Source organism: Gavia stellata, chromosome 2 (genome assembly GCF_030936135.1).
Source record: "Gavia stellata isolate bGavSte3 chromosome 2, bGavSte3.hap2, whole genome shotgun sequence".
NCBI classification, from domain to species: domain Eukaryota; kingdom Metazoa; phylum Chordata; class Aves; order Gaviiformes; family Gaviidae; genus Gavia; species Gavia stellata.
In genome coordinates this window covers 44,882,832-45,002,566 of record NC_082595.1, presented here as the reverse complement: position 1 = coordinate 45,002,566, position 119,735 = coordinate 44,882,832, and the positions used below count along the sequence as shown (strand labels likewise).

The 119,735-nt window shown below is 40.4% G+C and overlaps 1 protein-coding gene across 2 annotated transcripts; it reads right to left on the bottom strand.

Moving 5' to 3' along the window:
* Positions 1-9,804: 9,804 nt before the first annotated feature.
* Positions 9,805-77,819, bottom strand: SNX9 (sorting nexin 9). Of its 2 annotated transcripts, none has more exons than XM_059829945.1 (18): positions 77,786-77,819; positions 56,460-56,546; positions 53,997-54,071; positions 51,582-51,704; positions 36,423-36,606; positions 35,536-35,689; positions 34,106-34,190; positions 33,153-33,278; positions 32,748-32,865; positions 29,837-29,967; positions 28,308-28,411; positions 25,595-25,698; positions 22,805-22,882; positions 16,419-16,495; positions 15,364-15,453; positions 13,515-13,629; positions 12,002-12,093; positions 9,805-11,539 (listed from the first exon to the last, which is right to left on the bottom strand). In XM_059829945.1, exons 1-18 carry the CDS (start codon positions 77,795-77,797, stop codon positions 11,492-11,494), a joined length of 1,803 nt encoding a protein of 600 aa, XP_059685928.1. In that variant the 5' UTR covers positions 77,798-77,819; the 3' UTR covers positions 9,805-11,491. The 2 variants fall into 2 exon arrangements, with proteins under 2 accessions (XP_059685928.1, XP_059685935.1); XM_059829952.1 differs by having other exon boundaries at positions 35,536-35,686.
* Between the last annotated feature and the right edge of the window lie 41,916 nt (positions 77,820-119,735).

The window sequence follows — 119,735 nt, the reverse complement described above, 5'->3', positions numbered from 1 at the left end:
TGCCCACAAGGTCATTGAAAAGAGTTTGGGTTTTGCCTTTTATGAGAAACTTTTGACTTCAGTAAGTGAAGAAGAAATAGGGGAAATACCTCAGCACAGCTCTTCCTGCATATGACATTCAAACCAACTAGTAACTGCTGCTAATATGCAAAAAAACCTTTTATTGTTTTCACATTTCCCAGTTAATATTAGAATAACTTTTATTTAAAGCTGAGTTTGCCACAGAGAAGCATTTGCAACACTTGTAGGCTAGTGTTCAAAATGTTGCTCTGAAAGTAGCTGTGGGTTTTTAACGTCACCTCTTACACTTTCAGTGGAATTGGGAGAAGAGCTTTCTATTCTGGTTCGTTACACTTGTCTTGACTGTGTGAAGAACTTTGTGTGCAAAAGACATCTGGTACTTTGTTACAGAGACAGTATGATATACTTTGAGCTAGGTCACTGTTTCTCAACAAAGTCAACAGCATTTCCTTAAAAATAACTCTGAAAAGCATGAGAAGCACAAGTGATAAATTAGTATGCTTTATTTGTGTGTTTAGAGCTTGACAAAGAACATTTGACCTCACCACGAGTAAGAGGAGTGATGCAGAGACATCTTCTGTACTTAAGCCAGTGACAGTATTTTCAACTTTCCATTCCTGTTTACAACCTTTCCTGACAAGCTCCCCTTACTCCTTGCCCCTGGGGTCTGTGATCCTTACAGCAGGAAAAAGAAACTTAGTACTAATTTTTCTGTATCAGTATTACCCTTTAACCAATTATTTGGAAGGGAGATGAGTGGGTTAATAAAGCTGACCTGAGCTTCCAGTTCAGCAGGACACTAGAACATATGCCTAACTTTAAGTATATCAGTAACTTAAATCTCACAGCTCCTTGCTTGGGTGAGACTTCTCAAGTGAATAAACAGTGCAGGTTCAGCTGCTAAAGGTAGTTGGACTGAAAGCCAACTGGCTTTAAGTTCAGACTGAGTCAGGGCCTATCTGGCTGCAGGCTGTAGCTCCAGATTGGCAGAAGATTGGGCTGTGAATTCAAGCTCTGAACACGTACCAGAAGTGGCTGAGAAATGCTTTGGTGGAATGCTAACTGTTTTATAAAGGCTGCTAATGAAAAATTGTGTTTGAAGTGTTGTTGGGAGGTCAGTGGAATTTCACACCCCCTCTTCCACTTGTATTTTAACTGTGTGCATGCTAAATGAAAGAGATCTATCTAGAGCTGCAGATTGACTACATTCACAGATACTAGCCTTTTCTTATTAAAAGACTATTTTCAGCAACAGCAGCTGTTTTAAAGCTTAACTTTCTTCATCCCAAAACTATGTGCAGATGAGCAGCATTAGTCAGACAGCATTTATTTAGGCAGTAATAGTGACCAGAGAATCAGATAAAATTTTTATTCTTTCTTCCAGACTGACATGCTTATGATCAGCTGTAGGTATTCCTCTCTCATGTTCAAAGCACTAGGAAGCCACAGAGTTTTCCACTGCTTCTTGCCTAATTTTCTGGAACTCCTGACAGGAAAACCAAAATGCTTAATAAAATGGGAAGTTCAAATTTAAAGTGAACTGCTTAATATCTACACAGACAGACATGCAGCATGTAAGTTGGCAGTTTTTCTCAGTGAACATATGCCTTTTCTTGCCTTCTGACTAATTGTGCACACCTCTGTTCAACACCAACAGTGAAAGCAGAGTTTCATGACTAGCCCATATCAAGGGGTATGGTTTTCATGAGGTGAAAGAAGCCTTCCTCTTGTCCATGAGTCAGCTATGAAGAAAACTCCAGAAAGAGGCAATACCAGATTGCCTGTTGTGGCATTTCTCTAGTATTTAGTGGCTACCATTTTCACAGACAGGGTACTAGAAGACACTGCCTCGTGCAGCAAAGTCATTCCTAACTTCATTCTTAAATAACAATTGAACTATTCTGTTGATGCTCCCTATTTGTAAGAAGAAAGAATAGTTTTCCTGGTTGTTCAGAATCTGCGAGTTTCATTGTCTGTTGAGATGTTATAGCTAAGCAGACAGAAACAGATTAATACAAGGGTGGAAAATTCCAGAATACAACAGAAAGCTGATTATGATACAGAAGATGAACCTGAAAGCTAAATAATTAAAATTAATAAAAAACAACTTTGTATTTTTTAGACTAACCAAGTCACAGAAAAATTGGGAAATTTGAGGAGAAAATGCAATCAGTCAAGTCACCACAGGGCTTCAGATACATCTGGATAATCTTCATGGTGCAGTACACTTTATTTCTTGAGAAAAACGTTAGCTTCTGATCCCTCTTCCTGTAATTCATTTGTGTTAACAGAATTAATTTACAACAATCTTCAGTTATTTTGCTGTATTGGGTAATACAGACTACATATCAGAAAAAAGGAGCATACAGAGCAGATGAGACCTATAATGAGGCATTTAAAAATGAGGGGTGGAAAGAGAGGGCAAGGAGAGCAGAGTTTCCATGCTCAATACGTAACTCTAATTAATGTTAATTTATTTAAAGCTTATTGAACTAGAGTCTGCCCTCAGTGTAATCAGGCATTCAAGGGAGAATATCTTCTATGGAGTTTCAGCATGTAAGCATTAGTGGGAGTTGTTTGAACACTCGTAAGGATAACGGAGCGAGTTAACTGGGTTTCTTTTCAGTGCTAGCTATTTACAGTTGTAGCATTTTCTAATAGGATTTTGTTAGTTAGATGAGAACATGTTCTGTGTTCACAGAAATGCATATATAAAAGCAATGGAGACTGATATTTTAAAGTAGTCTCACATTCCAGTTCTGCTTTTTCTTGCACATGTAACACAAAGCTAAAGCAAAACTAAAGATTTTTTGTGAAGAGAAGTAAATGTTGGACACAACGTGTCCATGTAAAAGTTTCAGATTTACTCAAGTATTTGAACAAAAAAGGGGTAAAAAAAGGGGGTGTTCCATTTGGAGAGCACCACTTTAATACAATCAAATCATTACATCAATAGCTTTTTAGAAGCTGACTGCTTACCTTCAGAAACATGAATTTGTAACAAAAGCACATGAAATCACTGCTTTCAAAAAGGAAAAAGTAACTATCTTTAGAGAACACAAGTGGCGAAAGTCTATTGTTATTCTTTGACTCTTATTTCATCTTGCGTAAAAGAATATATTATCAGCATTTTACTTTTTCATACTTTTCTTTAGATAGATCTCATAGGTCTTTAAAACTGCTTTAAACACAGTGTGTGGCAGCAGTGATCTGTGCCAGTATTCTGGTAGAACACAACAGCTGTCTAGCAGCCAGTACCACCACCCTACAACTACTGAGAAAAGGAGCCTTCTATCTCTGTGATGAGTAGGCTGATTTCTCCCAAATCTTAAATATAATCCAGAACCCCAGTTCTCATATGTAAGCTCCATGGGAAACATTCCCTAGGGTTAAGGTTCAGGATTTATTTGCTGCATCTTTCTTAAGATACTGAATTCCTAGCTAGTGCCTTTGATAATGGCCCACCAGTTGTATGCTAGATACTAACCCCCATAGAAAAGAGCCATGTATTCACTCACCCTCTCAAAGCAACCCAAACTGCCTTGCATGCAGAGATTTGCTCTTCTATTATCACATGTCAACATTTTTTCCATTTTAGTTGTTTCTAGTACAACATGCGTGGTGCTTTTAAATGGAAGTTAGGCCTGTTTCTCTCATTTCATTTTATAAACAGATGCTTTCTGGTATTAAGTCTCCTCATGCTTTAGAAAGCCCTGTCCATTAATTTTCAGATTTAGGTGGGGTTTCAGACCAAAGAGCAAGGGGAGCAAGAGGCAGTGTAATAACACATTCACACGAAGGAAAGAAAACATACCTGTTTACCTGGAAGACTGAGGGTTTGATGGCTTTTTAACTGTTTTTTGTAAATTTTGGAAAATTTTGTAAAAATGGCATTGGGCGATAAATCTCAGGTGTTCCTCTCCTTCTCAGCAGCTTTATGACAAGATGACATAGAGCGAATAATTTGAAAAGACAGTGAATATGAGCTAGTTCAAATCAGAATAGTTAATGGAGTTCCTCAGTACAACACCAGCGACGAACTGGAAAAGGGTAAAGAAAAACTAAAACAGTAAGATAGAGCAAACTGGATAAGGAGTCAAGGTATTTCACAGCCCCATAATTTATGTGAATCTATATGGTGAATGTGGAGTGAATAACATATGTTTTTCTTGAAAAGAAAGGAGGACTATGGAACGAGGTGCTATCTCTGTCTACTGCTGTAAAGTGGTAGCTGACGAAATAGCACAGAGTGTGTGAACAAGAGGAACAGACCAGAAAAGAGAAAGACGGAGGAAATACCATGGTTTGAAGTTATTTGAACAACCATTTTGGTATGTTATATTATTCTTAATGCATCAATTAAAACCACAGACTATGTGTATGTACAAGTAAACATAGGTAGGCTTTCATTCTGCTTGCTAGTCATTATTTGTTTTTTGACAAGTTGATTTGTTTATTTAGGTGTGCCGTTCTGCTTCACTAAAACAAGATTTTGCATTGCTTTTACAAAGATAATTGCCTGTACTTCTAACTTGTGCCACGTCCACTATTAACATATAAACCATTATGGGAGTTTGAAGTTGATTAAGAATGATACATTCCCACCCCAGGGTGCAGGTGGTTTAGATTTCACTGTGTCTGTAGCCCTCATGAAATCCCTTTTAGCCTGGGGTTCATTCAGGGCACACATAGCAAAAATGATTAGTCCACATAGGTGAGTAGACTAGTCTAGGGCTCGCTGGCCCTGCTGATTGAAAGTTGCAGGAATTAAAGCTAAACTCATTTGCAGGCTACTATCCTTTTTGTACTCCAAATGGCAGGGGGCGGGGCTCAAAAACTATCGGGGTGGAAGGCAGAGGAGAAACCATCTTTCCCTGTAGTCTGCAATCTATTCCCTGGATATTTCCTCACTTTTGGTACCAGCCACCGTTACAGGTACCCCAGTACTACTAGTGACCTGGGCAGGCTGGTGTGAGTGGGAAGGGGTGAGCACAGAGCACGGGCAGGCCAGAACAATCTCAGCAGCTTGGTAAAGCAGGGGAGTGGGGTGGAAAAACTGCACGTGGGTGTAGCTGGAAAAGCTCAGCAAAGCTGTGGATTTGGGGGGAAGCCAGCTCCTCAGGTGTGAGAATTACAGTGCTGTATAAAACTAACTTTGGAGGGCAGGGGAAGTCAGAGCATGACACCAGTACTTGTGTCTTCCCTTCTGTTCAAAGTCAAAAGTAATAGCCCTGCTTCTGTCAGGCACCCAGTCCCCTATCGTTCACCTCATGCAATGTCCATCTGCTGCTGTTTTCACTAGCTCTACTTCATTAGCTCTTTCTAGTGCCTTCCTTGCTGCCCTCATCACTGACTTTATTTTCTCTTCCTTATGTTCCCATTACCCATCCTCTTCTTTGTCCCTCCCCCTTCCTTCTCCCTGCTTCATTCTCTGATGCTTTTTGTCCAGTTGGTCCACTGACGGTTAGCTTCCGTTATTAGTTCCGTTATTGATCCTGATGCGCAGGGAAGAGTTCCTGCTTGGTTATCCCTGCAATCGCTTCCTGTGTCTTTTAAAAAGATGGTGCACTGACAGCTTTCCTGTGCTCTTCTTACAGAGTAGCTATCTTGAATAATATTCCCTTCATATTTTGGTAGGAGTTCAGCTGAATTCTCTCTTTACTCCTTCCAGAAATTTGAAATAGACTTTGTCTGGTCCTGGAGATTTATTGCAAACTACATGGAAGGGCGAGAACTGGTGCAGATCTTTTCCACATGGAAACACTGATGTGTAGAGTTCATAGCATACCTGAATAAAAGCAGAGATGCTCTGAGAGCTTAAAAATGCCTCTTAGAAGACAGAGTAACTAAACTCAGTTTAATCCTAGAAGCTGCTACTCAGAAGGCTACCCTGATACAGGAACACAAGTCCTGGATGAGGCAGGATACAACATATTGCAGAGAAACCATTATAAAATGACTACTTTGAAGCAACCTGCTGCCTAAGGTCAAATACCTAACATACAATTCAAAAGAAACTAAACCACTTAATACTTTTATTTTTCCCCCAAACTCTCCACACTCTTTTATATTTTCTGTTATTTTTATATTCCTTCCATTTGCCACTATTCTGCTGGGATTATCCCTAGCTCTTGGAGCTAGCAACTTAACTGCATCTTTAAAATTCTACTCTATTATATATTTTTAGGAAAACCATCTCTTGGAATAACAGCTCAATTTCACAGAATCATAGAATCATTTAGGTTGGAAAAGACCTTTAAGATCATCAAGTCCAACCATTAACCTAACTCTGCTAAGTCCAACACTAAACAATTGTTTGTTTGGGGAAAGACATGCCAGAATATAAAAGATACCATTTGGATCTACTGAGATTTAATTGTAACAGAAGGCAATGTGAATTAAAAGTGACCTTGAATTGATAAATGTGTGCTAAGACAAAATAAGTTTATTAGCAAATAATTTTAAAAAGTGAGTAGTCTTTAAAGATGCTAGGTATAAGAGGAAAACTAAGGGAAGCAAAAGGCTGCTGTTAGCAGAAAATAGTAAGTATGATACACCTTCTTGCTTCAGCCCCAACAGAAAAAAATATGTGACTTACAAAAATGTATTTTAACAGGAGAATACAGCCACAGGCAAGAATAAGGGAAGAACGTGAGATAGCTGGGTTCAGATTGACAGGACTGGTACAAAAAAACTAATCAAAGCTATCATGAAGCAAATAGTGGTTAACTCTGCAGATTATAAGAACCTGGAATTCAGAAAGTTTAGCGGGAAGACAGTAGGCATACTAGCAGGAATCTGAAGGAAGGCAAAAAAAATAATGATAGTTTAAGAAAGCACGACCAGTTAGGGAAGATTAAAAGGCCCAGAAGATTAAAAATAAGCAAACATTTTTTGCCTTTATAAAACAAGGAAATTATGTCAGTTTAAATTCAGTATCCCAAAGGTGCTGACTTGTGTCAAAGAGCCCAATGTTACAACTGATGTGCAAAGAACCATGGGAAAAAAAGGCAAAAACCAGCTAATCCAAGTTTGTTGAGAAGAATCTGTGTAAGTAGTCAAATAGTCAAATACCCTCCTTTGACTGGAAGATTAGCCTAATTAAAAACAGGGGATATAGAGATGCAAACAGAAGGGGTTTAAAAATAATTTTGACAAATTTCTCACAATCAAATCTCAGAACAAATTCAAGAGAATGTATTCTAAATACGATGACTACTAGGTAGGCATAAAACGCGTTGAAAACTTACACTAAAAGTCTGTTTCGTAATTGGAATATAACAAGTTTATTAAAAGCAAAAAAATCCTGCATGACCCCAACTAGGTCTGGGTTGCAAATACAGGTAGAACAGAGTATTATAAATTGAAAATCTGGTTGGGAATTGTATTTTATTTGTGATCGATGCACAAAGCTCCATGTATAGTATTTGACCACTGTATGGAAGTTAGGCAGTTAGGCAGCAACACGGCAGGGCAACATTGGCATTAATACCATAAACTGATGAGCCACCAGTGTGACTATTGGAAGGGTGAGAACTACAATCCTCATTGTGGCATGCATTAACAGGACTGGCATTAGCAAGAGAACAGATTAGTTTTACACACCCAGGGAAGAAAGGCAATACACTTTAACATGAGGAAAGAATTATTAATCCAGCATGATTTAGGTTTAAAAGGTTGCTGACAGTAGATGGTAAGACTTCTAATATGTAAAAATTATTAGATATGTTGGTTAACTGGTCTAGTTAACAAAAACTCAAGCTTAGAGGTAGCGTTTTATATACACATAGTTTACAGATGTGATGATGTGTGTCAGGGAAAGCTTTTTAAGCGATAACATGCTGATTTACTGGAAAGGGCTATGCTGGCATGTTGTGGAATAGCCAAGATTCCAAGAAAATACGTATTTGCAACTAGTATGGGTGTAACTAATACTGCCACACTACAGGATGGGTGGATTGGTCTCCAGCCAGTCTGTATGTTTCTAATTCTATGAGGTTGTTTTTGTTAGGGATTCTTTACACAGAAAAAAAGGATTTTTCTGCCCAAGTGATTACCTCTCTTGTTCCGTACTTATTTGTTACTATATCAGTTATTAGTGTTAATTTTATCAGAAGAGTTACAGAAAAATAAGGGAAGTACATAGAGTGGAAAAAAACACTGAAGACCCCCACACAACTCTCCTTCCCCTGGTGCACACTCACACATCCCAGTGCAAAGCACTAAGGCAGGCAGAAGCAGCAGTAGCAGGATGCCTGCCTAGTGAGTGCTTTGCATCCTGCAGACAGCTGCATGCCATGAGGCTGTAAAGTACTTTTGGCCAATCCAGACTGGCAGAGTGTCTGGTGTATGCCAAACTAACCCACAGCACAAGAGATGCATCTCTTTCTTTACAAGACTGTTAGTCTGAATTATTCTGCTGCACTAAACAAGACTAATTTTGGTAGCAGTAAAATTGATGTATATTCTGTAAATTCTGATTAAATAAAGTGTATGTTATGCTAATACTTTATCAAGTAATTTGTCATAGAAAATAGAAATTGCTCAGCAATGTAAAAATTTCAGTACTCAGGCAAAGTTAGGCCTCATTATAGCATTAAAGAATATTCTTTCTAATTGCAGTAGACAGTACTCTTCCAAAAACATACCATACATTGCAACAAAGTCTGCTGCTGCAGTCTAATAACTACAGATGAGAAATACAGGTAGCATTCCCCTTTGTATAGCTACATTTTTATTGTTAAAGAATGAGTTTAGTATTTGAGCAGTAACAGAATAAGCAATTAAAATAAAAAGTTAAACTCAACAGCTAGGGCATTTGATGACTTTTACAAAGTCACTGGGATAATGCCAGTGTTTGGCTATACCTCACCCTCAACAAAAAACATAAGCCAGGAAACAGTATTAAGGCTTTTTGATACTTCAGAGATTAACTATTCAGCTTTGACAAACGAGATTCAGGAGGGCACTGCTTAAGTCTTACTCTAACTTCTTATTCTTGTTTTATGACTGCATCTTCAGAGTGAAGATTTTCTATTGCTTCCAACTCACCCAACCTAACTATGCCACTATTCATGTCTAATTTAAAAAACAAATACCAAAGACAATCTAATTTCTATTCTGGGTCAACACCATGCTGACACAAAGCCAGGAATACACAGTAGCACTGTGCTCTACTACTTATTTGCAGTCAGGAGGGTTCCATCAACCACGAGCTGGACTGACCTGAATAATGAAAGCTTACAACATATGCATAGCCTTTGCTGCTCTGCAGTCACTAGCACTATTATACCGTTCAGTTGCGATGCCTGCTTTATGGAAGACACATGGATGCTTTCTCACTCCTCAGCTGGCCAGTGTCTGTAAGCTGATGAAAAGCTATAAGGAAGATTTGCCTTGTACTGCATCACCCTGTTAAAAAGCAATGTAATGATTTCAAAGAAAAAAAATAAAATAGTCTTGTGGATATACATAAATATTTATTATCAATTTAACTTCATTTTACTAGAAGTCTTTAAACAGTTTTTCTTTTTTGCCAAAACATTGCATCTCTGATACAGTTGCTACTGTCACAGCTTCCCTGCACTGGGAACGCACAGCTTACACTTAGGATTCCAAAACAATCTATTCAAGGTAAAGAACCTTCAACTTTAGTGCATACGGAGCTATTTAAAGATTGTAAAAAGACCCCCCCCTTCCCCCTCCCAAATTAAGAGTCTGTTACAAAGAGATTTCATTACCAAAAAAGTGAATATACAAAAGCTAAAAAAATTGCTGGCTTGAAAAAGTGATTTCAGAATTTACTGTACATTGTAACAATTTATTATATAAGCTGCTTCTACATGCAAGCAGATCTTACATTTGGTGTAAAACATTTATACACATTCTTTACAATTTGTACATATTTAAATGGCTGTATCAAACAACACTGCGCTATGGAATTTTGGAAGCACACAACTAAAATTGGGAGGAGAAAAAGACAAGGTTTACAAAACGTGAACAAAACCCGTGACACTGAAAAGCATCTAGACTTAGGCTTAGTCTTGTTTGGTTTGGTTTCAGGTTATTCAGGCAGACCCAGATTTTCCTTCTAGCACACAAAAGTAACACCAATACAAAACAGAATAAGGCAACTATTCAACCAGCAGACTGTACCTGTCACTTAGAATGGCTTATTGGTAAAATGCCTTTTTAAAATTTTTTTTCTTTTTGCTAAAATGTTTATGTTCTAGGCATATTTTAGCAAAAACTGCATTTTGGCTTTCCTGCTTGCTAATAGCATTAAATGAATGACCGTAGTTGGTGCCCATTGTGAACACAGTCGGTGGTGGCATTGTGTTTTGAAAAGCCCAGGCCTCAAATGATATTTCAGTAGTATGAGGAGGACACTGGGCCACTTGGTAAGAGATGATGATCAAAGCATAGGTTTTGTGTGACAACTAATGATGTTATTCAGTACTTTTGTCACCTTTTAGTTCGCATTAGAAGGTAACAAAAAGTAAACCCAAACCAACAGCATACCATACTACTACATGAAGACCTGAGCTTAGTTGGAATTTGGGGACTTCTACTAGTTTGGGTTAGATGTGGCAGTGCCCCCTTTGCTGAAACACCTAAAACTCTCAGAGGGGTAAAAGGGAAGCTGGCCCTATACAGCACTGAGGAACACCAGTGCCTTGTGGCGTAACGTAAGGGGGTGTCAAAGTGCTGGTATAGAAAACTGTTTTTCACACCTTCCTGAATGGCTCTTTCCTTGTTTGTACTTTGTCTTTTTATACAGTGCCCAGCAAGAAAGAAAGAACCTGACTTAAGCTCTGAGGTGTTGTACCACAAGTACAAGGTTTAGTTAGAAGGAAAAAAAGAAAGGGAAGAATGAATGATATTTACCAGAAGTCATAATGGGAGCAGTATGCCATGGCTGTGTATGGAAAGCAAAACTTAGAACAAAGTGTTCATTCAGGAGATTATCATGAACATGTACCAGAAACATACACGAATATAATTCCTCCTGGCTACTGAATCGCTAGAGAGCTGAATTGAATATAAGAAGTATTAAAGTAATTTTCTCAAGCTTGTCTGCTTTCCCACTTTAAAAAAAGATACAAATCTGTAACTCTGACGTTCATCAAGAGTTTTTGGAAGAACACCTGATAGATGCAAGTCTACATGAAGTCCATAGCAACATACCAGTTTGATAATTTAATCCTTAAACTGACAGCATTATCTAGCTGTTTTTATTTAAATAATGTTACAAATGGGAGAGCATTCAAGATAAGAGAACCTTATCTTACGATTTAGGCGATAAAGTAAAATTTTAAATAATTCTTTTTTTCCTACAACTTATTTTTATTGTTGTGGTTTTTTGGCAGGGTTTTTTGGCTGGCAAAGGCTAACAAGTTTTTATTGGCATTGCCCCCAAATCAGAAAAGCACTTTGGAGTTATTCTTTATCGTTGACTACTCCTTATTCTCTACATCACAGGAAAACGGCTGAGTGCCTGCCTCAGCTTCTGTGCAATCTGAAACAAAGAAACAGAACATATTAAATATGTAGTCACTTTACACTATGCAGAAATAAGATTGCAGGCTAAGAAATTAAATTAATTGTTCCCTCATTTTCTGAAAAACTGCGTTTTTTACTGCAGATTTTGTGTATGTAGGACTCTCAAAGCATTCCATTATAAAGACTTTTCTTCTCGTATATACACTTTCTGCCTTGTTCATTTTGTGCTTTCGCTGCTCAGGTTGTGTTGGAGAAAGTATTGTAGGCAGGGCTGTCATCCTGCCTATTAGGTTATCTAGCACTGCACTATGCAGGAGGGCTACAGGAACAAAGCCAGATTTTTCATGAAATCCACTTCCCTGCTGAAACAAGGCCATACATCAGAACAGAGCTAAGTACTGCGAGTATTTCTTACAAAAAGTAGCAGCACAGTATGTGCCAGGAGAATGGTACTGAAATACCGTTTATGAAACCTTACCGTTTCATAAAACTGTGCCTGCTGCTCCAGATACAGACGAATGACACTGTTGTAGTCATAAATCCGGTTACTGTGGAAGTGATTCATCTCAGCTGCAATCAGACCCAGGAGGCAAATTATTTCAGAGAAGCATTCGTAATTAGGAACAGTTTCACTCAGTTCAGATTAGTTACTGTGCAACAAGCTCAGTGTCAAGCCCTGCCAGCATAGTTACTGTTCTCATGCTTCCACAACCTATTTTGCCTGCAGCACTCGTGTTACGATGGAACTGTTCATAAGACTGGTTGGATGTCAATTACTCACTGCTAAAATACGGACACTTCCTGGATAAAGCCAGGTTCTTGTAACAATACTCAGGTGTACAAAGATTTGATAAAGAATACAAGCAGGGTTTTCTCCTACTGATGTAACTGCTCTTTCCTGAGGTTTCCAACAGAACTTGGCTGTTGGACATTCAGATTTGCAAGGGTATAGACAGCAAGCTGTAAGCCACAGCTGTAAATACTTAGCTCAAAAAAAGATACAGACAGTAGTGTTTGACCCATTCTTGACTGATGCTGTTTCAGTAGAAACCTGAGAAACAGCATTACTGAATCCGTAACACCTTTCACCACTTTCTGCATCTCTTGTCAGATCATAGCTTATGGCTGAAATAAAAAGTTAAATATATTTTGAGATACCAATAGAAGGAGAAGAAATATTCTAGATTGTAAAAGTCATCTTAGAGGTCTCTTCGGTGATTACCACTTACACAGCACAGTCCTCTTGCATCACTGTGACCAGGAAGAAGGAGGGAGTGGGGAGTTTTCCTGTTTGTTTTTAAAATCAATTTTGTGTGCTGCTCTGACTTTGTCCTGTAAAGCCAAGAGTACTCAGTATTTTCAGTCAGCTAAAAAAGACTAAACTCCCTCAGCAATGAGTAGTCCCACTGAAGTCTGTAACAGGATGCACTTAAGGGCTTGATACCCTGCAGGACTGAGCCCTGACTCCTCACTTGCCCGGTTTTTCAAGTGAGGTGTGCTACATCTCATATTTACAACTTCTCTAACCTAAAAAGGAAAAAGTTCATTCAAAGAACATCCAGGAAATAAAATCTTATCCACAAGAACATGAATCTCAATTGGATCATGTCTGGTTAAACTATGAGTCAGAAAAAACTCTTCTGCACGTGACGAACTGTTTCCTGCACCAGGGCCCATGCTTTTTCTTTGAGACATTATCACTTCAAAATGAAAGAATCAGTCTGGGGTGGCTGCTTTTTTTTGTTTGTTTTTTAAATTGCATTTCCAAAACATGTATCTTTTGCATTAGCAATATGACATTTGAAAGAAAACAATGGGCAAAATAACTGCCATTTTAGGAAAATCTAAGCATGTCACAAAGAAAAAACCCAACCACGCCTAGCTCTTATTATCATTCTTAGTAGAACAAAGATTCTCTTTCAAAGTTTGTTACTTAAGAGATGTCCTTCAGAGGTCTACAACATTGCCATTTAGCCCAAAATTTGATTTACCTTGTAGTGCGTAAGCCATGGTGCTCACACGTTTCACCATGTTCTGTTTGTCTTGTGGCGTTATTTTACTGGTTGCAACTAATTTATCACTTTCCTTCACTCTTTCTATTGCTCCCTGTAGAAACCAAATGCAGAAAGAGTAAGAGAGTAGATTAAAAGAGTAGCCAATTTAAAGGTCTTTATAGTTATCTAAAATGCCACTGGTCACGTTTTGAGCTTGCACACTATACACACATATATACACGCATAATGACAGATTCTGCCTTCCCACATTTTCAACCCAAGTATGTTATTTCACTCTATTGCCTTCAAGAGTCCTAACAGCTTGCAAAAAGTGCCTTCAAACACAGGCATGAACACAGTCACTAGAAAATTGAGTTTGGTAAAGGCAGTAATACACAAGGATACATACAGAAAGGACAAAGGACCAAGTTTAAAAATACAGCTGACCGACACAACAGACATCCAAAAGCCTCAAACTATCAAATGCCTGTAGAACCTTATTTGCACATTATACAAGGTGAGACAACATAAACTATTTTCCAGGAGACTACAACTCACTGCAATTTATAACTTTCGATTCAGGAAAATCCTTGTGTCACATAAACAACAAGCATAAAAAGAAATCCCTCCCCCTTCACAATGCATTTGTGCCAAACAACATTCAAGAGACACTATTTACACATCTCTTGGCAGTAGGCTTATGTTTCAAGTTCTAAAAACATTTATTCTCCTTTTATGGTATTTTTCCCCAAGGATTCTTTCCCATAAGTCTCCTGAAGAAAGAGTACACAAATCTGATATGCTTTTATCTTTGTTGCTCTAAAGTATATTCTTGGTTTTTACATTTAACACTTCAAGTGGTAAAAAAATACTTGTGTACTTGTTTAATACTACAAAATTTTTAGTTTCCTGAAATATGTTACAGCAGGCACATGAACATAAGGAAAATTCTAGGAACAAAAACCCCCAGAATTTCTAAAACTAGACACAATGGCTAAATTTGTTGTTTTATTATTTGATGGCTTTCATATTACAGAGAACAAGTGCTTATTTTTTGTGGCTGGTGGTTTTTGTTTTGTCGCCCCCCGCCCCCTGAAAAAGTTAGCCCTATTCTCTATTTTTTAGTATTAAAGAAACTTCTAAGCAGCACATGATTATTTATCACATATCAGCAAGCTAGCCATGTAAGTGTACACAATTTTTCCTACAATACTGGTACGGTTTAGTATCAGCTACCATGTAAGACTCAAATACTACAAATTTACACTGCTGCTATTCACCACACTGGGACATGAAGTTAACCTGAAGAAAATAGTGAAGCTTGTAGTGCTCTACTATAGCAGAAAGTCATGATATTCTCGAATCTCGAGACAAGTTCTGGCTTCCCTCCCACAGAATCACAGAATGACAGGGATTGGAAGGGACGTCTGGAGATCACCTAGTCCAACCACCCCGCCAGAGCAGGTTCAACCTAGAGCAGGTTGCACAGGAATGCACCCAAGCGAGTTTCGAATATCGCCAGAGAAGGAGACTCCACAACCTCGCTGGGCAGCGTGTTCCAGTGCTCTACCACCCTCAAAGTAAAGAAGTTCCTCCTCATGTTTAGATGGAACTTCCTATGACCAAGTTTGTGCCCGTTACCTCTTGTCCTGTCACTGGGCACCACTGTACAAAGACTCTAAGTATTTTTTATTTTAAAAATCAACATGCCAGTTTCACAGAAACTTTCAGTGTTTCTAGAAGCAGGTGCCAGGCTGCTGCACAAATGCAGTGTACCATACCACCACCTTTGTTGCTGTAGCTCTCCCTACCGCCCAACCCTTAAATGGAAAGGCCCCTCACATACCTTATGAGCTCCTATGATGTCAGGGAAGCAACCAAGAAATCCCTTATATTCATGATTTGTTTCCATCAAAAAGTGAAGATCTTTCTTTGGCTAATAAACAAATTGTCAGCATTAGTAAAAGTATCTGTGGCATATTAACATCACAGAAAAGGAACTATGATGCCAAAAAAGGGTGAAGGGAAAAAAGGGTTTGAGTTTTTTCTATTCTTCCCTTCCAAAATCTTAATTGTTTGTTGCAGGTTTTTCATATTTAAGAAGGTCCTTATTAAAATATAAGCTTTTTGGAGTAAGGAACTGAGCACCAGCAAGCAGATGCCTCTGTTCTTTGTTTTGTTCAACACTAGCTTATGAAGTGGGGGGTTTTGCCTCAAATTTTCACTGAAGAGGAGCTACCAGTCCTAGCAATAGCACTATCAAGCACCAATCTCATTACATATCTGTATGTACATGCACAGCTCATCTCCTTAGTCGCCAACTTGGAAAGTTGTTTTAAGAACTTCCAGACTCAACCTTGAGATCAAGAGGATCTGCATTTTGGAGACTTCAAACTTAATACACTAAACATCAATTTATGACTTGAATGCTGACATCAATCAGGATTTATTTAAGCTAGATTTTTACTGAAGCAGGCAATTGCAGGGGAAGACTATGAAACGCAGCAAGATCTGGATCTTGTAGACATTTGTGGAATGCAGGAGAGGTAGAAACCCTATCCTTGATTAAATCTCATTCTTTTGTATCAGTAATGAAGACAGCTCACTGACATCAGAAAACAAACACATTTAAAGAGGAAGTAATAATTTTAGAATTTTAGAAACCAGAATGTGATCTTTCTGATCTAAGAGAAATACCCTCCCATCACATCCCCCCTAAGTGGACACAAAGTAGAAAAAAAGATGGAAGTGGATTTAAAAGTATTAATAGTAATGTCATTTAACTAGTCTGCAGCACTAGCAGTTATGTTTTAATAGAAAAGAAAAAAGGAAAAGTCAGAAATGATCCAAATAGGCAATATGTTTGTACACACTAAGCCACTGCGTTCCTAATATTCCTACCTGATCTGCTACAAGACTGGCAATTTCTTCATAGGTTTTTCCTGCTTCTGTTATTGCTCCATTGAGATCAGATTCTCCTAAAAGTAAACATCAGTGTTGAAATTACAGTAAGTCAATTATAGTAAGAAACTTGCCTTTATTCAAGGCAAATTTCTAAAATAGCTTATTTTACAGTAATAAATGCCTAGTCATAATTTTATAACCAGCAGTAATAAAGAAATTAGACAAATATTAGTACTTTTTACACCAAAGAATGAAAACTCTGAAGATCTTGTAGAAAATGAATGCTAAAGGGACCACATAAACACTGTTCTACCATAGTACTAGCACCATTCACTTCCACATTTCACAATTATATGTAGATTAAATACACATGTATTCCCCCACATGAGGCAACAGGAAGCCTATCAGACTGGGAGGGAAGGGAAAATGAGGAGCGTGACACTAGAAGACAGACTAACAAAGCCAAAGAGACACCTGCTGTTCTGATTTTTAATAAATTATTTTCATACCCAATAAGCAGTAAATTCTCCATGATGTGCTATGGAGCAGTGAAGCTAAGCTCTCCAACAGTCCTGGACTGTAATTGTTAGAAGGTCAGAGAAGTGGAAGGAGGCCCAACTGATTTTTTTCCTTGCCAACAAGATTTCTGACCCTTTACGGAACTCTTGGATAATATTTTCAAGCTCTGTAAGAATCGCTGCTTTTGAGACTGAGTTTTTAACTTTCATCATCGTATGAAATAGATCAAAGGGCCCCACAAACTACACTTAAAAATACAGACATCACCACAAATCCTAAGCTAGACAACACCACAAGCGCTCATAACACTGTATTACTAGCAGGACATGGCTATGTGGGACGAAGATGGAAACGAGCCTTACATTCTTGGTTTTTTCATGCCACTTCACCTTCCCAAAACACCAAAGGTTTTTTCCATCCTTGTTAGCTTGTCCAAAGCATGTAGTCAACAGTACGAAAAGTAAATTGAGGTAGAGAAAGAGGAAGGTATAATTTGCAGATATCGAATATTAGTTTAAGAAAAAATTATTTTTCTCATCCTTTCAGACCTGTCTTGGTATTAGGCAGCAGTTAGTCTTTTATGAACATTTTGGTTTTATTCTATAGGCATTAATCAGTGACTTAACTGAAAATTACCAAATGTTGATTTCATTAATGATTAATTTTAATATTAAAGTACCTTCTTTTATTGCAACATACGGGTTAAGCTATGTTAGATTTATTAGATAGGATTCCTTCATTTTGGCATGTCCTAAAGGAAACAAGGTAATGACTGAATGTTGCTTCAGTTCTATCAATCAATTCTTACTTTCCATTAGACTGGTTTCATAAAGCCAAAAGCTTTGCGGGAAAGCTACTGATCCTAAGAACTAGGAAGTCCAGCAACACAAATACTACTAAAGAAATAGTTATTTTTCTCCTATTTGAGCCTGGCTGGATAAAATAAAAACAAACCAAACATGAAATCACATTGTGAGATCTGAGAAGTACCTAATTCAGAAGATCACAGAATCACTACGGTTGGAATAGACCTGTAAGATCATCAAGTCCAACCTGGAGAAAAAAAAAAAAAAACAAAAAAAACCCACACCCCACACCAAAAACCCACCACACAACAACAACAAGCCACAACCCACCCAACACCACACAGCACCATGTCCATCAAGCTACATCCCACAATGCACATCCACACGCTCCTTGAATATCTCCAGGGAGGGTGACTCTACCACCTCCCTGGGCAGCTTATTCCAGTGTTTCACTACTCTCTCAGTAAAGAACTTTTTCCTAATATCTAGCCTGAACCTCCCCTGGCGCAACTTGAGGCCATTTCCTCTAGTCCTGTCACTGGTCACTTGGGAGAAGAGACCAACACCCACCTCTCTGCAACCCCCTTTCAGGTAATTGTAGAGAGTGATAAGGTCTCCCCTCAGCCTCCTCTCCTCCAGGCTAAACAACCCCAGCTCCCTCAGCCGCTCCTCATAAGACTTGTGTTCCAGACCCCTCACCAGCTTCGTCGCCCTTCTCTGGACACGCTCCAGCACCTCAATGTCTTCATATCTTCACATTGTTGTAAAACAATGAAAAAATTTCAGGGATATCAATTTCATTATTTCAGGTAGACTTAAATAACTTAATTATTTCAGAATTCCCCATGTCTTCTCAGAAGTAACCTTGAATAATCCTGAAGAAACTGCTGCTTAGGCAACTGACTCCTAGATTTCGGGACAAAACATGGTGTGGCTTTAATTAAGAGTCAGAAGCCAGGTCAATCTAGATGTTGCTGTTCATTTCATAATGCCATAAAAGACAATGACTTTTCCTATCTGAGCAAGAAGAAAGAGGAAGAGTATGTATATTTGAGTAGAAAGAAAATCCTTCCTTTCTGTGCAGAATTCACTCAAAGGACCTTCACAGATAGGAGCTTCAAAGAATCTAGACAAACCCTCCCAACACCAATCCTCTTTCATTTGGGGGCAGCAGGGCACAAAGCCAGCTCGTAGAAGGCACAGGGTGCATTAAGAGTTTCTACTACTAGCAGAGGCATTCACACTCCTCCAAAAATAGGGCTAAGGGATAGTATATTTAAAAGTTGTTCCAGACAGTGGATCCCAACAATAGGCAGGCACACAAGTGGTAGAAGAGTATCTGCAGCTCCTCACACTGCATCCTTTTCTTCTACAGTCTCTTTTTCAGGTAGTGCCAGGGCAGCCTTGAAGAGGCAGATTTCATCTCTCACCTGCCACATCCTCCAAGTACTAATACACGTTACCAGCAGTGTCATGCCGTGCTCAGTTGGTCACTCCCTACACCAGGCCATCTTGCCAGAGATACCGCACGCAACCCACACGCTCACCCAGAGTAACTTGAATTCCAGCAGCAGATTGCTCCCAATCACCGACCAAAACCCACGCTGACAACAGAGTTTTGTTACTTGGACAGGGCCGAGTTTCTAGCATTCTCAGCTTCTGAACCGATGCGAAGCTGGGAATGGGCTTCTTAACTCAAGCTGTGAAAGCTGAGCTGGGTCCCCGTGTAAGGATATACCAGCATGCCAGGGGTTCTTTAATCAATGGAAAAGCAGAAAGCCCCACATGCTGCTGACATTTACAACAAAATTAGGGCAGGGTGCATTACATGTATCCTCATGAGAAACAGAGAGGACTTAAAAGCATTGACTAAAGGTGGTTGTAAAAAGACCAGTTAAAATGGCCAGTAATATTCTATAGATATTTTAACCCAACCACAAGGAGAAACTGGTATTTTCATTGATTTACAGGCCTCCATGCTGTCATAGTTTTACATCTTCTTTCATCTCCCTATGAGGAGTCTTTTGAGATGTTTAGCAGAGCATCTCTTAACAGTTCAACTGCTCGGTAAATGCCAGTGATTATTACCTCTGAGGGAATACACCAGGCATATTGAGGGAACTAATATTCTGTAAGGCTTGATTAGGGCAGCAGAACTCTTTTTGTCAAGAAGTGTTTTTGTTTTGTTTTCTTTTCTTTCACAGCATGTTTTAACAGAATCCAGGAGTAGGAAAAAGATCAAGTTTGGTGTACTAGGGAACTACTTGTAGCAAGACTCTCCTTGACAAGTACACCTCAGACTGATAATCAGCGCACAAGCAGCTTGGAAGGCAAGATGTGCCTGTTGCTAGCTAGAAGGACAGTGAAACTTGCATGTAACTGCCCAGCAAAATTCCTGAGGGGTGATGTAGGATTAGAAGATCTTACTATGGTTGAATGGCACTCCGCGGCCATCCATTCACATTTTCTTGATATAGGAGAAAGGTTCACCCAGATTTGGTGCCGCGAAAGAGAAGCCATGCTATTTAAGGCTGTGTTAACCTAAACGCATCGTATGATGCAATAGGATAGGCAACGTAGTGCCAGACTGCAAGACACTTCCAGGCATATTCTGGAACTGTCCAATATGCATTTTTGCAACAGGTTCATACTTTCAAAGCACATGTTCTTAAAACTGATCGGACAGTACGCAGGCCTATAGGCAAGTTAAATGAGAACCTCTCAATGTGTCCTTAATAGTTTTAAAGGCACACTTGCCTCTGCAAATACTGGGGACAGATCCCTAATATGCACTGTGGCTGGCAACTAATTGATCAGGCTCATTCTGCAGCATAAGAAAAAGAGCTTGAGTGAGTCAGATTAATAAGTGCATCTTGCCTGGTGCAATCTTAAACATTTTAGGCTGGAAATCAGAAGAGAAGGCAGTAGATATTCACCACGCATAATAAGGCTTTGCAAAGCAAGCGGGCAACACTGATAAAAAGGTAAGGACAGTAGCTACATCCCATCCTAACTGTGCAAATGAACCAACTAACAGTGTATTCATTATGTCAGAAGTCAGCTACCAGTAGCTGGAAATGTTCATGTCATCAAATCAGTCATTGCAATCTTCAGCAGCCTATATGCTTAAACTTCCAGAACGCAAATATTATAAAAAAAAAAATTAAGAGATTCAGCTCCCAACAGAAACTAAACTGAGTGCCTTTAAGTATGGCTGAGGGAGCCATTCATCTTTACCGATAGTACAGAAAAATCATACCCCATACTCAGCCTAGCTAGTACTTCTTCATTTGAAGGAACAGGTCCAGTGCCTTCTTTTAAATATTGAGATCAGGAAAGCCGCATCCTATCAGTTTAAATCCAGGTGCTTATGTCTCCTGTATAGAGTCTGCTTAATCCACAGACCTGTACCTGAGGCAACCATCAAATGAAATTGTACATGAACAGCAGGCAGGACAGGGGCAGCAGTGATGAAGACATTTAAAGCAATACATGCACTGCACTTATTCTCTCCTCCTGGGAACTCAAATTAAAAAGCAAAAGAATCCCACATATTATTAATTCTGAAAAAACCCACCAGCTATTAAAAAGAGCAAAATATATGGAATCAGGACAAAGGCATCAGTGGGAATGGCATTTTCCTCAGCAAGATACTAGAATGAAACCAAGTACAACTGGGCAAACAGCAAAAAGAAACATCCTTGCCTTGTTCCCAAGCATCATGGGATCTATTTTTTTAAACCATTCAAAGATGCTGGAAATCAAATTGAAGCTTTCCTTCACAAGGTTCATCTGCAATTTTGCATCCTAGCTTTAAACCATATTGTTTTCCCTTTACCCTGGCAAAAGAACGTGTGTTATAGTTCAAGCAATTTTCAGTCCTTTCTCCAGAATTCTTGCTACAGATTGTATCTGGCTAGGATTTACAGTTTTCTAACCTATGCTAAGGGTACATAACTATGCAAATCCCCTACTTGGTTCTCACATCCAAAAGTAACATTTTAAGCAATATGCTATGCTCCAATTTTAACTAAGCAGTCATCCTGTTGAACTACAGGACAAAGATGAGAACAAACGACAGGGACTATGCCGATTTCCAGTGTTTCTAGCAGCAGAGAACCCGAGTTTCAAAAGTGGTTGCGTTTTAATACATGGTTTATGTGGCAAAAAGATTTAAGAGTACAAAGCAAGGATAGATGAGTAGTCAGAGTAAGTACTGGTCAACTAAAAGTCTTAAGATGGAAAGATTTCAGGAAGCCTCTATGCTATAATGTTTAAGGTTTTAGAACAGAGCAATTTTGCTATTAAGTCTAGAAAAAAAAGAGAAAAATACATTTGACAAGAGAATCCCAGAGAAAATGGACTCAATTAGCTCCCTCTGGGATATGAGGAAATATTTTCCAGTTATCTGGAAAACATCAGCAGAACTTAACATATCAAAGCAGGATTTTAAGTTTGGCCTAAAGACTACATTTTAAGAGAACCTGGAGCAATTGATGCCCTCCTTTTCCCCTCCAACTTTCATACCTAACATGACAGGCTCGATTTTAGGGCTCTTGAAGGAGAAGGAAAGGTGAAGGAGAAGAAAAGGCTACAGTAGCCAACCCTCCAGCCCACATAATGGTATACAAAAATCTTGTAATAAGTTTTCCATCCCCATGCGGAGTTGTTGTTTCATGAAGTAAAGTCACACAATAGTTCTGTGACAGATATTTTCAAGGCTGCATTTTCTCCCCTTTCCTTTGATATCACAAAAATGCTACAGCATGTTTTGTCAGTCAGGTCTGCGACCAGAAGATACATTAGTGAGATCAAGCTAAACTCCTCCACCACCAGCATCCCACCACATGATTACACAGTGAGAGAAAACAAGATTGCAGACTAGAATACAAAAAATCCATAATACACACAGGGAAACAAGTTTTAAATATTTTTTCCAGAATCATGCTTGACATCTAAAGTCAAAGAGGCAAGCATTAAGATCTTTGGCATAAAAGGTAGAATGATATGATTAAAATATCTTTGTTAAGTAAAGTACAAATGAAACTATAGAAGTACCTTGGTATCCACTAGTGCTGAAGACCAGTGCCAGGCTCTGCAATGCTTTTCCTATTTTCTGGTATTCCTTGGGTAGTGCTAAAAGGGGGAAAAGGATGGGGAAAAAGAGGGAAACAGAAGCATAAACCCACAAGGGTAAGTGAGACTAAATCTGCAGCATTTCCAAAACTTGACAGAAGCAGATGTCAAAAACAACTAGGTTTTACCTTTTCTCTAGTGAAGCATTTACAATCACATTCTTACCCCCTCCCCTGCTACAGACATTCCAAAACTGGATAAAAGAATTGCAATCTGGATTCTTGAAAGCCACAAACAGTTCAGGAAACAGTGTGTGACTGCTACTAGAAAGAAAAAAAAAAAAAAAAAGAAAAAATCTCACTGCACTCCTAGCTCCGTCCTCCTATGCATACAGTGAGATTTTTTTTCTCCCCCTCATAAGACGACTTTATCCTCCTGGGGGTAGGGAGGGGTGGGGAAGTGCTTCAGTGATACGGAGAATAGATCTCATTAATATTTTAAGAGAGGGGATTATTATACAGACCTATAATACCTAAACTCTCCTCAAATAATGGATTTTATATTTAAAGGTACTAGAAACCAAGATAATCTAGGGATAAAGACTGATGCAAGTACCTGAATAATAAAAATGGTTTTTATAATCTATTTATTGAAAATGTATGCATAAATTACTTCCTCACAATGAATTCAATAAGCTGTGATTTATGAGTGCATTCTTTATTAACACTTTGAATACCACCAGCCCAGAGGCCTAAAAAGCAATCTGAAAAGTGAAAGCAATTTTTTATAAGCTACCTATGCTAGCAGAAACAAACTCAAGTAGATGTGCTTTTTGTTGTCAAACATTTGTATTCAGAGTGTATGCTGTCCAGGCAAATAGAACTTTTTTAGTTGCTCTAGCATCCCACACAATCTGATTTTCAAAGAGGAACCCCCTCTGTGTGGTAAAAAACAAACACAAAAAACAAAACCCCCAAACCGCATAAATTTATTGATTATCTTTGATCAAGTTCTTGCCCAGAAGTTGGACTATTTATGACAACTGGTATTTCTTATACAACAGGTACCATTCAGAGTACTAAAGTTCTGTTATCAGCCATTACCTTGTTACTGAATCCCCATTGGAAACTTCAGTGAAGAACATTTGGTTTCTTTTCACTTGCATTTAAGAAGTTTCCACTGTCAGTCATTTTAAAATATCATAGAATGGAATACACACAACTATTGCTCAGGAAGTGCCAAAAATAATTCTGTCTAGGAGTTGGGACTAGAGCTGACAGGGAATTTAAAACCTGAAAGACTACTGAAATTCTTCAGTTTTGCATGCCCCGATTTACCAGTCTCCTTTTTCTATTCAGTATGAATGTCTGGAAAGTTAAAAGTTAAAATTTTCAACACAATTACATCTGACTTACTGTGTTTACGCTAAATAATTAATAGCTGTAAGTATTAGAAGAGTCATTCCATACCTAAAGCACCGGTGTCATAAGGTTAGGGAGATTTTAGCAGTAAACAAAATACTGAATTTGTGCTGTAAGCACAAGTCACAGCCAGCCCTTACCTATGGTGGTTTTGATCACTGCTTCCGTAACTGCAAAGCAACACTATTTTTCTAGTCTTATCTGAGGGACCTTACTTCTTCCCCTGCCCTCCGCTTCCCCCTTGTTATCCTTTCCTAGTGAAGTGAGATCAGTGTCCTGTGTTAGACTATTTTTAACCAGCAGGAGGGTCAGTGATGTGTAGAAGGAAACACTCTTATTCAAAGTGCAGAAGCATAAATAATTTAAAGTTCACATCCTGCAGATACTAAGGTCTAATGTAACCGCTACCAGAAGAGACTGGGCTTCTATGCTTTCCACTCCCTCCAGTCAGCCCCAGATATTCAACTGCAGCGTTAGATTAGAAAGCAGCAAAGAGATAACTCAGGACATGTACTTACTCCCAGCTCTGGGGACAATATTTTTTTGTGGGAGTTAAGAAGAGGTGGGGGGAGAAAAAAAGGGGAAAGAAAAAAAATGGAAGAGATTTGAGAAGATTTGTGTGATACGTCTTTGGTCACCAGACACTACAGCCTGCCCTGAAGTGTTTCTTATTATGATCCTCAGCTGTAGTACCTGCTTCCTTTCAATAGCTGCCTTGTGGTGGCCACAAACACTGAACACTGCTGTGGACTAGGAAATTAGAGCCCAGGCAGAGTCATAGGGACTTGGTGTGAAGTTCTGCAACCCTAAATATCTGTGGGAAGGAAGAGACAAGATAGGAGAAAAAGAATTGGGCTAAAGATTAAGTTAGAATCAAGTTGGTTTTTCTTTTCTTTTTCTTTTTTTAAACTCATTTCATCTTTAAATCACTCCTCCTGGCATGCAAGAATCCTAAATAAGGGGTTAATAAAATGCAATAATTTATGATTTCATCAAATAGACAGGTCTACTTTGCCCATGTCACTAAAATATAGATAAATGACAAATATATGAGAACAGGTCCAACAAGGGCTTTAGCTCAATTGCTAGAATTATTTAACTTTTAATATTTTTAAACCTATGGGCAGGGACCATATATTTCTGTTACAAGAGGAAAAAACCCCAAACAAAAAACTTGCACAATTTATACTCTCAGACACTGTAAGCAGCCACAGTGCCATATAATCCTCATGATAATTTAGGATTTCCTTTAGTTTTAAGATGTGCCTTGAATTATAAACAACAAAACCACAAAAAAACCACAGAGAAAAGCATCACAGAAATGACTGCTGAGTTCAGCAGGGACACTTACGCCCTGTACACCTCTTCCAGTGCTCTTGTCCTACTGTCAGCAGCTCTTTAACTCCATCATCCATTGCTTTGGTGAACCTACCCACTGCATCACATTTCTGTTCTCTGTGGCATTTGGAAAAAGCAAAAACAAAAAGCAGTTTAACAGATGCATTACGCTAACTTTAAATGCAATATTGAAATGTTTAATAGTGTCATCTAGGTCTTAAAAAATTTTAAAAAAAAAAAAATAAAAGAAATAAATTAATTCCTTGAAATCTCTGCCATTTAACTGAAGTCAGAATTTCCCTCTTCAGATACAGGCATTTTTCATTTTATTTTTCCCCCTCTGTTAAACACATGGTACTGGACTATCATTCTTACTATAGTTAGTTACCTTCAGAAAAAAAAGGCTACTAGCTAAATATCCTCCCCAATGAGATCACATAATAACAGAACAGCAAAATCCGATTTGAGGAAAATGCATCCCTAGAGCACTTAACACAAATAGAAGGACCCCACATTGACAAGAACTGAGATGTTAGAGTAACAGAAGTAGCAAAATTCATACAACAAACAAATATAAAGAAAATAATTGTTCCAGATATTTTACTGGAAGTCTAAAATAGGTGAACAAAAATTAATATAGCAGTTCTTCTAGGGCATAACTTTGTAATATACTGACAATACCGTTGTGTTCAGTTGTGTTATAGAGAGGGAAAGAAGTGATGCTCAAAAGAGAATTCTGAATTAGTATGTGCCTTTTTACCCCTCTTCAAGCATGTTTTCATGCAGCTATCAAAGCTTTCCATTAACATAGCACTGCATAAACAGCAATGCTCTGAACTCTACAAAAGAAAACTCAACATATATTTTCTAATTTTCAATGAGCATTATTCAAACTGCCTCAGATCTTACAAATGCTCTCAGCCAAAGCCTGTATGAGACAGCTTTCACAGCAAGGCAACTCTAAGCTACTTCCCAGAACCAGGGCAGTAGCTCCAGCTGTGGCCCAACCACCTAGAGGCTCCCACCTCCCCACCGGCACCTCCTTCTTCAGCTGGAAACCCTACCCCAAGAGGTACTTGCACAGAAACAGAACCTGGGCTTTCAAAGAGGCCCTTGTTTTACTCCATTTTTTCCCCAGTAGAAAACCATCCTTTTTAATTTTCTGTACTTCATACTTCATGGTATCACAATCACAGAAAAAGTTCATGAACCAACACCATCTGATCAAAACTAGAATGACACAGGATTGCCAAGAGTACTAGCAAAATTGTTTCAGTAAAGAGCATTTTTTCATTGAAGAACCTAGGAACTATTGAACAAGCTGGTTTGTCCACTTACAGGAGTAATGGCTTTCAAGACTATGTTCATACACACTTTTTTTAACAGCACCCTGAGGCGTTCCCAGGCACTGGAACACCGTGTGGATGTCTGAGGTGTTACAGCCACCCCTGTAATGCTTGGACATAGGCCCCCAGAACCACCCAAGGCTGCCAGCCCCAGCCCAGGAGCCAGTACCCTCTGGGGAGTGTTCCCCGCAGGCTGCTTGCCTGCCCTCATCCTGTTTGGGAACAAACTGTAGCAGAATGCATGCTGGTTGTTCCCTGCCAGGGTTCTGTATGTAATACAGACTCACTCTCTCCTGCACCCTATGTACAAAATCATCCCTCTGGTTCACCCGTTCAGCTTTTATACCAGTGGGATATATAAAACACATCACTTCAGAGAAGTGGACAAATTTGAAATCCTCGTGTTCAAAGTGGGAGTGACTTAAAAACGTCCAGCTTTTTTACTAGTACAGAACTGCTACCACACAGCCATTACGTGCATCTTAATATGCACTGCATCACTTGGATAAAGCCAATGCTGGGATACCTCCAGGTGTAGGTACACTACCGCTTTGCCACTATAAACACTTCTATCTAGTTTATCCACACTTTCAGACACAAAACATTATCCAAGTTTCTATGTTCTACAACAGCAAGCCAAGCATGTCATGCACACTACATATCTTCTAAGAAAAATGCTTAAGCCTAACGGAGTGAAATAAGGGCTGCAGAATAAATCCAGTCTTTCACTCTGTGAAACCCAAAGGTCTACCAGCAAGAGAATTATACATAAAAGTGTATTATATAACATGTACATATATCAAATAAATATATCCATTTGCACTTCCAGAAGGATATCCCAAAAATGTAGTAACCCATTTAAAGTGAAATTTGATAATTTAAGTAAATTTTCATTTTTAATAGCTTTCCATGGATTTCAGATATTAGAATCATACTATATGCACATTATATGCAAGTATTTTACAGTAACATCGTTTTCCTTGATGGTCCACCTACAGTTATCCTAAGCTACTTGGTACATCTAGCACACTTTGGAACTGTTCACAATTGAAGGATTAAAGATCAAAATATACTTCCATAGCAACATAAATCAGAACTCCATAGGATCTGCCAGTACTCTCTCTCAACTAGTTTTGCATAAATCTTTTTAGGATCAGTATTCAGCCACTGAAATGAAAGAGACATCATGTAGAGTTCCACCAAGTTTTGGAGGGGTTGATATGAAAATCTCTTATTCAAACAATTTTTTAGCTCTGCCTTGATGAGTACCTCTTCAAATCCACGAATATATGTGCACACTTACTATTCTACTTTTATATTAGCTCAGTATCTGTTCTATATCCAGATGCATAGTGTCCTTGCAAAAAGAAACCACCTTACATTTCTACCATGTCCAAGTCAGGAGCTTCTGGTTCCATTGTAGAAAAGATCAGGACTCCTACAGTTTCATCTTTTTCTGCCTTCCGCTTTCCAGTTTTCCACTCCTTGAGGAAAGAGAAAGTTAAAAAAAAAAAAAAAGGACAAATTTTGACCACCACTGTTCATGCATCTTCAAGGGCATGTACTTAAGCAGTGAATGAAATGTTCAGGAGAACGCTTAACCAATAGACCACCCATAAATTAAAGCCTTTTACATGAAAGTTTCAGGGGGGCCAAGGCTTCTTAGAGTTTTCCTTCCTCCTCCTTGTGCACTTTGTTTTCTAGATTCTGGGGTAAACAGACCCTGCTTGTATATTACTGAAATACATTGTAAGAGCAATTATATTCAGCTGTCTCTGCACATGTGATAGTGCTGATATCAGAAGCTACTCAAGAAGATCATGAGACTATTATGCAATTGCCGTACTAAGTTCTTAGTGGGAACAGATAAAAAAGTTAAAAATTCCACATGTATTGCAACATCTGTTCTGTTTATATCAGTCCATAAGTTAGCTACTAAGAACTGCTGACTAGCTAGCACAATTATACAGCTCTCCACTGGCCGTGCCAATAGCACTTCACCAGGACTGCTATTTACAATGTTATTAACCCTCTACTTACAGGATCACAGAATAATTCTGGTTGGAACTAACCTCAGGAGGTTTGTAGTCCATCCTCCTGCTCAAAAATGGCCAGCTGTGACCTTAGTTCTCCGGGCTTTATCCAGTCTAGTCTTAAAAACCTCCAAGGAACATTTACTTTTTCAGCAAAATCTGTGTGTATTTAGAAGCTATGACTATTTTCAGGAGAAAGCAGCAGTTTTCCTGTTTATTTCCTCATCAGTAGATATCCAAATTAGTAACAGAGCTGGAGTTCAATCATGAAGAAACCATTACTTAATGAAAGTGAAGATATTAAAACCTCTTAAAAAAGCATAAGAAAATGCTGGGGGTGGGCAGGGCATGGGAATAAAAAAAGGGCTGGTTATATCAGGTAAGACTGCAGCATAATGCTACTACAACCCATTCCAGTGAAAACTGTTGAGGAGAGGAGTGTTTCTAAATATAATACAGGATCAGGCACAGCCTAGATCTGCTACGAAGTAGCTTCTGTTAGCAAAGCAGTACCAATCGGAGGACCCCAGAAACTAGTAAGTCCAACAGAGACAGATCAGAGCAACAGCCAAAAGAGTTAGGTATGTTCCTATTCTGCTGGAAGACACAAACTGTCCTTGAAAGACTGGCAACAAAGCTACTTTAGAGCACATCTCTGTTGGAACAGCATATAGCATTTCACATAAGCAACTTCATACCTCATTTTGATCAATCAGCTAAGTTAGTTAGTACACCCAGCAGTTTTCAGCTCATCACTACTGCCCACATAAGGGCAGACAACTAAGAAGGCTACAAAGCTGAACTCTTAGTTTAACGGGAAATGGTGGGGGGGAACAATTCCTCAACCTCAGTCTGTGCGTGAACTTTATTTCCTACCTTCTCATCTCGGAAATTGAGAAATTGCTGGAAAACTTCACTTTCTGAGACAACAGGATGGCGACACATCCTCGTCATCCAAGCTTGCAGTCTCTCCATACGCATTTTGATAAATTCTTCTTCAAAGCGCCCTGTTATACATTGAACAGTTATTGTTACATTTCTACTCTAGTACCCTTTTTTTCTTAAATTAAAACAGAATCTGTAATTCATCCGGTGAGTTATTAACCATTTAATGACTCAGAACTTACAAGAACGAAACATTATGCTGAAAAAAATCAGAAGAACCTTAAATTACAGTATATTGATTACTCACCAAGAGTACTCCTCCTTTTAAAGATAGTCAGGCAATATTAAAAAAACCATAATACCCACCCACAATTCAAATCAATTTTTTTGGGAAGAAAAAAAATTGGTAAAATTTCAGATGGAAAAATTAGGTATTCAGATGACCCAAGAGAGAAGCTAGGCCTAGGCTTGGAATGCAGACATTGTTCTGATACAGTCTAGTAAATCCTTGGTCAATGTAAGGCTCAAAAACGTTGGAGAAAAAGGAACTACTTACTTTCCAAGTTGTCATGTCCTAGCTAACAAAGCATTTGGAATTGGACTGCTCAGATACAAACTGAAGATCTAAAAAAGCAGTATCTCCCATAAATGTATCTCTATATAAGTAAATGAATGTGTTGGGAAAAAAACTCAAAAAAATCTCAATAAATCATATGTATAAACCGGTTAGAATACGTACATGTAAGACTAACCGATTTTTTTGGTAGGTAAGAGATTTTAACACAAACTATTTAAAAAGTAACCAATTTTTTTTTAAACCAGTAGTGTATCATCACTGTGTATTTACAAGAACCTTTTAGTTTTAGCACAAACTGTGTCGTCTTAAAAGAATCTTTTTCAATTAAAAAAAAGCACAGTCAGACTTCTAAAGCATACAGTGAAAAGGATGTATTTGAAAGGAATGAGAGATTCCTCCAGCACCCAGCTCTTCTAATTCCCATAGCAGTGCACATGACAAACCCTGAATGCATGTACTCTTTCAATATAATTCTACTGTATAGTTACTATGGCAGCAGCTCCACAAGGCTGAGTTTTTTTGTGATTTGTTTTGGGGTTTTGTTTTTTTTTTAATTGCAAATATGGAAACTAGCAAGACTAGCAGGTAAAGAACACTAGTGAGAAATGAAGTTTGGATATGGGTACATTTCCTGCAAATTAGCTAGAAAAAGATGTCAACTATTATGGAAGAGACATTACATAACCTGTAGTAATACCTTGTTCCACCCTTAATCTATACTGAAATCTCTGCACCATTGCTGCCAGCATAAGAAATTCAAGGCAACAGAACAGTAACATTTGGAAGTTATGTGCTGGTCATTAGGCCTATCATCACCAGCAAAATCACGATCCTAAGCAAAGTCAATCTATTTGTAAAGAGTCTTCCTTTGTCAAGACTAATAGACAGAAATACTTTTCTAGACAGTCTTCAGAAAGAAGCCTCCTAAACACAATGAAAAATAAGCACTATTTTTTCAGAGTTTCCCACAATGTTTCAAAAAAGAGCAAAAAGAGAGATACGGTTGTTGGTTTTTTTGTTTTGGTTTGTTTGGTTTGTTGGGGTTTTTTTGCATGAGACAAGTTATTCTGTCCCACAGACTCTGGAAGACTGAAGTCCCCAGGCAAGGTTTAACTCTGATGCCAAACTCTTGAGTCTTTTAAAATACAGTTACAATAAAATGTAGAGGTACCATCAGGTTTTCTGGTTTTCTTTTAGACCACACACACGTTTAAGCAAAAATACTGGTGAATTCTAAACATGAGACTAAGGGGAAGGGAGGAAGTTGCTTCCTCACTTTTCAGTTTCCTCAACATTTATCCCAGCATCTGCATCAATGCTTCGCTTTCTTCAAACACAGCAGAGCTGCTGCATTTTCAGTGATGCCCACAGCCACGTGGTTGGCGACATGCCGGCTTCTGTATGTTTGTTTTCGGCTGGTTGTCTTAAAGGCTGTAGAAAAATCTTACCAGAAAATACGCAAGTGGAAATAGGCAAAAGTAATGCATTCTCCTCCTATTGAGGTGTCCATTCTTTTCTTCACATGCACTCTAGCACACCAGTGTAGGAAGCCAGCCAGAGACTACTGAAAACGTACAGGCATTGCCATATTCAATTGCAATGACTGAACTCATGAGCATTTAAAAGGTCCAAACCCACTTTTCTTGAAGTCAGAACAAAAGACTTCCATAAGCTTCAGAGAGTTTGGTCAAGCTGAAGTGACATCAAACCAGAGCAGAATGTTATACAAATGAAAGATACTTTCTAAATCAAGTGTGAAACTGAGCAACAGGAGAAACAGCTTCAACATTTTACTTGTGAACAAAAAAAAAAAATAGTTTGTCAGGGGATGCTCCCTTTCCTCTGGGAGCTTTGCTTCAAAGCTCCCACAACATAACACATTTACAATCAAATGCAAAAAAACCCAACCACCACTACCCACCCCCCCCACCGAGAAACAAAAAAACCCCCTCAAAAAACATTTCTCCAGACAATCAGCAAATATGGAACGTAAGTAGTTATCTCTTCTCTCCAATAATAAATATTCTCTTCTGTAGTAACTAGGGATTTGTCTGTTTGTTTGTTTTTAGTATTTTTTTTTTTTTTTTTTTTAAATCACTGGACTAGATAAGTAAACCTGAGTTCTGAAATGATGCTCTTAGTGCTGATATTTTACTATCAATAGGCCATCACAACTCCTAAGTTTTTAATGGTGAAAGGTTGGGATTTTTTTGATACCTTCTTTAAAAATAATAGGAAAAAACAAACAGTAAGAAATAACTGAACCTTGTAAAAAAGTGATCTCCTTATTTCCCATCCCATGAATTCATAACTGGGAATAATTACCTGTTACTTGCTTGTCTGGAAGAGATGGGATTGGAATGGCTAATCCAAATTTAACCAGGAGACGCTCATACAACCAGTCAAAGTGCTTGTATCTGTGGTTGACAGACCGATTAGTGTTCTGTAAGAGAAACACAACTCTGAATTTTGACAGGCATCTACAGATGGTGACATGAAACAAGTGTGACCAGAATAGTAAATATGTGGAATGTAAATAAAATTTATGATTTAGAGCCTTGAATCTGTAATTACAGAAGAACTTGAAATGCTAGAACAAAGTAACTCTTAAAAGCGTGACAACTACCAATTACTCTTACAACCCTGTTACCAAATCACACAAACGTTTTATTTGTATGTACAAATGACCCATATTTGCAAGAGAGAAGATCCCATTTCAGATACACTTACAGTGCAGGTCAGCTGATATTCAATGTAGCTCTTGAGACCATACATTTTAGAACCTTTTTTGGGATCTGCCACCACACAGTCAAATGTAGAGGTAGGATAAACCCACATTGGGCCATAATCACCGATCTGTAAGAAATTGCAAATATTATCTTTAAATACATCCTGTTGTATCAGCTGCAGACAAGGAGACAAATACCTTCTCTCTCTCCACTTGGAAGTTTCCACTGATTTCAGCGAGAGCTTGATAGTCAGGAAATAGAGGGGTTTCTCGCAGCCAGAGATGATCGACCGCAGTTGTGTTTATCTTATTCTGCATTTTACAATTATTCCCAAATAGCAAAGGAGTAGTGAATTCTAGGGATTGCTACTTACTAGAACAGCATATCTATAGAAGAGTTTGTTTTTTAGATCAGAAGATGACCTGACCATCATGACTGAATATTGAAAACCTTTATGAATGTAGCGCCTATGTATTAGATAGCTATCTAGATAACTAATAGACAGTGGAATGCATTTGGTCTGCCTCCTAATCCCCAAAAGGCTAATCTCCACAGGTAATACAGATCCAGCATGAGAAAAAAAAAATAAGTACTGAAAAAAATAATAATTAAAAATAATAATAGATCAGCACACTTAGAAAGGAGGAGTTAAGACTTGACTCTGAAAAATCCCTCGATGATATATGACTCTGGAATGTAGTTTACCACAACTGTAAAATACTTAAATGGTACACAGTTTTATTATGACAGTTCTATTTCTAATTATATGTTCAATATCAGTTTCGTCTGATCCAAACATATATAGCAACCCTGAGGCTAAAAGATAAGCTGGGGATAAAGGGAAGGGTGGGAACAACTAAACCACAAAAAAAAAAACCAAAACAAAACAAAAAAACCCCAACCCCAAAACAAACCACACCACCCACAAAAACTACACACAGGTCCCCAACTTACAATTATGGGAATTTTCTCTTTGGGTTTTGCTAGCTGCTTTGCCAACAGATACTGTTCCATCCCAGGTTTTGCAAATCCAGGAAATCTAACAATAAAACAAAGTGGTAAGTTTATTCTGTATTTTTCCTTCCTTTGATATATGCAGAATTACCTGTCACTACAGGAAAAAGCCTTAGTATTTCTCAAGTATAGAAAAGAATTGATGTGGATTGCCTTGAAAAAGGCAACATAACAGGAGGACACAAAGTAACATCTGCCACGCCACTGCAGCCCGCTTTCTCTGGAAATACACACATACACACACCCTCATGCATGCCATCCTGCCATCTCAGATGATGAGAATTCAATCATCTGAAAGAATGATGAACTGCAGATTTATCACGTGCTTCTAAACATGAGTTATGTTAAACAATTTATCCACTAATTAGAAAGAAAACGATACAAAAAAAAAAATCACTGTAATGTCCTTAAAAAGTCTGTATAAGGGGTCTTACAAAAAGCAAATGGTGGTTCTCTTTCTAATTAGGAAGATACTTAGCCCTTCAAGTACTGCCAACCTACTTCCTGCTTGCAAAAACACAAGGAGTAAAGTAGGGCTTACTTCACAGACAAATAATGCTCTTAAATAAGGTATGTTTATGCTGGTTATACTAAATCGGTTTGCAACAAGTAGATGCCAGAATGATGCAAAGGTACTGTTGCAAAACTGGACAAAACCTCCGCTGACAGACAAAAATCAACTGCCTCTGCATGACTAGTTGTTAATTTTAGTTACCTACCCAAGGAGACCATTAGTCTACAATCCTTTTCCACTCTGCTTTCATCGACTTAAAGACTACCACACAGTAGGTTCTCAGAGTAACAATGGTTTTAGAATAAACAAACGCTAAGTTGTAACATGAGATAATGCTAGTATAACCCTGACAAAGTTTCATATAAGATTTTTATCTGAAAATCAAGCATTCTGTGGCTCAAGAATCAACCTGGGTGATGCACAGGAGAGCAGAACTTTTCCCCACTCCTAGCAACTCAAATTGCTCACTAACTCTAGGCCAGCATGTCTGATCAGTCTCGCTGTACGGACAAGCCATCAATCACCTTTCATATACACTAAGCACACGTAGTGTTAAAGACAGTTAAATTTTAAAGACCAGTAGGTCCAGAAGTTCAGACCCTGCAAAAGTGTCATTTGCCTGTATAACACTTCCACAAATTATACAGCTTTGTCATGTACTTTCAGGCTTTCATGGATCTGTGTTCTCTGATCACACAGGGAGAATGCTGAGCTACAAATCCACCTGCACTTTTACCCCAAAACTGTAATATTTACATTGCACATTTCAAGAAGGTTGAATGGTCACATATTTACACATCTTGACAAATTCCAATTCTCTTCAATATATACACATTTGCCCCACATTTTCCATTACTTGTTAAGTGGTAACTTCATAGCAGCTGCACGAGAATTTCCACGCTGGACCCCCCCAGCCTCTGATGCCTCAGTTTCCTTGTAACCAAGGTAAGATGGTGAAGTTGATTTTGGGTCATCCCAGTCATCATCCCAATCATCGTCATCAGCAGCTGCTGAAGTACAGGAGGGGGCAGGGGGGTAGAGAAAGGAGAAAGTTAAATATTTTCTCTTTAAAAGCAGAAGCAGCTACCTCAGCACTCATACACAAATAATCAAAAAGGCAAACACATTAAGAGCTAGTTCAGTCTTGTATTTTATGATTCTTTCCCAGTTACCACCATCCCCACCAAATACAACCTGCAAAACAGTACACTAGAAATTCATTAAGGGAAAGGGCGGGGGCGGGGGGGGGGGGGGAAGCAAAGAAAAAAGGAAGACAACATGCTGGTATGTTAAGATTAATTCAATAGTGTTCCATATTCATAGACTCCACGTTGGCATTCCTCAGTTACGAGTCCTCCTCTTAATTTAGGCCTTTACTATAAAAAGGTAGAGAAGCCTTCTGAAAGGCTAGCCACTTCCTAAAATTAAGTATTTAAGAGACTACTTCTTCACAGGCCTGAGGGCACAAATTCAAGGGTATTTAAGTTCCAGTTATGCAAGCTGAACAACATGCCTAAGAATGTATCATGTAAGCACAAGACTTTGGCTTGCCAGATTTCCATACAAGTTTGAGGCGTCTGTTACTGTAGATCTGATTTTTTTTTTTAAATTTTATTTAAAAAACACAATTATTTTAGTGTCCAGTCTACCCACGTGGCCATGTGCTACTAGGAAGCTGGTTTTGTTTTGTTTTTAAATAAGCTATGTTCTATAGTTACGAAAGATTAAGCAATTCTAGCACACCTGGTCCTTGATATGCCTGTGGATGACCAAATGCTGCTGCTGTCTCCCAGTTATTTGAAGCACTGTTTCTCTGGCCAGCTGCACTTTCAGGTTTCGTTGCCCAGCTGTCAACAGCATTTCCATTATCCCAGTTCCCAGACTTCCCAACGTTCCAGCTGGACCAAGGATCACTGGCATTGTTTGCCTATGTTGTATAAAGACAAAAGTAAAGAAGAAATTGCTGAAGAAATGACCAACGGCCATGTAGTTTCTTCTTGAAGTCTTTGATCTCCTGCTGATAGGCTATGAGTTTGCATTCAGCACTTTACTCATTCGATTTAGGAGCAGCTGCCAAATCTTATGTTCCCAGCTACACAGCTCTTAAATGTAGTAAGCATCTGGAGGAACTGATCAGCTTTCCAGCAATGTGACACCAAAACATACTAATAAGAGTGTTACATCTCCTAAGGGAAATTAAACTATTTGTTCCAACAGTGTTAGGAAACACTCTTAACCCATGGTAAGTATTCTACACCAACACCGTAAGTATGGTGCATGTGAACTATTAATTACATAAAGCCATGGACTAATTAGCACATTTAAAACAGAAACTCAAAAGTCAAGGATTAGGTTTTTTCAAATGCTTATTTTACCAAACTCAGATTAGTTGCTTTACAAAAAGCCAATCAAATTTTTCCACCCACACCATCACTATTGGTGTGACAGTTAGAGCCAGCAACCTGCTCAGCTTTCCTGTCAGAGCTTAACTCGTTCACAGCGAAGATGAGGGAAGGAAACAAACATCTGCTAGGGAACATTCTGGCGTCTCCCTGTAGACCTACTCTCTCAGCATAAGTTTCTGGTGAAAGTAATCACATACCTTTATGCTGATGCTGTTGTGGAGGTGGAAACCTCAGTGAAAGAGTGTAAAGCAGACATCTCTTACCTAGTGCATCAATTTGTCAAGTTCATCTGTCACTAAGTTGGATTAATAGCTTAGCATCCTGTTCAGCTCCTTGATTTTAAGGCTACACTTTGAGAAAGCATTGACTAGTTAAGTACAGTCTACTCCAGACACTTAGTGCAGAGACTAGCTGGCAGAAAGAAAAAAAACTCACACAAATCAAAACCCACACACCCAAAGAGTAGGAGGAAGGAGGAGAAGAGGAAGGAAAGCAAACAAAGCTTGTCTTGTTCAGCAGAGGGAGAAACTGAGTTTTGTAAAAGGAAGTCTCAAAACCTACAGAAGCCAGTGCATTATTTTTATCATGAAGCAGCATATCAAAGGGAAGCCTAATATAAATTAATTGCTATTAGACTATAACATTTACATTAAACTTAGAGCATTTGCCAGTACAGAAAATGTAATAAAACTCCCACTAAAAGCCAAATTATCCTCTGCAAAACTGTTGAACACGTTTGTTTCTTACACACAAAAAAGCTACAACTACTCCACACTCCATTTTTCTTCACTAAAATTCTCTCCTCTCATTTCAGCTTTGAGATACTTAGGAATGAGAGCTCTCACTTTAGTTTTACCTAAAATGAAGTCATCTGACAGATTTCACAGACACTATCAAACCTTTAAGGCTTGAAAATACTTTGGACCTATACTATTGATATCATATAACACCTGTTCTTTAGGTACAGAATCCCCAGGATCTGGATATTAAGACCAAGCTGCCAAACTAAGGGGAAATCACCATTCAGAAGAATTGCTAGAATCAGTGGGTCTCTAGGAACTGATGGAGTGAGAGAGATTATGTGGACATCTTCTATATTGATAGTTTGGGGAGGTTTTTTTGAGGATGAAACTGATACAAGAACACTACTTCCTAAGGGAGCAATATCATTGAGGTCTACCTAATTCTTGGATAGCTGATACACAACTTACAATTACAAAGAAGTTGCTGGTAGCTTATGAGGTACCAGCCTGCTCTTCCTATGATGTTCACCTGATAAGAGTTTACGTAAAAAGAAAAAAAAAAACATATATGCCATCAGTCAGAGTTTATCATCTTTGCTAAAGGAAAACACATATGCTGGGGCCCAACCACATGGGAAAGCATGCCTGCTCCTAACATAACTCAGAGCACCTAAAAAAGAATAGTTTGCATAATATTCATTTGCATATACTTCTGCAATATATGTTGTGCTGATCACTAGCAAATGAAAGCTCAGAAGTAGGATGATTACCAAAAGGCTGAGTAAAGTTTTCCTCTTCTCTGTAGTTTATGTGAAATCTGGTACATGAGTGGGTGGAAAAGAAACCTTAAAATCTGCTGCAAAACAAGGGGGAGGCAATAATGTTAACAATGGATGCACTACTAAAGAATGACTGTCAAGAGCTATCGTCACCAAACTTGCAGACAGTTGCTGATATACACTAAATGCTGTCCAGCAAGGGGAAATGGATTACTTAAACTGCCCTTTCAGATGTTTTATATCTATGTACCTATAGGAATCACTCTTCAGATCAGAAAATTTTACTTCTGAAGTGTTCAGGAAAGCTCTGGGGTAAGCTCTTGCCCCCAGGGGTATGGCCCACAGACTGTAAAAGGGGTGGGATATGCTATTTCCACTCAGCTTCTTTCAGCCAAAGGGTCCACATTTCTTTCCGAGGCACTGGGGAAGAGAGTAAGAGATCAGATAGGAATGTATATTTAGCCAACACCGCTCAAAGAACATTTACAGGTCTCCTTTCATCTTTCTTCAAATGTTTGCCCACATCCACACACACTGTGAACACTTACAAGTAGTAGCCAGAAATCAGTAAACATGGAGGAGGCTTCAGGAATCAGACCTGCCATCCTCAAGGTCCCATAGCACCGTGAAGGACCAAGTAAAGACACAGCATTTATTAAGAGGGTAATCTCAGGTCCACTCAGCAGTTTGGTGGATCTCAGCAGCTGAGAAATTCCATGAGAAACCATTTGTGTGGCTTAGCTCTGGTTGAATAAACCCTCATTAAGCCAACAAGTATTTTGTAAGTGATTAAATTACATGTTTAACACCTTTAGTTTTCCATAACTGACATTGATAATCCTCTGATCTCTCCTTAGCCAGCACAAAAAGGATGAAGAGTCCTTGCAAGAAGCTGTTATTTAGTCAATATAACTTGATACAGCACACCTAACATCCAAGCATACAAGCAATCTCAAATGCAAACGCACAGAAATAAATGCCACACCACACATAATTATGAAACTAATCAACCTTCAAATGAAACATTGCATCTTTTTTCTCCTCAAGGTAATATCAAACAAGTACACTGAGATTTACAAGGATAACTCCTTAAAGGCAGCTGATTTTCCCTTTTGTAGACTATTATGGGATTACTTGCTCCTACTGCTCTAGGAGAAAAAGACAAAAAGGCTATTTGGAGAACAGACGGAGGGAACACAGTACTAAATATTTTAAGAGTCTTCCATTAAGGGCAGATTCAGGTGTACTATAGAAACAGATCATTACTGGTGGGGGGCTGGGGGTGGGGGGGAATCTAGTATGTTTTTAAAAATCTAATTATAGTCGAATGAGAAAAAAATCCACAACAGGAAAATCCTCAGTTTGGGGGTGGAATGTCAGTATCTTCACCAAATGAATCATTAATTAAATATGAAGAAGTGACATCTTTGCTATTTTCCAGAGAATCCAAAGTTAAAGACAATAAAGCTAAGTCACTGAGGCGTCTCTCTGCCTTGGCAAAAAAAAAGAATAATCTTTTTTTGTCCTCTTGGCCAACTAAGTTGTTCCTTCCTCATATTAATCGATGCTCCTGATGGACAAATAGATCCATTCTACTCCTGAGGGACAAAAGCCAAACCAAACATGATGTTCAGATGCTAAAACTAAGTTGAGTACCTAAAAAGATCTAGATAACTGTGTCATCAAAAAAGACGATCTCCAACTGTAAGAAATACACCTTGAAACCTACTCAGAGACAGATACCATGTTGAAGCAGTGAGTAGAGAAAGTAAGTCTGATCAGATGAAGGGAAGTCCAGGACAGCCAAAGCTGCAATGAGAAGTGTTACGCTCTTGAAGAGGGGGTTGAGAAGATACAGACAGCACAGAGAAATGGCAGAAAAATACAAGAGTCATGGTGGCTCAAGCTGAATACCTCACAGGAATGAATATACCTCTCCAGTTTTATAGCTGCTTTAGTTACCCTCATGGAGACAAAGCCTGGGGCATACTCAGACATTAGACTACACTGAAGTTCTTTGGATAACAGCCTCTGAATAGGTGCATTAAAAAAAGTAATTGAATATAGACAGTCACCCTAAAAATCAAGCTTTTTTCCTCCAGGAAGAAATGTGAAGGGCTAAAAGCCTACTCTGCAGCAATCACAGAACTGCATTTGCTGTGCAGTATTTATCATAGAGCAAGTGTGCACATTAGCAGATACTGAAGTAGCTGACATGGCCATGATATTTTATGCCCAAGCTTTCTTCCTCGTAAATCATTACCTTAGCATTGTGGTCCTGGGCACTTGTTTCACTCCTGAATCAGAATCACAGAATGATAGGGGTTGGAAGGGACCTCTGGAGATCACCTAGTCCAACCCCCCCACCAGAGCAGGTTCACCTAAAGCAGGTTGCACAGGAATGCGTGCACGCAAGTTTTGAGTATCGCCAGAGAAGGAGACTCCACAACCTTGCTGGGCAGCGTGTTCCAGTGCTCTACCACCCTCAAAGTAAAGAAGTTCCTCCTCCTGTTTAGATGGAACTTCCTATGACCAAGTTTGTGCCCGTTACCTCTTGTCCTGTCACTGGGCACCACTGAAAAAAAAAAAAATAAATCACAGAATCGCAGAATCCCTAAGGTTGGAAAAGACCTGTAAGATCATCAAGTCCAACCATCAACCAAAAAAACACTACCATGCCCATTAAACCATGTCCCACAATGCCACGTCCACACGTTCCTTGAATACCACCAGTGATGGTAACTCCACCACTTCCCTGGGCAGTTTATTCCAGTGTCTCACCACTCTCTCAGTAAAGAAATTTTTCCTAATATCCAGTCTGAACCTCCCCTGGCGCAACTTGAGGCCATTTCCTCTTGTCCTGTCTCTAGTCACTTGGGAGAAGAGACCAGCACCCACCTCTCTGCAACCCCCTTTCAGGTAACTGTAGAGAGCAATGAGGTCTCCCCTCAGCCTCCTCTTGACCAGACTGAACAACCCCCGTTCCCTCAGCTGCTCCTCATAAGACTTGTGCTCCAGACCCCTCACCAGCTTCGTCGCCCTTCTCTGGACATGCTCCAGCACCTCAATGTCTTTCTTGTAGTGAGGGGCCCAAAACTGAACACAGGATTCGAGGTGCAGAAGAGACTGGCCCCATCCTCCTGGCACCCACCCCTTCAGTATTTATAAGCATTAATAAGATCCCCCCTCAGTCTTCTCTTCTCCAGACTAAAAAGACCCAAGTCCCTCAGCCTTTCCTCATAAGAAAGATGTTCCAGCCCCCTAACCATCTTTGTAGCCCTTTGCTGTACCCTCTCCAGCAACTCCCTGTCCTTCTTGAACCGGGGAGCCCAGAACTGGACACAGGAAGGCCCTCTTTTCTATTGTACAACTTAAACATGTTTTCTCCTTAAAGAAATCATTTAGGAAAAGCAAGAGTGGAGATGGGCTAGGCTTTAAGCAATAATCAGCCTTACAGACTCAGATACTAGAATGCTCCTGTGGATAAATACATGAAAGCAACAGGAGAGAGGACCTCCAGAAGCAGCTGACAAGGAGGCAGTAGCATTGCTGTCCAAGGGACCCATTTGTTCCTCAGCTGCTCCTGTCATCTCACTTCTGTCCAGAGCAAAACCATCATTCGGCACCTCCACTCCCAGCCCCACTGCCCCCTTCATAAAGTAGTGCCTGCAAAGGAGCTGGGCTTTGCCTTCTCACAAACCACATATAGCCAAGGCACACCCACTGGACACTCCTTGCTTTCAGCAGGAAAAAACCAAACAGCCAATGGAAGAACTGAGTTACTACCATGAAGAGCACAGCAGTTATTTCTTTGTTCTTCTCCCACTTCCAATCCCATTTCCTTACCTGTGAGGTTATTCACAGCCAAAGTGGACTAGAGGCTGCATTGCTTCTGCACAGGGCAAGCACAGGATTTCCATCTATTAACTCCTGATTCAGCTCAAAAAAAAGCCATGTTTGAAGTACAGAATGATCTTTTAGAAAGATACATAATTTAGACTTGAGCAAAGAATACTTAGTGATGGGATGAGGGGAGGGAAAACACACATATATTGTCACCCTCACTGCTTAAGGGAAATTACTTTTTTAATTAAAGTTTGCTTAGTTTCAACTTCCAGTCACTAAAAATCCTATAGACATTTATTCAATTGAGCTCTCTCAGGCTTCTGTTTTTGTTACCCACACCTGCACATGTAGATGGCAATCAAGTCACCTCTTTATATCCTTGTCTTCTTTTGAGCTGATTTCAATCCCTAATGGCTTCTTCTTGAAACACAGATGAGAAATTTCAGACCGTTTTCCAAGCAGCAGTCACAGCAATGCCAGAAACGGAAGAAAGACTCCCTGTTCATCTCTGCTGCTCTCTAGACATCCCAGGATCAGATTAAACAAGGCTTTATCCTCCCTTTTTGGGAAAAGCACTTTGTATTTTTGTCTGAGAACAGGGGACAGGGGTTTCACTTGTTGCCTTTTTTTTTTTTTGAGGACTTGTTGAAGAGTATTACTGGCTAAGGCTTTTCAGCTTACCACTTTCAGTGGCAAATGCCAATGATTCCACCTTAAAAGAAGTGCTCAGTGAACAACAAACAAAAAAAAAAAATCAGAAAGGAAACTATATACTGCAGTAAGCCCCCTGCTGTGGTGAAGGAGATCATGCAACACATGCATGCCACTGCAAGTGTGCAAGCAAGTAGAAACACTCATAGGAGAGCTGACAAGATTATCACCATTAGCAAGTTAAAATATTCTTTACATAGTCAATGCCAAACTATGAGACCACAAGGCTACCTCACAAAACAAGAAGTCAAATGAAAACAAAGCTACGAGAAAAAAAGCATGCAATTGTGGACAACTGATTATTTCAATAGTCAGATTTTGCCTAAGGGTATGGGTACAGACCATAGGTGAGGAGTGATCACAGTAATACAGTTTAACAACTTGCTGCCTGAGCCTTTGGGTTCCACTGGGACACCCACAAAAAAAGGCTCAAGACAGTTCCATAATTGGAATTGGGACAATCACTATCATATGTTGGACAGTTATTTTTTAATACGTGAATGTGATTCACTTCAAAGCAGGCAAGCCACTGTTTCCATTACTATATGGGAGTCGCTGCCTGGTACTTTGGTTAAACAAGAATTGATCACAAATTCCTGTTACCGGTCTGAATGCAATATTGTGTTTGAGATGGGGGGGCGGGGTAAAAAAAGAGTTGCTTTCAAATTACACATAGCAATGGAGGATGTTACAGTGTCATTATCTGTAACAGGAACTAGAATTAACTAATCATGAAAGCCAAACTAACATAAAACACTGAGGTGTTTTTTTTTTTTTTAAATTTTTTACTTCTGAACAGTTCTAACACACCAGTTTTGCGTGTACTTCTTTTTCGATATTTTGCGCTATGCCCTTCTAGACATAATTTATGCATACACAGAGGCAACTTTACACTTACAAACATATACATTTATGCAGAGTTAAGGTTTATTAGTCAAGGAAGCAATAATTTCCAAAATCCATAAACAATTGTAATTGTAACTGCCATGGTGAAGCTACCTGTGTATTTCATAAGATAATTTAGCATACTGGTTTAACAAGACAAACTGGACTCAACCAAACATGAGTGAGTCACATTTCCCATGACAATACTTCTACTTTACTGCACACACAGCAATGTCAGAGAATGGAAATGCTGTTACAGGAATGCAGTAACACGCATGTCAAAATTTCCACAGAAGTAGAACAGTGCACTCTTAATAAGAGCACTATATTTATTTTCTTCAATCTTAGCATTTGTTGATGCTCATAGCAGTTCGGGGCGGGGGAGGGGGTATGGTATGCAAATTTAGCAATGACAATTTGCCTTTCCAGCACTAAGTTGCAAAAAGTGGAAAAGATACGAAGTAAAGCTCTAGGAATGGCTTCTTTAGTGTCCTCCTTACTTACGTTCAACAACTTATGTCTACACACCAGGTAACTTAAGAGTTGCCTCAGCTCCTGCACACCAAACTAGGTGTTTTCACTACTATTTATTCATCCTGTCTCTACAGAAGTCCCACAGTTTTCTGAAGGGAAAGGGTTTTCTACAGATAAGACAGTCCATATCTTTTCATATCCTTCAACAACTGTGTAGCAGCTTATCTTTCTTCCTCTGAGAGAGAAACTATCCCTAGTGATTTCACAATACAAACATGAGAGGTTTCTGTTAGTTGCTTCCTGTACCTACTTACGGGCCCTTGCTGCTCTGCCCAGAACATAACTGAAGACATGAAAAACACGTGGACTCACTGAGGTCATACTGGAATTAACTGACAAATCTGCAACTCACAAAAATCCGAATTCTCAGGATACTTCTTTTGTCCAGAACTAAGAAGAGCTGTACAGTCATCATACAGAAGTAGACTTGGCAGTGATTAGAGAATCAGCGTCAAGAAAAGGGAACAAACTCCTCTACAAATGCAACTTACGGTTAGCTACCAGAACTATTTTTATATCTTAAATACTGTGAAGCCACATCTACAGCTCTTACACCCACATAGCTGGTGGTCCACTTCCACCCTGAAACAGACAGGCAGTAGTCCTCTTCAATTTCATTTATACATTTTTAATACTAGTTTTCTATTCTGCAGAGAGGGGAGGAAAAAAAAAAGGCTAGACTTTAAGCTCTCGAGGGAAGGGAGGAGAAACCATACAGACTAAAATATATAGTATACTAAATTTATAGCATTTCTATCCTACATTCAAACATGCATGTTACACAGGCTGTAAATAGCTGGACTACTTTACAGCTAATTGTACATACAGTTTGTTTACAGACCACTAATGAGACTACTGTACTGATAAAAAGGTTTAGCTTCTTAATAAGGAGAACCAGTTTGGGCCAATATGGTTGTAATTTAGATCTACTTTAGATGAAATCTAACGAACTCAGATAAACATTATTGTTAAAATTGAAAGATTATATTTGTTCACAACTTTTAAATCATTTTAAGTTAGATGAATGAAAAACCACCACAAGTTGTGGTTTAGAATGGAGACGGTGATCGTCATTGTTAAAACAGCAGTTTCTGAACCTGGAACACGTGCAAAATAAATGCAAGTACATCTGTAACTTGAGAAGCACTAGTCTTGATCACCAAAAATCCCACCATCACCACACCCACAAAACAGTTGGAGGAGACCACTCAGAATGAATTTTATGTTAATGCTTGTATTTCACACATACTTTAATTATGAAGGCTCCAAATGCCACCAAGCTAACAACCTCTTAGTCAACTGCAATGAGAAACACTATTTAAAAGTGTGAAACAGGACATCCATTGTTGCTACAGCCTCTGGAAGCAACTCAGCATCAAAAGACATACTACAAGAGAAAAATATACCACTCATTTTTTATCAGAAATTAGAAATTTCGTGTTTCAGTGTCTTTCAAGATGTTTATTTGGTTTAACCTGCCATAATTTTTATTCATTTCAGTGCCATTATTGCCAGTGTTATTCTAATACCAGAAGAGTTTAGAGGTAACTTACTGTCTCGTATATACACAATTCTAAGAAATAGAAAAAACGTAAGTGCTGATATACTTACTCACTGGTTGTTCCAAATGACAGTTTAAAATTAGCAACCTGTATTGCTGCTCAGAGGAACAGTGGATTGACAGAGAGGAAAGATTTCTCATTCCCTTTGCTTCCTCTGTCCAATGGCCACAGGTCAAAACAGCATGAGACCCATACAAAAGCCATGCAACAGCCTCCAATCTTTGGCAACTAAGGGTTACTTAGATTGTATTTTGTTGAATAATTTTAAAGGCTTTTCAGATGTTAAACCACAAATGTTATGGGCAGATGTAACATTAAAATTCTCCTATCTGCTTTTCTTATTCTGAGTGTAAAAATAGTCGCCTTGAGTAATTTTTTTCCCCTTGTTTGTGTGTAATTAGCTTCATTGCTTCCTCTGATTGCTTTTATCTCCCCAGTACCTTCTACAGGTAGCTCTTTAAAAAAGCAGTTGCAAGCTTTACCAAGGCAGCTATTGCTGGGACACCACTGATGTAAGGAATGAGTTGGGGAAGAATGAACTGCCAAGGGTCGTGCGGAATTCTTCTCTTCCCCTTAGGAAGTACCTCTGTGGCCCTTTTCTACTGTCACTTTACATCTGTGGCAAACCCAGGTAAGGTACAACACCAAAGTGTTGCTGTGGTCATTGTATCTTTCTCAGTGAAGAAAAGGAAGTAAGAGCAGCTGCTTTTAGTTATTGCTTATTAGTTACTTTTCAGGAGATTATTTACTGAACAGCAACAAAAAGCCTTCTTAGAAAAGGACAGACAGGGAGTAGGGCAGTGTTTGAGCTGATGATGTTTTCTAAACGCCAGAAAGTTACAGATTCCAGAGTAGGAAACCAAAAGCCTCTTGTTTGCTTGGAAAGCAAAAAGGGATGGGTGTAGTCAGAGGGAGGGAGTAAGTTTTATTTTGAGAGAGAGATATGCATGCATAGAAACTGATTTGGGAAAACTGTAATGATTTAGGGTTTTATATTAGATGTAGCACTGCTACTTAAGAAAAGCAGTCATCCCCCCAGACCTATCAGGGCATATGAAGATAAGCCAGCAAAAATATAATGTATAAAGCTAAAAAATAAATTTGTTGGATTTTTTTTTTAAGCCCTGTCAGAAGCACATTGCCATTTGAGATCTATTTCTAAAGTGATAGGCTAACCACTTCAGAACTTTGTAACATTTTTTGTCTTAGTTTTATTTTTAAAGTTTGCATTCAAATATAACTGGTTGTACTGGTTTTGGCTGGGATAGAGTTAATTTCCTTTAAAGTACCTAGTATGGTGCTATGTTTTGGATTTGTGACCAAAACAGTGTTGATAACACAGGGGTGTTTTAATTATTGCTGAACAGTGCTTGCACAGTGTCAAGGCCTTCTCTGTTTCTCACTCTGCACCACCAGCGAGTAGGCTGGGGGTGCACAAGAGGCTGGGAGGGGACACAGCTGGCAGCCGACCCCAGCTGACCAAAGGGATATTCCCTAACATATGACATCATGTTCAGCAATAAGTGCTGTGGGGAAGAAGGACGAAGGGGAGATGTTTGGAGCCATGGTGTTTGTCTTCCCAAGTAACTGTTAAGCGTGATGGAGCCCTCCCTGCTTTCCTGGGGACAGCTAAACACCAACCTGTCAATGGGAAGTTGTGAATGAATCCCTTATTCTGCTTTGCTTGCGTGCATAGCTTTTGCTTTACCTATTAAACTGTCTTTATCCCAACCCATGAGTTCCCACACTTTCACCCTTCTGATCGTCTCCTCCATCCCACTGGGGGGGAGTGAGTGAGCAGCTGGGTGGGGCTGAGCTGCCAACAAGGGTTAAACCACAACACTGTGGTTTAACTGGTCTCTTAAAGACAACTAAAAAACCCCACACTCACACATTTCAACTCAGCCAGATCTATTATTTTTAATAAGGCTTGGTACTAAAAGACTATGCAACGACCTGTTTTTTTACTTACTTTTAGGAGAATGGAAGGAATTCTAAGAGTTAAAACATCTTTTGACTTATTGAAATTGGGGGTGGGGGTGTTGTGTAATTACATGTTTGTTAAAGTGATGTAATGTTTACAGAAAGTAATTTCTTCAATACAGCAGTAGTAAGAAAAATCTCAAAACATCCTGTTTATTTAGATGTGCTTTTATAACGTCTTCTTGTAGTGAACTTGTACTCCCCCCATGTTACTACGAAATATAATAGATAACATAAAATGTCAGCATTTAGGAATGCTGCTATTTCTTATTCAGTCCACCAGACTACGTTTACGAATGTTTTAGTTCCCACTACTGTGCCACCTCCAGGATGGATTCTCTTTGCATTGACACCTAATTTGTCATTTTTCCTTGCTCTCCATAGCCTGAACACACAGGTTTCATTTAAGATGAAGTGCTTTGTATATTGACGTAGTCACTCATTAAGGCACTTGAAAAGAGAAAGTCAATTGCTTGCAACTGTGCATCTGAACACAGATCAATCTAAAGCACCTGAGTGAACTCATGTCAAACAATGTAAATGTTATCATAATCAAATGCAGAGTAATACATCTAGGAAGAAGGAAGGGTCATACCCACAAAGTAGAAGATCACAGAATCATTAAGGTTGGAAAAGACCTGTAAGACCATCAAGTCCAACCATTAACCCAACACCACCATGCCCACTAAACCATGTCCTGCAGTGCCACGTCTACATGTTTTTTGAACACATTTATATATATATGAATGTTCATATATATGAACAGTCATATTCTTATAAGCAGTGGCTCCAAAAGAGAAGCCAGTATGCAGGGGATGAGTAACTCAGTATAACCTCCTGATGCAGTATTACAGGAATCAATACAATCTTTCACTATATCAGGCTTTTCTAAGACTAGAACAGCAATGTCAAACCTGTTTGACATCATGCAATGTACACAGGAGCAATGCAGGCATTTTACAGACAAGTCACAAGATCAAAGAGACTGCAGATGAAGGCTTTTTTTTGAGGGAAGGAAAAGTGTCTTCCACCAGACAGACAGAACAGATGGAATTTCTTGATCAAGAGGACAATCAGCCATAGAATTTTTGCAAGGAGAAAATACCATGCACTAGAGAGCTCTCTGATCTGGGAGAAAAGCCTAACAGCTGAAAGTGGAAGCCAGACTGCTTAGTATACAAATTAAATTCCTGTTAGCACTCAGCCACTGGAACAAACTACCAGATGTACGTCAGAAGCTGAAGAAACCAGTCTTCAAGTTAAGATCTGCTGTTTTTCTAGAAAATACATATAACTAAGCCGCAGTTACTGAACTCAGTTAAAGATAAAAATCTTTGAGAAAATGGAAATAACTTATGACATAAAATCCTGACCACAGAACAGTATGGTTCCTGTTATGAAAAAAAACAGGAAAACAAAAGACCCAAACACACTAGCCTGAGGGAATTTGCTTCCCCCACATCTTGCATGGCCTTGGCTGCATCCAGGTGCACACTATCCTCCTCTCTTTCATATTAATGTTAGCAGTATAGTTTTACTATAATACACTATGGTACCCTGGTTCTCCCAACTGTCTCACACAGCATTTGAAGGATAATGGAGAGGAATAGGACACTTATATGAATAAGGCACTGAAACAGATGAGATAAGCCATTTGCCTGAAGTTACTCCTTTCCAAAATTTGTTAAGAAGAAACTGCAATTTGTATGGATTACAGGATCAGTATACTGCTGGTCCTGTGTAAACTGTATTGTAAAATGACCATATTTTCAAGCTTTTCCCTCCTCTAGAAATGCAATTTCCTAAACTAGATTGCCACTGTAATTCTCTATTATTTAGGATATAATAGATACCTTTATTTTAACCTTTCCTCCTATATAGGCAAGGGCTTTTTTCTTCCTTTCTCCAGTCACGAGTACTTTGTGTTAATCACAGATCAACCTCTGATAGATGCCTCTACCACCATTCAAAATATTGTATATTCATTTTGTTAGTAAGCAATTATTCCTAGATCAAATTAAGTGATATGTTTCTCTTCCTTCAGAAGAGAAACAGTATTTGCATTTGAGAGAAGTAGCTGCTACAAATATTTCAATCTTACCCAGAAGTAAAGTTTGGCTAGAAACTCTATAGGAGGAAAAAATGGGACAAGGGTAACAGACAAAGCAGAAGAAATGAGGTTCCCACTCTACCTTCAAAATCACTGTTTTACTGAGGGAAAACAAATTTATAATCAATACTTTTGGCTCAGTCTGGCATGAGAAATTACTGCAGCATTTCAAGAGTTCTGTGTTTAACCTAAATATTAACTGGGCATCAATAAAAAAACAAATTAGTGATAAACAGTGAAACAGTCACAGTGAAGTCTGAGTTCTCACTATATGTGTGATCACAGAATCACAATCCTGGCATTGTCTGGCTGAATTCAAGGAAGCACAAATCAAACACTACACAGTCAATGAACTGTTGCATTCACTGTCATACAAAAATGCCCCATGTACAGTTTTCAAGAGATCTCACTTCATATCAAAGTCCTGCATTGCACATTACAATTAAGAAAACTAATGTTTGATATTTAACTGATCCACAAACCGGGTGTGTGTCCGCAGCTGCTACAATAAGTAAAGCATTTACCTTCCAACATGTAAGACCTTTGCATGCGGCTGTTGGGAAAAGCAGATTTTGTTCTTCTGTTGACATGTGGACTTTGAAATGTTTAACTGTTCTGTGGGACATGCAGCAGTCTGTAGACCATAATAAACAGCTTGTGTTTAAGATAATGTATGTCTTCAGATATCTAACCTGAGACTAAATACTTGCTGCTTGATGAACTGACACGCTGGGCAAAAAGCAATGACTAAGCCGGGGGTGGGGCGGGAAGAAAAACATTCTTCCAACAAAACAAAAGTCAGCCTCTTCTCCAACTGACTAGGGACAATGCACGAACTTGCTTCATCTTTTTTAATCAAAGAAACAACTCTTACTCAAATTCTTAAAAAGATAAATATCCATTCACTCTGGCTGATGATGCATGGACCATCCAATTGCAGTAGACATTTAAAAAAAAAAGAAAGTTGTAGTTCCTTAAAAAGGTTAGCATACTAACACAAGTAACTTGAAAATAAAGTACATTTGCTAAGAGTGCATTTATACAGAACTGAGATACAAACAAGAGATTGAGGTAGTCACAGATTTATATGACTGCAGGCTGGAAAGAATAAAAATGCTCTGGTTTTGAAAGTGTTAGAATACTAATTTTCCAGCAGGGACAGTAGCTGAACAGGCACTCATGTCATTAACATTCAACAGAAGTGTTCCCTAATGAAAACACAATTACTTTCATTAGTACTTTTATGAGGGTTCACAAATATGGTATAGCACAACTGAAGAATGCAAGCAGTTATGTCAACAGAACCTACCATGCCCACTGTGCCTGAAAAACCTGGAGACATACCTGATTACTACTCTTCGCAGCAGAGTTGGTCTGAGCTGTGCTTGAAGAAAGTGAATCAAAAAAGGCTTGGTCAGCTAATGAGTTACCGCAGCTAATGCCATCCTTTGCACCTTCGGTTATAATCTGAAATGGAAAAAGTTGCAAAAGATTTTTCATGCTTCCATTAATCAAATTATGCTGTTTACCATATATAATCATCCTAACATTCATGTCACTAGATGTTAAGATGGTCGCATATACCCTTTTTGAATTAAAATCGAAGAGTACCTTTTACAAGAAATTGATGTGAGAATCTGGAGTATTTGCTTCCACAACAGGTGGAACTGGTTTGCATTATCACAGCGTAACACATAAGACTGTTGTGGCAGTGGACACCTAACTATAAATTCATTGAGGATTAACAAGGTTGTTAACATTACTGCTTGGAGACTGGGAACTCAATACTCAGAGGATCGGTTTGGGACAGCAAGTTTGGAGAGCCAAAATCTACTAGACCATGAGCTAGCCAACTGAAGACAAAACCCAAGGTTATGTGAACAAACATCCTTCTCTCACCATCATCCTTTTTTCTTTATTTTAAATAAACACAGCACTGGTGAAGGAAGGGAAGTACATGCATGCATTGGGTTTGCGTGGCAGCGCTTTGGTAGCGGGGGGGCTACAGGGGTGGCTTCTGTGAGAAGCTGCTAGAAGCTTCCCCTATGTCTGATAGAGCCAATGCCAGCTGACTCCAAGACAGATCTGCCACTGGCTAAGGCCAAGCTAATCGGCAACAGTGGTAGCGCCTCTGTGATAACATATTTAAGAAGGGGGGGAAAAACCGGGAGGAGGCAGCCGGAGAAGAGAGGAGTGAGAATATGTGAGAGAAACAGCTCTGCAGACACCAAGGTCAGTGAAGAAGGAGGGGGAGGAGGTGCTCCAGGTGCCAGAGCAGAGATTCCCCTGCAGCCCCTGGTGAAGACCATGGTGAGGCAGGCTGTCCACCTGCAGCCCATGGAGGTCCACGGTGGAGCAGATATCCACCTGCAGCCCGTGGAGGACCCCATGCCGGAGCAGGTGGATGCCCGAAGGAGGCTGTGATCCTGTGGGAAGCCCATGCTGGAGCAGGCTCCTGGCAGGACCTGTGGAGCCATGGAGAGAGGAGCCCACGCTGTAGCAGGTTTGCTGGCAGGACTTGTGATCCCGTGGGGGACCCACGCTGGAGCAGTCTGTTCCTGAAGAACCGCACCCCATGGGAGGGACCCATGCTGGAGCAGTTCGTGAAGAACTGCAGCCCGTGGGAAGAACCCACGTTGGAGAAGTTCATGGAGAACTGTCTCCTGTGGGAGGGACCCCACGCTGGAGCAGGGGAAGAGTGTGAGCAGCAGAAACAACGTGTGATGAACTGACCGCAAACCCCATTCCCCGTCCCCCTGCGCCGCTCGGGGGGAAGAGGTAGAAAAAAATCGGGAGTGAAGTTGAGCCCGGGAAGAAGGGAGGGGTGGGGGGAAGGTGTTGGGTTTTTTTTAAGATTTGGTTTTACTTCTCATTATCCTACTCTGATTTTGATTAGTAATAAATTAAACTAATTTCCCCAAGTCAAGTCTATTTTGCCCATGATGGTAATTGGTGAGTGATCTCCCTATGTCCTTATCTAGACCTACGAGCCTTTTCCTCATATTTTCTCTCTCCTGTCCAGCTGAGGAAGGGGAGTGAGTGAGCGGCTGTGTGGTGATTAGTCTGGCTGGGCTTAAACCACGACAATGCATTAAGAGGAGGCTGCAGGAATTACAGCCAGAGTCTTCACCTAACTGGCAACCTGCAGACCTACAGATACTGGGCCCTCCAAGAGTGAACTGGATTCCAGTCTTTGCATTGATACTCCCATTCCAGCCCCACCCCCATACCACCAGTCTTTAAACAAAGAGCAGATCAACACACACTGAGAGACAGCAAAGGCCCTCAGGAAGAAGAGGAGCTGAGTAGTCCCTGGATTTGGGATCCCATATCCTGAGCTGCAGAAATGGGGTTCCACTCCAGACATTTATTAGCATGTGGCAAATCAGCCATAGCAACACCAGTGTAAAGTTGCATTACTTGTTTCACTTCAGTATCTGTATCTTCAGACAGGAAAACAAAACAATTATTGGATCATGAGACGCCCAAAAGTAGACTCAAAACAGCTCATGTTCTGCAGATCACCAGTATTTACTATAAGCAACCTCCTTGGGAAACAACTAAGAAGCACAGTAGCTTTGGATGGCATGTTTGCGCTGGTTTCCAAAGCCTGCTACAGTTGCTTCAATAAGATTATATATTCCAAGCTTTAACACTGGAAGTTTTATGTTTGAACATTACAGTCTAATCAGTGAACCAGAGGATGGCCTTTTTAGTAGTTCTGCTTTCTCAGCGCAGAGCAGTGTAGTAGTCACTTACCTCAACGTAATCTGTTGGAACAAGTCCTCTCTCGCCTTGGCTGTTTTTTCCTTCTAACCAGCCTCCACCGACATCCTAAAAGTATTAATAATATAGAAAATTTTGCTAGATGGATTTCATAGCATGCTTTAAACAGCTCAGGAGGAAGCACTGTCTTGCTGTCAAATGCAATGTTCAAAACACAGTTATGACTGTATGACCATGAACAAACTCGCTTAAATCTGCTGAAGCAGCAGATACTTAAACAGAACACAGACTGCACTTATTTCACATGGCTATTGTGGACTTTAGATTTAACAAGCATGAGGAGAAAAATGTTGATTTTCAGCACTTTCGATCATTTATGAAACCACAGTCAATTGCTGGGCACAGACTGCATAAAAACACAGGTATTACTATGCTATTTTCAAGCATTAATTTTATTCAACGGATTATAAAGAAACAAGACTCACTGAATTAAGCTATTGGTAATACCTGTAAAATTTCTGCTTCACTTATTGAAGGTGCAGATGTGTGTGATTAATGGGAGCTATAACTAAGAAGAATATTAAGGATAATCTCAAGGTTAAGAGAGGCACATGCCATGCAAGTTCTGGAGACACTCTGTTTTACATTTAATTTCAGAGGCAGGTCTCATGCTATTAGTTTGGGAAAAAACTCATAGTTCAGCTCTGATCTCAGTGGGGCATCCTGTTATTGTTTGGTTTTATAACACACATATTCTACATACATGTAGTGTATTCTACGTACACTGAGAAACCTTTGCAGTTAAGCAAAGTCAATTCCAGGACAACATCATCTGGAGTAAGCCAGTTCTGTTTTAAATCAAGCTGTTCCTTGAACACATAGATACATGTCAAGCTACATTTCACAGCTGAAAATTGGAATCACATAAGCTAGACAGCAATTATTGAATTTCAGGTTTTCTTAATTTGCTTTTTAATGGGTGTATTTGTTTATCCACAATTTTGTTCTTTCACTTGGAAATTTTATGTAATCCTGCACATAGTAAGGAGAAGTCTGCTTATGCATTCAACATTTTAAACAGTAAAGATCAGTCAGTTATTGAAATAACAAACTTTTGTTTGCTTTTTCTTATGTACCTAAAAAGCTTACACTCAAGAACACAAAAAGAACTAGACATCTCTGATTATAAATTCAAGTAGCTTGGTTAAACTGCAAAAGCAATGACATCTTGAGCCAGAAGTCACATTTACACCACTGCACTGAAGAGCAATCATCAACGGACTTTCATGACTTATGCTACTGCTGTCTAAACTTACCATATCAAAAAGGATCAAGAGCCTTTGTGGCAGTCTATCCCACAGTTTAATCACAAACAACATAAAATAAAATTTTACTTGTTTTTAAGTATATTGCCTTAACACACAGATGCCTTGTTCAGCAAGAACTAGCTTAGAAGTGGTAAACCATTTATTTAGACCTACTTTTGTGAAACAGCATTAAACTCTTGAACTCATTTAAAATGTTACCTCTGCCACAGCATAGCATCCTATCCAAGAGGATGTTGGTTCCATTAAATATCTGCTTCAAATATTTAAGGTCAGGATCATACATGACTATAAGGATCATACATGACTAGGCTCTTCAAAGAATTAGCTTATTCTGCAGAACCCATGTTTCCTATACAACCAGATAAATAAAACCTGGCATCAAGATGAGGCGGTTTTTGTTTGTGTGTGTTTTAAAAGGAAAGTCTACTCACTGAGCCATATCACTACACAAAAATCAGAAGTGGAATCAACTAACACCTACCTTGTCACCAAGAGTAGGAATTATACAGGGCAATAAAAGCGCTCTCACATTCAAACTGTACATGCAAATCAAATTTCAGTGCTCAGAAGTACTATTAATTTAAGAACTCCTTGATAATATTACCATAGTATTTTCACTACTCCTTCCCTGTACCTTGTCCATATTGCTTTAATTATGAAAGGACACACAAATTTAGTAACAAATTTTCTGGCAAGTTCTTTGAACAAACTTGGAATGCTGAAGGCATTGATTAAAAAACTCAAAACTGAGAAGGGAGTTGGCATGTCAGATTTAAATGCAAGTGGCAAGCACCTGAAAGACTACATATACACAAGATGTGGAACATTAGGCACACAAAAAAAGACAACACATTCAGATGTAAAGGGTTTCACCATAATTAGCTCCTTGCTCTGCCTTGGCACTCAGCCCTGTTTAGAAGGGAACAAAGCTGAGCAAATTCGTAAGTGTGTAGGCACAAGCTGAGAGGGCCCTTGTCCTCCAAAACCACTCATTGCATTTGTTTCCACAAAACTATTAGAAAATTCTTTGTATTTAGTTTATTTGCTGCTTCTTAAGGCGAGGGTAGCCAGGGCTTTCATATGTCACCTAGCACCTTTTTTTCTTCCACCTGCTAGAAGTACGTCAGGACAGTGCACTGAAGCCTGGATTCCATCTGGGTTTTCTTACCAGGTTAGTAATTACGATGATCTCCCCTTCACTGACGGTCAGCTCGTTGTTTCCAGGCTCAGCAGCAAAATCATACATAACACGAGCCTGTATGTGAAAGAGAATATACCAGTGAGCCTTCCAACTTATTTAGAAGATTTCATAAAGGAAGTATCAGCACAACTCATTCTTAAGTAGCAGAAATACTAGATGGGGAAAGGCTGGATGTACAAAGAGCGACTCAGCATGTAGGAAGCCAACATCTAAATTTGATCTCCAAATCGAACTCTAATGCAAACTTCACAAGCTGAAAGTCTTCTGCAGAGCTTGTTAGAGATGATCATTATTTTCCAAGAGGACTCACAGTTTAAGACTCACTGTTCTCTACCATGTCCAGAACTATCTGTACAACTTTTTCCAGGGGAAGAAGAAAAGGCTTCCAACTTTAGCAAACAATCCAATTTTTTTTTTTTTTATTTTTTTTATTTTTTTTTCACAAGGCATATTCCAACTCCAATTCGGGTAAAGGGAACTGTTTCATAGAGCAAGCAATTCAGAAAAAGAAAAACAAGTTACTGCAGATGTACGTAATCACTGCTGTACATAAAAAGTAATATAAGTAATATGTAAAATTATGTTTTGAGACTCTCTTTGTATACAGGAGGAACTATGCAAATGCACAAACAGTGAGAGTAGGCCTGTTACACATTGGCAAGGAAGGAAAAACAAAAACAACCTAACTTTTAAGTGTTTAGACACACAAAGGCTTTGCTTTCTACTGACTCTGCTACCACACTACATATAGAAATGTTATGTTTGAAACACTGACAAAGTTGTTTAACATTTAAGGAACAGGTCTGATTCTCTATACAAAGAATTGTGACATGGTCATTGTCTTCTATTAAATTCCTTTCCACTCTAAAAGCAGAGAAAGCTCTCAGGAATTACAAAGTGACTATATTTATTTTCTCAAACTGTTGAAATGGATGCAGAGAGAAACCACATATATTTTCCCCTTGACTCTTAATGGACGATCTAGAATCAAAGTTTTACCTTTCCAGGTAAAGTGGCATATTAGATAAACTTTAAACCTGACTGAACAAGACAGCAATAAACCCTTTATCTAAGCTTCTCTTCCCCTGAAATAAAATTCATCACACTAGTAGAACTTACAAAAGATAACAGCCCTGTTATTTACACCTCAAGTCTTTGTTACCAGGTGCCCCAAAAGTAATTAATACATTATTTTATCTGATTGATGCCAATGCTGAAGTATCAAAGAGCAGGAAAAGGGAAAGCTAGACTACAGCTCAGGAAAGCCAAACAGAAAAAGTATAGATTTTAACAGATAGTACTAACAGTTATAACAAAAAGTTTTTCTTGTAGAACTAAAATTACAAGCTATAAACTCAATTCCAAGGGGGAAAAAAAGAAGTCTTTAGTAGCTTAAAGTTTAGGAGACAAGTAATTTCTAAGAGCAAAGTTATGAAGATTTGTGGTTGTAATATGAAGACCTCTGAAAGTGATAATGTAGTCATTGATTTACAGGCCTGAAATCCACAGAAGGGACAACTAGGAAGACAAACATCTCCCTATCATGATACACCTGCTTAAAGGTGTTAAAAATAAAAAAAAAAAAATCAATACTCAATACAGATTACATCATAGCCCTTATTTCTCATACAGGATTAAGAGCAGCAGAAAGTTCATTTCAGGAAACACACCAATTTCCCTAGAGCATCTTGAAAGAGGCAAGACTATGGTCTCATCTTCACCATCAAGACATATGCTTTAGTTACCTCAGCTCATACAGAAGTGGGCTTTCTTCCTGTAGATTAAAAAACTAAATCCAAGAAAATCAATTTTATAATGGTGTTAATAACATCAGACACTGTGTACAGCAATGAGATCCTTCTTATTCTTGGAGGTTGGGGGAAGAAAAAGGAAAGAAACTAATTGTTTCTGCCATAAAGATAACAATAAAAACTTGCATTCAACAGAAATCATGATATGTGATAGGAAAAAAAAAATACCAGAAGACAGACATTCACTATCAAGCCTTGCCTGGACCAAAACTGCACACTGTTACGATCCCCACCTAGACGTTCCTTCTGACATAAAACCAGAAGAAACACAACTTCCCTCCCCCACATTTTAATTTCGTAAGTATCATGTGGAAATACTTCTGGCTGGTCAAGAGATACTTTACTTCAGTGTAAATAAAAACAGTGCAGAGAAAAAACACATATGTTATAGTTCAGCTGACAAAGCTAATCCTGAACCATGTGCACAACAAACCAGACACTTGGTCTTCTCCAGCAGACAAGCACAACATTGGAAAAACTCATGTCCCCCAAGCACAGTGAATGCTTCCTTGCATGAAAGCTCTTCCCTTAGAACAGAGGCTTTCAGCACTTTCAGATTATGCCGTGCAAAAAAAAGATGAATAGAAGAAAACTGTTTTCAATAATAACGCTGACTGCTTTCCTTCCAGCAGAAAATCACGCCTCCATGCAAATATAAGAATAAGCTGCCTTATTTTCCTTAAAAAGTAGACTGAAGATAAGAAACATACCCTTTGAAATACAAGAACATTTTAAGTAGGGGTGTAAAAAGCACCACCCTCCAGGCCTCTCCCCACAGCAGCAGTAGAGGAAGGTGTTGAACATGTCCTTTTTACAGCAGCTTACCAATACTCAAGTCGGTTCCTGCAAGTTGATTTAACAAAGCTCAGATGCTAGGCATCTGAACCGTGGGGAAAGCAGCTTGCTTAACCAGGGAGCCTTCTAGCCTTCTTCAAGTAGTACACCACAGTATTAAGATCTTGCTTTTATTCACAGGAATGAAGAGAGTTCAGCAGGACAAAGGCAGATTTTATTAGCCTTCAGGAAAACTGGCAAAATATCCCACGGTAATGACCATACTGGAAAGGTAAGATATATTTGTGTCTAACAGGAGACCAGATGCAAACACTCAGTTCTCCAGATGTAGCAGGGAAATAAAGTTACTCAGAAAAATCTGGAAGTATTCAGCTTGTAGGGAAGGAAAGACCAAGAGAGATACATAGAATTTAGTAAAGTCATTGTGCCAAAGTCTATCCATTCACCTGCTCCGGATTCCTGTTTCAGAAGTTGTTAAAAAAGTAGAAGGAAATAAAACACAAACAAACCCAGAGATACTGAATGCCTTCTTTGCTTCAGTCTTTACTGCTCCAGCCAGCCCTCAGGAGTCCCTGACTTTGGAGGTAACAGAGACAGTCTGGAAGAAGGAAGACTTTCCCTTGGTTGAGGACGAGCAAGTTAGAGACCAATTAAGTAAACTGGACATGCACAAGTCCATGGGTCCTGAGGGGATGCACCCGTGAGTGCCGAGGGAGCTGGCAGAAGCCCTTGCTGGGCCACTCTCCATCATCTTTGAAAGGTCCTGGAGAACAGGCGAGGTGCCTGAGGACTGGAGGAAAGCCAATGTCACTCCAGTCTTCAAAAAGGGGCAAGAAGGAAGACCCAGGAAACTACAGGACAATCGGCCTCACCTCCATCCCTGGAAAGATGATGGAACAGCTCGTTCCGGGTGTCATCTCAAAGCACCTGGGGGAAAAGAAGGCTATTGGAAGTAGTCAACATGGATTCACCAAGGGGAAGTCATGTCTAACCAATCTGATAGCCTCCTACGATGGCAGGACTGGATGGATAGATGAGGGGAGGGCAGTGGATGTTGTCTACCTTGACTGCAGCAAGGCTTTCGACACTGTCTCCCACATCATCCTCATAGGCAAGCTTAGGAAGTGGGGGTTAGATGAATGGACAGGGGGGTGCATTGAAAACTGGCTGATAAATAGAGCTCAGAGGGTTGTGATTAGCGGCACAGAGTCTAGTTGGAGGTCTGGAACAAGTGGTGTTCCCCAGGGGTCAGCACTGGGTCCAGTCCTGTTCAATATATTCATCAATGACCTGGATGAAGGGATAGAGTGTGCCCTCAGCAAGTTTGCTGATGACACAAAACCGGGAGGAGCGGCGGACACACCAGAAGGCTGCGCTGCCATTCAGCGTGACCTGGACAGGCTGGAGAGTTGGGCAGAGAGGAACCTTACGGAATTCAACAAAGGCAAGTGTACTGCACCTGGGGCAGAATAACCCCATGCATCAGTACAGGTTAGGGGCTGACCTGCTGGAGAGCAGCTCTGTGGAAAGGGACCTGGGAGTCCTGGTGGACAACAGGATGACCACGAGCCAGCAATGTGCCCTTGGGGCCAAGAAGGCCAATGGCATCCTGGGGTGCATCAAGAAGAGTGTGGCTAGCAGGTGGAGGGAGGTTATCCTCTCCCTCTACTCTGCCCTGGTGAGGCCACATCTGGAGTACTGTGTCCAGTTCTGGGCTCCCCGGTTCAAGAAGGACAGGGAGCTGCTGGAGAGGGTACAGCAAAGGGCTACAAAGATGATTAGGGGACTGGAACATCTTTCTTATGAGGAAAAGCTGAGGGACTTGGGTCTTTTTAGTCTGGAGAAGAGAAGACTGAGGGGGGATCTTATCAACGCTTATAAATACTTAAGGGGTGGGTGCCAGGAGGATGGGTCCAGTCTTTTTTCAGTGGTGTCCAGTGACAGGACAAGAGGTAACGGGCACAAACTTGGTCATAAGAAGTTCCATCTAAACATGAGGAGGAACTTCTTTACTTTGAGGGTGGTAGAGCACTGGAACACGCTGCCCAGCAAGGTTGTGGAGTCTCCTTCTCTGGCGATACTCAAAACTCGCCTGGACACATTCCTGTGCAACCTGCTCTAGGTGAACCTGCTCTGGTGGGGGGGTTGGACTAGATGATCTCCAGAGGTCCCTTCCAACACCTATCATTCTGTTGTTCTGTGAATTTTTGCCTTACTGCAATTTAAGAAATTAAAAGAAAAAAAAAGATTCACAATACTACAGAAATGGATTCTTACAGAGCATTAAGCGTTTGAAGTACATCTGTAACCTGATCCATATATTGAGGTCTCAAATACATTCCCCAGATTTTTTTGCTGGTACTCTGTTTCACTTGCGTTTCTGGACTCATTTGCCTAGTTTGGGAATTAAGCCCCTAAGAACCCCTGGCAAGTGAGCTTTAACACTACCCTCTGACTCTTGAGATTTAATGGGAAAAAGAGTATAAACTCAACCAATTCCAAAGTAAGTGAAACTAAGTGACTAAACATGGGCATAGAATCAGCCCCAATCCTATTTAAATTTTTGGCAATCAGTTCCAAAATACTATAAAAAGAGAAATGGTTTGGTTTTGCAGTAATATATATTCTTCTATTTACTGGCCACAAATATTACATCCAAGTAGCAGTTATGGCTTAGAGTTAGATCTTTGCCACTTATGCAAAATAGCATGTGGGCACGGACAGAGGAAAGCATTTAAACAGAAAAGGATTTTAGCTCCTTGGCACTGCAATCCATGCATCGAATATTAGGTCTAAGCTTATGGACATAAGATTGGAATCTCTGAAAAATTCCAAAGATCACAGAATGAACACCACAAAGACAACTTCTTCAACACACAAGTTTAAAAACAAAAAACACCCAAGACTTGTTACAGTAACTGTTGTGCTTCACATTTACTTCTGACCATATGCAAAAGGATCAAACAATCCAAGAACTACAGGAACTTCAGAGATGCAAACATTTCCTTAGTGGAATAGAGGCCACTGCTTCACTTACAGAATACCGCAAATCCACAAAACAAGTAATAATTGCTAATCAATCTATTAGCTATAAGAAAATCAGTTTCTTTTACTGGCTGCACTTATTTCTCCCCCACAAGATACAACTGGTTCTGGATTCTGAAGTTGTTTTGTCAGATCCTTTGAGAAAAAGGACTGCTAACCTAAGAAGTTTAAACAGATTTTACTGACCAGAAAGCAGACCTGATCACTGTACTGTACACCTACTGCCTCCCATTGCTCAGGTGGCAGTGGAGCTTTCCACACCTCCACTGGGAGTTTGTAACACTTCCTGACGTTCATCTTGTGCTCCCTCATCTTGTGCTCTCTCGTGTGAGAAGAGGACGGCATGGATTAAGCAGAACCGTGGCACAATGCATGCCAAGGAGGAAAGAGCTCTCCGATCCCCAGGATCTCAGCAGCTCTGGCATATATTGCAGTTTCTCTGCACTGAGAGGGAGCTGGCAGTTTTCTCCACAAGTTGATGACAGGGGGAAACCAGTAAGAATTCCTCCTTATTAAATGAAAATGAGCTTTTCAGCAGTATAGATACAGATATTGAGATTGTAATAAGGAGAAGAAAATAGAAAGGAAAGCAGTGATTCTTAGTGTTTCATCAGCACCCTTAGGAGCCGGTTCTACTTGCTGTAGAGTTAACACATCTGGACTGCATTTTCCCAGTTTACAGATTTACTGACTTATTATAGAGTGAAGCCTCTCTAACTTCTAGAAATCCTAAGCATTGCCATCAATCACTATTACTATGTTTTTAGAATGGCAACAGTAATAGTACCTAAGCACATTAGAATACAAAAGATTCTTTGCATTGAAAAGCTGTACCTACATTAGCAAAAGTAATATTCCTCTGCAGACCTGGAGCAGACTTAGCCTTTCTCCATTACTTACTTCTGTCTGAGTTGAGTACCTCCCTCCTCTTCCCAAAAGCTTAAAAACCAAGAGAAAAAAAGTAACCAACAGCATTTGCCAACTTATTTCTGCAAGCAGACATAAGAATAAGAAACTGTAACTGTCAGTGTGTCAAGACTCTTAGCATAAATTAGGTGGGAAAGAAGTTGGCTAGCAAAAGTCATTAAATAATGTAATCCTCCTTTGGAATTTTATCACTACACTTAGTTACTAGAAGAGTATCCAAGATCTCTGCAGACATCCTGATGGACTGGCTCTTCTGTATTTCTCCCAGAATCTTGAAAGAGGAGATAAAGCAACAGAAGCACTTATTTCTCATAAGAAGAATCTTTCCACCTTTTCTAAGATGTTTCACTCAAGAGACACCAGGCTGAGATAGAAAAGCAACCTACCCCCAAGTCAATCCTGATGTGCACAGGCACATACTTGCCTGCATTACAGTTCACCTGCAGCAGGCTAGCTCTTTCACGGAGAAGCAGGAAGATGAAAACCACTGTGCATTCCTCGCTAGCCACAAGCATACACACTAACAGCTAATGCTGTTGTGCTCACAGCAGCTTTTATAACACCTTCCCTGTCTAAACCTCTGTTGATAAGAATGATTAATGACCCACATAGAGTGTTTTTTATTTAAGTTCACACTTCTGAAGCAAAATATTTCGGTAATGCTGGACTTCCTGATGCAGAACTGCTGTGTTACAATGACAATATGCTTTATAGCACTAAAATTGGAGAAGCCACTCAAAAATTAGACACACCTTTGAAAATGCTTTCCCTACGGACCAGACTTCATTGTATTAGAAAGAGCTCTTGTGTTATGCCATAGATTCATCTGTTTCAGCCACATGTTAAAGTTTAGGAAACTTGTACCACAACTGCTTTTCTTGAACAGCTGGCAGTGGCAGATAGTACAAAGGAAATATCCATAAAAGGTTCACAGCATGAAATTCCCATAAATGCATGCCTTCCTTTTAGTAGTTAGCGCTTCAGCAGTTCAGTGCTTCAGCCATCCAGTAAGTGCTCTTTTCAAGGGACAGGTGTTCACAGGTTTCATTTGCTTGGTGCCACCGTCTCAGAAAGACAACTTCTGTATCACAGCAGCAAGGATGGCAACACCTTCCAGGTTCATGCTTCGCCTCCAGTTTCCTGTCCTACTGTTCGTGGCAGCAGTTCCCAGATTCACAGAAAGAAGATCAAATTCCATATTTCTGTTTTGGAAAGTAAATGGGGTAGACAAATCTTTCTGAAGAAACCTGCATCCCACTAGAGAAGCAGAAACCATAGTTTGGGAAGCCTGGTAAAATGTCTTTTTTTTGAAGAAGTTAATCATTAGCATCAGCTTTTTTTTTTTTTTTTTTCCTTTTTTTTGAGCTAGGACTCTTCTTCACAAATCAAATCCTTAAATTTTAAATAGTCTTGACAGTAAGCAGACTTGAACTTTTCTTCTAGGACAGCAGATTAAGCTTTTAGCTGGAATGCACAACAAAGGGCTTCTGGTCACCTCAAATAACTCCAGTAACATTTCTGTTATGAATAAACTTCAGAAAGGTTTGCTACAAAAACTGCATCAGTTGGTACAAATATTCTTCAGTAGGTCTAGTAAGCATAAGCCTTTGAAACCAGCTGCTTGTGAAACACTGATAAGCAGTATGTTGATCACACCTGGAAGCACAGAGCAGTAAGATGCATTTCTGTCTTCGAATCATAGAATCATTTAGTCTTCCCTGACTTTGTTTTATTCATTCTCTACTACAAGTTTTTTGGATGTGGGTTTGGTTTTTCGTTTGGTTGCATTTTGAGGGTGGGGGGTTTGGTTGGTTTTGGTTTGTTTTTTCAGAATTGCTTTTCCCACCAATACTGTTTTTAGAAACATAATATTAATTCTAAAGGGCAGTTCTAAGAGAACAAAATAGAAATAGCATTCCTGGGATACAGGTTGGGATCCCAGGATTAGAGAAATTGAGGAAGCAGAAAGAAAAGAATAAAGACAAAAACCTAGCTGCAAATAAATCAGTTCAGAAATTGGCAGTATCTTTTGACTACATCCGAAAGAACAGTTCAAAATGAAGTATTTAATCTAGAAAGTGGCAATAGTCTGCAAACAAAAAGGCAATTAACTTGAGATGATTTTTGCATTTTCTGTTCTGTACTGTTTGATCTTTCACAGCAGTTTGCCCTATGATTACTGTCTAATATTGTCTTTGAAGTAGTTTACTACTCAGAATAACTGCAAGACACCTGACTTGTTACTAAGCTGAAGAGTCAGCATTAAACCCCTAGCTATCCTCATTGCATCAGTGAAGCTACAGAAACTACGCAGGTTAGGTGAGGCTCTAAATGGCAGTTTAACCATTGTTTCATTTCACCATTCACAGACTACTTAAGTCACCATGTTTTAGTCAATGCTTCTCTGAAAAAAAACTCTCATCAAGTCAAAACACACACTAATTCCCACTGTTGATATTACTAACGGTACAGCGAGAAGCTGAAGAATTAAAACCAATAGTGTCCAAAGAACTTGGAAAACCATGAAGGAAAATGCTTCACAAACATAGGCAGGAGCCCCCCACCTCTTTCCCATCTGAGTACACTACCTTTCTTCTAACAATGGCTATCATTTAGATATATTTAACCTTTCCCCCACCCTCTATCCTGAAACCCAAGCTCATCCAAAAGCCATTATGTACTCGAAGACTGAAGAGATTTTCACTCCAGCGGCTGCAACATCTGGGGCTACGATTTGACAAAAAATGCCTCTTCATTTCAGTCCCTCTATCGCAACTGTATCAGACTGCTAGGAAAAGTGTACATTTGGATAGTCTATGCAGAAATATCAAGGAGCTCTTCAAGTGCCTATGCCTCTCAGCCTGGAAAGTCAGCTACCTTCTGCCCTGCCTACAGTAAAGAAGTCTCTACACATGTTCCTCTCACAGGCATTCCTAAGAGACAAGAAGGAAACAAAAAACTGAAGATGGAGGCATTAGAGGACACTAGGGACACTGTCTTCTCAGACAGACTCCTACAGAAGCCTTACCTTAGGAATTCAAGAGATTATACATTATTCTAGAAACTGCCAATTAAAGTGATAAAGATTTATTACAAAGACAAGACCCCAATGCTTATCTCTTTAACTAATACAGAGCAAACGAAGAAAATGTATATTGCTTGTATAGTGCTAAGCATCACTGTTCTTATGCATGTGGCTCAACAACATCTGCCTAGAAAAAACCTACTAGCCTGAAGAAACTGAACCATCCCTTCAAATTGGTTTTATGCTATGATTCTATTAAACAATAGGTAAAAATTAAAATTCGCTTATTAAATAGAAAACTCCCTTTAGTATTACAGTTCTTTTCTAACACAATTGTTTTTTGCTTTCAACAACATCAGAATTAAAACAAACTCATCCAAAATGTGAAACAAAGTTCAATCCACTTCTGGACTAAGAGAGGTCACAATATTCAGATATCATTACTCCAAGTTCCCTCACCAGCTGTAACTGCTGGATCCTCACATTACTCTACAAATTCACATTAAAAATGTGGCTCTTGACCTGCTGGCCACTTTATTCTGAGCAATTTTTCAACGCTAAAATAAGTTCAATAGCCTATAGGTAGTCATTTGAAATCAACACCACTGACTATAAGCACATTAGAAGCAAATTAAATACAGATAAAAAGCTAAGAAACAAGGACTTGCATCATTTCTTCCTGCTAATAAAACATGCTTGCAGACAGAGGAGACTCAGAACACAGAGCTCCTCTTCAGCCTCAGAAGCTGCATGTGCCTACAATACTTCAGGCAGGTATTTCACTAAGTATTCACACTGGATTAAAAGGCCTACCTCATATTGCAAGAAAACAGTTCATAAAGCATGAAGAGTTTCCAAAAAGCACAAAACACAAAGTTTGAAGTGTTTATAGGGTAAGGGACAGTAATTAAATACTCGATTCCCACCAACGTGCATGTGGCTTAAACCACTGGCACTTTTAGAATTAGAATAAAGGTGTAATAAGCTTATCTTGAAACCATTTCTGTATGATTTTGTGTAAGAAAGAAGTGACTACCCAAGTTTAAGTGTTAAAGAGACTTGTAACCATCTTCTCTAGTAATAAAAACAATGACTTACTAGCCTCTTCAGCAACTCAGGCTTTCCTCAATGAGGACAGATTAGCTCTTCAGATCTTAGAAACACATTAGCTCTTCAGATCTACCAAGCAGCACTTCACTGGCTTACTGAAAATCATTTTTTGGTCAGGAAGGCAGACCTGAACTCTGTTCAGGCTAGTCCAGCTCATTTTTGGTTACGTATCTTATTTTTGATTTACAGAGCATGAGCTTCTTTATAGCTGTCTACCTGTAAGCAAACATCAGCACACCTCAAAGCCCACTGAAACACACTCCTGGCCAGCATTACAGGCAGCACACACATTAAGAACTTGCATTTGAGTGAACTCCCACACATCGGGAGGCCCCTTGTCCAGCTCAAGCACCTAGGACTAAAAGTTATTGATGTAGAATTAAGACTAAAATGGTTGTAAGACTAAGATATCTTAAAAGTGTTAGAATGTAACAGATCTTAAAATCTTAAGGTATTAAAACAAATTATAGCTTCTTTCCATGCAGTTACAAATGAGGTGGGTAGGTAACCACTGCCACAGAGCACAAAAAAAAAGCAAAGAGAAACCACAATATTTTCCAGGTTTACAACAGTGCTTAAGAATTTTGAAGTCTGTGGAGTATCTATAAGTAGCTCAGTAGTTTTAAAAGGCAGCATTCAAATTCTGATACTTTCAAAAGAACCATCATGCACTATTAAAAGAGGTGCTTGGTTGCATTTATGTGGCACTGTCAAACCAAGTAACAGAATCCCCATGCACCCAAGCAAGGGAAATTCAGTGGCAGAAATACATGCAAGACACCCATGTGATTTAGAGATGTTTCCAAATACTGACTCAGATACTCCTGTGAATCACATCTGAGCTTTCAGTTGGGTTAAGCACCTGAAGTTTTTTTTCTTGTTTAAAACATTAATTATAAACCAATTCTCAGTTATTAACAATGTACTGTAAAACTTTTAACCGTGAGTGAGGAGCTCCAATGACATCAGAACACCTTTTTCAGAATCAATTTACTGCACTGCTCCAAGTGCCCAGAGTTCCCCATGTTTTTCTTTCTGAATACCAACCTATTCCAGGTCCCCAAGTAGACTGGGGACTAAACAATTTCAAATTTGAGAAGATTAATTCCAGTTACACCAGGACATACAACTACAGCAAGTACAGCATTGGTTTACATTTACAAATGTTAGGCAGGATGCATTTATCTCAAGCGTGATTAGAATCTCTGCCTAGATTAATCATTACTGTGTCTCTGAAATCAAACTGCAACACTTGCAACTGTTTGCTGAACCAATATTTAACTGTGTGTTTCAGACATCTGCCGTGCCTGAAACTTTAGGGCGATCAGTATTGTACCCTCGCAGTCCTGTCCTCAAAGAACAAAGCCGGTTAAGAGGTGAAGGTTTCAGAGAAAGCCTGAAGCGTTCGCCAGAAAAATTGCCACATTCTGACGTACTCATTAAGACAGCTTGTAATCACACAATAGTGCTGCCTCTATGAGAGCTGAGATTAGAAAAAACAGTAATTATCCAAATAATTGGAGAGGCACAAAGTTTCACTAAGGTTATCTAATGAACTTCAAGCCTTTTCAGACTCACCACACTATTACAGGTTGTGCATTTCAACGTACCAGCTGGACAGGTCTAGAAGCAAATGAAGAACTAGCAAAGCAAACTACCTGCATGTTAAAATGATGCTACTTCAAATAAAACTTGACCTGTAAAATAAGGAATGGAATAGTTGTACTACTTTCAAGTTCCAAACACTGGTAATACTAATAGGAAAACAAGTGCTCAACAGCATGCTAACTGAAGACAGCTGGGAAGGAATCTAAAATGCAGCAGAACAGATCCTCAACATGGAATTCTGCTAAATTCTCATTACTTGAGTAACCAACCTTAATCAATATACTAACGTTTTGGGATCACTTAATCCTTTTTAGAAACACTCCTTTATGAAAGCCCAATAAATGAACCATTTCTATGTTTACTTTTATCATATGAAGACAAGTGAGGAAACTATTATACCAACATAAATGTATTATCATTTTATCAGATGAAGCTTCTTTGCTCTAGAAACGGACAGAGTTCAGTTTTTATGGCTTCTAATATACCCAACCCTACAGCTATTTTAGGCTTTTCTGTTGACAGACCCTGTAAAGTTACAAACTGGACACATTAAACAGCAGCTCAAATAAACAAAGCTCAAGTCATTAGACCTGGCCAGAGAACACTCAGTGCTTGAACTGGACATTAGTTACCTACAATTTAATGCAATGTGCACACTAGCAGTATTGCCCTATCCCACTTTAAGTCAAAAAAAAAAAAAAAAAGAAAAAGAAAGAAAAAGAAAATGAATGCCTGGACAGAAGCATTAAAAAAAAAAAGGGGAGAGATAATGAATGAATGACAGAACTGGATTAAGTCATACAATATTTAAAGTTGCTCCTTTACCAATGTCTATCTTCCATTATCTAGGAATTGATTTCAAGTGGACACCACACAAACTTTTCTTGTACCAGCAACCTTTATAGTGACAGAAAGCATCAAAGAAGTCAGAAAAGAAAGTTTAAACTGCTGCTTCCTTACAAATAACCAGAAAATTTGGCAGCTTGACAGAATGTGACAGAGCTGTTGATATAAAAATTACAATTCAACAACCATACACAAACTTCCAAGAATATGGCCTAGTTATTTGCAGCAAAGAAGATGCTTAATTTTGTATTCCATAAGCAACCATTTTCAGAAGACAAATACAGGGCTATTAAGTGAGGTAATTACAGTACTGCTGAAAGAACTGTGCTGTAACTAGGTAAGCACTAATAACATTATATTATCATATGTTATTGCAATATTCAATTACTGAATTAAATCTTAACCCCCCCAAAAAGAATGAATGCAGTAGAGGAAATAAAACATTTACGCTTAATTCTCAAATCTGATTAATTTGTAGGACAAAATGAAGTGCCTCAGTCATGCCCTTACTGCTGCTGAAAGATGAATAGTGTAGGCTCTCCAGGGAATCCCAGGATTTAAATCAGAACTAGCAGGAACAATAAATGCAATAGCCTTATATCAATCGTCTTGCTTTTGAAAACCAATCATGACAAAGAAAAAAAAAATCCTCGTACAGAAAAGAGAACCAGTTTAAAGCTATACTAAGAGAATTTTTATAGTTGTTGAAAATTAGGCATTTTGTTGTATCAGCCAGGAAAACACTTTGCTTGAATTCAACTAGAATCGAGACGACAACTTATTTTCACTCTGAACATTGAGAACTGCAGTCTCAGAAGGCTGGGAAAAGCAAAGCAAGTCCAAAACCTACTGTGTATAAACAGAGATACCATATGAATACACAAAATAAAAGCACAACAGTTCCTTTGCCAAGGAGGAGCAGATGGCAACTCAGAGCAGAAGTCAGTAACACAACGATAAGCCATCAGAAAACACCCGTCAACCAGTTATACCGCAGTCCCACTTTTTACAAGGGTGGGAGTGAATGATTTCACCTGGGCAAGTCCCACTTGCAGAAACCCCAGGTCAGGCATGGCTGCCCATCCCCAGAAGCAGCTGTTTTGCTTGGACCCCCAAGGGACCTCCCTCAAGCTGCAGTGCCTACCTTCCTACCACAGCTGCCGCCGCCACCTCCTCATTCCAGCCACCTATTTTGCACATTGGAAACCCCTCCTGTTACAGTGGCTTCCTTTAAGGGGCAGGGCCCAGGGGAAGAGCTGCTCTAAAACACAGGAGGAAATCAGAGTTTATACCAACAAAAAAAATATTGTTCACACACACACACAGTCGCTGGTTTGACTTTATCCAGCACACTTACTATGAGCACACACGCTCTTATTTGCAGTGCCCAGGACAGCTCACATGCCCTTCATACCATGCCATGTCCTGAACGTCCCCTCCCAACTACACAACAGCTGGATCAGCCTGCATAAAGGCAGCTCCCTACAAAAGAGTTTTCCCTTGTGCCCTTCTCCTCTTACTGTGGGTCTCACAGAGAGCTATCTGTCAAAGTTAAATGATTCTGGTCTTAATTGCCTTTTTTTTTTTTTGACAGAGGTTTCTTACCCATATGAAGCTCAAAGAAAAAGACTGCTCTGGAAAAAAACCAATGAGGCTCAGAGCTTAAATTAAATTTTCCAGTAAGCAATATGCATATATTTTTTCTCTTCAGTAGCACTTAGATTTTGCTTATTGGACCACCAGAAGACTGCTTTGTTTTTTGAACTTTGTGTTACTTGGGAAGCTCCTTTCTAATCATAAATCGCTGAGAAAGCAGGAATACAACTAAAGAAAGTAAAAGCACAAGCTCTGATTTTTGCCCCCTCAGAGAAGTTTAAAGTGAATTTGAATGACCTTGTAATTGTGAGACATGCTTTGAAATAGAAGAGGTTTAGCTTTAAATGCTGAACACTGCAAGAGTTATTTACTTTAAATAATTCCGGATATCTAAATGTTGATCTGTCCTACTGAAGTGCTGGCTGAAACAAATCACTCCCACTATTTCACAGTCTCTATTACCTGCTTTTGTAATGTTTTGCAAGACTGCTTCCAACACCATCAATGTTGCAACTGCTTGTAAACTTAACACAGGAGGGAACCTGTATATTTAAAGCAGCAAAGTTCTCATATAATTTTCCCTTTGTAATCTCTGTAAACTCTGAAATTTGCCAGAAATCCAAATCAAATAAGGAGGTTTTTATAAACAGAAGAATGTGTGGCTATTCAATATTACAGTAGCTTTTTCAAGACCTGAAAATCAGAGGTTCTAAAAGAGGAAGACAATTCACAGAGGAAAACCTCGAAAGAATGGAGTAAAGTAAACTTCTTACAAAGCCACAGTTAACTGTAAAGACTTCTTGCTGAAATAATACCGCTATATGGAGAAATTCTACCACAGTGAAAATCTGAACCACTGAATCTATAAACCAGATGAAGCTATGACATCTGATACCAGACTTCCTTCTCTTTAGTTACTGTAATCATGTTTTTAAATGACGACCTCTGGTAATGAGTCTCTGATGACTCAATGCCTAGGTGCTTAAAATAACTTCGAAAAACTGAGTCAGAGGAATCATTACCCAAGCATAGCATCATATAGAATCTCACCAGCTCTCCAGATTCCCAGCACAGAAATGAGAAGCCTTGCACTAGTAATTGCTGCAATATAACATAACCCACTTATCACAAACTTTTAAAAGATGATAGGGTCAGACAGAAAGACAAAAGAGCAGAAAACCTGTATCTTAATAAAACAAGGCTGTATCAGTTCTCGTGCGCATCCTACCATCTCACTCCATCAATAGGTCATGAATCTACGGTAAATTTGCATTACCAAACATTTTCACCTTCTCTAGTCATCTTGTTGCCCCTTAAAAAAAAAAACCACCAAACCAAAATAATCCAAAAAGTCCCAGGAAATATTTTCACATCTATTTAATTATAGCTTTAAAAAACAAACAACTTTTCATATGATTAAGACCATAAAATCAAAATTATTACTTCACCTAATTAGTTTTGTTCCATCACATCCTACATATATAAATCAACCGTGATCTCATTCTTTGTATTACATATTGCTTTGCTGAATTTAAATAGTGGAACATGCCAAATGGATTATGAAGCAATCTGTATAGTAAAAGTTCATCCCAACTCACAGTTGTATTAAGATTTATTAACTGAATATTCTCTTAAGATGCAATTTCCTAGAAAAGTCTACTTTCAAAGTTATGACAATACAGAAGGCAAACTTGCAGGATACAAAGTTTGGGTATTTTGGAAGGCTTAGCACAGAAGGATGCTTCACTTCCCAGCTGCAAACCAGAACAAAGAATTGTTTCTGCCTGATTTATAATGCAAACATGCAAACAGCTTTGCGATGGTACAAAGGAAAATGTGAGACTTCTTTGAGGGAGCCTTACACTAGTAAGAGCAATAGAGAATCAAAAGAGAAAGATTAAAAGAAGGATACACACTTAAGAAAAATAATCTTTATTTGAAGTCTAATGTGTTATTTTTTCCTACCTGAAATTTGCATATATAAATCACGATCGTCCCTCACCACAACTACAAGAACCATACTAAATTCAACTATAACTGGTTAGTGACATTCACAAGAGATAATCCAACATGATCAGATGGACAAAAAAGCCTTGAACAACACTTCCATGTTTTATTGATGAAGTATTGCTAAGCTATACTTTCTTTTAAGAACAGAATATTCAGTCTAAGCTTTCATCTCAAGGGACTTCTTCCCACAAAAAAGGGCACAGTTGTACAAACAGAACCAGATAAATGAGTTCTTAAAGTAGACAAACTATTGAACAATCAAGAACATAACGGTAAGATACAGGTGCCCTTAAGGTTACAAAGAAAAATGTGTTGCTATTGACACTAAGAGGGGCTGCCTAACCTCATGAAGCTTACCAATACCTGCCTTATGAAATATGGTTTGTGAAAGTAATGTCATCAACTTCAACAGCATTACTCCTATAAATCAGAGTTTATTGGCTTCTAGTTCCAACTGCAACTTTTAATTTAAAACCCTCACCGCACATTAACAGCACAGGTTCCAGAAGAACTGTCTTGACCATCAGCGTCAACAGGAAGTTGATAGGTTAATATCATCACCTCCTTCTGCAATTAGGACTTCACGAATGGCAAAACATCAGCCTTGTCGAGAAAAGGACTTGCCTACATTTTAAAATAACAAATAACTCTAAAAATAGACTGAGGTAGGGAGCACATTATTTAAAAGCCACTTCCTGACATTTCTAGCTCTCCCTATTCAATGAAACTCAAAAACAAAAGAAAGGGCATGAGTAAAGCTGGGACTTGGCAAACTCTAGTGGAGAAAGAAGAGGAAAAGGCCAAAGAAGTCAAGAAGGAACAAATAGAAGAATGAGAATCTCATCTGTGGCTTTTGCAAGCAACTATCACAGAAACACATTTACAATATTGCATTTTCTTTGTGACTCAGTTTTGAAAAATTTTTAAGCTTTATTCTTTTAGACTCGGGCACTTTTTGCCTTCTTTTGCAACGCACAGCTAAAAATAAGGAATTAGTAACCTCAACTCTGTTTCTGAAGGAAGCATCCAAAATAAAGTATCTAGCTTAATGCATCTGTTCTTAAACATGGATATGAAATTGCCTGCCTCTGAAGTCAGGTTCAATTAAATTACTTCAATTAAATTACAATTAAATTCCAAAGTAAAACTTTGGAAGTTAGCATCTCCTACACAATCCTTTTTTTTTTTTGGGGGGGGGGGGAGGTTCACTTGCTTCAGTTTTTAGAGCATGTGACCTTGAGCAAGCCCTTAGGGAATCACAAAATCCACTGCCACATTACAGTAAGGATCTAGCCAATCAAACAACTGCCACCAGAAGTCTCAGATCCTCCACTTCCCATTTATATTTCCACCCTTCACCACGAAAGTCTCCCCCTCCCCACTTTGCCATCCCACTCAACCTTTTGCATCAGCTCTGAGCAAACTTTCAGCTACTGTACCTCCCTAGAACTAGAGAAAATGGCCCCACCATTTCCGTTCAGTTAATCTTTTGCTATTTCAGCAACTTACAGTAACTCAAAGACAGGCCTGACAAGTGTTGGAGTTGACTCCTGGGATGTACAGACAGCACAGGATGAGGAGCAAGGAAGGAGAAGGAGCAATGGTGACTGCTAGCTCAGCTCACAGCATCACACAGCCTCCACAGCCTTCAGAGTACTTAGGGCCTACAGCCACCCCGACTCATTTCAACGGAAGACTCCCTACCAAGTTGCCAGTTAACAAATATGCTAGGAAAGCATCACTAAAGGGTTTTTTTGCATGAAAATAGTAGTCCTTTCCCCTAAAAGCTTTTATTATTTCAAAAAGAAATCTGTTGAGTTTGAATAGTACAGGGAATAGCTGGCAGATTACAGGACTGTAGACCACATCTTCATACTGGAAAACTCCAGGAACTTAATTGCTGTGGTTTATCAAAGTGGGAGGGAAGAAAACTGGCCAGGGTTTACAAGCTGCTGTCGAGGAAATCCCTGTTTCCCTCCCACCCCCCCAGGAAACCTAACACTTTGATACAAGCATTTGTAAATCTTGTAGACAAAAGGGTAAAACTGGAAAAAGAAGCTGGGCATATTTAGATTCAAAATAAAGAAGCATCAATAGCAAAGGAGTTGATGATTTAAAAAAAAAAACAAAAAAAAACAAAAGACAGACTGGATTTTCCATCACTGAAAACATTCAAATAAAGAATGAATTATACCCCAGCCCTCCTTGGAAAGTATATTCTAGTTTAAATAGGAATTAATTCAGGAAGCACTAATAGCCCATACAGTGCAGGCCAGGCCTGACTGTCAGTCCCCCCTACCTATATAGGATTTGACACCATTAAAGTTTGAGAAATTCACACTCCAGATGACTCATTATAGTTCAGTTTTGTTAATGTTTTCACATATAATACAAATAAACTTTGCATATTTCTTTTAAAAATAGGCTGTTTTGGAAGGAGCACAAGCAGAAGGTGAGAAGTTTGTTTACAATTTAAAAAACAAAATTTACTTTCCAAGTGAAATGGCGACTGGTTAGTCAGCCGAGCTCCTAAAAACTGTTTCTTGAGCCAGTTACTCCCTTACACAGTTGGAAAAAAGTATCCTTTACTATAGCTGACACTTGCACAAATTTAACAAATTAAAATCCAAAACAGGGCAATTTGCAGAGAGGCACCAATCTCCTGGGTGAAGCTCACAGAAAATAAAGTAAGCTTCCCTTCAGTACTGCTCTCAGTTACCAGCATATCAAAATAATAACAATAAAATATCAAGTCTTTACTGACTATCATTTCCCAATTTTAACCTTCAAGTTAAAGGAAATGACCATAATTTGCAACGTGTAGAATGAAAAAACCTACACCACCTGGTTTCAAGCCAGTCCCGGTTAGGAAGTTAGAAATTACACACCCTTCAGTCTGAGGCCATAATGACTCCAAAAAATTATTTCAAGAAAAGCAAAGTGAAAGTTTCCAAATGTAGGAATAAAATCTGTTTGGCACAGAACGCAGGATCCCATAAGGATACTGCACCTCAAAGTGAGGCGATAAATAGTAAGCTGGTTTAGTATAGTATCTGCCTAGCACAGCATGTGTTATGTAGTATATGCGTACACAGCAGTAGTATCCTTCTTGCTACCTACAATAGTTAGGTTGATTACATACCATTCATACACACATCCCACAAATCACTGGAAACCACCAATATTAAAACTGAGTCCATCAACAATATTCTAAAACCTCAACAGAACATAAATTTCTCTATATTAATACTTCTTAAACTACCTAAGTGATTTTGAAGTCTAAATCCAACTTCTCTGTGCTTGTGAAAAAGTTTACTAAAACATGGGTAACCATCAAATTATATGGTTACAGAGACAGCTACTTATATATTAAATTGGACACATTCAAGATGCAGGATTTCTCCAGTACCGAGAAGAGCACCACAAATAGCACACTGTATGAGAACTGCCTCAGTAAAAGGAAGTTTTTAAATTGCTGGCCAAGTTTATGGCATCAGGTGACTCAAAGCGTAACTTCAAATACCAAAAAAGCCTTCTGTGATATTTAGACAACTTACAGATGACATTTACTGGTGGATGTTAACTCACACCTACACAAGCAGAGATGCTTTCATCAACCAATATAGTAAATAAATATTGTTAATTTCGAAAGAGACCAGTTTCAGAGAGGATGGGCTAATTTTGACTGTTGCATTAATAGCAGATACTGTTGAAGAACTGAACAAAATAATTTCACTTCCCACTTTTTTTTTCCTTTTTGTAAAAGCAGACCCTACTATTAACAGGTCGCACAGTACAGACGCCGGGCTCCCACAAAAGACGCAGCACACCGATCCCGTGGATGCCACTCACGGGGGTCTGCAGCAGCTGCCCTGGCGCGACGGCGGGGCCAGGGGGTGGATGGGGGGGAGGCAGCCGGGACGCCCCGTCCCCAGCCCCGCGGGGCAGCCGGGACACCCTGTCCCGGGGCGGGGCTGCAGGGCCCGCCGGCGGCCGAGGCCTTTCCCCGCCAGCGCCGCGGTCTGCCGGCCAGCGCCGATTCGCACGGCACGGTGGAAGCGGGGCAGGGGCGCCCGGGCTGCAGGAGCAGCCGCCCTCGGCCTCCCGCGGCTGTTCGGCCCTACAATCGCTCCGGGCGAGCCGGGGGGCGGCTGGGCAAGGTGGGGAGACGGCGGGGTGGAAATGAAGCAGAAAACAGCTTTCACCTACCCCGGAGTTGGCGCTGCCCCGCCGAGCCCTCCGCGCCGCTCGGAGGGGCCGGGCAGCGGCGGCGAGGCCCGAGCGCGGCGCGGCGGGAGCGGGCGGCCCCCTCCTCCCCTCCCTCCCGCGCCGGCGGCGAGGGGCAGGCCCCGGGGAGGGGACTCGCCCCCCCGACCCCCGAAACGCAGCCCGTCCTCCGCGGAGAGGGGCTGCTGCCCGCCGAGCCCGTCCCCGGGGCCTGCTCGGCGGCCGGGGGCTCGGCGCAGGGGGCGCCCCGGAGCCGCCTCACGACCCCCCGGGCCGTGCCCGGGGCTGCTCACCTTGGTGGCCATGGCGCTGCCGGTGCGGGCTGGGCTGCCGGTCTCCCCTCCCCGCCGCGGGCCGCGGCTGCTCGGTAGGTGCGTCCGGCCCGCCCGCCGCCGCTGGGCCGCGCAGGCGGCTCCTCCTCAGCGTCCCCCAGTCGCCGCCGCCGCCTGGGGGCCGTCGGGCGGCTCAGCAGCAAGCCCCGGCGCTGGGCAGGCGGGGGCTGATGTAGCCCCACGGCGGTGCCCCCTCCCCACACCCCCCGCACGCCCCCACCGCGGCCGCCCCTTCTCACGGGACGGGACGGGACGGCTCGGCACAGCACCCAGGGGCCGCGGCGGAGCTGTTTGTCCCCAGCCTCTCCGTCGGGGCCGGAGGGAAGGAGCCGCGGCGCGGCGGTGAGGCCCGAGGGAGCCGCCCCGGTCGGTCACCGGGGTGCGGGCGGGGGCGGACGTCCCCCCGTAGCCGCCGAGATGGGACCGCCCCCCCCCCACCTCCCCGGTGCCTTCGCTTTGTAGTGAGCATTAGCCCTCAAATGCCCGTGCCTGGAGCGGGGCTGCCCCGGCTCGGCGGTGAGCCGGGCTCCCTGCCGCGTCGAGGAGAGGGCCCGCAGAAAGACGTTATCTGTCCCTCGGTTGCTTTTGAACAGAAATTTCGAAGCAAGGAAAGCAATTTTGCTTCGGCCAGGCTCCCTCTGCAGCTGTTAGCGGGATGTGCGTTGTCCCTGACCTCCTGTTTCAGCCGGGCCTTGGGGTACGGCAGTTATTAACAGCAGAAAATAACATCAAGGAGCTGGCCAGGGTCGGTAGTGTTGCTGTCGGGCGCTCTGTGACCGCCTCATAAAAACTAACTGTGACCCCACTTGATTTCCAGCCTGCAGGAGAGATGTGATGGGAGGCTAAAGCAAAGGGGGTGGGAAAATCCAGTGGCAGTGATCACGCATGGTACTGCACCATCTGAAAAACGCAACTTCTCATCTGTGTATGCATAGCGGATGGACTGCAATCGGGAGACGTTTCCTTTGTGTATAAGGAAATATATGGTGTCATAGTCAGGGCTGCCGAGGAGGGTCCTAAGAGGCAGGTAGGCTGGTGGGAAGCTGCACAACACTTTTCATCTGCGTTTTCTTGTCCATAGAAATTACAAGCCTCTCTTCTGCTATTGGTGTAGTTTCTCAGTGAGACAGCTTTATTAAAAGAGAAAAAGGTTTTTTTAAGCTTTTTTTAAGTTGGGAAAAAAATTTCCTTTTCGGTAGAACAAGTGAAATAGTTTCTATGGAGAGTGAGGATGAGGAATGAGGAGGAAGCTGGCTGTTCCATGACTACTACTTTTCAAATGGTTGAACTGAGCAACTTGAGAAGTTTTCAAACTCCGTTACTGCAGTTTTTAACTTTTTCAGAATTCAGTTAAATACAATGATTCCAACTTTTTATTCTTTGTAACAGCAGTATCTAAAGTGAAACCCTTGTGTGTGGCCCACAAATGACCCTTTATGACACCACTTTTAAGTTGAGGTATTGTATTAAGGATCAGTTTGCCGTGTGAGCCCTCCCGGACTGGTACTTCATCCACTTTAGTAGCAAAACTCTCATCCTTCTACTGAGGGACCCTGTTCTTCCACATTCTTGCTAACAATCTTTCCAACGTTGCACGTTTTCATCTGGTGATCTAGTGAGGATTTTTGTTGACCTTGGACTGAGTTTGGTGGAGATTGTCCCCCCTCCACCCCTGTGCTACATAGGAAACAGTCCAACAAAAGCTGGGCTGAGTCACGGGAAGAAGGGTGGGAAAAGGGGCTTCTAAGCTGGGTAGAAAACAGGCTGTTTGCTTCCCACAGGAAATGGGGATTTATCCATAGCTGGAAAGAACGATTGTGCACTGCAGATGTACTTTGTCACTGGCACTTTTAGAGCCAGAAAAGGGGAGCTTCTGGGTAAAAGAGCAAAACTTACTAATTCTGCTTGTATTTATGCCTCCTTTGTAGTACCAGCTGTCGGGATAGCAATCCTAGACAAAAGTAACGTATGTTTGCCACACGTTAAAGGAAGCATAGCTATGTCCACAGTGCCAGGAAGGAAAAAGTGGCCTGGAACTGATTTCTGTCCCTGGGGGAAATTAGCGGTAAATCACTCATGTCTGTACTGTTTAGGATTAGCTCCTAATACAGCAAACTTCTCTGTCCGACCGATGGAGTGGTTTGAAACCAAGTTAGTTAGGTAGTTAACAGTTAAGCAATGTGGATGTTTATGGATCTTGTGCTTAAGGTAACTCACTGACCATCCGTCCTGTAAGTTGTCTAGAACCAATATGGAGAAGAGTTAAGGACCAGTTCTCACAGGTGTAAGGTATGGCAGCAGGCTGTGGGACCAAAACAGACTGGTATATAGCTGAGAAAACCTTGAATCTTATAAAAATGGTAGAGGTGTGAAGTCAAGAGACCCAGTGTTGTTGTCTTGTTTAGGGATCCTCAACTGATAGGTAAGTGAAGCACCCCCTATCCCTTCACCAGATGCTATGTTTTGATATATGATTTATAATAAACTTGTGGCTTTTCTATAAGCTTGAGTCTGTGTTATTCTTTGCTGGTGGTCAGAACAACTGCTAGAAAAGCTTAGTCTACAGCTGCTAACCAGTATACTTTAACAGAGGTCTGCTTGCCATCTGGGGAATGAAGAACAAAGTCATTATTTATTCAGCATCTCTATATGCTTGAAATCTTCAGTTTACAGTTTTCCACTGTGAGGTACTCCTAAAAATAAACCTTGCTTGACAAGTTTGAGGGATGAAGGAAATGTGTGCCAAGCCACTCTCAATCATTTATCAGCAGTCCTGGTTAACAGGGGAGGTCCCAGACGACTGGAGGCTTGCCAATGTGACGCCCATCTACAGGAAGGGCCAGAAGGAGGATCCGGGGAACTACAGGCCTGTCAGCCTGACCTCGGTGCTGGGGAAGATTATGGAGAGGTTCATCTTGAGGGCGCTCACACGGCACGTGCAGGACAACCAAGGGATCAGGCCCAGCCAGCACGGGTTCATGAAAGGCAGGTCCTGCTTGACCAACCTGATGTCCTTCTATGACCAGGTGACCCGCCTAGTGGGTGAGGGAAAGGCTGTGGGTGTTGTCTGCCCGGACTTTAGTAAAGCCTTCGACACTGTCTCCCACAGTATTCTCCTGGAGAAGATGGCGAATCGTGGCTCAGACAGGTGCACTCTTCGCTGGGTAAAAAACTGGCTGGATGGCCGAGCCCAGAGAGTTGTGGTGAATGGAGTGAAATCCAGTTGGCGGCCGGTCACAATCGGAGTCCCCCAGGGCTCAGTTTTGGGACCGGTCTTGTTTAATATCTTTATCGATGATCTGGATGAGGGGATCAAGTGCACCCTCAGCAAGTTTGCAGATGACACCAAGTTGGGTGGGAGTGTTGATCTGCTCGAGGGTAGGAAGGCTCTGCAGAGGGATCTGGACAGGCTGGATCGATGGGCTGAGGATAATTGTATGAGGTTCAACAAGGCCAAGTGCCGGGTTCTACACTTTGGCCACAACAACCCCAGGCAACACTACAGGCTTGGGGACGAGTGGCTGGAAAGCTCCCCCACAGAAAAGGACCTGGGGGTGTTGATTGACAGCCGGCTGAAGATGAGCCAGCAGTGTGCCCAGGTGGCCAAGAAGGCCAACGACATCCTGGCCTGTATCAGAAATGGTGTGGCCAGCAGGAGTAGGGAGGTGATCGTGCCCCTGTACTTGGCCCTGGTGAGGCCGCACCTTGAATGCTGTGTTCAATTTTGGGCCCCTCACTACAAGAAGGACATTGAGGTGCTGCAGCGTGTCCAGAGAAGGGCGACAAAGCTGGTGAGGTGTCTGGAGCACAAGTCTTATGAGGAGCAGCTGAGGGAGCTGGGGTTGTTCAGCCTGGAGAAGTGGAGGAGGAGGGGAGACCTCATCGCTCTCTACAACTACCTGAAGGGGGGTTGCAGAGAGGTGGGTGTTGGCCTCTTCTCCCAAGTGACTAGAGACAGGACAAGAGGAAATGGCCTCAAGTTGTGCCAGGGGAGGTTTAGGCTGGATTTTAGGAAAAATTTCTTTACTGAGAGAGTGGTGAAGCACTGGAATAAGCTGCCCAGGGAAGTGGTGGAGTCACCATCACTGGAGGTGTTCAAGGAACGTGTGGATGTGGCATTGGCGGGACATGGTTTAGTGGGCATGGTGGTGTTGGGTTGATGGTTGGACTTGATGATCTTACAGGTCTTTTCCAACCTTAGTGATTCTGTGAAATGTTAACACTTCTTTTAGAGAGAGAGAATGTTCTGGGAAAATTATTTTTCGTGAGTTCTTTCCAATACTATTTGCCATTAATTGCCATTAATTTTTGCATTAACAAAGACATTCTTAGGAATCACTGTGCATTGCAAATAAATATATCTCTTCTCAGCTGCAAGCTTTATTATTGCTTAACACAAAAGGCAAAATACCAATAAATTGCTAATGAAATCACCTAACATTTCCAAAACTTTCTAAATTAGTTAATTTTCTGCTACCAAGCTGAGTCCCAGTTAATTAAGACTAGATGTTTGCTTAGCGCTAGACATATAAGAAATTCTAGTGGCTTCAATGAGGTTGTTTACACACTTAAGCATTTGGTAGGTTGGAAGTCGAGTGCTCTGCGTGGAGCTTATCAGCTTTCAAACACAGTTGGCTCATTATTCACTTTGTACTTGTGCTGGTTTTGGCTGGGATAGAGTTAATTTTCTTCATAGCAGCTAGTATGGGGCTGTGTTTTGGATTTGTGCTGAAAACAGTGTTGATAGCACAGGGATGTTTTAGTTACTGCTGAGCAGTGCTTACACAGAGTCAAGGCCTTTTCTGCTTCTCACACCACCCCACCAGCGAGTAGGTTGGGGGTGCACAAGAAGTTGGGAGGGGACACAGCCGGGACAGCTGACCCCAACTGACCAAAGGGATATTCCATACCATATGACGTCATGTTCACCATATGAAGCTGGGGGAAGAAGAAGGAAGGTGGGGACATTTGGTGTTACGGTGTTTGTCTTCCCAAGTTACTGCTACACATGATGGAGCCCTGCTTTCCTGGAGATGGCTGAACACCTGCCTGCTGATGGGAAGTAGTGAATTAATTCCTTATTTTGCTTTGCTTGCCTGTGTAGCTTTTGCTTTACCTATTAAACTGTCTTTATCTCAACACACGAGTTTTCAGTTTTACCCTTCCAACTCTCTCCCCCATCCCACCAGGGGGGAGTGAGCGAGTGGCTGCGTTGTGCTTAGTTGCCGGCTGGGGTTAAACCACAACAGTAGTAAAGCCCCAATGCATGCAGTAACAGTTAAATATCTCCACCTCAGGGAAAAAAAAAAAAAAACAAAACACAACAGAAGAAAATCCCTTACCCAGCACATACGTGACTTTCACAGAAAGTCAGTGACCTTGCATGTTCTGACTTATGCAAACTTGGTGGGGAATGATAAAGAAAAAATAAGGCTATTCAGATAACCTTCAAACTGAAAACCATCTGGAGAAGGAGCTATGGTTTGTGTTTCTAAACTACTGTCCTCAGGAGCTCCTTGAGGTGGTGCACCTTGGATTTCTCCTTGCTAGCAGGCTGTGTCCTTTGCGTTACCTATGCGATGCACGGGGGTGACTCCGAGAAGGACAGGTGGCCCTGAGGCATTTAGAATAGGATAGCATAGGATAGGATAGAATAGAATAGAATTGAATTGAATTGAACTGAATTGAATTGAATTGAATTGAATTGAATTGAATTGAATTGAATTGAATTGAATTTACCACAGCTGTGGAGGAATTTTGAGGAACAATTCTCTTCAGTGGCAACAACTTTGCAAATGGAGCAGCCTGTCAAATACATGTATTTCCAAAGTCTTTGCAGGAGGCATACTGAGGGTACATTGTCCTAGGTCTTTGTTTGCAAAGGTGTTTTATAAAGTAAGAAGTGATTTTTTTTTCTTGGTTGAGAGACTGTCAATGTGGTGTGTATGATAACATCAGTTCCACACTACATGCTTTTGGCTCAAGATTTCTAACTACATTCATCAGGAAAGCCTAACAATGACTTTGGAGTAATTACAAAAACATTTCAAACTTTTCTTACTCCTTTTAATTATCATGTTTACCTTAATCACAGTACACCTCTTGTTTTAAGAAGGGGTAGAGATTTCACATGTCCAAAGCCTTAAAATGAACAGTTTAAGCAATGACTTAGTTTATGAATCAAAAATAGTAGTAGTGTATTCTTCACCTTCAGAAGTCATATTTGCACAGCTTCACCTACCTCTTCCCAAGAGGTTCTTAGGGTGTCGTTGTGTTTCCTCTCAGCTGACCAGTGTTTCTGTTTCAGAGTTGGGATAACACCATTTCTTTGGTGTTTCTGAGAAGTTTGCCAGAGCACGATATGTATAAAGTACTGCTTCTGCATATCTTCTGTCTTCTCCCCTCCCCTGAAATTGGGCAGAAAATGATAGGAGTTGCCACATCCATGAAACCTAATGTTATCTGCGCAGAGCAACAGGGGAGTAACTGCTGATTCCCATTTGTGCATCGCTCTGTACACTTTGGCATCATTTGCAAATCCTACCTGAAAAATACATTTAATGAAACATGTTCTGAGGAAAAAATACGATTATTTTCCTTTATTGTATGTTGGGAGTCTTTGGCCAGAACTCTTGAATCATATGGTATTTGCACCAAAGCACTATAGCCTCTCATCTAGCCAGAACTTTACGTGGCAGTTTAAAATGGTGCTCAAGAGATTACAGACACGCTTTTCAATCTTAATTCTGCACCTGGTGCTGGAAGATCACTATCAAATCAGTAAGGCAGCCAATCTTGAAATACCGTAGGATGTTAGGTCAAGACCTCCCTAGTTCATAGAAGCTGCTTTAGAAAAATGCACCCAAAATTGCACTCAAATTCCTCTGAGTTTTTCAGTCTCAGAATTTGTCTCTGAATAAGCAGTTCTGAGAACAACTGTGCTTCATGCATTAGGTTTTGACTTAAGGGATTTGTCTCCTTAGAGCTGGTAATCAAAAGCCATTATTATCTGAACTGTGGCATACTGTGGGGGCCTTTTTCAAGGTAAGTTGTGATTTGACATAGTTATGTTTTTAATAAATACACAGCTAAGATAGGTTTTATGTTGTGTATGAATATGCTGTTTTCTTTACACCCAGGGAAAAGTGCAATGTTATGCCATGCCACACCAAATGCTGTGCTCTGAGGGTGTTAGGTTTTTTTTTAACAGCTCTTCGTGAAGCAAACGGTTTTAAGTCATGGTGGACTCCCTGGACTCAATTTTCTCTTTAAAAACACATAAAAATAAATGTTGACCATTGAAAAAACTACACAGGAAAACTAGTGTGGGTGTTGCAGAGATAAAGTGTTGTTGCAATATGCTTTTGGACACTCAATTTTTTGAGAGCACTTTTTTCTTTTTTTGTGAAGCTGATTGCAAAGGTCATGATTTGGTGCAAATTTGATCACCCTTGAGGGAGAAGGGGATGTAGGAATTGAACACCTAGTGCAGTTCTTCATGGGTGAGCTCCATGGGTGCAACAGTTAGGAGGTTGCTTTGTCATGATCATCTATTCTTTCTTTAGATAATAGTGTGTGAAAGAACTTTTTTCTCCCTTTTCTCCTTTGAGTGTAACAAATGTTTTGACCAATTCTAGTATTCTTTTTCTGCCTTTATAGCAGCACAATTGGTGATAGATATATTTAATTTTTTTAGCAGTATAAGCTTTGAAAGAAATGATATAACAACTCATGGTTTCTTGTGCAAGGAATAAAATAGACTTCCTGAAAATCTAACCCTAATATAATTCTTACTTTTTGCATTTCCTTCTGGCTTGTACACTGATTGATAGTATATAATATATGCTATATATCTGAGCTAGGATACTTGTGCATGCTTATGTTGGTTTGCAGTTGGATTTTTTGTTAATATTTTGTATTCATTTGGGTTTCAGTGCAATGACTGCTGAGACCAATGGGTTTTGAACTCAGCTTTCCTGAAAAACAGAATACAGTTTAGTAAAAAGAACATTTTAAAAGGTATAAATATTTCCATTTTGCTGTTTGCTAGCTTTAGCAGAAGTGACATACCATTAGCACTATTGATTCTTACTGCTGCTGACCCTTTCCATCCAGAGTGCTGACTGCCTGTGGCTTATTTCCACTTTTTCCTGTCATGGTGGAGGTGCTCTGCCAGCTGCCCTACCCTGCCGTCTCAGGAGACTGCAGTCTCAACAAGCAAAGCAACAGAAGAGGAGTGTGTTCTGCTGTGTGCTTTGATTAAATGTACAGGTACATCTATGATGAGGTCCTGTCAATATTAAGAAACCAAGGACTGCACCCAAATTGTCTCCTGACACACAGATTGCTAATTGTACTAAAGGTGTAATTAGTTATTCTTTGCAGTCACGTCTAGATGATGGTCCAGTTATTCATCTTCACCGAGTAGCTCATTGAGGAGAAAGCTACAGATGGCTGCAGGATTAGCCTGAGAGATTTGAGCCCTCTTGCTCCAGTCTCTGAGCTTTTATGGAGGGGAGCGGTGGCACTCTATGAGTCTGCCAGCGTAGCACCAGGCTGCACTTTTCAAGACAGCTTAATGAAAGTAGGAGCATATCTGTGGGCACTTGGCATATATTGCATTTACATCCAAATTAACAGCATGGTCAGTATCAAACCATTGTAAGGCATAATTGGCTTTTTTGCTTTTTTGTGATAGTGATCATGCAAAGCTGCAGACCCTATGGATAAATGCTCTTCATCATGAGTGTATGCTTTTTACTGTAAATAAACTAATTTAGGTGCTCTCCTTCATAAAAATAGGAATTATTGTTTTACTGGCCTGGCCAACATGAATCTCGAGTGTGTTGTACCCCTGGATTAATGTTTGCTCTCCAGCGTTCCAGCCTGCAGCATTCACTCACACTTTTTTCCCCATGACACAGACAGATGTTTTGGAGTAATGTGATTCTGAGTTTTCAAACTGCTTGTGTTTTTCCAATTCTAACAGATTTATTACTTCATTACATTTTTTTGTGTTTTCATCGTGGAAATTTGGGAGATTTCAGGATCTCTAGCTGACTGTGTTTCCATACACAAGAAATGCAGTCCTGTGGCATTTATATGGTGAGATCACCAAAAGACTGAACCAGGCCTTAGTGTCCTTTACCCCTTAGATCTTGTTTTGAGACACTGTTTCCTTTAGAAATACTTGACAATGAAATTACTTCCTAGAAAGAAGCTGCTGATGAGCAGCCCCCCAGCATTTGTGAGTCCATCTTTAATGAATGCAGGTGAAGGTGAAGAGAACTGCTCCAAAGCAAATGCCAAGTAATATTAATTTCCAGGAGCTATTGTTCATCTGCATTTTCTCTAGTAGGGTTAAGGTGTCCTGCAGCCAGAGGAAGAGTTATGAAGCCTCTCTCTAGTGCACATATATTTATCTCTTCTGTTAAGCCATGTTAGGTCTCCAGTGCATAAACTGTCTTCTAGCCCTGACAAGCCCAAAAGGAAATAAAGGGTGAAAGTAAAAGCTTTCTTGAATTTCAATATACTATCACTAGGTGTACTCCTATTATGTAGCTTTTCCTGTATTGAGGAAGGAGCTTGGAATCTTGAGGTCCCTTTTTACCTTACTTTTTGTGATTTGTTCTTGCACATTATAGCCAATAAAGACCATGCTATCCTAGTAAAGAGATAATAATGTACAACAGAAGAAAAAGCAAAGCCTGTGGCTAGCTGATGGGCTACAAAAGAGGCTTTGTAGACTGCATACCTTGCATTGCTGCTGAGGAAATCATGCGACTGTGGGCAGGTCAGAAAATTTCAAGTGTCTTTGAAATTGTTTGTAATCACTGCCTCAGATTAGGTTTTGGAAAAAAGCATTTTTCTTTGGTTGCAGGGCACAGGATCATTCATTAGTAGGAGTATTAAATAGTTGGCAGTTCCAAGATACCTTGTAGGAATAGGTATTCAAATCTTTCTGAAAAAATCCACTATTACTAGCAAGACCAATAAGCCTACTCAAGCATTTATTACCAGTGCTAAAATAAAAATGATACCTTAGGGATTTAAGTGCTTCATATCTTTCTGCATGTGAGTATTAAGATGTTCAAACTAGCTGACACTTCTTTTCTTCAAAGTACCAGAAACAGCCCTAGAGGTAGCTCTAGCTACCCAGGAAAGACAGATGTCCAAAAATCTACAAATATTTCCTGGAAATCTGACCCTTATACTGAGGTTAAAGAGAAGAGACAGACGGGAGTAAATTCTGCAGCTCCCTTTTCCAGAGTATAGATTTTCTCATTTTTTGGTAGGCGGTAAAATTTGAAGCTTGCTTCAATGAGGAGCTCTAAAACCATTCTGTAAATTGAGACTTCCCCTCTAAGTTTACAGAATATTCTTGTCCAAACTGTTTGAACTGAAGGAGGACATAGCAGATGCGGCACTCAGTCATGTGCCCTGCTTGTGGTTAGCCACACAAAGCCAATTTTTTCAGATGCTAAGCTATACTCTTTTTTTTTCTCTTTTTTTTTTTAAGAAAAAAGACTGAACACAGCTGCTCTTGACATCAAAAACAGTCCCTGAAGAAATAAGAAAGCACTATGCTGTCCAACTAACAGCTGACATTTAGAGTCACTTGCAGTGACTTCACCTAAGAAATGCTGAGGACAAAAAAAGGACCTGCTGTACCACAAAGAACCTTTTCTCATTTGCTTTAATCCCACATGTGCATTTTTCCAGCATATCACACCATTCCGTTTGTCTCTGGTAATGTGTTCACCCAAAAGGTGTTCTTTATCAGGAGCTTGCTGGCATTTGCTGTCATTGCTGTATCAGTCCGAGGTTTTTACAAGAATAAAATATTGCTGCTACAGTCAATGTTGTTGCAGAAGAGTTAAATTGAAAGGATACCCCTTTAAAGTTATTATAACAAATGGAAGAAGAAATGTGACTGTAATATGACATTGAAAAAAAATAATAACACAAAACCCCTTAAGCACTGCAGTGAGGCACAATACCTACTAATATTTCTGATGTTGTTTTGTGAATCTTCTATTTCCAAGCTTTGTTTTTCACCATGAGCATGGAGCATCCACCCTTTTTTTTCCCCATGGTTCAAACAGATTTTTTGGAGCACTACGACTGCAAGCTCTCTACCTGCCTGCTCTCCTTCCAGTTCTCAATTTATCACTTCACTACATTTCTTTTTGTCTATGTTTTTATCAAGGCATTTTGGGGGCTTCAGGCTAAAGGAATTTATTTAGTAATTTAATTCCCAGGTAGCATGAGAAGTTTTCCCCATAATATTACTTCAGTAATTGGGTTGGTTGCAAACGTGATCATTACTGTCCATGATTTTTCTCCCTGAAAGCATCCTGATTGATTTTTCCGGAATGTGAATTTAATTCACCCCACAGTGCCCTGCTGCTGCTGCTGCAGAGGATGCTGGGGTGTAAGGTAGGGCTGTACTATACCTTTATAGCTTTATCATGGTATGGTGGCAGTCCCTGTCCATCCTGATTACGATCTCCCCTCTGTGCGAAGGACTGTAAACATACTGAACATTTTGTCTGCTTTTCCAATAGCTGGTGTGTGTCGTGCTTCCTAACCAGCTCCTTTGGCTCACAGGGCAAGTTCGGAGCTTTAATTCCACACCAGACCCAGAGGTTTCTTTTCCCTTGAACGTTTAACAACAGTCAAATTGAAGAGAAGAGTTTCTTAGCGCTTTTTCAGGCCTGCAGTTTCTCTGCAGAGAGGCAAGCCCTTGGCACCGCAGAGCACCCCGAGTCGATGATGCAGTTGCAACACTGGTAAAAACCAGGACCTTCCCTCGTCTGGTCCCTACGCTGGGTTTCTAAGACGCCGAGCTGTTTTCCCCAGCACACAGAAACCCACCTTTGATTGCATCCTCCAGGCCACTTCCTCCACTGCTAACCTCTTCCTTCACTGCTAACCCCAGCAGTCCCCAGCCAAACCCTGCTGAGCTTTGGCTTTGACCCCAGCTGGCAACGACCATTTCTTTTTTCTCAGGCTACAGCTGCTCAGAAGCTTCCTTGCACAAAAGCAGTTATAATCGCAGACTTCTCTGCAAGGACAGATGATTTATGGACTTAAACTCTCCAGCATCTCAGTTGCGTGATTTGGGAGAAGATGGAGAACAGGCAGAGAGAAATTTCTGCAAAAAGGTTGTTCACTGAGTTCAGGGTTGTTCCCTGACCCAGACAAATCCTTTCACATGTATCCCATGCCCCACGTGATAGGCAGATGTGCTTCCTTTAAACAAAGAGGACTGCTCCTTTAACTCAGCCACTGGAATACCCTGATCTGATCGAGCAGGGATGTCTCCCGTCCGTGTAGATGCCGTTATTCCCTTCACACCAGCTGACAGCCTGGAAATATTTCTGCGGCCAAATCTGCAGTGGTTTCCCCTGCAGCAATTGCCGCTGGCTCGCCATCCCCAGTCAAATGCCTCTGGCTGTGTTACAGCCTTGGATTTTGTATTCTGGAGTAATTTTCTCTCATTTCTCTTTTTTGTAAGATGCAAAGTCCTCCTCATGAGTGTTTTGTTTGAAGAGAAATCTTGACTTCTATTATGTTTAATTATAGGGGATGTGAGAAGTGACACTTCAGGCTGTTTTCAACTGCCTTCGTCTGACAAAATGCCTCCTTCAGATATCCCCATTAACCAGCAGTTTTTGCTTCAAGCATCTTTCCAAAATAACTGACCCTGATAGCTGTTATTCCTGCCGGTTGGTTTCTGGGACATGAATGCCAACAGACAGTTCAGTGTAACCTAATAACATTTATTATTTTTCCTACCTGCTTAGCATAGTCCAGGTTTTCACAACGTCAAAATAATTGTAATGTTATTGTCCTGTGGAAAGGTTAAACCCACAGATTCTGCTGTGGGCTTTCAGTAAGCCAGTCAAGAGAGGAGATGGGGCGCAGTGTTGTTTTAAAGCATCGGTAGATGAATTGCTATGCAATGAAAGTCTCTGTTGGCTCAGTGACAACCTGAATCAGCAGAGGGCTGGGGCCTGGCAGGGATGCTACTGCTGCTGCACTTTGCTCTCTAAGGCTTATTCTCTGCTGCCAGTGCAGAAGCACGCGGGGAGGTGCCCTGGCTGCATTAGGGGCTGAAGGTCATTTTAAAATAAAAGTTGAAAGTGTAATGTCTTTTCTGTATGTTGATGTCACCTTTGCGTTCCTGTACCACAATTTGGCCACTCTCAATATACCTCTTAGGTAGAGAGTTGTCTCCACTGATAAAGGATGTCACAGTGTAAGTGTGTTCCTGTTTAATTCAGGTCGGTGTCTTATTGGTCAAGCAAGAAGCGAACCATTTATTTTACTGTGCAATCCTTATGGCAGAACAGCTCATGGGACTCCCCGTAACTTCAGCAGAAATACTCCCGGCAAAGGTTACTAATTCTCCTTTCTGACCCCGTATAGTCACAAAATCTGTGGAACTGGACCACTGTTATTGCCCTGAACATCAGTGCATGCGGAATATACCTGTGCTAATACCAATGAAGCAGAACCAAGCCTCTACAGCACTCCTTTTATCACCAGAGATCCCAGAGGTTTGCCAGTCTTCTGTGACCGCCTGTACTGGTAGGTTAAACGGAGTCATTTACACTGCTAAACCATCAGATTGTTCCCTGGCTCCATTTTGGCCCAAGCTAACTAGTGCCCTGCTAAACTACTCATGGGGATAGTTTGGAAAGATAATGTTACTGAGGCTGTTCCCAATAGGCAGTTTGAGGCAGCCACGCTTCTGTGGAGGCTGAGTTTACCAGCATGGACGTGAGCTGTGCCATGCCACTTGGCCTTGGTGTCTGGAAACATTCCCATGCACACTTGATTTACTAGGGTTTACACTTAGTTTACTAGTGTATACAGCCTACAATACCAGAGATCCTGACTGTGAAAACCCAGCAATAAGCTTGGGTTTAGATGAGGAGTAGAATAAAGATCTTGAATAATCCCTGCGTTTTGCAAGAATATAGGTGAAACCGCTCGCATCTTAGATGCTTTCCTGTTCAACTAACCACATTCTGACTACCAGAAATTCCTCCAGATAATGCTAATTAATAAAGAGTTACATCTTATCTTCCTCCATGACTATTTTTATTTGGGAAGCCATATTGCTTATTTTGCAACACCTGCTTTCTTTCACCAGGAAGGTGGTTGTTCTTTATTGCTGGGCAAAACTAACTCTTCTCAAAGGTGAATTGTCTTCAAATCCTTTGAAAGTAGAATTTCAGAATAACTTTTATTTCATTGTTGTTGAACTTATTGACTCTGAATTTCATCAGATATCCACTTTGGTTTTGGGATTATGATACCGGGAGCTTCTATTTTGTCATATACGTTCTCTGATGGATATCCTTCCATCAGGTCCCCACTTACCCACCACCTCCTTTTCTCAGGAATACATTCCTAGCCATTTCACTCTCTTCATATGACAGTTTTTCCCCAAGTCCTCAATTGCTTTATTGCCCTTCTCTGTGCTCCTCCCAGCTTTATTGCCTGTGGCACAGAACACCATGAACGCAGCCAACAGACAGATAAAGCCTTCCCTGAGTTATCTAAGGTTACAATAGTCATTGATTATTCACCATTGTGTTCCTTATTCATCCCAATATCTTGTAAGTAAGTGCCTTAAATTCAGCTTCCGTACCTCTAGCTATTTGTGCCAGTCTTCGCTTGACTGAGAACCATGTCAGGGCAAAAACCTTAGCAGAAGAGCTGGAGTCAGGTCTTATGTCAAGCAGTAGAGAGGGAATAAATGAGATTTGTCTAGCATGTAGTCTTCTCTGTAGTTCGAAAGACAAAACTTAAATGGGTACTTATTCTATGGGTCTGATGGGTAATTAATTTGGAAATTAGTGTGTATAAACATGCAGAATCCTTGTGGACTGGGTGGAGATGCTCAATTCAGCAAATAAAAGTCTTTAGATTTATGAACTGATGGATATAACCGACAGGAACAAAGTGTGGAAACAAACAATATGATTTAAGGTTTCTCAATACCAAGACTGACGCAGGACTTTAATTGGCAAAGTGAACATGTGTCCTACAAAATGTCCTAGGCTAGAAAGCTAAGAAAAGGTACATACTAGCAGCTCTCATAATAATTCAGAATTGCTGTTTGAACTACTGTACATTTATTTTCAAACACATATTGTCCAGTAGATAACAGAGTACTTGCCAAAGCCTATGCTAAAAGCTAGAAAATTATTCTGTAAAGATACCCTCCTTTGTAATAAATTACAAAGGAATTTGTAATAAATTTGTAATAAATTACAAAGGAATGAATTTGTATTAAATTAAAAGGAATACATTTGTATTAAATTACAAAGGAATGCTAATTATCACATTTTGATTACAAAGCTTGACTTGGTTAAACTAACACATGAAATAATAACTTAAAATAGCTTTTCAGTAATTTCTTTGGTGAACTGAGCTTTGAGACCTGCATAATTGAGCAGGGAAAATCCGAAAAGCTGATGCATAGTTTACTTTAACTAAGATGAATTTCATAAGTTTGCAGAGACAGTTTTTAGAAGATGCTGTTTTGTTTTGGGGTTTTTTTTTCAGAGAAGCTTAAAAATACTGACACTAAGTTCTGCTAAATGAACAATGATATCTCTGACATTGACATGGTATTTTTGTAAGAAAATGTCTCTGCTTATAAGGTTTCGGAGACTTCTCCGCTTCAAATCCCTTATAAACCAAGAAATTGTCCCTAACACTCTTTCAAAACACATTCTTAGCTGAAATTTTTGAATCTGTGAGTACTGCTGCTGGATTTACGTTTTCAAAAGCTATTCCACTGACAGAAGCAGACAGGAAATCTTAATATGCAATTACTTAGATATAGGGGAGAATAATATATACTATATATACTGGAGCAATAAAGGAAATCTTAACGTTCAGGCTACCAAAATGAACAGGGTAATAATAATGTTTAGTAAAAAGGGGAGGAAGTCATACTTCAGAAACAAGCAGGTAATACATATTTTGTGTATCAGAAGGAGAAATCACAGCCTAATGGGAAAGGAAGAAAATGTTGATTCTTTACTATAAAACTTGGCATTTAGTCTTTGTTAAACAGTGTGCTTATAATCCCATAGCACAGCATTTCCTCCTACATGTGTTGGAAAGCAGGACAGGATGGGGGATGAGTTTTCAGAAGATAGGAAGAAGGGCTGTATAATGCCAGTTTTAAACAGACGAAAAAGGGGGAAGCAGCTAATTATAGTGTTTTCAGTAGGAAGAAACCACTTGGAAGAGTGTTGGCCCTTTGGGAGAGACTGGGAAGCGATGTAGCTGTCAGGATGGCTTTACAGCTGAGTGGTCCCAGCAGACAAAGAGCATCTGTCTAGGCAAGGAAAGGAGGTCACATTTAAAAGCAAGCTAGCTCGGGTAGAGACAAAGCCTGATACTAATATCTCAGATACGTCACACCTGTTTTAAGTAGCATTTACCATTGGTTTGTTTGGGGGTAGGGTGTTAAGGGCATGTTAGCCCACCTCTTTCTAAACATGACCTGTTTTCCTAATCTGGGAAGAGACAAAATGTGGTTTTTTTTTTTCCCAAAGGGAAACAAACAAACCAACCCCTATCAGGCAAACTGGTAATTTATGTGGGAAACAAATATGTTCTGAATGGATTTCAGTTAAGTTTTTTAGTAACGTATTTCACAGAAGATTAATGAAAGATTAAATCTTTAAAAACATGGTCACGATGCTTGATCTGAGGGAGAAGTTCTGCAGGAGGCCAGGTGGGAGCACAGCTCAGAGACAGTAATTGGGTCTTGACCCAGAATATTTCACATCTGAAAGGAAGTTTCCTGTTTGGAGCTTTGGAGAGAGCTTTATTGGGGCTACCGAACATCATAATATAGGACGGGGAGCCTAATAACTTTATACTGGCAGTCCACTTCTGCAGTATCTCTCTTCACAAGCTGTCAAGGTATTTTAGCTTACACCACTCAGCAAGGAAGTGAAACAATACTGTCTCCTACTAGTTAACTTAGGTACAGAGAAGTTATGCACAAGATTTTGTAACCTTTGCTCAGGTTGGTGATCGCTCACTCACGTGTCTTACCCATAGCAGTCAGTGGGACTGCTCATGTGTTTTAATTGCTCATCAACATGAGTAAGGATGATACTACCCAGCCCAAATGCCTGGTACAAAAGGTTATATGGGAAGTATGTGGAAGAGTCGGCAGTAGTCTCCTGATTCCAGCACCTCTGCTGATCAAATATGCCCAACTTCAACAGTATTAAAGTATCAAATCATCTACTGTGGTAAAATCTAATTGCAAGAGGTGACAGGCGAATAAAAGAGCAGAAATAAGGGACCCATGGACAAGCATCACCCAAAATTGCAGACCCTGTGTAGAAAATCACAATTCAGTCTGCAAAGTCCTCTCTGTGACAGTAGTGGTTTTATTGGGCAGAGGAGCTGGTCCCACAAACCATTCTGTGGTATCCAACAGCCAGAGCAAGACTTTGGTGCAGATGTCAACGGACCGGAAGAAGAGAAGCCAGATGTCTGCCTGGATTTAATGAGTTGAAATGTAGGTGGATGGAGTCTACCTCCAAATAAAAGTGCTTGGTTCTGACCTAGGAAAGATCGCTAACCAGGTTTGCCAAGAAAACGCAGCCTAATGCACAGTATGAATCATGTATTATTTTATGATAATATTGGATTGATACATTTCCCAAAGTTTCTATGGGACTTCATATTCCCAGGGACTGAAGAACTTTAAGTGGGAGAAAAACATTGTAAAAGCGACCTTATTTAAAATCAAAGTGCTAACAGATTGAGAGTGGTTTAGCCAAGAAGTTGTAGCTACGTCACAAAGTGCCCTGTATCAACTCCACCCTTCCAGCCATTTCTTTTGACTTGTGGCAGATAACTTGCCCACACAAAAGATGATGCTCTCAGACTGGGTCTGCTCCTCTCTTGCCACTGAAAATGCTAGGGCAGGTGCTGGCCTGGGAGGCAGCAGCTTTTTATCCAGGGTCTTCTCCAAGAGGGAGAATTACAGGAGGGCACAGTCAGCATGCTCCATGCTAGTTTCTATTTTCCCTGTTCTGAAGTGCAAAGCATGTTTTCTAGTTCACAATTATGATTTCTTGTGAAGGCTTTTAAAAGTCAGATGCGGTTTTGTCCTATGTGAGGCTGAAACAAAGCAATATTATTTGTGAGATAAATGCTAATTGTTCATTAGAAAAATTTTCTGCCAAGTTCTAAACCCTTTTGGCTTTGCCTGAGCTGATGAAACATGTATGTTCAGATTTATTAAAGCAGAGAGAGTTTTTGCTACAGGAAATTTCTTTTTTGCACTTAAATAGCAGTTCAAGACAAAATAAAACTTCTCACATTCTCTCAAACTTCAGGAAATTGTAAACTGCTTCTTCAGTGTGTTTTTTTTTTTCTTATCTAATTTTTCAGCTTTTCATAATAGCATAAATAGAGATGAAATATTAAATGTTTATTTATGGAGACTTTAGAGCCTGGTGAGCAAAGGAGTTCTTGAATTAACTCCATTCAGTGGTATACTGGCACTGACACTGCTCAAACACTTAAACCACACTCTGCTCAAGTCTACACTCTTCATGTTGATTCCTAAAACCAGACATTATGTGGTCCTTCTTGTATCCCAAGAGACCTTGCACAGATTTATCCTGACTCTGGGAACCCTCCCATAGTTTTAGTCTCTACAAAGCTTGACTCACATAGAGAGGCTAGAATGCACTGTATAATTTTACAAACAGAAGGAGGCTAATGCATATAAATGGTACATTTTCTTAGGCACATGAAGAAAATTTTAGAAGAATTTCAAAAGGTGGAGGATAATGTACTACCTAATTCTAATATTTCATTATTAAAAATAATTACCATGTTTCTGACACACACCCCTTTACTGACCATGGACAAGGTTTGGATCAAGCTTTCTGTGAGCCACAAGTCAGAACTGTTGTTGGGCAGACAGATTAACCTCTTCTCGTTGATGGGAACATGTTTCAGTACAATGAGCAGGCAGTCGTTGCCTGCTGACAGGCTGAGCTCTCTTTTTATAAAATTTAAATTTATTGCCCTTTAAAACCACCAGTTTCACAGAGTTAGGTTGTTGCTGTCAATGGACTCTCCTACATGGCTTTTGGGGAGGTATAGAGGGATAAGTCCTCTATTTTCTGACTTCTTACAGTTCCTGTGAGTGGAAGCAGTGATTTGTCATGTTTTAATGTCGGTTTCCCTCATTACCCTCCCCACCCAGTCCTCTCCAGGGGGAGAGCTGGTATGTTGCAGCAACAGTGGTTCTGCCCAGACAACAGAAACTTCTGTGAGCAACACGGTTATGGAAACTCCTGAGAGCCAAACCTTCATTTACAGCACCGAAGCCTACAAGGTGCTCTCCACCACTACAATCACAGTGGTGTCTATGTGTCTGTTCTCCTGGAGCACAGGAGTGCTGTTTACATAGGGACAGCTAGTTGTTGCTTGCTATGCTAGCTTGTCTCTATTGCTTTGCTTTTTCAATAACTTGTTTTTGAAAGTACTTAGGCTATTACAAGATAATATATTTCACAGACTATGACGGAGAGCTATTGTATAAGTATACACAGCTACCCATACTTACTCTGGTCAAAAATTCATATGCATTTTAAAAACTCTGGAGCACATTAAGGTTTCTCAGGCATTTTGTTCAACTATTATAGTTTTAAGAGGGATACACCATTCTGTGATCACAGAAAGATGACTGAATCCATCCTTAATGTAACTGCATTGATTCTGATGGTGCTACAACAAAGTTATATTTGATCATAAGTCTTCAAAACCAAAACCTAAATGTCTCGCCATCAGGGCTTTAGAATGGCAAAGAAGGGAAAAACCCTTCATGGTTTTTGTCCAGTCACTGCTGCCTTTACAACTTTGTTTCACTGCAGTTTGAATTACTTTTCTATTGCAGGCAGCATGTATAATTACAATTTGTTGAGCTAGATGCTAACAGCACCTGTCGGGTCTCAGACATGTAATAGAGCTGTGCTCTTAAGTCTTGACAAATTGTTATTTCATCCTAACCTTACAATTAAACCCTAGCTGTGTGCTCTGTGTTGCTGACCCGCTGCCTTTCTGCTTTAGAAAGGCCCCTGATCTGTGCCAGCGAGCTTGTTGTCAAGGTCACTTCCACTCCGGCCCACATTGTCCCCGTCACCTGAAGGCTCACACCCAGGAGAACACTCAGTGATTCATCACTGCAGCCTGGAAAGGCTGAATTACCCACTCAGGGATTCCTAAGTCATGAGTTTGTTGCTATTTCATCACGTGCTTTGCTCTGGATTGTAGGCAACTTCCTTTTCTCAACTCTTTATCTCTGGTGGACCAGCAGTCATTTAATTGACTCTACTACTCATTATTTACGTATCCTCTCTAGATATTTGGTTCTGGGTGCATTGTGTCTGTGTGTGTGTGTGTGTGTTTTAATGCCTTGCTGGCCAAATTTCTTCGTGGAGTGAATCACACTGTTCTGCCAAATAATTCCTCCACCACTGTCAGCCAATAGAGCCTATTCGCACTGTTCAGATGCAATAGCCACAAATGAGGATGGTGTGATAAGAAAGTCAGGAAAAACTGAGTGAAAGATCATGTCTCTTAAAGCCAATCTATACTGGAGCGATGCAAATGTACAGGTCTGATGTCCCTATGGTTTCTAGTGCTGATCTTCGTCTGCAAAACAATGTCGGCTGTCCCCTATTTTTGCTCTAAGATCCTTGTACTCTCATCCCTACAGAGAAACCTGCTGAAGAAAATGACCCAATAAACATGAGTAAACCCAGAATTGACTCCATATAAATTGCCTATGTGGAATATCTGACTACTTTTTCCAACATAGTAGAAACTCTCCCAATACGCCCAAAGTTACATTTTCATATGAACTCAGCTTATGTGTAGAGAATAAATGAAAAAGTTTTCAAAAGGATTTTGCACTCAGTGCATAGAAATCTCAGAAAAGCTAGTCCTTGATAGCTGCTATGATGCCCGTCACAAATACTTTGCGGGAAGCAGCAATCATTATTGGCAAGAGTCAACATTTTTCCCCCTGAAATCATATAGCAACTATCAAGATTGCATCCAGTGATAACATAAACCAACACAACCCTACAATCTCTAACAAATCTTGAATTTCACCCTAATGACCTACATACCTTTAATCAACCTTCACCGCTGTGTCTGTGTGCATCTGTTTCAGGCTGGTTTTATGCATAATTACAAACTAATTTTCAAAAAGACCTTCAAAGAGCTTCACAATTGCCTTTGCATAATCAAGTATCTGAGAATCACCCTGACTATCAACTTATATAATTAGATCCAAACAGGAGCAAAATTCAGGATGTTTGGTAAAATATTTCTCTTTCACAAGCCAGTGAAGGAAATTCAGTGTCAGACACATCCTGAGAAGATGGATGGTATCCTGCAATTAAGAGGCCTCCATCCTACAAAAAAGGCATTTCCCTTTCCTACCTTCCCCACTCATCAGAACTATACTGCTTACTTGGGGAAAAAAAATTGAAAGATGGGGTTAGTTTTTGAACAATATCATACTAAATTTAGGTTAATCTCCTTGTCTGCCTTAGGGTGATACACCAGAGTGATCAGGAACTAACTGTTATCACCACATTGTTACAGAGATTGGCAAAACATACTGTGGAGACAGATGGATTCAGTCTGAGGCAACCTTCTTTTTCTGCCATCCTCTGAAACAGCTGAGGACATTCCCTTGCACTCTGTGTCATGGACCGGTTCACCCTTTCCCCAGAATAAATTGGGCAGAAGTAAGGGCTGCTCTACTGAAGTAGCTCCTCTTGTTTCTTTAGGAGACTTGTGAAACTACTTCATGCTGGATCCAAAAGCGAATCCTTTTTGCTGTCCCCCTAATGCTTCTGTCTAACATAAATTATTAAAACACACAGATGTGCATTAACTTACAACATTTCATACGGCTTTGATTTGCTGTACTCTTCTGCTCTGTATCCCAAGCTGCTCACTGAAGATTAAATTTCCCGAAAACTAGTTCCTAAATCAAAATTTTTGTTGTTCTTGCCACAATGCATCATGACTAGACGGACTATCAGCCCCTTGCAGACTACGCAGAATCCCCTGTCAGGCCACCTGCCCAAATGTCAGCAGACCAGAGCAGTTTAAGCAGCCTGGCGTCTTGAAAATATGCTATTAAGATTGTGTTATTTGTGAAAGAATTGTGGTATCTTTTCTGAAATAATTCTTGCCACAACTGTCACCACTATGTCTGCTAGGTTGGCTGCAATTACTAAATTCATTTTTAGAAGCAGATGATTATGATTATTGATATGTTAAGTAATTGGAGCATACACCTTAAAAATTAGATTTCCTTTTCAACTGAAGAACTGAGCAGGTTTTTTGTTTGACAGAAGGCACAACAATACTTAAGATACCAGAATAATGGTATCCTAAGTCCTAAGAAGAATGGTACCCTATATACTAAGCAGCATTTTCAGCTCTTTCCGAAATTGCATGCCCATGCTGATGCTGACATGAATTTCTTTGAATTAAGATATACCGGTGATCACATTTTGTGTTTGAAACGATGTAATTTTCCTTGTCTTGACTTCTTCTCTTGAAGCTGCATTCTCAGATTTCCTCAGATTTTATACTCTGTGATGCATTTAAAAAGTTTTGGAGAGCCTTTTTCCTGTGATTATGTAGAATGCAGGTTACAGTCAAAACACTAGAGATAGACCTATACAAGGTCTGAAAAAAATCAGTTGCACAGAAGGCCAGCTGGAAATAAGAAGCTGAGTTACGGGAAAACCAGCTGTATTTGATCTTGAGATGGATGGACAAGGGGGACAGGAATTTCCAGCTTGGATGCAAGGAGACAAAAGTAATTTTGGACAGAAGTCACAGCATTTATTATCTGAACACTGGAGTAGTAAATAGATACTGACACATTTAAACACATCCTAAAAATGGTAACTGGTTTTGCTTAGTAAAATGTTTCATATTTTATTTGGTTTAGATGTCCAGCAATTGATGTTTTTAATCAGATCCACGCAGCTGGATCTGACTTGTTTCAGACCAACATTTTCCATTTGCCTCCCATTAGTCACTTTTGGGAAAGCTCAGCTTTCTGGGACTTCAGACCATTTGTTACAGGGTCATCTTTTACTGACATTGGGTCTGTTTAGACAGAGGTTTTTTGACACAAATATTGCATAAAGCATAAATATAGCACAACACCCTCCGTGACTGTCAGCTCAATGACAGAACTGGATGCTTCTGCTAAACAAAGCCAGGAAACAGTCAAAAGGATCTTGGAAGAAAAAGGCAGGAGGACAAAGAAGTAACCTTTTTGTCACCTCATGTCATCAGGGCCAAGAATACAGGCAACCTAGCTTTATTTAATTCAAGCATCATACTATCCTCTGACAAGTTAACGAGATTTAAATGTCATACACCAAAAATAAAAAGCAATTAAGTTTTTTTGATTTTATCTGCACATCAAACGACAGTGTAAAAATTATTTCCAATATTGCCGTTCACCGCACTGTAAGGACTATTGTTCTTCCCATGAGCAACTCCCTCACTGAGAGGATGGATTTCAGCTGTACAAGCTCCAATCTGGACTGAAATCTGGCCTCAAACTATCTGGATTCATTAACATTAATAATACTAATCAAAAGTACGCAATGCTTTCAGAAGAGCTATTTTAACCTATCAAGTTAACACGTTTTCCTCTCCTTGTCCTGTTACAAGGGTTGGCCAAGGAGAGTGCTCAAAACTCGGAAGCGAAGTGGATCTTTGCGTCTCGTGAGTTCCCCCGTCCTCAGACCTCTCCAAATTATGGAGGTTGGAGGAGTGCCACAGCGTGCTCCCCCACCAGCCTTCTGTGGGTGCACACAAACCCTCCCTCTCTCTCCCCGGGTACAAGCCCTCCAGCAGTCCCTGGGAAGGTTGTAACGGCACGGCAGGCACCGTAAGCCCGAGGTGGTCCTCTCCAGCCCAGCCGTGCCAGCCTTGGGGCCACGCTCCTCCGTGCAGCACAAAGCAGCTGCAGTGCAGGGGAGGATCTGGCTCTGCAATTAATGGCAGAGCGCACACTGAACTCCTTCTCAGAGCACCAGGCACAGACAGACGAGTTTGTGTTCACTTGCACACAAACGAGTATTTATTCCGTCCTCTGCAGACTGTCTCTCTCGCAGGCGCCCGCCTCTCAGCTTCCCGTCTCCTCGAGCGGGAGAGAAAACACAGGAGCAGAAGCCAAGGACTCCTGAGTTTCAGTTCAGCTGCTGGTATTGACTCATTGTTTGGCCTTGCTTAGTCATTTAACATCTCTGCCTTCAGTTCCCTTGCTGAAAAAGGTCAAAGAAGCTGGATTTGATGGGGCGAGACAGCTCTCCCAGGAAACAAACAGGGGGGCTGTTTTGGAGAGCAGAGGCAGCTCTCTCCCCAGGGCAGCCAGCCCTCAATAGAGACAGAGCGAAGTGCAAGGGGCAGAGTCGGACTGTGACCTGTAGTATACCACTACTAATCTTTAACCTCTGAAAATTATTTTCCTGAGCTCCAGCAGCGCAGCTCCCTGTAGCTGGTATAATGTAGGCACCAAGCTATTCTTTCTCTCCCCATTGTAACGAAGGAAATCATGGCTTACCTCTGCTTACCAGCAGTGTGATCTCCCCGGTTCAGAGGGGGTGGCTGGTTGATACATTCCCCTTGGAAAGAGAAGGTCATGGAAAAGGCTGCAGGTAGGACCACTAGGCCAAGCTTTGGAGACCAAGAGGCTTTTGAAGCAAAGGGAACTGCTCTGCCTCAGAAAATACCTGAGCGTCTTTGCTAATAGCGAGAGACCTTGTAGGTACCCACCATCAAAACAACAAACCCACTGCATGAGATACGAGAAGTAGTGCTGCCCGAATGGCCAAACCAATACAGAATGAAGATTTGGGTCAGTGTGTTGTGGCCTGGAGAATTTCCTCCTAGCAACATTTCACGGTAAAATTGATATTCTGTGACCGTTGGTAAGGGTTCTTCACTGCCACACGTGTCCCATACATAACATGACTAGCAGTATAACATCATAGTTTTTTTATTATTATTAACAACAATGAAGATTCAGTTGTTTTGGGTTTTTTTCCTAGTTTCCAGATTTTTAGATTCTGATATGGTGGCATTTCTTCCTCAGCCATAAAAAACAAGGCTAGAGGTTGTTGTTTATCATTTGGCTGCAGGAGCTGAAGCTTAGCAGAGCAACCCAATAGCTTTTGACAAAAGCATGAAAGCTGGCATCACAAGAACCTGCCAGCACAGGCACTTGACAATATTAACAGATAGAAGAGATGGAAAAATATTTCAAAGCACCAGTGAAGAAGCTGAAATGCACTTTAACTGAGGGGTGTCTTTCTACATCAATTCAGCCAGGATGAAGGTGGAACAAGGAGCTCTGTGGTTCTGGCCAACACAGCTACACTAAGCAGAGATTGAGTACCTGCCAGGGCACTGGTTGGCTGGCTGCTTTATAATTCCTATCACTCTTGTAGGGACACAGCAATGAAGTGCCCAGCAAGGGTGGAAATCAGAACTCAGGCATGTATGCGCCCCACATGTCCCACCCTTGCAGAGCACTGTCCATAGGCAGGTGCAATGATCGGCTCCCATCCACAAGGCAAGGGGCTGCGCTGGGGGCTTGCTCTGGGGAGCAAGTACAGTTGGGGTGGGCCAGGAACAGAAGACTTCTTTTTTCATCCCCAAAAGAGGTCAAGCAGAGGTCAGAATAAGAAACTCAATCCAGTAAATTAGTCAATCCAGTTGGCCTTGGAAGGCATACTTCAACTCCCTGCTCCAACATGGCCTTAATTAGATGCTTCACAGTAAGTCCACAAAAGAATTTAAGCACCACCCACCTACTTACGTGCCTGCACTCCTACCAAAATTGCCAAAGCATGTAGAAGGTGCCTACCATTTTTGCAGAGCTGGTCTTTACTAGCTGGGTGTGACTGCGCTGGCAGAGAAGCAAAGGCACAAGCAGTCCATCTCCAAGACTTGAAGGGAGGTGATGGAAGAGCCCAACCATACTTAGCACCCTAGCAGGGGGCCACAGGCAGGCTGAGCACGGGTAAGGTGAAGTGTGTTATCAACCAGTCTGCCAGCACGTATCCTGGGCTAGTTGCAAGCACAAATGCAAACTGTTCAGACGTGACAGTGAGAGGTAATGTACCAGCACCTCAGACAGAAGTAACATCCCCACCCCAATGGCTAAATACCCCAAGGCAGCTGCAGCTCAGGGAGTTGAAATGGGGGAAAGCTCCTACACAGAAGCATAGAGTCCTCCACTAGGTTTTGTAAAGTCCCAGGTTTTTCCACCCCTCTGGGCGGTTACTCTGGTACATCAGTTCCTGCCCCTGCAAAGGACTGCGGTGCAGTTTGCTGGCAGAGATTTCATCCCTCAACTTCCCCCAGGCCTCTTTTTGCAGAAGGAATGATCTGGTCTTAGGTAACATTTCAGATCTCACATTTTAGAGAAGAAAAGCCAAAGCATGCTGATTAAAAACCTGATTAAGAAATATTTCAATGACTAATATGTCACATGGAGAGATAACATTGTCTGTTTCAGAAGTAGGGTTTGGGCAAACGGTTCTTCAAAGAGGCTATACTGCACTGAAGGGACTGAATTAATACTGTGTCCGCAGTAACATGTTATGTGCATTAAATCCCATGAATTTTACATGACAAATCGTACTATATACTGCCCCGTAAGTTTGTATACTCATCTCAAATACATGGATAATTATGTGAAAAAACCTGCAATCTGGAATACGAATGTTGTCCAGCCTCATGCGGAAGGACATTCTGCTTCACAGTGGGTTTGCAATCTGTTAGGGCTCAGGTTGGCTCTGAAGCAGTAGTTGCTTAATAGAGTTTAACATTTGGGAAGCCAATAATTGCACATGGTCAGGATGAAACAGCAGAGGACAACAAAAAGTGTGGCAGGAAGAAAACTGAAGCTCCAGGCTCAAAAGTAAAGTAAAAATGGGATAGACTAATGATCCTATCTTGTTAATCTAAAGTTCTCTGTTGCAAAAACACCGTGAAGAGGGGAGGCACAACATACACCAATTGCAGCTTGAGAAGACAGAATATATATCATGATCAAACACTTTTTAGCGTCTACAGCTTGTTACCTAGATAAGGTGAAATCCAAAAGACTTTCACCACTAGATAAGCAAGCGTGGCTTTCTATACTGTCTTTTATAAGAACCTAATGGGAGTTGGGGACAATTACTGAAAGACGAATGACACCTCAGGCACGCCTTACTGAGCGTGGCAAAATGATAAGGAAAAGGTCACAAACCGGTCTTGGTAGAAGTAAAGCTGTTTCAGAGAACAGTTTTTTTGGGGTGCTTTGCAACACCTTCATAGACATTTTATTGTGCCTCAAATTACCTAGTGGGCAAAAAGGGTTGTACAGTGCTATTAGTGTAGTACGCAACCTAAACCAGTAACGTCTGCTGAGAATACATTACATTGGGAACGCTCATTTCTGCTTTTATTCACCACGAAAATTACTTGTTCAAACAAAACTATTTGGTTCACTGGACTAGTGATGGAGTTACTCCAGCTGGATATCTGTGCAGCAGACAACAGAACGCACCCCTTTTTGTCAAAAAATGCTATACAAAAACGGTGACAAGCATCATGCACAAAAGCTATGAGAACGCTGACATTCCTATCTTTGCCTTCTTATAATTGCTTTGAGAGATCAACAACACAAGCAATCACAAAGCAGCCAAACGCTTCTTGTCCCAATCTCTCGCTGACCTGGGAGGAAAGCCTGAGCATTTGGCCCAGAGCCTGCTGTGATCAGTCTTGGTGGTCAACTTTTCCCGCCCTTCTGATCAGAAGGTCTTATTTCACTAAAAGAAGGCACAAGGGGAGAGGAAAGGAAAAGCATGGGCATAACTAAAGCTCTCTGGAATACAACTGCATTAGCTGGATCCCCTTTGGGTTTACAGAAGTGTACCCTAAATGCAAATAACACACCAGAGGCTGACCACAGGGCTTGGGTGACAGATACTGGCTTCTGCCACTACTGCACAAGTATCAGGGGGCCAGAAGTCAAAATGACACGTGCAGTGTTTGTGGATCTCAGTTAACACCACAGCTTCCCATGCAGGCACTGCGAAAGTGTCACGCAAGAAGTCATCTGTCCACATTATGGTGAAAGATGCTCTATAGCGAGCTTAATGTACGTTCTCTCAGCCTCTGCTGAAGAAGGTTTTGTACATTTAAACGCACGTTTTGACGGTTAAAGCTCCACAGTTACTTGTACTGCCAGGCAGCTGCACAAAAGGAGGTTTTGTACCCCTGGTTCACCTCTGAAGCCCAGGTAGTCCAAAAGGAATTTTGACAGGGTTTGCCTGAGGGTGAATCTCAAGAATGGAGATTGATGCTGAACATTTTTTCTTTCCTAGGTGACTTAACTGAATGCAAGTCCTGGAGAAGCTGTTTCTGGAGACAGCCCAGGGGGTCCTGAGCTTTGCTTCTGAAGGGGAAGAGCTGAGGAACCTGTATATGATCTGCAAGGACTGCTGCTCTCAAGAACTGGCCCTGCATGTGTCTCTATGAGTAAGCAAATTACAGTAAGCCTAACTTCAGTGACGAACCAGTACCAGAAACAAACCTTGGACAAGCGATGCATCTATTTGCTTTGCCTCAGAAGGCAATGGGAAAAAAAACACAACCCAAAAAACAACCAAAAAAGAGTTTTAATACGGAAATCAAAAATGAGGAACTAAGAAAGTTAAAAAATATTTTTGAGGAGGCAACACATATTGAATAACTAGGGAAACCCACTACCACATGTATCGCAAATGCCAAGATCTTAGTAGGAATCAAAAGCACTGGAACTTTCTAGGGAAACACAAAACCACCTTTTTTTTAAAAAAAAAAACAAACCACCAACAAAAAACAAACACCATTATCCTGGATGTTATAAAATGGCTAAAAATCATCAGGCTTCATATCTCAGGCCTGCACCTCCTGGGAGAGATTATTTCCTCACTGCTCATGGCAGGATATTGTGCATCTTCCTTCTGGCCATTACAAACAAATGTGACTGCACTAAACGGATCAATAGTTCTACGTTCTATTTGTAATTAAGCCTAAAGCAGAGGCAAAGTTTAAATTCGTAACTTATAGTGACACGTAGTTCTACTTCTGAAACTTGCTCTGACTTCCTATTTTATTAATTGTACAGAGACATCTCAAACTGATTAAAAGTATCCTGATTAATAAGGAAATAAAGAAAATAACCAGTTCCAGGAACCTTTTCATGGGGAAATCAGCACTGATTGAATTAGTCTAAATGATTTATTAGGACACTACAGAAGCCACACCTCCTGCTCTCATGGAATTAAATTGAAAGAAATAAATATTTAAATTCAGTTTATTTTGAACAGATTTGATCTACTAGTTGATTTTTAGGGAAGAAAACTATGCTATTCATCCACACTTTTCTACATAACAGTTTTTTACTTTTACACTAGTGCTAGTGAAAGAGAGAGATAAAAACTAGTTTTTCCTAAAGTTTGCTGAGATAACTTAATCTAGAGAAGTTCTTTGCAGTTTTTTTGCCTTTTCAGTAGGAAAGAAATTATTAATATTTATTTTAGTAAACTAATTTGTATAGAGCAAGTGCTTCAGAATGAAGTAAAATTCACTGAGCTGTTGGCATATTTTCTTGTTCGTTTGGGCATCGGGAGAGCGGTTGCAAGCCAAGCAGATACAGCTGGTCCTCATTCCCCTGTGTCTATTGTAGGCATATATCACTGCCATCAGCTGACTGGTCACAACCCCTCCTCCTTTGCAATCTATTTTCTCATCAAAATAACTCAAACAATCAAAAAAAAAGCTACAACTGGGAAAACTGTCATTCAAGTTTCAATACGATTTAATGATGGACTGAAAATAACATTTCTCTTCCCTTCAAAGGTGTAGTAATTCTAGCCAATATGAAGATATCTGAATCATCCTGAAATGTGGGTTGAAAGGACAAAAGACGATGTGCAGAAATAAGACTCTGTTAAGGATATAGACCTATGTCCCATGCAGATCACAGAAAATACTGGTTTGCACACTCTTAGGCAGTAATAACAAGGATCTAAAAGGCTGTAACAAGGACAGCTCCAGCACGCGCCCATGTTCAGCTCTGGATAACCATGAAGCTGTGGGAGGAGTCATAGTTATTGGTACTTAGAAAACCTGCTCTCCACGCTGGGGATAGTTAGATCTAGACTGCAAGGGAAGGAAGTTGGAAGGACATTTGTCTTCCCTTTCCTATTTCGCATCTGCTAAGGACAGTCCTAGCATCAGGACAATACCATTTTATCACCGCTCCTCAACTCTCTCAGCACACAAGTTTGCCAGACATTAGTGAATAAAATTGATCTATTCCTCAACAATGAGATATACTCATTCAGGCCACAGCCCAAATATGAAAAGCAAGAATATTTCCTCTTCTCTTTCAGCCCTATACACTTAAAAAGGGACTGGCCTGGATTCTAGCTTGCATAGTCACTGCTTTGAACTACCCTGGCAGCACTAAAAGGCTCTAGGGCTAATGTCATTGCAAGGTCTCCACACTGTAGAGTAAATCTCCAGTGGCACCATGACTGTGTAGCACCTGCTCTGCGTTCCTCTTGGATGAGGAAGCCTGGATCCTTGCACTCTGCCAGCTCTTTTCTGCTGCAGTGGATTACTGAAGATACCATCAGCTAAGCCTGGGCTGTGGCAATTTATACGGCAGGAGCCTGCTACTCGCAGAGCAGCAGAGCACGCAGCTATCACCGGTTGGGGCAGCACAGAGTTTGAAGTCACTTTTGAAGAGTCTCCCTCCAGAGTTGTACCATCTCTCCTAGTGTAGGACCCATCTCTTTTGCTCTGTGGTATAAGCAATAAGGACTCCATAAAATCTGTTTCAAGATCTGGAAGTTGGCAGCAAAATGCCTCAGAAAAGTACTTCCCTGATGCCTTGGAGAGGCAGCTGGGGGAGAAGAGACATGATTTAGCATTTCAACACCTTGGCATGTTTGAATCCCCGTGCAAGTCTCAGCAATCGGAAAGACACAGATTTATAATGAAGCCAACAGAGCTGCAGAGCTGCACTGAGATCTTCCCAACATGAACTGCAATCTGTCCCCACAGATTCTGGAAGAGCAGGAAGAGGTTTCAGCTCAGTATAAAATCATGTGGCTTGGCAGCTGCCTACACCCAGGACACCGGAGAAACGTTGCCTGGAAAAGCCTGGCAGAGCCAGAGGTTTTCAGTTCTGTTCCTAGGCCATGAAACTGACTGCTCTCCCTTCTCCTAGTGACTGATACCGTCTCTGTGACAACGACAGCTGTTTGTTTTTTACCAAGGTAATAAAAAAAAATAAAATAAAAATCTGGGCTTCTTTTAAGTCCAGTGCAGCAGCAATAGCAGCAGCAAACAAGAACAGGTCATTTTTTTATGGACTACTAACAAGAAGTTCAAAAATTGCAGGTAGGCTGAGAAATAGAATTTGGAAACCATGAGACCTTACTCTCTTGATATTTTAGCTATCATTAGATCCCTGTATAGCATCTAACATATCATGGCCCAAGTTACCACAAAGTTTCTTTCAGCAGTGAACCACAGGAAATGTATTGCATTTAAGAAATATAATGCCACTTTGCATTAGTAAAGTAAACATCAATTTAAGTGCAACATTGTCACATTTTCTCTCCTTATGGAATGGCACAAGAACAAAGCATCCCCAAATGGAGGCAGTTTAATGCCTGACGACAATTCATAGTCAGGGCAGCAATTTTCCTCTCTTTGCTGCCTGTAACCTGCCATGACTCTTAATGTCAGAACACATGTTTATCTACACACAAATATAGTTATTATAACGTGTGTAGGTATGTGTGAACATATGCACATACTAAATATATATGGTAAATACCTGCGTGAAAAATACTTGATCCATGACAATTCTATAATGCAGTATACTGAAACCACATCACAGCACAGCACATATTAATCCATCAACCTGGAGCACCTGGGGACTGCAGAATGTGATAAACCTGAACCCCAGAATTCTCAAATTCAAAATCACTGGCATGTGTTTTCATTGTAGTAAGTAAATTTAACTAAACTCAACTCTTGGGGGTGGTGGGGGGGGAGAGAGTAAGAAGCCCTATTTTACATATGAAGAAACAGAAGATTAAACGAAATTGCAATTTGTACCACTTTTTAGAACATTTGGTACAATAAACATGATGACAATAAACAACTTGCTTGAGATGACACATCAAGTCAGGGATCCAGCTTCCGGACAGAGTCCTATGACTTAGTCACTAAGGAGAGGTCTGCATGGCACACTTACTCCAGATGACTGGCTCTACTGACTGAACACCAAGATTAATTAGCCTATGATTACTGTGCAGATGTGCCTTAAATGGTTCCCAGTCTTACAAGAAAACATTAGTACTCTGTCTTGTATTCAGAACACGGCTTTCACCTCTTTCCATTTACAAGAAACACAACCTGAAAGATCATGAGGTTTAAGTGTTTGTGAAGCATCAAATTTCCATAGCAATGGCTGTTACAATTTTTCTTTTGTGTTTCCTACTTTTTTTTTTTTTCCCCCTTTGTAATCTATAGCTTCAGCCAGGTGGCCAGTTCAGAGCTCTGTTCTTTCCAGGTCAATGACATTTTGACAGGATTTCTGAGGACTTTTACTTTCACCTCTGCTTGCTGAGATGCCAGTCTTTTCTGAAGCACTTTTCTGCTGAGTGCTGAGCTGAACCAGAGCCTGACTTGCACTCTAGGCTCTACTTGTCTTTCACACTTCTCTCTTCCTCTGCAGCTGTCTGTTCTTACCCCATTATAGTTGTAAACAATAATTGAAATTACTTTGGAAAAGACTGAACTGTTGGAAATGCAGTTGCCTGTTTAGGGGAGGAGGTACACATACCCAAAGCTTCTTGCCTACACACCTTTCACCCACTCCTTAGAGCTCCCTTTCAAATCCTTTAAACATCCTTATAACACTGTATGAACCGCAGTATAAGGCACATGCGACCTGCCAGCGATGAGTAGCACCCTTCTGGCCCTATACAGCCTCTCGTCAGAGAACATGAGTAACGCTGCTTAATTCAAGTTCTCTGATAAAAAGTAAATGCAGCAAGAAATCTCTTTCATAGAAATGGGCTGCATTTCCAGTATGGGAGGGGAGGGAGCTAAGGGGCCCTGACCTGGCCAGGTTGTTTGCATGCTCAGAGGAAGAACGACTGCTGTTCGGACAGCTGAGCCCCAGCATACTGCACACCAAACCAAGCGGATTCAGCGTGTACTGGAGCGTTACTGGGGAGCACTGATGTTCCCCATGACTGAGAAGGAAGCCTGAGGGACTAACTGAACATTGTAAATCCACAAATGCTTTATAACTTGGTGGCTTGAAATTCAGTATTATGTTGCATTTGGTTAGGTATTTGCTATTGCTGCGGTTTTCTCTGGGGTGAAAGCATGGGAAGTGCTGCTTTTAAGGTCCTTTCCCCAGAGCTATCAGAAGGCAGCTGCTGGAGGGTAAACTCTGTTTGCTCTGTGTGCTGAGCAAGCAGAACTCACATGTAAAAGTGAAGCAGACTCCATATATCCAAATGATTTCGGCACAACACATCCTGAAGCGCATAACTGTGTACAAATAACCTCCTTACCTAGACTTAAACCAGGTATCAGTTCATCCCTGTAGAAATACAAGACATGTTCCTCCTTTTCTTCCTTCCCTTCCTTCTCCCCTTCTCCTCCCCCATCAGTCTCCCAACAGAACTCCATTTCTGAATGAGATGAAGACATGACATTCATGGTACACCCAGAATGAGATACTCAATGGGTGGTCATCACACAAATACCTCACAGAAGTATCCCTTTTTCAGAGCACAGGAACTACCAGGACCATATAGACAATCTATGCAGCTTTGCAGCCGTTCTGAGAGCACTTGAGCTGAGAGTATCTGACAGAGATGTACCAACGTAAGGCCTCTTCTGTCACTGTGCAGTGTTGCCTAATGTAAGACTCACATGATAATCACCAACAGTCTCATGAGTGTCTGGAAAATGAAGTCCTCCACGCTAGCTGTCTTTTCATAGCAAGGAATGGGGACCTGTGTTGTACTGAAACTTTATCACAACTGCATGATGAAGACAAGATTTCTTTCCAAAGAATCATGCCAGTTGTCTATGAATTTTGGACGAGCTGACACAAACAGACTGTCACAATGCATCCACTGAAACTAAGTTATTTAAAATCTCCATCATCTTCCCTATGCTTTCAGATAAGACAGTGTGATCTTGTTCAGCTTTTCCTCACTTCTATTGCGGCTTAGGAAAAAACTTCCAAAAAAATCGAAGTCAGGAGGACGTTCTGAATCTTCTGTAAGATGTTCCATTAAAGACCTTTCCAAGCAGAATTAATCAAGCCTCACAAGCCTCCCTAAACAACTACAGTTATTTCTTTTTTACAGAACAGCCCCAGGAGTCTCATGGAAACAGTGAAGAACATGGCTCAAGCAAGTAGAGTTGGCTGGGTAACAGTTCTTCAGTAAAGGATTTAGGGCTCAGTTAGAGTCTCAGATTTGGCTTTCCACAGGCCTTACACCTTATGGGATGCTGCTGGCCCAGCAAGAGCTGGGAGAAAGGCAATGAGCATGGCCAGAGAGCTGGAGCCCCATCAGAGCGAACCAGCAGAGTGTTAGCCCAAGGACAGAGCAGCTGCCAGTGCTGAGAAAAGTGCAGTCTGCCCAACATGCCCCAAACGGCCACAACACAGAGTCATGGGAGTGAGTTACCTTGCAGGGGATTTAATTTAAACACTAAGAAAATGCGTCTAATGGTGAGGCTATTGAAGCAACACAAGGTGTGAGCCTGGAGAGGTTGTGAAGTCTCCCTCATTACACACAGTATAAAAACTGTTCAGGTGTAACTGAGACAGGTATTCGCATGTGTCGGGACATGCGAACTACTGAGAGAGTGGTGAAGCACTGGAATAAGCTGCCCAGGGAAGTGGTGGAGTCACCATCACTGGAGGTGTTCAAGGAACGTGTGGACGAGGCATTGTGGGACATGGTTTAATGGGCATGGTGGTGTTGGTTGATGGTTGGACTTGATGATCTTACAGGTCTTTTCCAACCTTAGTGATTCTGTGTGTGATTCTGTGTGACTCGGGTGCTGCAGTGCAGAACTTCCCTGTGCAGTGCGCTGTGGCCAGAGAGCCCAGACCTCATTTTAGGCAGAATATGATCTACAAGAGCCTGCAAGAGTCACCTAATGCAGACAAATAGGGAATCCAGCCTGAGCTAAGGACAGGCCATTTGTCACAAGGATGGGTTAGATGCTTTCAGGGTCCCTTCCAGCAATACTTCTCAGTGACTATTTCCTGAATTTATCCTGGGGTTTAACACTGTCAACCCATATCTTTTGCTTTCTGTGAAATATAATTTATTGCAGTACTAGTACCAGTTTAACGGCTTTACTGAGCCACGTATCTCTAATTTAGTTTCCTCACAGTGAAAACAGGGGTGGGGAACAAAAAAACCCACCCTACAAAATGTATTTCATTTCCTTGTAGACCTAAACTTTCTCTTCCCACAGCCTAGGACATGGGTTAAATTAGAACAAATGACCCCAATTTTGAGACTGGGAGCCTTCAAGCAGAAAAAACCCCCAGCTGATTTCCCGAAAGACACAAAAGCTTCTGACTTTCTTGGAAATTATAAAAGACAAATAAAAACTCTGAATCCCAGAATTTACTGAGGGCAACATTAAAACAGCAAACACGAAACGATAGCAAAATGTGATCTGTCTACTAGCTGACACATACATCCAACTCTCGTCACTGCAGAGTACTGATTCTACATTTTAAGAATTGAACTTGGCATCGATGTAAACCTATTTACTTAATTGTTCTTGTAAAATATGAACCTGAGGCAACAGTGATTCAAACATTGGCAGATACAGCAATAGAGAGGTCATTTGAAAAGGGATTTTTTTCTAATTGTTAATCTTATCTAATTCTTAGTTGATCAAATCACTGGATGACAAGGTTTTGGGTAATACCATGTGTGCTAGCTTCCAATACCTATTACATTCGACGGGTAAAACTATCAGTTGCTTAGCCAGTTTTGCAGTGATACAAGTGGGTAGGAAAAGACTTTCGGAGGACCTTGAATGCAGACAAAATTTTATCTCTTGGAAGTGGGGTCCTTTTTTTGATCATGGGAATGATTACAAAATTCTTTCCTATTCACTAAATAGCTGCCATATACTACCAACCCCCAAACCATCTTGCTAATCATGTGGGGTTTTTTCATGTCTGTTTTTTTCCCCTCCAGAACGTGAATTCTTCAGTTATTGCAATTTAATCAAAATTGTTTTTAGAGATGTAATGCTTGCCAATACAGGACAGAATAGTTTCCAAAAAGAAAAGAATGCTCTGAGAGGAATTAGTCCTTTTGCAACACCCTCCTGTTGTAAAAATTATTATGAATGGTGAAGGTGTCTTCTGTGGTCTCTTAATTTTTCATTTGTCTGAAGTATCTTCTACAAAACTGTCTATATCAGATCCTGAAAAAAGCAGTTATTTTTCTTTGATTGATAAATATATTAATTCCCAGTAAAATTCCCATTTCAAGAACAAGGTCTCCACATCATGAAGACATATAGACTACAGTTATGCACAAGTGTCATGTGGTTCCACTTCACAGAGTGGTTTTTTTCACCAGTTTAACTAAAAACCGCAGTGGAAACTTCCCATACTGTTGCAAGTGGACACAACTATTGCCTGGAAAATTTTTTTTTTTTAAGAAGAGAGTGGCTATGAATTATACGTCAGTAAATAAACATTTACTTAAACAAATGGAAGAGCATGCATCTTAAGATGATCTGATAAACAATACCTATGCTTACAGCACAGATATCTGCTGCAGATACGTATTTTCACAGGAAAAGAACCATTACATTTTTTGTAGGACTGAACTAGCACATCACTGAATCCAACTGCACTATAATAAGCCGTTATTCTGAAAGAAGAAACAACAAACAACATCTGTTTTTACAAGCCAGTAAGTTTTAAATGCTCCAGTGTAACAGTACAATGTTACTGTTCCCACTGCCTTCTAGAGCTGGGTGCATAATCCTACATCCCTGACATTATTGAACTTAGAATGATGAACATTGAACAATGATGAAAAAAAATAATTACAAACAACAGATTTGCTCTAATACTGGGTGAATCAGGTTTCTTTTTGTATACGCCTGTTCACTCAAGTGTTAAGTATTTTCTGAATTATAGAACACATAACCTAGCTTCATCACTTCTGGAAAGACAGGTACTAAATCATTTATAGGTTGAGTCATCCACCAAGCCACTTACACAAAGTAATCTGCTATCTTGAAGCTTTCAGCAGACTTTTAAATGAGCTCAAGGAATTACTTTAGATAAAACTCAGAAACAGTGGAGAGCCGCAGAAGTACATTGAAAGAAGCTCTATTCTCAGGCATATTTTCTTTGAACAGGAAAACAAAGTCAGATATTAGTCAACATTAGCTGTATGTGGCTGAATGTCCATGCTATAGTGGACTTGCATGTAAAGGAAATCAAAGCATAAAACAAAATTGTATGGATTGTTTAGAAGGGTTTTCTAAGGGAAAATGGACTCAGGCAACCATCCGGAGCCTGTGTGTGTGCATGTGGGTGTGCATCCTCCTAATACCCTTGAAGCTACCAGAGAATGAGGACACCAAACTGTTGTGGGGGGAGCAGAGGTGGGGTTCACTCGACATGCCGAGGGCAGGGCTGCCATTCAGAGAACCTGAGGCAAGCTGGAGGACTGACAGGATCCCTGTGAAGTTCAGCAAGGACCAACGCAGAGCCCAGCAGCCGGACCACAATAACCCCCTGCAGCGATACAGGGGGTGGCATCGCAAGGCTGTGGGAGACTTTCACAGAAAGAATCACAGAAAATATGAGTCTTGGGCAGGAAACTGATAGCCCAGGTCCTGCAAGTGAAGAGGAGGAGGCAGTATATTCTTCCGTCACCTAGCTCAGACTCAAAATTGGTGTGTTTCCAATTTAGGAAGCAATTACAAACACTGACCAGAGTAGTGGTGACAAGTGACATTGAAGTGCAAGTAACGAAGGTGAGTGTGGCCCCAGAAATGGACTACTTAAAAAGCCCAGAAATGTAGAGCAGCTCTTTTTCCATGTGAATTGAATGTGCCCTTTTGTTTGTTTTAAAAGCGTATTTCATTGACAAAACCAATACAATCTTGGTTTTCCCCTGTTCTTTGAAACCTATGCAACTGCAGGGAAAACTTCTTTCAGTTAGTGCATCAGTTAGTTCGATTTTATCTGTCCACTTGATCATAAATATAGCTGCATCTTTGTTATACTTGTGAACTCCTATGTTCACTAAGGAAACTAATACAGACCTACACAAGCTGCAAAAAGAAAAAGCATTTAAAGTCCTGTCTCAAACAGAAGACATGACATTTGAGGCCCACAGGAAGGCTACAGACCTCACAATCTCCAACTTAAGAACTGAACATCTGAAACTCTGTTTACAGTTGATTCCCCCTTCAGGGAGGCGCAATTAGAAATCAAAGAGGAACAGTGCTAAATGTCCCTTAGGAGAAACTTCCTAGTAGAACAGCCTCCTTGTAACAAAATCAGAAAACCAAAGCAGGACAGAGCAACATCCAGAATCAGGCATTGCCCTCTAGAAGAGGAAACTGCAGGACAAATTACGGAGGTAAGTATTTACACAACTCAAATGACAGAGAAGAAACATGAAAACATTTCCTGCTCCTTGTTTGGGGCAGAACTACGACTGATTGCATTGTCCGTTAGAAAAAGATTTACCATTGAAAATAATGAAGCAAAACATAAATCTGTGAGGACAGAAAAAGCACCTCGGATCTACACCCTGCTACTGTCTTGGGACAGCACCTAGCTCTGCGAAGTCAGCAGAGCACCTTGGCGAGACACCAAACCTGGATATTTGTTTTATTGTTGATTTAGGTTATACATTATTCAATATAATAGACATTGAGTGTTGAAAAGCTGTGTTTTAAAAAAAAATAAAATCAAACAGACTTTCTATGCTCAAGAACAGTACCCTGTTCTTTTAATCTCTTATTTTATTCAGAAAATATGGCTCATTTAATTACAAAAGTTTACATATGTCAAGAATAATTACACTAACACAGTATTTGCCATTTATGTTCCCCTGAAAAGGGAAAACCAAAATAAATACAAATCCTTTAATTAAGTGGGGCTGCCTGCACTGGGTCAGAGATTTTGTCCTCTGAGCTGTATTTTTCTGTCGGAAATTCCATGTCTTATCTAAACTTACTAGCACGCTAAAGACAAATATCAAAAATCCTGATTTCACACACAGACACACATATCGTTATATTTCTAAACTACTTGCAAATTGTAAAATTAATCTTAATAACTGATCATTTTACACTGCATGTTCTTTACTGCATGTTAGTACTCAAATATTTTAGTTACATAAAACTGCCTAATCATAACACTGAAGAATGAGTGGAAAAGCTCTTTCTCTTTTTTTTGAGTGCTACTATCCCTTAAACCGTACGGATTCTGCAGAAGGAAACAGGTCAGCAAACGAGAACCAGTATCTGGCTCATACTTACCAGTCCACTTCAGGGCAATGGTCAGACGCAGTTACCAGTCAGCACGAACTGTGCGGATGAGCAGCGTGCAAGACTGCAGCTGGGAAGAGATAGCCTGCGGGTTACTGTGGGAGCGAGTTCACGAGTCCTGCAGGCTACCAAACCACAGAGCAGGAAAACAGAAGTCGTTAGTCTCAGGTATGGTTGGGTCTCTGGGTGGGGAAAGGGAGAAAATAGGTTTTGGAATCAAAGATAAGCCCTACTTCTTTTTCCCCCTTTTTTTTTTCCTTCTTTTTAATTTTCTAAGCGCAATCAGCAAAAGCCACCTTCAGAAAAAGCAAGAGAGAGATTTCTGTGTGTTTTGGGACTGATTACTTACAGTATAAGTACTTTTAGTACAGAATTCTCAGTATGAACAAATGTCTATGATACAGACATTCAAGCACTGATAATATGAATAGCATGCTGGGTCAACAGTTAATACCTAGAATAAGATCAGGTACCAACAAGTTGTAATTTTTGGGCCTGTACGTGTGCTTAGTTTGCACACAGTCGTCGTGAACCATATAATGGGCTCCATGCAGCATCCCCACTCTTATTTTCCTTATAACATATACGCAATGCATCTGCCGCTGTACTGGTGCCATTAACAGGTTGTTGCTGTGTATCTCAATGGAAGACACTAAATTAAATACTTCGAGGCTGCCTTTTTAAACTTAGGTTGCTTTACATTCCCACTAACATTAGTGACCACAGACAAGTATCAGTTTGTATGAAAGTGAGACTGCTCATAGGAGACTAGATAAAATCCAACACACTATGCCACGTTTCGATTTTCCTTAATGCAACCTGATGTTCTTTCCTTACAGTCAGTGAGAGAAATGTGTATCTTTAAGACATTTTATGTATGTATTCTAATCAGCGCTGTGCTCTTTAATTATCCTTGAAATATGTATTAGTAAAATTCTGTAGGATGCTGTTGTCATTACAGCCAGTGGATACATGTAGGAAGAAGAAACACAACCATCAGTCTCAAAACATGAATCCATTCCTCAGGCATCAGGATCACTAATTATTATGTCAAGAATGTAAGATCAGAGCAACTGACTGTCGACCGGATAGGAGAGGAACAAAACTTGCCATAATTCAGAAACAACATAAATAAAGTAAAACATACTTTAATCTCTTCAAATAGATTTGCATAAATTAAAACAAAGCCTTACCAGCAGAAACCACCTCTTTATAACAATTCATGTTAAGGCTCAAGAACTAATGAAACTGATATCTATAAGAAATCAGGCCCCAAGATTTCTAGACAACAGGTTGTCAGACTGAGTGTGTAGCTTATGGAGGTATGTGATGCGACTGAAAGCACATCCCTGAATTGCATGTGTTAGTCTTGCATTGGACAAAATTCCAGGAGCATTTTCTGGGCACATTGTTAATGACTTCCTCATGTAAGAATTATTTTTTCTATTTTAAGGAAACATGTCCTATAAATTTACAAAAGCTAATTTTGACAGATTACTAGGTATTTTGACACTTTTTTTTTTGAATAAGGAAGAACACAACTTCAGCATTATGGACCAGAGGAAGAATACAAGTTTGTTGGGAAATCTATCTATGGTTAACTTTCACAAGTAGTGAGCTTAATATGCATAGACTTCTGTAGCAAGACATTTGGTGCTGATGACCTGATGTCCACACTGTATGTGTTTTAGGGATAGAAACTCTGGACTGGCTCCAGTCTGGTCCTGTTAGCATTTGGATTGCATTAGGTATGCTCCTGGAACCTATCTTCTGGTTTATTTTTTATTTAAAAGAAATCTACTTCATATTACAAGACTGCTCTATAACATGAGCCAAAGTGCTAAGCAGAGATAACAGGAAAATTAATTTCCAAAGTGCATTAAAAAACTAATGTGGATACATACAGAACCAAAGGCCAGAAGAAATTCAGTCCCAGGCATTTAGTCAAAAAGTTCTGGATATAAGTCTTCTCACTCCCTCCTCACCCATATATACCTTTCCCATAACGTATTTTAGCCTGTCAATGCAAATTTTTAGTCATTTTTTTCAGCCTGGTTTCCTATGCGAGTGTATGGCCAGTGTGTGTCTCTGTCTCCATGCCCCTAAATAAGAATATATTTCAATCAAA

Excerpts from the sequence above, each read along its gene's own strand:
- SNX9 (XM_059829945.1), bottom strand. Across the intron at positions 35,690-36,422 it reads ACAGGCATATCAAGGACCAG|CAGCTGCTGATGACGATGAT; the intron begins GTGTGCTAGAAT and ends CCTGTACTTCAG. Across the intron at positions 16,496-22,804 it reads CAGCACTAGTGGATACCAAG|GAGAATCTGATCTCAATGGA; the intron begins GTACTTCTATAG and ends GTTTACTTTTAG.